Genomic DNA, 144,179 nt, shown 5'->3' on the forward strand with positions numbered 1-144,179 from the left:
ATTGCCATTCCTTTTCGCTAGTTGCATGCTAGCTCTAATGAGAACAGCAGATAAGTAGCCCTGCCAGCCATCCAGGTTGGGGATGGATATGATGACAAGGAATGTGAGGAAGCAAGCACTGCAGCTGCTGTTACATCTGTTTTAAAAAGTGACATCAGCCTTCCGTCAGAGCTAACTAACCAAGCAATTTTTTCAACTGTTAATGAGACACACTTGCTGTTAATGAACTCAAGGTGGTGGGAGGAATCAGACCCAAATCTATCCATTCTAACAGCCTGATAGCTATTATTTTATCCCTTAAGCTTTTCTTGTCCATACCTCTCGATAAGAGTTTGCTTTTTTGTAAATTAGGTCCAGGCCATTAAAAAAGGTAGAAAGCAAAAATGCTGAGCACAGCCTCATTACATTCCAAAAATATTAAAAGATTAAATACCTTTGGCCTTTATAAAAGATACCAAAAAACAAAAATAATTTGAACAAAAAGGGGAATCAATGCCTGCAATTGCGAGTCCCCAGCTCAGTATGCCTCTCACTAGCAGTGTGTTATGCCATAAAAAAGAAATCAACAAACTAGAAATTCCTCCTGCTGTGCACAAATGAAGCCAGAAATGACTGTTGCTGCTGCTTGTGCAGACAACATCAACATCTATGTGATGCTTCACAAACTAGGTATGTTTGGTAGCCCTGGACTACCAAAGATCCTGAGCAGCATAACCTGATGATTTAGCAGCACGCTTAGGCACAAGCTGGTTTCACTACCATTCTGATGTAGATACTGTTAAAATATTTTTTGGAACCACTGAAGGACCTAAGGTAGCCAAGGGGGGAAATAATTTTTTTTTTGAAGTTTCAGACAGAAGAAGACTGAATGCCACTCACTGATTCAGTGCCAAGATCTATTATCCTTTATTCCCCACCAGTTGTTCATATTTTACCCGGTGCTTTTTAGGGGCAGAAATGTTGCCTTCATGGACAACAATTGTACAGAATCCTAATCTGTACATTTGTGTGAGCAACCGTTATTGATATAACTGCAAAATATCAATGTCTCTTATTATGATGTAATTAGGCATCAGGCATGATAACCTTATTATTAATGAAAATTTATTGCCTTCCAGCATGGCTGCTGCAAGTAAAATCATTCAGTTCTTCCCATTTTATCTGATTGTATGAAGTGCAATGGCAAGCTTTATTACAGAATGCACAAAAGGCTAAACACAAAATTTAGACTATTAAGCAGAAACTTGTATGGCAGTGTTAGCCACTATGTAAATTAGTGTCAAGCCATAATCTTTACAAGAAGTTTGAAAGACTTTTTCCTTGACCTAACTAGAAAGTAGACAGTTTTTACCAATTGACAAGATTTCTACCCAAATAAATCTCAAACAGAACCAAAGGAATTGCTGATTGTGGAAACAAATGGAGAGACCACCACTTTTTGTAAGCAACTCAGAGTGTGTTTTAAATAGGGGACAACAGAAGCTACAATGGAACAAACCAACAAAATAGCCAAGAAGAAATGACGAAGATTAAGATGATATCCACTCCAAAATTATAAAGCAACTCAAGCAAATAGCTGAAAAGCATGTAGTTTGTAATCTCTCTTTCATTAACACTTGCATCTGAGGACTGGGAGGTAACAAATGGGATTTCAGTTTTTTAAAGAAATTTCACAAGGGAACTACAGACTTCTAACTCTGGCCATATCTGTACTGGGAAAATTGATAGAAACTATAATAAAACCAGAATTAGTGGACATGTGGATAAAGATTATATAGTTTGGGGAAAAAAAAAAACCCAACCCAAAAGTTTTTACATGGTCCTGCCTGGCAAAAGTGGGAGTTTTTCACAGGGTCGACAAGTATATCCAGCTGATATAAACTACCTGGCTTTCCAAAGGTGTTTTCTTTAAAAGTTCCCCTCCAGTACCTTTTCAGGAAAATAATTAGTCATGGCATTGTGGCATTGGACGGTGAATACTTGGTTAAAAGCCAGGAAACAGAAAGCAAGGTGAAATAGAACAGAACAAGATCATCAAGATCAAGAAAAATGTGTGCTGGGACCAAGGGGAAGGACATGAGCAGCAAGCTGAGAATGTCTGCTGGCAACACAAACTGGTATTGAGTAGGAAACAAGAAAGAATGGTGGTGAAAAAATTTCAAAGGTCTTTTGCACACTGTGTAACGAAAAGGCAGAAGTTCAGTAGAGATTAGTGTAAAAAATACACAAGGGGAAGAACAATCCTAACTTCATCTCAAAAATCATGGCCTCTGAGCTGACCACTAGCACTCAGGAGACAGACCGTGGGACTGCAACCGATGAAGTGTTAATGATTATTAGGAATGGAATTGAGAACAAACAGACAACATCCACATGACACCATAAGGAATCAGGGTTCCCAACATACTAAACTGTGTAATTCTGTCTCCCCATTTTAAAAAGGACGTAGCAGAACTGGAATAAATGGATGAAAAAGACAATTAGAAGTGCGAAACAACTTCAGCAGAGGTGATGACTAAGTGGAGTAAAAGTCTTATCTGGCTCATAGGGAATGCCGGGGAATTGATAAGAGTCTCTAAAACCATAGGAAGCAGGGTGAAGGTGCATAAAGATCAACCATTCATCTTCTCTTTTGACTTAAGAACTAGATGTCATTGAAAAGCCTTGAAAGAGCAAGTTCAACATAGAGGCAGCATTTCACTTAGTGTTAACTAGTGGAATTCCTTGACTGAAGGACTTGGGAGGAAGGGTCCAATGTGGCAATGCTTGTGCCATCACACCCAACTAAGGAATAAGCCAGCCCAACCAGACCAGCAATATATGTTCCTTATCTGCCTCCCAAGATGAGTATCAGAAGGCCAGCCTCCTCAAGGCTGCACATCACCATGGTGGATCCACTTGCATCCCTATTGGGAAACCTGGGTGCTCGATTACCTCTCTTAAATGCCTGTACAACAAAGAATGCAGCATGGGGAATAAACAGGAAGAATTACAGATCTGTGTGTGGCTGCAGGGCTGTGATGTCATGGCAATTACAGAGACATGGTGGGAGAGCTCGCATGACTGGACTGCTGTCATGGATGGCTACATACTTTCTAGGAAAGACAGGCAAGCAAGGAAAGGTGGTGGAGTTGCTCTTTAAATGAGGCAGAAACTGGAATGTATCGAGATCTGCCTTGGGGTAGATGCAGAATGAGTTGAGAGCTTATGGGTAAGCTCGGGAAGCATGGGTTAGGTGAGAGGGGAGTTAGGTGGAATGAGAACTGACTGAATGGCAGAGCTCAGAGGGATGTGATCAGCAGCACAGACTCTAGCTGGAGGCCTGTAGCTAGTGCTGTTCCCCAGGGGTCAGTGCTGGGTCCAGTCTTGTTTAAATTCTTCGTCATTGACCTGGGAGAAGGGACAGAGTGTACCCTCAGCATGTTTGCTGATGACACAAAACTGGGAGGAGTGGCTGACACACCAGCAGGCTGCACTGCCATTCAGCGAGACCTGACAGGCTGGAGAGTTACACAGAGAGAAACCTAATGAAATTCAACCAGGGCAAGTGTAAGTGCCTGGAGAGGGACAGCCCCATGCACTAGTAGAGGCTGGGGCTGACCTGCTGGAAGGCAGCTCTGGGGAGAAAGACCTGGGAGTTCTGGGGACAGCAAGTTGCCCATGAGCCAGCAGTGTGTCCTTGTGGCCAAGAAGGCCAATAGGGTCCTGGGGAGCATTAGAAGGAGCATGGCCAGCAGGTCAAGGGAGGTGATCCTGCCCCTCGGCTCTGCCCTGGTGAGGCCCCATCTGGAGTGCTGTGTCCAGTTCTGGGCTCCCAGTTCAAGAGAGACAGGGAGCTACTGGAGAGGGCCCAGCAGAGGGCTGCAGAGATGATGAGGGGACTGGAGTGTCTCCCTTGTGAGGAAAGGCTGAGAGAGCTGGGCCTGTTCAGCCTGGCGAAGAGAAGACTCAGAGGGGATCTCATCACTGTATACAAATATCTTAAGGGTGAGTGTCAAGAGGACGGGGCCAGGCTCTTTTCAGTGGTGCCCAGCGACAGGACAAGGGGCAACAGGCACAAACAACAACAGAACAAGTTGCACCTGAATACGAGGAAGAACAACTTTACACTGAGGGTAAGTTGTCTGGATGTGACTCTGTGACCTGCCCTAGATGAACCTGTTTTAGCAGGGGATTGGACTAGATGATCTCCATAGGTCCCTTCCAACCCTGACCATTCTGTGATTCTGTGACAAAGAAATTTGTGGACCCAAAGTTTACCTGGTCTGAAGAGAAAATTCATGCAAGTCAAGTTCGTGCAAGGGAAATCCCTCAAGAATTACTATTTTTCTAGGAACCACATGTAGCTTATGTCTTTTCTAGGTTATTCAAGGATTAAGAGTCCTCTTTCCCTACCTCTGTCAGCCAGCCTGGAAGCTGGTAATAGATTCACTTGAGAGGTCTCTCCAAAGACCGGCACCAGCTGAAAAAAGTCTTCGGTGAGCAGCAGAAGAGTAGAGAGATTCTGATATATAACGCTCTAGGACTGAGGCAAGGATGTTAGAAATCTGGATTTATTATACAGTAAATTGAAAAAGTCAATGAACTTGGGAATACTAAAATTTTCCATGGGGTCAAGAGATCAGACAAGTCCCTTAGAAATACCACTATATCCATGTCCCATTCTTATATTCTTTGCAGTAGACATCTATTACTGGCTATAGCAAACTGAGCTAGAGGCAACATTCGTCTGACCTGCTGCCGGTATTTTGTTTGATCTGAACCCTGTTTTTATAGCAACATGCAAACACGCAGTGTCAGGGCTCAAAGTGCATCCCCCCGCTCCTGGGGCTTTGGCTGCCTGGGCTTGGGGCCAGATTAGAGAGGGCACAGCTGCTGACTTGGAACACTGCTGTGAGGAAAACTAGAAGAAGCCTCAGCAGACGCTGCCCCTCCTTCCCTTGGGAGCTGCTTGTAGCTGTGGCTGTCGCCCTTGGCCTCTGCCTGAGCTATGTTGCAGTTGTGTTATAGCCATGCCCACACCCAGCCATGTAACCCCACCGATCAGGACTCCCAACCCTGACCCACGGACTGACTGCCCAGTGCACCCCACAACCAATCTTGTCACTGTGACTTCACATGGCAATCACTGGACCCCAGCTGTCCCTTGTCCTCAGCCCCAGCCCTGCTCTGCTTAGGTAGTTGGGGCATGGTGGGGCTGCACACAGCCAGGGATAGCACAGCCAGGGTAGGAGCAGTCCTGTACCTTCCATGCCCTGCCCACACCCCATGGCCCATGCTGCACCCCAACAGCGCAGCAGCACAGAAGTTTGATCAGTATCTTCTGCTAACATCCACCCTGGATCAGAAGAACACACGAATAAAACATGAGGAATCTGAACAGCCAGGATGCCTGTGACAGCATCCTTTGTCTTTAAAAGAAAAAGTATATCCTAGCACACTGTCATAATTCAGAAGAGCTTCATTTATACAGAGATTTCTACTGTGAAATTCTATTGATTGCATAATGCAACATTTCATTTTGGAATTGGCAGCTAAAATATATAAAGCCCTTTATCACAGGAGACTTCTGTCCAAAGTTAGTATACAGGATAAGTGGAAAAGAAGGATAAACACAGGCTGTTCTCTTCTTCGCCTGTGCTTTTAGAACAATGTTCCCCATTCCTGTCTCTGAAAGAAGCACTGTGAGAAATAACTAAAACTGTCTGCTTTAGTAGGATAGCAAAATTGCAAAGCTCTGGCTCTGAACACAAGTGTAAAAGTACATTGAAAGTCAAGAAAAGAGGGAAAGGGGGAAAACCCCCACACACCTTCAACTGACATTTTTTTTACTGTTTTGTTCGTTGAAGTAGATATTCCCCTAAATAATATATTGCGTTAGATTTTCAAGTACTACAGGTTTCAAAATGTTTGATATTTCATTCTGGTTTGTATACCTGTGGAGTTAATTTATTTGATTCTTTCCATAGTCATGAAGATTACATTTTCCTTTTTATTTTTAACATGGGAATCTCAGCTCATTTAGTCAGCTGATTCCAGGAACTAAGGTTTTAAAAGTAGAACATTAAACACTGAAAAATTAGCAATAAAGCTCTGAGAGTTGGCAACAGTTACCACCGCAAGGACTTTTCTTTTTAGCTCCTAAATTTTTACAGTTATGAATCAGTAGTTTGATGATCAAAACAGTAGAGGTCTTCTGATACTGCCTCCCCAAACCTCTCCTCTTAAAACTAAAATTCCCATAAAGTAAGTCAAAATAGCAAAAAGAGCAACAACTTTTATGCAGGATACGTTACATGTGCATATACTTTACTCCTCATCAGACACTTCACATTTCTTACTTTCCCCACCAATTTTGCTCATTTACTTAATTGTCTGTTACCATGCATAATGAATATCGCTTTGTCCAGAATGTGATGATATTTCTAATGGTCTAGAGTAACAGGCTTTACTGCTGTTATACTGATGACCTATTGACTTTGGTGTCTGAAAAAAACAGCATTTTTTCTGCCTCGGTAAAACGTGTTGTTAGCATTGAATCAATGACCAGAGTTCAAGCAGATTTTTCCTTTACAGTCAATTTAAAATATTCATTCTGTGAAGTCAGATCTACATATATTATAAAAATTAGAAGTTGAAATTAAAAATAGAATATGAATAGTTTCCACTTCACTCAAAAATGTCTTTTGTATTTAAGAAAAAAAAAAAAGAATGACTATTAGGAAGAGAATTGGAGAAAAAGAAAAAGTTCAGGACAGGCTTACTGGTAGTTTACATTAGAATGAATTTCACTTGATGTCTATGGAAATGAGAATAAGATTTCAGGTAAAGCTTTCTGAAATAACTGTATGAATGCAATTATGATAGATTACACAAAAGGAAAAAACAGGGTTTATTTCAGTAGACCTTGCTTTCCTTGAGGCATTACTGCAGACCAGAAATAAGACAATAAAACATGTCTGGGCTCAGGAAAAGCTGCTGATAACCCAGATGAGGAACACAGTTTTCTTCACAGCTACATTTAGATGGGAGTTCACCTGTACTAGCAAATTTTTGGGGAAGGTAGACCTTCCATCTTACTTTACTAGGTGATATTTGACTCTTTCCTTCATCCTCCCTCTTGGGTTGAAAGGGGAAAGATAGGCTCAACCTCTTGTGAGCATACCTATGAAAGGTACTCAGCAACTAAGTTTACCTTGCCATCTCCCTGCAAGGAGAAATTCATATACCTGGCTTCCCATTTACAATGCCAAATCCTAAACATTATGCCCTCCAACAGCCTCTCTCTCTCTCTGCTAAACCACATATTAACAAGACTGAAGGTTTCTTTCCAAAGAAGCCCTGGAGCATTTTGGCTGTTTTACATAGGGGCTGATTTCTTCACACGTAACAGAAATACCATAGTAATCAATCCACTAAGGGAGAAAAATTAAATGCTCCCCCAACTACTCAACTTCTAAAGGATTCCAACAGTTTCTGAATTTAATTACTGACAAGTTTAGATATGCTGGGAGATTCCAGGGCTGGTTTTATGCACTTTCCCTTGAACGTCTCTTGTCAGACTTTCTCACAGTTCTTCATAAATGAAGGCCCTGATTGTTTAGATTAAATTGGAACATTGTGTTTATGTCCATACAGTGTAATACTAAACATAAACAAAGTCACATGAAAATTCTTGGTATGAGAAAGGACAGATCTCCAATGTAACTCTGTTGTATCACAAAGCACATAATTTCTCTTAAAATCCAGAGAGAATATTGCTATTCAAATCCAAACAAATTACTACAATGTAAAAGAACGTATAGATTTATTCTTAATAAGGCAAGTGACGCCTGATTCTTTCCAGTGAAAGTTCAGACAACTTATTGTGGTGCAAATAAGTTCAATGCTAGCCCAAAAGTCAAGGTTCCTACCCAGGCTCAGATGAACACAGCAAACACCAAACAAACTTGTAAAAAGTTAGCTATATCAGTTCATGCATTTCCCACTCCTTCAACTGGGGAACATTTGTATGTATACAGAACCTTTAAATTTGAAATCAGAGTTCCCAGCTACACCGAGTTGGTGGACAGGCTCTTTCCCTTTTAGTTGCAACCATTCGCAGCAGCTCCTGGCTTCTAAGCACTGTAGCCTGAAGTCAAAGAAATTGTTCAAAGACAATGTAGCTGCACATTCATGTTCAGCTACAAAGGTCACATGCTCAGGATGCAGAGATCCAAGGAAAAGGCTGAAAAAGAGATTGGTGACTGGAAGCAAAGTTTTTGAAAACATTTTGCCTTTATATTCATGTCAGAATAGTCTCAGGAAAGCCTTTCTTCATTATTAAAAAACACTTCTTAATAAAACACTTGAAGAACCTTAACATTAAAAGGTTATTAAAAATTTCTCTTTCACACACAAACTAGAAAATTTCTCTTATATTTTCCCAATGTCTTTATAAAGCAGTCATCTTTTTTTCTTTTCCTTGTATTTAAGTAAAAATGCTGAGCAGAGGAAGACCACAACTAAACAGATAGCCAACTGCAAACATCCAAGAATGACTTCCTGATCCCTCCTCCATCAGTCCTTCCATTCTTACTACAACTGTGGTCCACATACCACCAGTAATGATATTTGTGATCACACTTTAGTATCATACTTCATAATATGAAAATCCAAGAAGTTGCAATTACACTCTGGAGTCAAGTGTTTATGTTACATACTTGTGAACTTGTCCTGACTGGTTAATAAATTGTAAGGAATCACATTATTACTTGGGAGATACTGAAAATACTAAGAATAAGTGTAAACATCTATGTAGCTCAAATATAGGAGGATTTAAAGGTGTTACCTTTTACTAATAGTTGTAGTGACTTTTTCATTGTAATGGACAAGAGGTCTAGGTGGATGTCTTTTAATGTCACTTAATAGGGATTGAACCAAGCCCTAATTAAACAGGCACTTTCGACTTTGAAGAACCAATGAAGCATGCAGACACAAATCCCAAAACAAAACAAAACAAAACACAACACATGACAGTACCTTTGGGTATTATTACAAGATGTTTGATATACCTACTATGGGGTTATTACAAGGAAACAACAACTGAACACAAAAGGATTATTTTGTTGCAAGAGTAAAACTTCAATTCTTTGCAGTACATGCATTCCCATGAAGTCATGAGAACTCATAAGTCATTGCTCTACCTCTGAAGACTTACATTTTCAGCCTGTGACAGTGTGGTTTAGCCTTGGTCCACAAATAAGCCCCATAAATCTATTTAGAAGCATTGGAAGCATGCTCATGCATGTGTAAGCATGTTTTGGATTTAATGAGCAGTGAAAAATTAAGTGACGATGACACTTTAGCACAGTTTATAAACTGGTATTTGAGAATGTACATGCTCTGTAGAGGCAGTTCTATGCTATTATTTGAAACAAAAGTAAACAGCTCAGTTTGTACTTCCCACATAAAAATGCCTCATTTCCTAATTTTACTTAATGTTGTGTAAAGACACCATATTTAGAAAATAACACCCAGCAGAGAATCGTTCTGCAAAGGTAGCTACTCTCAGGAACTAACTTTAGATGCATATGGCAAATCTTTCAGCTAGAGCTTACCTTGCACCAGAACTCATTCGCTGTTGACTGAGAATGAAGATTTTTTAGGTTACTTTTTTTTTTTTTTTTTTTTTTTTGTGAAGCTGAATTGCCTTCAGCACGAAGACCTGAGCAGAAGAGTAGAATTGAATTGCATATAAAAACCCCATTTCACCAGTCACTGCTAGCTAGCTGGGTCCTTAGATACGTCCTAAGATAATACGTTTAATTTTTTAATACCATTAAAATTCAACCAGTAAGTGCCACAACCGCTCTTTATTGTGCAGTGCTGATGACACAAAAAAGATAGCAGCTTCTCCCCACAGACCCTCATCACACAGATTCCTTGGCTAGGCTTGAGGCTACCTGGTGCTTTCTTAAAAAAGGGGCATTACACAGGTGTTTTCATCATGAGCATAGAGCCAGACCAGAAGATGAAGTACCTTAGCTTGAAAGAAATTAATTTTTTATAGAGGAGATGTAAAAGTAAGGGAAACATAGTTGACACAGGTCATTGATGTGGAAGGGGACAAATATTAAAGGAGGAAAAAGCCATCTGTCAAAGTGAAGAACTAGGGAACGGGAGGGAAAAATATTATATCTATAGAAAAATGCACAGTCAAATAAAGGAGTTAACAAAAGGATTGGAAATAAGGAACTGGGAAAGTATTTCCTACTGGGAATAGCTGGCGAGTATATTATTCTAATTTAGAGAAACACAACTATGTTCTCTTTTCCCTTTTTTCAATCCAGCAATAAAATGAACCAGTGGACCTTTGCATTGCACTTGTAAGTAATCGAAGAAAACCCAAATAAAAAGTAAGGGAACCAACAAGTCTATGCTATAGCAGGAATCCAAATTAACATGGCAAAGTGGTTCAGCATACGTAGGAAAGAACAAGTAAGGCAGAATTGTTTCCTTAAACAACAGAGTTTGGAATTCAGCATGATCCCAGTTTTGAAGTTATAACTAGGAGACCATTATAACCTGCAGTCAGCAGCAGTTTTCTTTAGAAAATTCTTCTCATGGACTGCTATAGAGGGGGAATTAGACAAAAACTGAGCAGAACCCAGACTAAAAATGGTGCAGTGGGATTTTATTCTAAAACTTCTATACCCAAGGGTACAGGAATATAAGAAAATCATAAAGGTATTAGATGAAAGCAAGGTGGAACTTGTCAATAGGCACGTACAACAGGAGATCTCAGCTAAAGAAATGAGAATGGGTATTTGCAAAGACTACAGAAAGAGAAGTGTTTGTGCAGACATCAACAGAAGGCTTCCTTGTACAAAACAAAAGCAAGAAACGGAGGCAGGAAGGAAATCACAGGGAATAGCTTGAGTACTAGCCAAGATGCAGTTTCAGATCTGTGTAAATGTCAAGGTAGAGGACAGAAAGTGGGGAGAGCTCACATGTAGTGTTAAAAATCAATTCTCCAGTCAAACAAAATAGGGTCAGAATGAGGAAAAAAGAGAGGAAGGGGCAAGGACTTTGAACAAGAGTATTACTCCCAAAAGATATACTTTCCACCTGTAAAAATAAAACCCAGAGTCCTAGCAGTGCTGGTAGGCATGAATAACAAACTGCAAACATTAGCTGAAAGAGGAAAAGTGTAATATGATAAAAAAAAAATACAAGTTACAGGAAGAAGAATATTTAGAGTAAAAAGTGGTCAGGTGGAGAACACACTCCCAGATGAAAACTTAGTAATCTCTTCATCTTTCAGTTCTCAGATGAACATTGATGACCAAAATGTTGGAACAGAGGAGGAGGAAGAGACACTAGCATATACTCTTTCTGCCATTTTCACTTAAGTTAATGAAGACTGAAGGAAATTAAATGACTGCCAAAGGCACCAATTAATGCAAGGAGGAGAATTATTTTTAAAGGAACATAAACAGTATTAGAAGGAAGCAGAGCGTGTGAAGCTTCTCAGGTGTCAGAGAGTGCAGCAGATTCATTTCCTGATTTCCTTTTTTATCAGTGCTTACATAGCACTATTTTAAAGCTTTGCTGGTAACTCTTCCAGTCCTGCAACTCTTTTACATACACAATTTATCAGATACTAGGAAAAAAAAATAGCCTCGAAAATTATAACACCATCATTCATAAGAAACTTGTTTTGTTTCCATGATTGTAACAATGAAGCCTTACTGCAAGGTGAGAGAAGGATAAACCAGTAACTACAAAGGGAACATTCATCACCTGACCACGGTGGCTATGGTGCTGCCCTCAATAATAAACAAGACACATAGAAACAGCCATTTCTATGAGATGCATGTTTCACAGACACATCACCCAGAGCAATTCTTCTGGAGTGCTTGTGTGGGCGTGCTATGCTCAATGTATCTTCCTGATTCTGTATCCTTGTCCAATACATAGCTGTCGGGATGGTGGAGCAAAATCTAAATATGGGAAAGAAGCTTTAAAAGGGAAGCCCTAGAAATAAAATTTTAAATGGAGGCAGAAGGCAGATCTCTTGCAACAGAGCTGTGTTTAAGACTTTCTTTCAGTGTTTACCTTTCAGCCCTGATCGGAAGTTAAAGCACACTGAAAAATCCTTCTCAGGCTCATTCGTATCACAATCAGCAAATACCATCATGAAGAATATGAGGCCAATTTATGTTGCTCATCAGCAACCATGGTTGATATCAGAACCAGACTATGCAATTCTTTCTGAAGTATAGCTAATTCAAGGCAAATATTTTTCACAATTAACTCTTTGGATTACAAGGAATGCTAGGCCAGTGACTCAGTACAGCTAAGGTTTCGTCCTTCTTGCACAGGAAAATGTATGGTATAGCAATTTTTTCCCTAATTCTCATTTCACTAGGTGATCCAAATGATTCCTTTGTGGTGATCCACTAAGTGATCCACTAGGTTTCCAAATGGTAAAGAAAGGTTAAGAAAAGGAGGCTGACAGTTTTCACATTACCTTCAGAACCGATGGAGGCTGTCAACATGAAGCGCACATTTGCACTGTCTACCCACCTGACTTAAGTCAGGAACTCTTTCTGACACCTGGAACAGAGTCCATCAAGAAGCTGAAACCCATCCTTTTCAAAACATTTGGGACTTTAGTGGAACAAAACCTATGTTTTCTTGAACAGGAATTTACATATATGCCCTTTTTTTACAAGTGTAGGCATATGAATTGCCCAAGAACCAAGAACGCCATAGATGATTAAATCAAATTTTGAGGCTTCCAAGAAAAAACTAATGACAAGAATAATCATAAATGTTTCCTTTTTTTTCTCCCTGAAATTACTATAGGTAGAGATTTGAGGGTTTTTAACTGAAAAATCCCTTTCATTTTTGAAAGACACCCTGCTTGTATGCCCTTTTTTGAAAATTCAGATTGAGACCTGTGAAGAATACTGTATAGACTGTTATCTTCACTTTTGAAAGAATAAGAGGGAGTTAAAAAGAAATTGCTCATAAAATCCTACTGTGAAGCTCAGATGGCATGTGGGCATGTTCACAAGCTTGGTTGCTTTACACAGATTTTCTCAGTGAAGAAATCAAATCGACCCTCACCATAGGCTTCCTAGCATGATGCATTTCTGTGTTTTGAGAAGGCTGACTCTGGCACCACTGGAATGGCAGCACTGCAAACATAAGACATGCCCCAGTAAAGGTCCAGGTCTGGCCATTTTTAAAGCAAAAAAACAAAAGGATGCAATCCTTTCCTAGAAAAAGGAGTACAAGCTCTGCTGTCCATTATTGTGAAGAATAATCTACCTTAAAAGCCTATGAGTTATAGAATCACTCACTGTCAAGTTTAATTACAGGCAAATGAACTGTATGTGATCGAAAAGAGGAGTTTAATTTTCTGCTGCCTTTCCCTTCATACAGATACCAACAGTTGATACCAGAGTATGATGTGACTTTCTACACTTGCTTCTTTGCCAGTAAAAGGTAGCATAATTATACAAAGCGGAGAAAATGGAGAGTGTTGGAGAGGAATCAAGATTTTCCACTCAAAACAAAAAAGTCTTTCAAATCCTCTGCAAGCACATACAAAAGTTAAAGACACTCTGGAAGATGCTTTTCCCAGTAGTTGCTGCTACTACCATCCAGTGAAAGGCTGAATTATGTCTTTTCATGAAACTGCTCCTTGAACACCACCTACCTTCCCACACTCCTCCTCAGAAAGAGGAAGAATGTACTAAACTTTCTCTAACACCTCTGATGAAGTATGCTCGTTTACCTTCACGTGTCTCATTCTGATTTATTTTGCCTGACCTTGCTGTCCCAATAAGGGCTTGTCCAAACCTAATAAATGTGGCACCTAGGACATTCTGTTGATGGCTGAAAAAAAGATAAATGGTCATTCCTAAACCTTACATAATAGCAAAAATATTTTCAATTACTCATATCTGTCTGGGCATAATTTGATATTATACAAAACTGAAAATTAACATTTAGGGTACTATTCTGTCTTTAACAGCCATTGAGCATCCCCAGGAACAGGCAACCTACTATGGGAAAGTAAGGATCACAGGACATCAGTCTCTTTTTCATCTCTGGCTGACATGTTCCAAGTCATATGGCTTTATAAATTCTTACTGATCTCCATCAACATGTCTCTTTGATGTTTAAAGTCTCAGCTGGAGTCACATTTGTAAGCCAACAACTCCTTTCAAAATATTTATGTCCTTCCATTCAGAGTTCAAAACAGGGCAAGATTCTTTCTGTATTATCACTCAGAGAAAGCACAGTAGTTCTGTTGCACCAGTTTGAGGAACGGGCATGACATGTATTTCAAGACACTATACCTCATGTAACTTTTGGCACTAGCCCTGAAGAACTATAACCTTTTAGAAAATGAGAATAATGTGCTCAATTCTTCTCACATTAAGCCAGTTTTGACTGTACTGTAATAAACTTCAGTGGTCTGTAAGTTTTGCATGAGGAGAATCAAGCTATAACAACACTCTAAAAATGGAAATCGTCCACAGAGTTTACTGTGGCTCCAATGTATGCATAAACTATGAGAAAAATTCAGTGGAATGAGATGGCGATTAAATCAATAGGCTTCATTAAGCATTTATCTTAGAGAATTTAATAAATAATGACATCCTTTCTCTGGAAATTTTTAAGTGATGTGTGCTTTCTCTAGCAGGAGAGAAAATGGTGAATTTCAATTTATAAAGCTCTGTGTGGAGTATCGATTTTATGTATATCACCACAGATTTTGTTTTGCAAGACTTTTAGATTTATGGTTCCAGTGCCCTTCTGCTTCCTAGGTATTCTTGGCAAGATGCTGAAGCCGCCATCAGGGTGTCAGTTCTTTGGCTAGCTGATCCAGCGAGAGGGTGTGAGACAGCTAGAGAGGAGGAGCAGTTCCTCTGCTTCTCACCAATTTGCGCATCTTGTTCTGTCTGGGCTGGAGGGCTCAAGCCAGCTGCTGCAGAAGATACGTCATTTGCCACATAGAAAGATACACCCCGAATCATTCCATAACCCATATTCTAGATACCCCTATTCTCAAAGCAAGAGTGAAATAGAGGATTATATTAAATATAGGTGGCAGTTCCAACCTCTCTGCAGCTGAGCCTGACTGCTGCTGCTGCCTTCTCTTTCTCATTTGCATCCTCCCATCTGTTCTTGCTTCATTTCCTGCCACCCCACACAAATTACTACACTCCTTTCTCAGTCCTCCTCCATCTCTTTCCTTCTCCCATTACAGCTACAGTCACTGCCTTCTTCTTTGCCCCTGTATTTCCCAGGCTGTCACATTCCTTCCTTCTTACCCAGCTTCAACCATCACAAGTCCTTCCCTTCCTTGCTCTGCCTTGCCTCTCGCCACCCGCAGCTGTGGCAGTGCCAGAACATGACCACAAAGCTTCCTGAACCTGCAGACTTTATTACAAATCTGCCCCTGCACAAACAGTGTAAAAACGTGTCAGTCTATAAACCTTATGTGACATTACATTGCACTTTAATCTCTCACCAAGCAGTGTTGTAGATAAAAGATGTCTCATTTAAACAAGATATTTTTTTTTCTTTTGCATTTCAGTTAATTATTCTTTCAGGCACAGCACAGTGAAAGAAATCTCTGTGCATTCTTTCAGCCCCAGGAATTTTACAGAAAATTCTGATGACTTTCTGGCTACGCTATTTGAGGAACAGGAAATTACCAAGGGAACTCCCCTGGAAATTATCTTTCAATATTTTCAACTTTGTATATCTGAGAACAGTGCACCACACACAACAAAATAATGGAATACAGCTACTTCAGAAAATACATGGTTCCACACTATCTTCCCTATATTAAATCCATTAAATGGCAAGCAGAAAATGCCTGTGTGGTTTATGATGAATCAGCAGAGAACAACATGGCCACTGAGGTGCCAGTGCAGCTCCAGATATACTACAAAGACCACTTCACATTGAAAGCGTCAACTACTTTTACGAGGGGGTGCCTTAGAAGACTGCCCAGGTGATTAAGGGATTACCTTGCCAAACTACAAGACAGAGCTTTTAACCACAGAGAAAGCTAAACTGACAACTACAGTGCTGTGGTTTACTTTAAAGCCTAATATATTTTCTGCACTGTTTTTTTTTATTTATTTATTATTTGACAAATGTAAACTCTTTAATGCAAAACATAGGAAGCCATATTCCTATCATCAGGCTTTCCCCTATATCCATGCTTGACCAAATAGGGACCACTTCTGTTTCAACTTAAACCTTGTCCCTCTACAACTACATACTTTCACTCAACTGCAACAATCCACAGCGAAGTTCTCTTTTCAGGCCCTGCTTGTGCTTCACTCCCTTTGCACCCATGACCTTAACGTTTCAAAAGGAATGGCATAACACTTTCACAAACCCACTGTGAAGCCCATGGGGAATTTTGTCTGTAAGGTATTGTGGTGGAAAGGAATTTCATGAGGATGTAAAAGATCTACTTGACTTCCATATCTGTGTCCTTCTCTAGCAAAGGCAAGTCAATTCGCTGAGGAAATTTATCTTTAGGAAAGAATTGCTGTGATGCAAGTTGACCCTGCTTTATTTCAAGTAGGCTCATTATTATTTTGTGAGTGATTAGATGAGAAGGTCCAGCGGATTGATGCTCTGTGAAACAGGTGACAAAACTCCAGAGAAGAAAAGACTTTTTTTCCCGCCTGTGATTTGCATTACCCCTGGTCTGCAGGGGCCTAAAGATTATTAGGGAAAGCTAATCAACTTATGATTCATGGGTCCACTCCACCCCAGGATTTTTTTTCTGCTCACTGAAAAAGCTTGAAACTCACTGCTTTAGACCCCTTACAATCAGATTTTCTCTGTATGATTGCATTCTGCCAGAACAGCTACATAAGAGGATTTTAGTGTTTTCACTAACAGAAAGAACAGCAAATTCAAGTGACAGAGAAAGCTTCTTCTCTGTACTGCCCCATACCTACGTGTCACTATTCTTACCCACCTTCAACACCAGCAGACCCTGGCTTCAGATAGGGCCTGATGAGAGTGGGCTGAATCCACCTACACAGAGACGGATTTCCCACACGGAATCAGGAACTGAAAATGTATGTAAGTAATTGATGTGTACAGCTGGTGATATTTATAGGTTAAGAGTCCTCTGACTTTTCAACCACACATTTGGGGATTTTGTTGTTATGGAAGCTACTCAACTGTCTTTGCTCTCTTTACTAAGTGTCAAGGAGGAAAGTTGTACTTGCAGAAATGTAATACCCTGAGCCTCCAGACTGAAAGCACATAAACAGGTCTAATGTCATAGGGTAGCCTTGAATCAGGCCCACAGAAACCAGTTCTCCTTCTTCGGTATCTTGAATTTTTGCTTTGATTTCAAGTGGGGAAGAGGGGACTCACATGACATAATCTGACTATGTATGCCCAAAGGAAGAATTCATTCTGGCTACTTACTTCGTATGAAGTCTTGCATAGGTTTATTTTTATATCTGTGACATCTTTATTTACTGTTGGCTCTTTCTAAAAACAATAAGCCCTTCCTGTGCTTTTTCAGACTATTGTAAGTAAGCAACTCTCCTTTTGGTTTTAAAATTACCTTTTGGGAAAGGAACATTTGTCCTACATAACAACCAGTAAATTAAAGAGGACGTTGACCAGAAGATACATCTGTGTCTATTACAGCAAGTTTGCTGACTTCCTGCATTGTTACTTCTCTACTGTTTTGCAAGTGTGGGCCACAATCCATTCTGGGGTGAACAAGAAGTCAGAAACTTCTCAAGTGACAGATTTTCCGTGAAAATTACAACAGGCAGCTACGGTTTTACATAGACCTGGACCTTCCCCACCTCCCAACTTCTTTCACATTGGTTTATACCCAGATTTTCAAAAGACTTCAACCAAAGTAGTAGACTATTTTGAAGACTTTAGAATCTTGGAATTTAAAAAAAACCCAAAAACCTCATAAACCTGGAAATCTAGTCTGTGTTCAGTACCTGGCCCAATGTTTCAGGCTATCTCTTTTTTAAGCTTTCAAAATCTCCTGCAAGATCTAAGAAACCTGCTCAAACTGTTTCTGCACAAGTTCTACCCCACTCAAAAATATGGGATCCTTAGAACAGTTGGAGCAAATCACAAAGGGATTTTTTAGCTCAATAGCTCTTTGCGAAAAATTACTCTTCATGTTTCTGTTTCCTACCTTCCCCATTTCCATCCTTCCATTCTTCCACTTGCATTATCCCTCAGGTAAACTACATTCTGCTCTTCTTTTCCAGCCCACCTTCCAGTACCAGTAAGTACAAGTCCTATATTTGCTTAGGTTTTGACAGCTGACATTAGCATCTTTAATTCCACCAGTTTGTGGAAAGGGTTGAAAGGGACAATTCCACTTGGTTGAATATTTTGAGAAATAATTGTTTGTTCTTCATCTTTCATTCTCCCTCCTGCCCAAGTAGAAGTGGAAAGGCATCCCTGATCCATGCTTTGTGCTTGCTACAAATGGTTTCCCTTTTTTTTCTGTTTTGAAAACCTGCAGGTGTTTTGAGGGGAAAAGAAGAAGAGACATGAGGGCAGCCCTAGGCTTAAAAGAGAGACAGAAGGATATGAGACTTCTGGAGATCAGTTTTGTTGCTGGATGAGGAGAGTCTGAAAGAGAGACGGCCTATGAGCAAAACCAAGGCAGGTACGTAACAAGCTGAGAGAACAAAGCAGGTTGTTGATCTCCAGAAGCAATTATCAGATGAACTTTGTGAAGCACATAAAGCAAACAGGACATGCAAGACTGGTGTCACAGGTAGTAGAGAAATCAATCAGTGAGATTGGATGGGAAGACAAGGTGCTGTCTGGCAAATTCCACAGGCTTGTGCTCAGTGGTTGTCAGCACAGATTCAGGCCAGAAGTGACAACACAGATAGTAGCCACGAAAACCTGACCATCCAGTGCTGCTATCAAAATCACAGTGGTTTTTTGCTGACTATTAGAAAGTATCTTCTGAAAGGTCTGTTCCCTCTCATCCCAGCCACCCTGAGCAGGGGGTAAGCCCTGGCAACATATCAGGAACTAGAACCTACTGCTTTATACCTGTCTGTGACTGTATCTGATTTAGGTAACACCTTTTTATCTGCAACTTATCAGTCACAGGCAATGCTCAGAAAATGTTCTCACTCCTCATACACAGTGAACCTGGTCCAAATTTGTACCCTCTCTTAGGTTTGTGCAGTATGGGTACCAAACAAAACTGACATCCTAGGACAAAACAGCTTATTGCATTTGGGAAACAGCGTCTGGACCTGGTTTGCAATTATAATGAAGGCACACAAATAAACACAGAGGACTCGAGTGACACAGGCAGGCTATGAAACAGAAATAAACTGACAAGGTCAATAGAAATGGTGCTAGGAAGGCACTGAAGACATCATTACACTAGAGGTTAAACACTGAGCTGTTCATTTAGTGGTTATCCCATTAGTGCATGGATTGGAAACAAAAGTCGTTAAAGCGACTTTATATTTAGAAGTAAGCTTTGTTTCACCCAAAAGTGCACTGTCAGGTATCATAAAAATGCCATTCCTCTTGAGGCACTTTGGCTTCTAGCAAATCAGATCCAGACTGCTGTAGTGTAACTACACCCAAATACATTTTGAGCTCATAAGAAAGATTTGCACCTATGAATTGCATTCATCTCATCTGGAACAAATGTATTTATTCTGAGTGAGGAGGTACAGAACAAAATGCTCTTGAGACACAGAAAGTTTTTATTCACTCCTTTGATTCAGTATCTTAAGGTTAGTCATGGCAGGTGCAGACACTATTTCTTTTCTTTCTTCATGTGCACAACCAGCTCATACAGTTTCCTTCATTAATGGGGAAAGATTGCCTCTTAAATAATGACTTTTATTGACAGGACTTTATTTTTTCTTGCATACTGATTCAGTCAATTTAAATTAAACTATTCCCCCATACAACTCTTTTCCTCATTTCAACCCCAGCTAAAGTAATGGATCCTATACCACAACTTTTTTCTAAACTCAGAATGTTTTCTTTCAACAAACTTATTAACACCAGTTGTTATTGCCTTATTCACTCATCTTTAAGATTCTGCTCTGTTTTATTTGTGACCTTGACCCACTAGGTTTTGGACATAAAATTTGCTCTTTTGCTACTGGCTTAGCCTGATTTTTTTTTCCAAACAATTTTCTATTTACCATAGATTTTCTTACTTTTGAAAATTTTCCCTTTGAAATTTGAATTTCCCTTGTGAAAGGCTAGGGGAAGAAAAGCATGGTTTTATTTCAAGATTAAAACTGGTGATCTTTTCCTTTGAAAGTTACATGGTTTGGAACAAACACTACAAAAGGACAAGGCAATGGCCTTTGTATCAGGAAAATGTGCTTCATAAATATGCATTCAAAATAGATCGTGCTACAAGCCTTCTGGTGCTGGGGGAATCATCCAATTTTGCGTATGTAGAGTAGAGGTTAACTAGGGTTCAGCAGTTAAAACTGTTCTTCCACTCTGGTTTTCCAGAGATAAAGAAACACCAGCTCCCCATCGCATGTGCCAGATCCCAAGTAAGGAGCAGGCATCTACTTGACTCCTACACAAAAGAAGAATAAGATAGGATAAGCAAGTAGATGTGGCAACAAGAGGTGTCAGGAGGAGTAGGGAAAAGGTGGCTAAAAGCAGCAAACCTGCAAACCAGTGAAAAGATGCCCTGAGGGATAGGTGAGACAGATTTGATGAAGTGTGTGGGCATGGAGCTGACTGGGCAAAGGTACCACAATGCAAAACTGTGAGATTCAGAACAGACCCAGGGGGATAAGGAGCAAGTGTCTAGAGGCCAGACACAGAGTGAAGAGATGGAGGGGACAGAAAGGTGAGAGTAATTTTCTCAGAGCAACTTTGTAGAGCTCTGCCGAAATACAAAATGCAAAGTTTGTGAGTGTGATGAAGACCTTACATGTGAAAGAAGGAACAAAACATGAGTGTGGCCCTGTTTTGACTGTCTTTGCTTGTGCTTATATACAATTACAAGGTCAAAATTTAATGTAATCTTACACCCAATGAAAATCTTAAGGGAAAATATGTCCAGTCCAGTACCTGAGTAGATGAGCATTTAAAGAGAGAAATTATAGAACTGCACAGACACAGAAAGAAAACAACAGATTGCAACATGACTCTAGAAAACAGGAAACAAAATCAGAGGAGTAGACTTACAGTTGTTACAGGCAAAGGGTATCTTACACTTCAGTGACATTCCATTACGTCAGCAGTAGGCAGGGAGAAATCTTAATGCTCCTGAGCATTTTAATTCATTAATAAATACTGTTACATGAAAGACTCCTTTTTCCATCAATCAAGAACGTGCAGAACAACGTGTCAGAGCTCTGGCAAATTACACAAAGATGATTGATTTGTGCAATTACCAAACTCTACAGGCTGAACTAATTTGTGATAGAATAATGACAGGACAAAAATCCAGTCACTCAAATGAGAATGCTTAGTGATCCCATTAACTCTACAGAGAACTAAAGACTTGCACAGCTAGTGAACAAGCTCACATCCAAATAGAGAATATAAGCAAAGCAGTCACAAAGGTATTTCAGAACGTAGAGCAAGGAAGGCATGAAAATTTACTGAAAATTCAACAAAGGCAGGCATACAAATACAAAGCAGAAGAGATGAACAAAATCCAAAGATCTATGGCTATTGTGGAAAAAATAAAAAGATAATAATGAAATGCCCTTTACACAGGGTCACATGCAAATATCCTGACAAGACAAGTCATTATGCAAAGGACTGCAGACAAAAAAAAAATGCCCCCATATTGAGAAAGTAAGCAGTGACTCAGAGATCTTTGCATGTATGTGACATCAGTGCAGTGCAAAACAGCAAAAAATAAATGGACTGTGAAGTTCAGACTAGCACCAGATGCAAAGACAAGGCAGCAGAACACAATAAGAAATGGAATGCAAATGAACAGTGGGCATCAATGTGTGTGAAAGGCACAAAGACCTCTTCAGAAGCGTACATGAAGAGAAAAGGAAACAGCAGAACCAAATAGCAAATTCTTTGATAATGTAATCAAACAAAATTTTAAATTCTCTGATAATATAATCACAGCACTATGAGGCCAAGTAAATTAAGAGTAGAATATCAAGTAAGAAGTAGAGTAGATAGTTCAGGGAGTACAAATGTTAGAGAGACATTTAGCCTTACTATCTTATGCATGGTACACAAGACAAGTATGTGGTACCAAGTTCTGCAGAGCTGCCCTACACTATGAAATGAATAGCAATTGAGTCAAAGCATGAGATCTTCGGCCAGCTAGAAAGACATCTATCTTTCTGTAAGAAGGAAATGTAAAACAGAAGGCTAAGGGACATCTCTGCCTTTGTTGCAGGGAAAGGAGGTGGAAAGAGTTCAGTAACAAATCTTTGAGAACAAATATGAATACGTGTTCCCATATCTTTCTGTGTTGGGCACTCACAGAGCAACCTCACCTCTGTCTCAAAACAGCAGGACTTCACACAAACTGAACATGTAGCATTTTTGCCTCCTATATTCTTTATCGTAACAGTCATACTTAAGGAAAACAGAAAAACTCCTAAGAGATCAGAGCCACTCTGAAAAAAAGGCAACAGAGAAGGACCATACGGAAGCCTACAGGTGAATTCATCTCCCCTAACTGCAGGCAGACAGAAGTTACACGTCCTCTAAACTGCTTGCTTACTCTGCCCTGAAAGTTAATAGACAGCTATCCCTGGATGAGGTAACTGTCCTGGAGGCACTTGTTTCTTCCTACTGATTTCAGCTGGAACTTTATAGCTAGCTCAGAGCACAGCCCTACCTTTTTGCTCGCTAAAGCCAGGAAGATGCCATATGTAGAACAATGCAGGAAAGGAATCAAGAAAAATGTGGGGGAAATGTACACATGAACTTCAGTCCCTGAAACAAAAAAAGGAAGTGAAGCTGTTACTGCAAATTACTGCATTATCATAGGCCACTAGGAATTAAATTAACTGCCCTAGTAGTCCTCTCAGACAAGACCACAAGACATTTTAGCAGCTATGATACCCCAAAAATACCACTTCAGCCAACGAACACCTACTTACACAACTCAAAATAGAGAAACAATAAAATCCAATTTGTCCAATGCCAGCCAAATAAACAAGCTAAATAAATTATTTAAAATTGTTATATACTACCAAAAGAAAGGTGAGAAAGTAAAAGTCACAGGATCACAGAATGGTTGAGGTTGGAAGGGACCTCTGGAGGTCATCTGGTCCAGCCCCCCTGCTCAACCAGGTTGCCCAGGATCATGTCCAGATGGCTTTGGAATATCTCCAAGGACGGAGACTCCACAGCCTTTCTGGACAACCAGTGCCAGTGCTCAGTCATCCTCACAGTAAAAAAAAAGTGTTTCCTGATGTTCAGATGGAAACATCATATGGCACCATTCTTAAATTCCAAGAGATAGTCATAAAAAAGCACGGGCCAAGACTTTTGTGACAAACTCTCTATAAGAAAATAATGTCATTGAGGAAAAGGGGTAGTGTTTGACCAAGCAACAACTTTTTTTCTTCACTGCCTATTGCACCAATATATCACAGCTGATCTGTAAGAAATGCTGGAAGCAAGTCATGAGGTTCACAAGGAGTTCATGCCATAGTCATTTTTAAGACTGATTATGAAAGACATTTTGCACCACACAAGAAAAGATTGCGTAAAACAGGTCAAATGGTTTGGTTAAAGACAACTAAAACCTGAAGCAAACTCTTAGGGTGAGGAAAGACACCACATTTACCATACACACTCTATAAGAGAATGAATTTGATGGCAAGTGAAGCTAGACCACCACAACAGGAAAAGCTGTAGATTTGTGTTCACAAGTTTTCCTGTATGAGGCAACTCAATATTAGATTTGTATTTTCACTGTCAAACAAGACTGCAATGTCATTGAGCTGAATAGCAGGAAAAGAGGATACTGGGAGATAAGGTGTTTTTCTGAAATTCACTTGCATTTAGTCTTTAGCAAATAAGAAGGAACATCTTCAGAAAGACATGATTAAGAAAAGGATCCAGATCTATGAACCAATTAAAAAAAAGGGACAATACCTCTGGAACTGGCCTCTGAGTAGGACTGCTGGTAGATAATTTTTCCGAAAGTGTATTTCCAAACATAAAACCAAATTCTGAAGGTTAGTCTTTGCTAAAATAAGGTTGATGGAATTCTTTCATATTCTTTCATATTCTTTCATCTTTAATCTTGTTTAGTAACAAGATATTTCTTAAAATGGGCTCACAAATGCCAGATCTTATTTTTTCCCCCCTTAGCAAATAAATCTGCTTTGAGTTATGCAGAGATATACTCCTGAAATACTTCCCTATCAGAGGTGCATTTTGACAATCTACAAAGTAGGAGCACATGCTTACCATGTGGTTGTAATGATCAACATTAGTGATATTCAGATACATATCAGATAAGTAGAGGGAAAGCTCTTCTTTTACTGTTTATCAAGCCTTTTAGCAAAAAGCAGCTGGTAGCTTATAACTCCATTAAAAAAAAAACAAAACAAAACAAAACAAAAAACCAAACAAACAAACAAAAAAAAACCTGAAAAAATGGATATCAAAGAGCTCTAACAACAGAAAATGTGCTCCACAATTTAAGGAGGATGTTGAGGTACTTGAATGCATTCAGAGGAGGACAACAAGGCTGGTGAAAGGGCTGGAAGGAATGTGTCCTATGAGGAGTGGCTGAGGAGTTTGTCTTTGTCTACTGTGGAGAAAAGAAGGCTGAGGGGCAACTTCATTGTTCTCTACAGTTTCCTGAGGAGGGGAAGAGGAGAGAGAGGTGCTGACCTCTTCTCCCTGGTGTCCTGTGAGAAGACATGTGGGAATGGTTCAAAGCTGCACCAGTGGGTGTTTAGACTGGACATTAGGAAGCAATTCTTTACCAAGAGGGTGGTCAAACACTGGAAGAAGCTTCCCAGAGAGGTGGTCAATGCCCCAAGTATGTCAGTGTTGAAGAGGCCTTTGGACAATGCCCTTAATAACATGCTTTATCTTTTGGTCAGCCCTGAAATAGTCAGGCAGTTGGACTAGGTGATCATTGTAGGTCTCTTCCAACTCAAAATATTAATTTCTATTCTATTCTATTCTATTCTATTCTATTCTATTCTATTCTATTCTATTCTATTCTATCCTATTCTAAGCACTCTTGAGAGAATTGACCAGTCCTATATGAATAGAACATGGACCAAAAAGCAATAGATGACAAAATAGATTTAGCATATCCCAGCATGAGATGAAGCAAGTGCAAAGCAGTAGTCAGTCATCATAAGAAAGACTTAATGTTTTTCCAGCATCTTGATAAATAAGCAAAAGACTTTGTACCAACACACAAAAGATGTTACTCCCAAAACAAAATAATAAACTCTCACTAAAGCTGGTATTGATTTATCTGAAATCGATTTTCAAGGAATGTCCCTGAGAGTTCAGTATGTGCACAAGTTATGTTATTCATGTTTCATTTCACTAAATCACATGAAAGTGACACAAGGAAAGTTATGGTATGAACATCCTAGTACGGGTCTGTTTGACATATATTTATAAGAAATGGTCAGGAATTTAAAAGCACTTACAGAAAGTACTTGATGGTTGTCATCACACAAAGAGCAGAATAAAGCCTGGGAACTGCTTTTTCTTGGCTGCCATTTCACATCAATCGAATGTGAATGGCAAGGAATGGAGGCAGATCTGAGAAAGGAACTATGAGAAAGTGTCTGTAACAGGGGCAGATTACATGGAAAGGAAAAAAAAGAAGCAGAAAAGCCTATGCTCCTAGAACACACTGTCCCAGAAGGAAGCCTGAGGCTTGTGAATCTCATCTCCCACCCTCTGTATGGAGTCACTAGGAAACCCACTGGAAGACACCCCCTTTCTTTTGCAGCACAAGCTACGACAGAGGATGACACCCCACTACTGGCACGATGGCAAGCTACAGTAACCCAAATGGCAGGGGTCAGGGTGGCACCAGTCATGCATTTGAACGGTGACATGTGAATATGGAAAGGCACACTGGAAGCTGGAAGTTTGATCCACTGCCTTTCAGCACACACCTAATACCCTTCAGCTAACAGTGGCTTCTACTGCTAGAATAGTCTACCTTTTTTCAACCTAACTGGCAGTAAAATGCAAAAAAAAAAACCCTGAGATGTGTCTTATGACCAACAGCTAAAACAAGGCTAATTGCTCCCAGGGAGAACGCCACCATGTATTCTATGGAGTGATACAAGGTTGAGCTTAAATCTTAATCTAGTTGGAAGACAGCTATTTTTAGTAGAATTCTAACACACGGAACCAGTACCTTTTAGTTCAACACTTTCTGAAATTTTCCCAAATGTAGAAACAAACCCAAAATAAAATAAAAGATGTACACAGTAGGACAGAAGGTATCTGTGAAAAAATCTGGGTTTCAGTTCAGTGATCAAAGTGGAAGTAACCCATGGAGATACTGAAGATTTAGACTAGTGTAATGAGAAAACAATTTTTATTGGAGACAAAAATGTCAATTAAAATGTTTACAGTCACAGCATTTTGCTTTTCATTGCTGCATGACAGCCCAATATTTGTTCAGATAGCAGGGATAAGCCAATTCCACAGCTTCAGAGAAGCACAAGTGAGCAAATTCAAATAATAATACCGTAGCAACAACCCCATGATCACCTCAGTGTAAGAAAACTGGATCCCTCTGGATCACTATGTGGATGCTCAAGATACTGACATGGAAATCCTGCAACCTTACAGAACTGTTTTTAATACACTTCTTTCACTTTTTCCCCTATTGTCATTATCTAATTAGAGATGGGATGAATCTGTTTTTCCACCTTTCTACACTATACTTTCCCTTCATGCCACAATTCATAGTAATTGATACTAAATAACTTCAGCACTGAACTGTTATTAGCCACAGCTTAGTGCAATTCTATTTTAAGTTTGCAACAATCTAATTTACTTTTGCTATGCCAATCAACATCAGTATTACATATGAAGGGGAAAACGAAAAAGCCAAGTTTATTATTTCTGGTAAAAAAAGAACCTAAATATTTTCTCTCGGGATTACATAAGCTTGTATCTGCCAGAAAGACATGTGGCATTGGAAATCCCGTGGTTCAAAACTGAAGGTAATCTGCAGGCATCAGTGAAGAACAAATGGGAGACAGCTGCATACGAACCAGAGGAGAGACCATCCAACTTCTGTGTCATTTACAGAACTTACCTTTCACCTGCACACCTCAAGGATCACAGCACCTTCCCTTTCCTCCTGTAGGAGCCATGACAAGATGAGGTGGCCCACTCACTTCAGCCCAACCTGACCAGAACAGCCACTGGTAGCCAATGTGCCATCGCAGAGTAGCTGACATCGTGAACAGATGCTCGTGACTGACCAGGTGTTTCACATACTGAAGCCAACAAAAAGCAATATCAATGACAAAACAAAATAAATAAATTAAAAAAAAAAAAAAAACACCCTGAGATCAAATAAAAGCTGTACTTTATGACAAAAAAAAGGTCTTAACTTGCACATGCTGTCTGGAAAGGAAACCATATGCTCATTCTGCATAACCAATTAATTTTGAAATATATTTTAATTGCATCTGTCCATATCATAGTCTATAAACCTTCTGGCTTGCTATAGGTTTCTCTATTCTTTACAGGTATCACTATAAAAAGTTCAACTATTGTCTCTCAGTGTGAACTAAAATCTCACGTTTACAGTGACAAAACAATGTTAAAATATTTGACTTCAGAAACCCATATCTTTCATCAAAATTAGTGTTCCTTTCTATCCAATAGGTCAAAAAAATCTTGCTCACAAAGAAAATTCAAATAACTGAAGAGGGAGGCAGGGGTTCTCTAAATCAAGCGGTGCTGATTTTACTTCTTGTCATGACTACAGGGGTTTAAACTACTCTTAGAAGCAGTCTTAAGATTAATCTTTTTTGCATAAATTTGTCTGCGTATACTGCATAGCAGTGACTGCTACTAAAGAAATATTTCACCAATAGACATTTTAACTTCTAAGCAAGCCAAGAATTAAAAATCTAAATATTTTGATAAAAGGCCAAACATTGCACATATTAAAACCATCTTTTTTCCCTAAGAAATTGAATAGAGCTTGATTACAAGTTTTATTTTTTAGTTTTATTTTCTTTCCTTGACATTTCTGAAACTGATTTAGGAACAACAACAACAAAAGCCCTACCAAACTCTACCAAGAAACTAATACAAATGAAAGTGAGAAAAAGACTAAATATGCTATTTGGACACTTAGCCAGCACTTATTACACCCAGCTTTCAAGAAATGTTTAATATTCTATTGATACTCCATATATTTTTTCACCTTAAAATGTAAGTGATCCTATGGCTGATACACAATGTTAAACACACAGATTGTAGATTCCAGTAAGGGGGCAAGATCCAGGAGGATATGATGATAAGATCCAAGAATCCAAGATTTTGTTCATACAGTTACAAAGAACAATCTTCCATTGAACATTTTCCCCTTCTTTGAGCAAATTATTAAAAGATCAAAAATCAAGATGACATTTATAAGAAATAGTAATAGCTGTATACAAAAACAAACAAACAAAAATTGCAGCTGTTATGAATAAAGAGATTTCACACTGTAAATTTCCATTTCTAAGTAAGAAATTAGACTATGCTCTGCATTACTTGTAACTGTCTCGTTGCAGCTCTTATAATCGTGTGGGTTGGTATCCTCATGATATCCTAATATTTACAGATTTCCCATAACATATACCCAAATGGAATCCACAGCCCCTAAAATTTACTGCTTCCTCCCATACTAAATTATTTGACTCGGTTGGTTTAGTGATAGTCAGGTGGCCTTTTGAGAGAAGTTCCTTCAAAAAAAAGATCCCAAAACAACATGTTCTAATAGAAAGAACACTAAAGCACACAAGACATTTCTCAGGTAGAGGGAGGAAGCACTAGCAAAGAGACAACACTTCAACTGAGGTTGCAGCTGCTTGGAGAATTGTCCATGGGTAATGAAAGCCTAATTTCCTACAGAACTATCCTCCCTTCTTTTTACTCCATGATTTCCCACAAACTCTTAATTTTTTCCTACTTTCTTCTTCCAAGCACAGATGTGATGGGAAGCAAAACATGAGGTTTGAAGAATATGGATTATTACCTGCCTGTCAACAACCAGCTGCCCTTTGTGTTTTGATTGTGCAAGCTCTCAAAATATGAAATTCAAACTAATTTCTTTGTTCTCATCAATTTCTACCACCAGTAGGTTAAAGAGCTGGTTTTCAATTGCTCTTCCTGTCCTGTAGCAAATGTGTATGACTCAGATCACTAGAGCAAAGAGTCTTCTACTTGAAGAAATTACTTCCATTTTTTCAGACCACCTTTGTCAACTGGAAACAAAGGCAGTGACTAAATATAAAATATTAGTAAGCAAAATATGTGGTTTTTAAAAGAGGAGGTGAACAAATAAAATTTTAAAGTTATAGAAAATATGAAAAGTATTTCTTTGCCCAAAAGAATCCTATTATATAGCAGAAAGTCCAGGCAAAACATTTTCCTTGTATCTATCTATGAGTATTACTTCAGACAAAAGGAATTTGTAAGTTTCATTCATTGTCAGTATAGAAATGCTGTTCTGTTCCTACTGGCTCACATGGTATGTACACAAAGATATTGGGGGAGAGAATAAACGGAGGGCAAACCAACTTGTTATTTATTCATTTAAAAATCAAAAAAATACTGACTTACAGACTAACTGACTCAACTAATGGAACAGAGGTAGAACAATTTGGAAATCTGCTTGCATAACTGAAAACTCGTAAAAATATTTTTGTTTGTTTTTTAAAAGCAATATTCCACTGGGGGAAAATTAATAACAGTTACCTCCAAGATCTTTGGAAAATAAAATTTTCATCACAGTTCTGCATATTGGAACTTAAAATAGGAATAATAATCCAACTGATGTAATTTTAAAATGAGGATGAGTATCTTGAAAAACAAAACAAAACAAATTCTCAAGTAAATTTTGGAATGAAATCATATGTACACTCAGTTTCAAGGCATCTGCATTTTTTCAATCGAGTGGCACAGAGGTTTTTTAGTTAATAATATCACTGATACTATTCCATTCTAAATGAAAGATTTGCTTTGGACAACATTAATTACATATTGTAGCTAGAACCATGCCATTTATGCTGATAAGTAAAAGAAAAACACTTTCCTCTACCCTCTTTCCCAGAAAAAAACATGTTAATTTTAGAAGTAATTAATAACATTTCAAACTGAGTCAAGAATTGCTTTTCTTTTTTTTTTTTTTTTCCAGAACCCCACCTGAATATCTTGAATAACTTGGTGGACTGCCATTCCTCACTTTGGTGTTCCTTCAAAAGGTCGGGGTCCATCCGCCCCCAGTAAACACAAGCAGCACAACAAGGGGTTGTGGGTTATCAGAAATGGCTTCTGCTCAGATCCTGTGCCACAAAGACTTTTCTGTCACTCACTCACAGGTGATTGACAGTAAGCACTTTCTTCGGGGCCTTATGATGGGAAGGGAGGTGCACATGCTACAGTCCTGCGTGTCCCTGTGGAGGTTTCTGAGGGCTCATTGTAGAAGACAGAAATATCTGTCAGAAGTTCTGATGGGATTCCAGCTGAACTGGCAGAAGTGAAGAGCTGCTGACCCATACACACACTTAGAACAATTATGTTTTGGCCAGCATTAATATATAAATGGGGCTTAAATTAATTTAAATCACATTTGGCGTAGAAGAATGTGTTTTTCATCCTATAGCATTGTACATAGCACCAGGTGAATATTTTCTGGCTCGGGAGAGTAAGAGATCAGACAAGAGAGTCCCAACAGTCCATTGAAAGTTTTGAAAAGCTTTTGAGCTGACCATTAATCCAAAGACAGTTCTTACAAAACACGGATAACCACAAAATTGAGACCTCCTTTGAATTCGCTGGTGAATACTTCATCGCAGAAAGACCAGAAAATGTATTTATGTAGAACAGCACCACAACCTATTAACACTATTAAATTTCTTGCTCTGTTTGTTAATATTCTGTAAGAAAGCAACAGCAACAACAGAACTGTAGGAACTAGCTAAGAAAGCTGGAAAAAAATAACATAATGAAATGGGTATTTCACGTGTTTCTCTTCTATTCGTTCAAAGCAAGGATGTAAGCATTTTTCAGGCTGACATAGTATTCTGATTTTACCAGTATTATTTTCCTGTCAGACAGTGAACATATTGATAAGAACATTTAAAACACAAAATATTCCTATTGCTCTAATGTTCAACTAGAGCTAACTTCAAAGAAGGAGTTTACTGTACATGCCAGTGTTACGGAAATTGCTTCACGTTGGAAAGCTCAACTGTTAGCAGAGAATGAGGCTCTTGAGTATCATATTTGACTTTAATCTGTTGTGAGAGATGCATTTACTTCGTTAAAAAGACTGCTGTCTGCAGACACAGCTAAGACAAATGAGTTTCCTTCTGGTAAGACAGAACACTATCCCAAACAATTATACCTTGCTACAGAAACTACTTTGAATATACATATATATGTGTACATATGTAGATCTCCACAGATGTATTTACTTTTATACAAAATGTGCGTGTTCACACATGTGTCTGTGAACTGGGTGGCAGGTAGTCCCCACATTCTGTTTTCTTAATGTGTAACAAATACTAAAAGAAAAAAAGAGAAAAAACAAACAAACAAAGAAAAAAAAAACCACAAAAAAACCACACGAAGAACTTACGGAAATCATAAAACATCATAGTATCAAGATTTTCCTCTCTGCAAAGCAAGGACTGAAGCATTTTTTCTATCCTTTCTACTGTAAGGCTCTCCTACAATTCTTTACATGTCTTCCAAACATTACCTGTTTAGACTGAAGTATTTCACGTTCTTGTTTTTCAGAAGTAAATGACCAGTTTCCTCAGAAATAAGTCAATATCGAGGAAAACCCATGTTAGAGCACTGTAAGAGTATTTCCTAGGGCTCCTCTGTGCTTTTGAGCAGGAGCTTCAGGTTTGGCAGATGGATCTTCCCGGTACTGGTTTTTTATTCTGATGAACATCCACTCAAACTAGTTTATAAGCCTCTGAATACTTCAGTCTGTATCCACTCAGTGGGTTATTAGCAAAACACTTCTCTGCTCAGGTCTTCTCTGCTCAGATCACCATAGAGCCCTGAGGGATGAATGGGACTTTCCCTGGAATTGTGTCTGGCATGATGTAGTACCTGCTGCAGTGACAGAGCAACTCAGGCACCAGAGAGATGGAAAGAGAAGCAGGCTTCATAGAATCAAGTAAGAAAAGCATAAATTGAGATGCAAAACCAGTACAGATGCTGGAGGTGTGGGATGCTGCAATAAGAAAATAAGTGAGCAACAAGGAGTTGCAGAGCTGGGAGAGAAAAGCAAGATTCGCCATCTGCCCTAGATATTTTCTGTGACCTGCAGTTTTACTGGAATTTAAGTGCCTAACTTCCACAAAATTGATTTTATTTGGAACTGAGAATCTAAATAACCTTTTTTTGCTGGGTTTTTTTCTTTCTAAAAAATAAGTGACCCTCAGGTCCATCTGTCAAATGGCCCAGACTTTACTTGTATATTCTTCTCAATCTTTTCCACAAATCTTGTTACCATGTAATTTGCTTTTAGAAAGTGTTAAACTACAACCAGAAGGGAGAGAAGGGAGAGAGGAAGGTTTTGATCACACAGGATTTTCTGAAGCAGCAAGAGCCTTTGAATACATTATATAGGCTGCCATTCTGGAAGTCCTTAGCTTTATCTTAACTGTTGGAATGTGTTGTTTTGCTGTTTCACAGCATGGAGGGGACTCTGTATGAAAGTCACCAGCTGTTCTTTGAGAAATGTATGCTCTAATCACGTTATCAGTTTACTCATCTCTATAACCATTTTCTGTTTCACATACTTTACAATCTGATGTGACTGGATATGGCTGGATAGGCTGGAAGGAAATACTCATCCTTGACTTGTCAGCTTTATTGTAACACTTCAAGAAAGGAAAAAAGAGGGGAACCTTGCTCTGACATGGCACATCTGAAGACTGACCTCTCTGTTATGTATATTTTTTTAAAAATACAGCAAAAAATACACGCCAAAACCCCCACCTAAATCTTTATTCTGCATCATTGAATACAGTGGAAACTTTCTCTTTGACTTAATCAGATACAGAAATAGGCCATAGAAGGGTGAATATGAAGACCTAGTTATGTACATAATTACCACTTCATCAGCTGACACTGTAACCCTGGCAGGAGGAAAGAAGGAAAGAACAAACCACTGGATGCCCATGTTGTAGTTGGCAGCCTTTGGCTACAGAAATTACACAAGGACCTCTAGTTACCACTATAGGACCTTTGCCCAGAACCTAAGCCACCCAAGCGAGCCATCTTTGTCCTATACCATCCTCATTCTCTGCACCCTAAGAGTCAGTTTAGTTGCACACAGTTATTTGGAGAAGCAGAACTCCAGGGAGGTAGCTAAGAAACAGATGATGAGCTAGGCAATGACTAGCAGAAGTCTTTATTCTGTTGAATTTGGGTTTTGCTTGTGTCTCTGTATAATAAATATCTATCTAATTATACCACTGTAGTCAGGAGAATACAGTAAATCTAATCTCAGAGAGCACTATAGCAAAAGCCTCTCAAGGCTTTCTCAACCCCTTCCTGAAATACAATCAACCAAAGCATTGTTGTCATACACTCTCCAAAGTAAAAATATTTCTTCTTTTACTCTCAGTAAGAAGAAAAGATGTGAGCTTCATTACAAGAACACTAAAAATTAGCATATGAGTTAAGGATGGAAGCAGCTAGCTGAAAATACAAGGATGGTGATGGGCTTTACTGAATAAGACACCAGTCTTTGAGTGATGGTGCGAGGTAATTGGAGATTCTGAGCCTGATATTGCACTCAATGACTTTGCAATTCACTATAGCTACTCTTAATTTAAATCTGAGCAGACTCCCTAACTTTCCCTTTAATCTAAGACATCTGCCTCTGGCAAGACATTTGCCATCTTTAAAATGGGAGTATCCATACTCCTCCTTCCCAAGTAGGCCTACATATTCCTATTCCTATATGTCTGTTCTCAGACTTCTAAATATTCCTCTGTTGTGTGTTAATCGTTCAGCAAAAAGGAGTCAAAGAGGTCTGATTAATCCAGAATCTCAAAGCTGTCACATCAGAGAGACACATCATAGTGTGATAGATCCTTTTCATATGATAGTCCCTGGAATGAATTTGCATAGAAGAATGTGTTCTTATACAAAGATTCTTCTCTGTTCCCAAAGTAATAGTGTACATATACAACAGACGTAGCTTCAGATCCACTTTCATACTTTTTCATGATTGTTATAATAGTGCTGATACATGTTTCCATGTGCTTGTCAAGATGAGAGGTTAGCTCAGATTGTTTGAAGGCTTCACTCAATTGATTTTCCAATGCATAGCTAAATTCTCTGTTGGCTTAAACTAGCAGAGCAGCACTACATTTGATCAGTAAAGATACAGCCATTTAGAGAGTCAGCAGAGTATATTGGTCAAATTTGGCTTTTAGTTGCTATAAACTGAGAAAGACTTAATTGATTTCAGCTAATGTATTGTAGAATTGCACTTGTACATTTGGGAACCAAATGTGGGCCAAGGACAGTAAGGACTGCAGTCACAAAATTATTGTGACAGAGAAGTAGCATTTAAATTCAGGGGTTTATGAGCAGGTAATAAGCAGACCATGTCAACAGTGGGCTGGGTAACTGACCATCCAAAAAAGCAACTACAGTTAGCCTACAGTTGGGTTACAGTTAGACTGATCCCAGCACTAGCTAGGGTATTTAACTGTTGGATAGCAGTTTGCGTTGTGACTGCAGTGCAGGTATATTCCAAGTTACCCTACTCTGCAAAAAAACCCAGTCACCTACTGCTGATAACATTTTTTCAAGCTAATTACAAATAGTTCCTTGCCACAGCTCCATTTCTAGAAGATAACTTAGCACTTTCCCATGGTGTCATTTACAAAACAGCATGAAAACAACAGCCTCCAGGTGCTGTGAATTTCAAGCTGTTCCTTGTGAGATAAGTACCATCAAGACTCCTTAATTTAGTTTTGGCAGTCCCATATTTAACCATGTTGTTAAGTGTGCTGAAAGAAAAATCTGAAAGGGCTTTTCTCAGTTTTCATGTAAGTGTTGCTACAGAGCTTGCAGGGTGATTGTTTTTCAGACTTCCTTTGAAGTACAATTGTTCTTTGGTCTCTGTGCTTGAACATGCGCTGTTTCTTGGTTGCATTATAACCTTAGCTGAGAGCAGGGAAGTGCCCTTCAAAGCTGCACACCAAGCGTGTGCAAAACTCCTAAAACCAAGACATTTTGAAGCTGGCTTCAGATTTTGAAATGGTACCGTAGTATGAACGTAATGAGGAAGGATAATCTTGTGGCTGGAAAACATGTTTAAATGTCATTTCAGCTTCTGAGATCACTCTGCATTAGTTTCTGTTTTCTTCTTGTCCTGGCTTCGGCTGGGACAGAGTTAATTTTCTTCTTGGTGGCTAGTGCAGGTCTGCCTTTTGGCTTTGGTGTGGGAACACTGTGGTCAGGGACTTCTTGGTTTCTCAGGCCTTGCCGGTGGGAGGGCTGGAGGGGCACGGGAAATTGGGAGTGGACACAGCCGGAACACCTGACCTGAACTAGCCAAAGGGATATTCCATACCATGGGACATCATGCTCAGTACAGAAACTGGGGGGGGTTGGCCAGGGCTGTGGATCATTGCTCGGGGACTGGCTGGGCATCGGTCAACAGGTGGTGAGCAGCTGTATTATGTGTCGCTGGTTTTCTTTTCTCCCCTCCCTTCAGATTTCATTCCTCTCCCCTTCTCCCTCCTTTTCATTATAACTGTTATTATTATTATTTTGGTTTTGTTTTATCTCAATTGTTAAACTGTTCTTGTCTCAACTTCAAGTTCTGCATTCCTTTCTGATTCTCTTCCCCACCCCCCTGGGTGAGAGAGGAGTAAGCAAGCAGCTGTGTGGTGCTCAGTTACCGGTGGGGTTAAGCCACAACGCTTTCTTTAGCTAAAAAGATACAAATTTCAGTGAGCCATGCAGATTTAAACAAAATCTATGCCTTTCTGCTCATAATCATAAAGATGCTCTTACCAAAATCTCAATGTGAGGCCCACTCAGTTTTCTGGAGACTGACAGAGAATATCAGTGAGCACAGAAAACTCCGCAAAACCATCTGGCTTTGGGTCAGTAAAAAGTGAGACCTTCTGGGAGCAGGAAGAGGGGGAAAAGCCAGGAGCTTCAGAAGATCCCAATGTTGGCTATGTCCTTGCTAAGGAGGAACCAGCCAGTGGCACCTAAGCAAGGCTGGGTAGTGACAGAGACAGGTCCCATCAATGGTCTAGTGATCATCTACTGAAATCAGGGGGATGAGTCGAGTCAGGCCAGGGATCACTCTGTGAAATCCAATCAATTTGAAATGGTGATCTGTGACATATCTCAGGAAGAACCTGAAATGAGGTCCTGGTCCATTGTCAGCATGGGGAAAGCCCTGGGGTAGGCTGGGCAAGAACAGTAAGGGCTAACAGTGTACTCAGAGCCAATACTGCAGCTAAAATAATGAATGTCTTGGACACTTTAACTATTTGGGACTGTGATTTTTGTGACTGGTTTAGTGTTATCTAAGCTAAATCCAGACGTCAGTCCTCTATTCCAGGTCCAAATATCATTTTCATTTACAAAGCCTAAGCCCTAAAAGATACCACTCACAGATATAGAAGTGTTTTAATGTACAGATGGACCAAGGAAGAACAGACCCAGGTTTAGTCTGTGAATTAAAAACAAATCTCAGGTAGTCCTTGTAAATATACAATCGTCTGTAACAGTGGCATCTTTTATACCTTAAACTTAGTATGTGACAAGAAAATGTCTTGATCACAAAAAGTCTGCTTCCAGTAGATGAAAATTTCCCTGTACCTCACGTCTCAGAGCCAATGAAATTGGTAAAACCCAGTAAAAGCTTTCTTCAGAAGAGTTCTCATTGAGAGCTTCCTCATTCCTTCTTTCTGTGCTGTGCTCAACTGAAGCATTATTTCCCCAAAGTGCACCAATTAGGAGATTTGGTAAAATTTCCAAGTCACATTTCTGTGGGATCAGGAAATCCAACATAATGACTATCTGAAAGACACCACACATCTGTTGCTTCATCTCCTGCTTTTCTTTGACCATTATTCACTGATTCATTAAAGAAAGCACTAGTAACTAGTACTAGTAACTGCTGTGCTTTCAAAATTTGCCACTGCATGGTCCCAGAGATGAAAATCCTCATTCTCCTCTCACACAGGATAGGAAACCTCCTGGTGTCCCTCTCCTGGTGCTTCAGTGTTGCTCTGGAAAGCCCAGCTACAGCTGAGAGGTTAGTTCAGTGGCCTGTCACTGTGCCCTGAGACCGTGGCTGCCATGCTCTCTTGTATGTGAAGGACAGAGAAGCAGCTGCCCTAATTAGGCCCAAACTGCCTTGTGTCACCAATAGACATCTGCAAATTAATTTATTTTCAACACAAAAGTCCACATGCCACTCACCCTTATCTGGTGCAGAACTTCCACTGACAGTGTGCGGATTTATATGTATGACCTAAGGAGAGGAACAGATAACGGTTATTTATTATTGCTTATAGTATTTTTTCCCGGGGCAACTATTGATATCCTTAGTTTTATTCAGCCTCTCTAAACAAACATAACTCAAAGGGTTCTGAAGGTCAGGCAGTGGTGATTCATCTGCAACAGTGTAAGTCACTGTGGTCCCCCAGAAAAGGAACAGCAGGGGGATTACAGCAGGGGAAAGCCTGAGCTTTCCCAGCCTCGTACTGTACACACAGTTTCCTCAACAATGTAAACACTGAGGACTGTGACCGAGAGTGGTAAAGTCACCATCTAACACACAACCAGTCATGCTTCCCTTGCAGCTACAAGCAGGAGAAGAGGACAAAAGACAGAGCAGAGAGAAAACACAGAGAGATGAAGCCAGTCATGCTTTAGGCATGGTTCAATCCAGAAGTAAGAAGTAACATCCAGTGCTCTTCCTAAATGAAATCTGATATGATCAACATGATTAAAATTCCTGATCTGGAATCCCTGAGGTAAATAGCTTGGCAGATGCTTTAAAGCAACCCTTTCAACAAGAACATTCAAGTTTAGGAAATGGTTTGAGGTAAAAGAAAGCAAGGCAGAAACCCAGCCTGGAAGAATGGCCCGGCCCCCACAGCGGCCTGGCAGGTTGTTTCTTGAGGGTAAAAGACCGTGCCAAAATGGCAGTATGGGCTTGTGAAATGGAAAACAAAAGGGAGAAACTAGCTAACTTCATAGAAAGTTTTTAATCTTAAAATAAAGTTGTTTTAAGCGAGCAGTACCCTGCAGAGAGCAGAGGCTGTATACGCTCATTGCTGCTCCTCAGACTTCCCTGATGCCTGCCGCTGGGACATCTGCACGAACACCATCACTAAGGGCTGTAATTTAAAACTCAGGACAATGCATTAATAAATCTGATGAATAACAAACACAATGAGCACAAGCCAGACTTGGGAGCTGCAGTAAATGCTGGAAAGCTGATGTGGCTACAAAAACTTTGTCTCATGACTGGCCTGGATAGCTTTTACATGAGTCACCTGACCTCAGAACTTGGGCCTGCAAGGGCTGGGCTTGCTGATTACCCTTATTAGGGGGTTGTTGATTACCCTTATTAGGGGGTTGCTGATTACCCTTATTAAGGGTTTGCTGTTTCTCAGGTTTCACACTGCTGGACTCTCAGTCCAGAAAAAGACAATGCGTCTGATGGAAACATCCCTGGGGGTGGCCAGTGATTCATTGTGAGTGCTGTGATAAAATTGCACAAATGTTTTGGTTACTAGATAAGCAGGATGCTAGCATGGTGACTACACTCACAGGACTCTCTCATGTGGTGTTAAGGGAACCTAGTATATATTTGTGATTATGTTTTCACTGCATATCAAACATGTCTGCATCAGGACAGCAACTCAGGTCCACATAACTGAGTCACTGTAAAATGGCTAAAATAAAAACAGAAGTACAATACACCAATTTAAGGGTCCCAATTTATTGAAAGTCTTGAAAGGATCACCCTTACTAAGAGCTAATGAAAAATACCCTTTCAGAATAATATCAATTCTAGTGCTAAGAATAAATCCAAACTTTATCAAATGCTGTGTCTTCAGACCTGATTTCAACCTATACAATGAAGGATTGAATTCTGAAGTCTAGATCCAGATATGAGACTTAGATTCTAATCCATCTTGATTTATTACCACCTTTGCATCTACTTTTCTTTCCCCCACCCCAAGATTATCTTTTCTTTAATGTAAAAAAGGAGATGTTCTCGTTGAAAAGTTCCATCTTATTTCAATAGCTCCTAGCTGCTGAAATCTGTAGGGCTGCATTTTAATTTCTTAAGCAGTTCTTCTAATCCTGTAGTTAAAATTAAAAAAAAAAAACATAATCTGTTTCTTGCTTACAAATAGCTTTACTGTAGGCAAAGTGAGCGCTGGCACAGGAGTGACTAGAATCAAGAAACAAAGATTTTAGTAAATGCTCTTCCACTTTTCCCTTCTGGGGCAGGGACCCTGTGAACCAAACCTTTAATCTGAGTCACTGATATGCCGCTTTATACCACCTTTGACTTTGATCTTTCTGTCCTACCACAGTGTAAATTTTGCCTCATATTTAAAACTTGGAAAATCCCCTGGTTATAACATCTGCTTTTTCTCACTTCCCATTCTGAAATAGTTGCCTTTTTTGTGGTTCCTTTGAGAAGTGTGGCCCAGCATCTCCTCTCAAACTTTCATTTCTTTGTGTATTTAGACAACTAAAGCCGACTGCTTCAAGATTTTTATTACCACATTGCAACAATTCACATGGTAGGGATCTTAATAATTAAAAAAAAATATGAGTGTGCATTCAAAAAAAATGCAAGTGTGTATGGCTTTATAAAGTACCTGCTAAAGTCTCATTAAGCTCGTGCCTCAAGTAAAATCCACATATTTTGCTGAATAGAGCCCTTTTGGGTTTGATCCAATGCCATTGAAGCCAGTCAAAAATTCCCATTGACTTCAGTGGGCTCCCAACCGTTTCCTGGGAGGTACTGAGTGTGTCAAGTTCAGCACTTCTCCTGCCAAACTTTGGTTCTTGCTCTGACATGTGTTCTTTAGGTTTTTTACCCTGTCTCCTCTCAAAAGAGAAATATAAAATTTTTAAGGCCTCCCTGAAAGGCCAGAGGAGTTTTTCATCACTGCTTTAAATGCACTCTTGTCAAAGTTGAAGCATTTCGAAAACATCCATTTCCTCCTATAAGAAACATAAAAACAAATAGTTTCAGGTCTAATATATAACTCTAGGGCTGATAAATGTCATTGCACATTTATAATGTTGAGGTTATGTTAGTATTTTTACACAAATATTCAGGATATTCATTACAAATTATATATATTTATAAACACAAAATGCAAACACACACTATTGTACGTATTTAGAATCTTCTAATGGTTTAAATAGTTAACGAAATGTTCTATTTTTTCATAATTAAAACTTTCACAAGTTTGGGTTCAGAGGGGAATTTTAAAATAAAACCAATTTCAGTTCAGATTAGAACCAGATTTCTAAAGGTTCAATTTTCTATAAAAGAAAAATTCCATTTTTCTGTTAGCATCTTCTAGAATACTTCAGAAGATATAGCTTTTCATACTTCTCCCTCCAGCTTTTTACTAAGAAACATGGAAATGCTTTTTTCAACATCCTCCTTTATTACAAATACTTTCACATTATGTATACAACCAATATCAGGACACAGTACTCAACTTGCATAAATTAATCCTCCAAGTTACAGTGCATCAGATATTAATTTTAAATGGGAGCTCACAGGTAATCATAGTTTATCTCAGACTTGATGACTTATACTATGACTGTTCTGCTGATTAGTTGGTACAAGTACACATGGCACTTTCAGCTTGTCTTGCCTGTTTGAAGCAACTTAGAAACACTAATAAATCCCTCTTAAATAATCTTAAAATCAAATAAATGGATTTAGTATACAATGTGATAAACTAAGCTAATTTCTGCAGAAGGGACCTCTGGTTTATGGGCATTTTGTTAACTTTGTGGCAACTTCATTACATATAAAAATTGAGAGTCAAATATTAAGAAGTTTTAAGACCACCAAAGCTCTGAAGTCTAATGAGCTGTACTGGTTCAATGCAGCTGGATATGCATATAGTTGAATATGAAATTGAATAATAGAAATTTAATAAAAATACTTTGTTTTATTAAGATAATATATTAGGGGGGTTTTTTTGTGGTCCCTGAATTTTCCAAAAGCCTCTTTACTTTCTTGATGTCTTCTCATTGAAGCTGTTAGGAGGCTGCTTGATGTTTAGATGATGGAGATGGGGACCTGGCACCCGAGAAGGTGCAGGAGGAAGTCTGAGCTTCTCAAACAGTTTGAGTCATAGGATACATGTGCTAGAGGGATCAGGACAAAATTTAATCACAATTAAAAATTATCACTTGGAGATTTCACTAGTTACTAGGCCATCAGAGCACACAGGGTCTGCCATGTCTTTCAGATCCAGGCACAGATTGACCATAGGGACTAAGGGGCATTTTGCACCATCTCCAGCAGCCATTGAGAGTGAAGCAAAGCACCACTCTAAAGCTGCTGTCCATAGCTGCCTCAGCCTTGCTTTTCCCAAGGCTACACCAAATGCCAAGTGCCTGGGGACAAAGGCATTGCCCTTGCTGGATCCGTGCCTACAGCAGCCAGTATTAGCTGCTAGGGCAAGCCTAGTTTGGTATGGAGCTTGGCATCCAAACACAGCTTCCCCGAAACACCTTGGCTCCCCGGAATGCACCCTGTTCTTACTCCACCACCTTCAAAAGGTAAGGACTCAAGTATTTCTTATCAGTTATTTGTATGAGAAGCCCTCCCCACATGTTTACAAATGCAGATTTGAAGGACAGTATTTATTCTGAGCGACAGCTGAGTTACGAAATTTTTACCACACTTACTTGGAACATTACATAAAGGCTAGTGGCAGAAAGAAAATGGTAGCAATAAAGGGGAAGGCTGTATTTATACAGGGATCTCTGTGTGAAAGATGAGGGGACTGAACTTTCTTCATAAGAACTGAAGTCTTTATTTCTGTGCTTGGGCAGTCACTGTACCAACTTTAGATTGGCCTTTCACCAGAAAAGGGATCCGAAGTGTGTGTTTCCTGTGAAGAGAAAAATGAAAATCATTGTCAGTCATCTACTTCAAGCACTTTTTCCTCCTTCATCTTCTCTGCCTGCCTGTTTGTTCACAGCAGTGGCTCTGCTGAGTCAAAGAGAAAATCAGAGAAAATGGTAATTTGAAAAATCACCTGTTAATACTACTTTGAACTTGTCCTCTCCCACACTAAAATCAGTGATGATGTAATGAATTCCTACAGTGTGTTGCACAACCTGATCCTTGTCCTGCTTTTGTAAGGACCTGGTTCTTCAATCATCCAGCCAAAGCAAAACTTCCCAACTTCCCCCCGTTTCATTCAGAACAGGATTAGGATATTTATTCTTTTTTAATTTTCCTTCTTTTTTTTTTTTTTTTTTTTTTTTTTACCATGTGAAGCAGTACTTGCTAGGATAAACACAAAGTAGAGAGGTTATTGGAGCATGTAAGTTCAGTGACTTCTTTTACTCCATGAGAAAAATAACAGATTTATTGTGATCTTTGTTCCCCAAAGGGGAAGCGGTCATGTTCTTTCCATCAAGATTTTGAAGGGAAAAATAAACCAAAAACAAGAAGGAAGCATTAAAAGCAAATAAAAACCCAGAGACATCTCTCTGTCAGGTCACTACTGCAGTAGCGAGAGAAGGGGAGAAAGTGGGAAGCTGGTAAGTAGGAGGAAAAATTTTTTTAGACTACACTTGATAGATTCTTCAAAAGAATTGCCGGTAAGGATTGCTACAGAGTGAAGAGAAGGTGCTCAGCAAAGACTTTATTCTTACAATACGTCAGTGATCTCCATCAGCAGAGAATCGTAGAAATATAACTAAGGGAGAAGTGCCAAAACCTGCTGAGTCTACAAGTGGAGAGAGAAAATGAATAGGAGAAAGCAGAGAAAGCCTCCACCCTTTGTGCTTCCCTCATCTCTTAAGTTTAGCTAGTGCTTTTAAATCCTCTCGCTGGCTGTTTCCCTGATACTTCTCCGGCAACCTAGCACTCCCCACCCCCCACCCGCCCAGACTAATTAAACCAATAGACAGTAATTCATAGTGTAATTCACATGATGCCTCTTTGTTGTTCCAAGATAATCCCAAACATTTTATTTCTTAGTGGAGCATTAACTTATGTTGTACGGATATCTACATAAAGGCAGCTTACCAAAATACCCAGCTGGAACAGCACTGTACACAGAGGTCTAATAAATCCTTATACTTTCAGATAATTTAATAGAGTTGGTATTATTACAAATACATGAAAACATAAGCTTTTAAGCTTTACATCCCACCAGCATTATTTCTCTCCCTGTTTTATCAGCAGCTATACTAATGGTTACACCAGAGCAACCGTGTCACATTTTTTCTCCTTCCAATAACACTGCCTGGCCAGACTACGATACTTGGCTGCAAACCAAGAACTCCCCCAAACTCTCACAGACAGGGAAGGTGGGGAGAAGAGTGGGCTACATGGGTAACTACCTATCACATACCTGATTTCTAAAGAGATGTTAATAAGGAAGAGCACAGATATCTTCTCCAGGATAAGGCTGTGGTGTTTTCAGTCTGGCTTTCCAAAACCAAGGTGAATTAGGCTGTCACTCTGTAATGCACACTGCTTCTCTACCTATTGCATTACTGCTTATGCACTTGAAGCCTGAAATAGATGTGACCGTTTCAGACTAATTTGAAGCTTTGTTTTAGACTGAGGGCATTTTTTTAACCTTCTGTGTTATTTTTCCCTTCCCTAAGAGCAGGTCATGTATTTAAGAACATCTACAGGAAGCGTCAGGCTCTAAAAACTTAAAAGTGATTTCCTAAAAAAAATACATGTTAGTAAAGAAACTGCAAAATGTTGAATAATAAGAAATTAATAAAAAATAAAAATATTTTTTATTCCTAAATATCCACTCTCTGCCCTCAAGCCTCCAGCATCTTTTGGGAGCTGTTCTGATTATCCTCTTAGGCAATTGCTTTAAAACTAAGCAAATCCAGGGTAGCAAGTTTTAAAAAAATATTTTGCCTCTTTCCCAAGATGGAAAATTATCTCATTAAGCATAAACTTATGACAGAACAGTGATATCTGTGATTGTCTGGACTATCAGCCATAGCAGGAATGGTATCTCTTACCATGTGGCACCACTGGATTCCAGTTGCACACAATATAAAAAAAATGATGGGGTCCACTGTAACAGCTATAGGTAATGGGAGTATATCTACTGCCATTTATCTTCCATAGTGAAATCAGCTAACCAAATATACCTTGTAGTCCATGAGTGAAAGTTGCCGAAGTATGTATTATATAGTTCCATTCATCTAATGATTTAAAATAGCATCACTACTGCAAAATGAGTGTAGATAATGAGTATTAATAGCAGTTGCAATCATTGCAATGCCGAATAATTTACACGTAGAAGAAATCTGGAATATTTCCCTAGAAGAAAAATTATGAGAACTGAAATACTGTAAGTTTCCAGAGGACAAGAAAATTAAATGACACTGCTATTTCAACTCTCTTACGTCTTTGTTAACTGCATCAAGAAAAGAAAAGGAGCTCTCTTCTTTTTATTACTGTGTTTAGGTTTGATACAATGGTTCAAGGAACACAGCTCTCCCCTTAGTTATTCAGTAACTTCTTAAGACGGGTCTGGTTGTACATTCTGTAAGAAACTCAGGTTTCTTATTTGAAAAAGATAAAACTTTTTCAATAAAGATTAGCAGCTGTGTGGGAGTATTATAAATAGAGACAGGCAAGTACTAAAACACTACACACCCACCTGTATCTGCAGGGTGATAAAGCAGTGGAGAAAATCTACACGGTAACAGGGTAAGACACCCACTGCTTTCAGATACCAGGTGAGCTGAAACCTTGGGAACCACCCATGAGTAAATAGCCCAGATTTTGTGGAAGGGCATGGCTGATTACTCAGCAGTTCCAGTTTTTATTATGGAAAAGAAGCTCAAGCATCTTGCCTACATGCAGTTGCTCCAGTTGAACAAACATTCCTTTTCTTCTTTCCATCATTTTCATAGCTTCAATGATTATTTTAACAACACCACAGTCCTGGCTAAAATCATGGGAAGCTGTATGTGCAGTCTGGTCCTTAAGTTCATTGAAATTTGGATGAATTTGGCCAAACTAAGATGGGACGGGCTGGAGAAACTTGGAAACTGTGGTGGTTTCCAAGACTTGATATAAAACCCAGCAGTTTTTACAGATATTTGCTCTGAGGTTTAGGTGTTAAGAGATGCCAGGAGTCAAGACAGAGCACAGAGGGAGACAAACCCATGGAATTTTCAACTGGAAAGTGTTTGAAAGAATCCTCAAAATTGTTAGTTCCTGAGTTTCAAATGGATCTAATTACTCTTATGCACATGGCTGAGTCACTTCGGAGCCCAAACGTGGCTGTGTGGAGATGCACAAGGACTTGAGAAAGTCTGACCTAGCTTCAGTTTCTAATCTTGTTGCTCCCTCCCCACAACAAAAATGAAAGGCTTAGAAAATAATTTTCTCTTCAGGATAAAAAAAAAGGGAGTTTAAAATTTTGTGGTTTCCCCTGTGCCTATCCCAGCTCTGAATTAACTCAGTCCTAGTATATCTACGCACAGGCCAGCACAAAGGAAAAAGCACAGAACAGCAATGATTGCTCAGCAGTCAGCACTGTACATGAGGCAGGGATTTTCCAGGTCATTTTTATCCAGTTCATCACTACAATTCGCTGGTCCAATTCTGCCAAATCAGCAGAAGTACTTCTTAAAAGAAAGCCTCACCCAGTTTTGCACAGGCAGCACTCTAAGAGTTTGCAGGGTTACTAGCACTTTTCATCAGAGATCCATTGCGAATTGCACTTTCAAATAAAGCACACAAAGATGAGAAAATTCTTACCACTGCTGGATATCTGCATATCCCCAAGTCAATTTATAACTACTGATGATTTTGCCCAATTGAAATAGCAATATGGTCCTTGCCTATAGCAGGCTGGGACATGAATTGAAGTGCTGCAAAAATATAACCAAGGGAATGCTGTGACCAAAACACATGCTACTGTTTCTCATTTGTGGTTTGATTGATGTACACAGGAAAAAGTAAATAGTTTTGCCCACTGATGGCCTGCTAGACAAAAGAATGGTTAGAATGAAATCATCTAAGAGGGGTGGAAAAAAAGTAAAGTAAAATGGAGAAATGCTTCATTCTGGGCACTCAGACAACACTTCAAAAATCCATTTAAAACGGGGATACTCAGTATCCCAGAGTAACAGTCTGCAGCTATTGAGGTACAGTACCATGGATGTTATTTAAGACTGAACAGTATCTTGTACTGTCCTTAGTAGTGCAATGACTGAAGGCAATGTAGAGTGAATTATTATTCCATGAAAGCATATACAATCTAGCTCTTATTCAGGTGAAGAAAAACAGTTCTCATTGGGACAATCTTTGGTTATCACAGAACAACAGAAAACTTTAAAGACTTTGACTTTCAAAGTCTTTTAAGGCCTCCCATTCCCCTGCCTTAAGGGAGATGCAACCATATCCATGTAATTCCTGAAAAATAGCTTTCCTCCTCACCCTTAAGCTCCCCCAACATAGTTACACAGCCTCCCCAGGTGTTTTAATGACCTCCAAGCCAAGTCTCCTCAGCAGGAGACTAGTGCAGATACAGCCCAGGTGGAAGGGGGAGCAGGTGGCAAGCAGGGAGAGGCAGCTCACCCGCAGCCCAGCGCAGACAGCCCCGGTGAGCTAAAGGTGAGCGGCTCTCCTCACCCTCATGGTCAGCCCACAAGGCAGCTGGAGAACGTGCTCATAAAATGATCTCTCTGGGTTAACAGGACCATTGTTGTTTCAGGCAAGTACTAAAACACTACACACCTGCTTGTATCTGCATAGTGATAAAACAGTGGAGAAAATCTATGTGGTAACAGGGCAAGGCACATGATGGTTTCAGATACCAGGTGAGCTGCTACGGTTTTGTTTCATACAAGATGCTTTGAAAGGCAGGGCTGTACATGAAGCCCCTCCAGAAGCACAGGAGCTCTCTGGAAGTCATGTGGTGTGTGTCACATTCCTTTTAAATGGGCGCTATGGCCACTTTGGGAAAGTCTAGCCTGTTAACTAAAGCGTATCTTGGCGACAAGAAAGAGATCCTTGAGGGAAAGTTTAAACCTGCAGGAGGATGTAAAGATCAGTGTGGGAGAGCTGGAATGAAAGGGAAAAGGACATCTGGGCCTGACTTTGTGCCTTCACATGCAGGCAAAACCTGTACTTTCTTTTTGCGTAATGTCACTAGTCTGCAACCCATTGTATCTGGTTCAGACTCTCCGCTTGTGTCTTGTCTCCACGCCCATTCAAAGTGGTGCTCTGAAAATCATTACCCTGGCCTTGCACACTGGCTGCAGTCCTGACATTCACCCTGTGACTGACTGCTTCCCAAGTGCTTCTCTGACCTTGTAATGCCTTTTCAGTCTTTATCTACACCTGCCCTGTTACTGACTTGCAACAGACAGATTAATTACTTTCAATGCTATCAAACAAATTCTGAGATTTTCAAGCTGGACAGCAAAGTTATAAAACTGATGGAAACAGCCATTGACATAAAAAGTTGCTCCTTCAAAAAAGTTGTATGTAATGCTGAAGCATTCTATGACTAAATTGGGTGCAGCTGGATCTGAGTGATAGTATCATTGGATCTGACAGTATCTCGTGATACCATCACTAAACCAGTGCTTTTTATTCACTGAAAATGAGCTGATTGCTGTGCAGAACTGTGCCCCTAGTTCCCATCCCATCCTCTAACTTTTGTTAGAAACATTACATGTATCCAGGGTGCTAGCTAGGAACGTGCATTTCACTGACACCACAGTTCATTTCTTTTTAAATTCCTACATCCTGCTGTAGAAAGGTTTTCTTATGCTGTTGCGAAGTTTCATCAAGTATACCAAAATGTATTTTTTTGTATTTGTAATCTAAATTATCAGAAACACAAGCATCAGACAAAAAAATCTCTTTAAATAGGTTTCAAACATGATCCCTTCTCTGAAAATTACTGCAACAGTGGAGATGTCTTTCTGCCAAACCAGATGTTCCTCTAATCATTGTAAGTTTTGCTTTTGCCTAAAAGAAGTATTTGCTATCATGGCAGCTGCTTTCATACTCATGAGTATTTTCATGCTCAGCTTCATCTACAATATTGTATGTGATCTGATTTGCAAGGTGCTACTCTTCTCAGGATGCAGCCTGTCTTCATCAGCTTAATTCTACCATGAAGTTAAATATCACTTTTATGTTAACGATCATTGTCCTGGTTTCAGCTGGGATAGAGTTAATTTTCTTCTTAGTAGTTGATCCAGTTCTGTGTCTTGGTTTTGTATGAGGACAATGCTGCTTGGTAACACACTGGTGTTTTAGTTCTTGCTCACTCTAAATCGAGGACTTTCCAGATTTCCCAAGCTCTGCCAGTGAGGAGGGGCACAAGAAGCTGGGAGGGAGCAGAGCCAGGACAGCTGAGCCAAACCAGCCAAAGGGATATTCCATACCACAGAACATCACGCTCGGTATATAAACTGGGGGAGCTGGCCAGGGCCTGCCGATCACTGCTGACGGACTGGCTGGGCATCTGTCAGCAGATGGTGAGCAATTGTATTGTGCATCACTTGTTTCTTTTCTTTTGAATCTTATTCCTCTCTCTCCCCTTTTCATTACAACTGTTGTTGTTGTTGTAATTGTTATTATAGTTTACTTCAATTATTAAATTTTTCTAATCTCAGCCCACAAGTTTCACCTTTTTCCCGATTCTCTCTCCCACCCTGCTGGGGGCAGGGGGTGTGCACAAGTGGATGTGTGGTGCTTAGTTGCCCCTGGGGTTACACCACAACAGCCCTTTTTGGTGCCCAACGTCAGGCACAAAGCGTTGAGATAATGACAGGTCTGATTAGAGTAATGACAATCATACATTCAAACTCTTCTTTTCCATTCTCTGCTTATCTTGACCAAGGAGCTATATGACTTTTTTCAAGTTTTCAGCTTTTCGGCTGAGACCCAGAGCAACATTCTCCAGGTCAACATGCTAGAATGTATAAGCTGCCTTTATGTTTTGAGCACAGAGAGGAGTGGGGCTCAGTGAGATGTGGGGCACCCCATGCAGATTAAGACCCACTGACAGTTTTTCATGAGCACATGAAAGCCAGAGGTAACGAGCTCAGGTGCAACATGGTAGAACAGAGCTCAGCCTGGATGGTAAAGGCCTGTCTGAGAGTTTGGGTCATCATCTATTCAGATCCCCACTAATGTAGCCATGTTGGTCCTGGCAGATTAAACTAGAAAAACTGGTTTAAAATTAGATCAGTTACGGCTACAAAAATAGTGGCAGTGCAGTGAAAAAAAAAAGCTGCCGTTCAAATCTCATCCAAAAGTCTGGTCCAATATCTGTGTGATACAGCTAAGCTAGAACACCAAAATATGGTGCAAGGCAAAATTCAGGCCCAAATTTAAGTGCAGCGTGATGCACCAGTTTAAATTTAACAACTATTAGAAAGTATATACCACTCCTCCCTGCTATCATTATTTTTTCTTCTCTAATTTTTACATGCATATGTAGAAATATGCTGATCCTTATGTTGTCTCTGTTGTCTCACAGAAACACTGTGAAACATTCATAAAACCAAGCTAAATTCTCGAATAAATAATTTAAATTTACTATTTCAGAATTTACATTCCTAATTAGCATTCACACACTACTACAACTCAAATCCAAATCTGTCTGTTATTAGCTTACCAGTAAGGTTAACAGCTTAATTCTCTCATATCCAATCATTCAATGCTACCTACCATAATGTGACATTTTATTGCTAACAATTTTTTTCAGATCTATATGGAATAACTGCAAATGAAACATTTTTCATACAGTTCAGTGGACGCGAATCAATAATTTTGCTAGCTGATGAACTCACTTCCCATGTTCCACTTTTTCTCTCCTTAGCCTGTGATGTGTGGCCAGATTCCATTAGATTGTCCATTTAGCTTATCATCAATGGTTATGCTATAAAAGTATGCTTTTATGAATATGACCTTGAAAAACTGGCTATCAGGAAACTTCTTTTAAATAAAATGTTGGAAGAGATTCCTAAGTAGTGTTAGTTTCTTCTACTTGGAGAGGTTATTCAAGGTTTAATGGGACTGAAATTTTCCTTTGCAACGTACTCATTATGAGCTGCTGTTGTTCGCCTTTTGAAACAAAACTCCTGCTTGGGAATGCTCTCTTTTATTTAAAAATAAAAAAATGAAGTGCAGCTGACAAAGTTCAGATAATTGGGCAGAGCAGCAGAGCTTAAACTAACAATGTATTCAGCATACTGACATGTGATATCTTTTGAAATCTCCATAGGGTCTTTTAGCTTACAGTGAGCCATTTCAGAATCCCAGACTGTTGCAGAATAAAGGGTTTGCTCTTTCAGGCTTGCACCACTTTCCAATGATATAATTATTTTTTCAGCTTCTCCTTTCCACCAGATTATTTCATATCATATTCTACTTGGTAAACATATAAGTTTTTACGGACCCAGTCCAGAATCCTGCAAGTAATGCCAGAACTCTAAAAAAAAAAAATTAAATCCCAGAAAAATTGTATAAATGGAGCATCGGTATGGTATGTCATTACAGCACACTATTCTCATTAACACATAATAAACCTAAAACTGGTAGAAAGCCAATAAAAAGGGGGAAAGGAGTGCTAAAAATGGGAGCCACTGGAATAGGCAGAACAGAAGCCCAGCAGCTGACTTCCTGCCACGCTGGGTATCTGTAGTAGCCCAGCTCCTCAGGGGGGGCTGTGTAGCCTGTGAAGAAAACACCTACTCTTCGGGTTTAAGGTTTAAAGTACTAACTCTTAAGTTTTAAAGACCTTTTTTTGGTTAGTATGAATTACAGTCTGGCTGCTGTGAGCTTCCCTCATTCCCAAAGTGAAAAGACCATCTAGGGACAGGTTCCTATTTCACACTGGTTTTCTGAACTGGATGGAACTGAATGAACCAAGTAAAAAACTGAATTCTGTTACTTTTCCACCTGCTAATGAGAACAGCTCTGTTCTGTCCACGTATTGAGCCCAGCAAGATTTTTTTTAATTCTCAAGTGAGATTGAATGTCAAACTTTACCAAGTGTTAATCTAAAACTACTGGCCAGCTGAACAGCAGTTATGTTTAGCATTTTGCTAAACAACCTGCAGCAAACCTGATGATGCTCCCAACAGCAGACTGGTAGGGCTTGTAGGAAGATTTCACCTCACCTTCAGCAGGAACATCATACAAAGCCTTTGAACTTTTGTTTAGTAGGTGAAACAAAGTTGTAATTCAATCAAATGTGCACCTCGATTGAACAATCTCAAAAAGAGTCATCTTGGTCAAGCCATCAAGAACATCAGTCAGCATCCTGATGCAACAGGAGACTGTCAGAGATTTAAGACTTATATTGTGGAGGCAAGACAAGCTAAAGATGGAGACAATACATTTGAACAGCCATGAGAGTAAGTGCTGGAATGAATACCTATTACCTACACAAGCAAATATGCTGAAAGAGAGACAAGCACCCTGACAAGTTAGAGAGCTGTGGTAACCCTATGGTGGCCAGTTAACATACAATAGTGCTGTCTCCAGGAAACGAAGATTATGTCATATGTCCTATGTCCCAACTCCTGTGGCCATATTATGAAACATCCACTCCTTCCCTCTCTCCCCCCAACAAACCCTCCCTAAAAATACCTCCTCCCACTTACCTGACCCTGTGGCCAGCTCTTGACTCCACCATGATAAATACAGCAGGCAAAGCCCTGCCAGTCCCGGAGAAGACTCTTTTACAGCACTGAAGGAAAACCACACGTATGCTGCTGCTCCTTCTGCTGTGTTTATTCCAAGACTGGAGGGCCATGGTTTCCAAATCTGACTGCTTAACAGCTGATATGCATTCATATTGCATGAAATACGGTGGGGAAGTTAACTATAAAACAGGACGTAACCAAAAAAAAAAAACAAACCACAAAACAAAAAAAAAAAAGGTAACTGAAACATAGAAAGTCAACCAAATCAGACTTGGAATAAATGTGGAGACTTTGGTGCAGAAAGAAGTATGTGACTGTGGAAAAAAAAACAACAACCCCCCCCCCCAAAAAAACCCCCAAAAACCCCCAAGTGATAAGCATTTTAAAATCTTTTAAAAGAACCGTAAAGACTATGAATTCAGTGCAAGGAGACAACAATGAAAGTACAGCAGTATGTGTACTGAAGAAATGTACTGTGAGAAAATGCCTTCTGCAGCACTGGCAACAAATCTGAGATGTTTCTTTGACATGCTCCCCAGTTTGGCTAAATAAAGATAAATTAACAGAAATGCAGTCTAGCGATAAGAAGGTCCTGAAGCAAGGCTGAGGACTTGATCCACCCCCTGCTTCAAGGTCCATTCAGTACATTAAAACCAAGCTGGAGTTCAAACTGATCCAGAGAGAGCACTTGTTGGGTGAGACAGAGAACAGATAGCCCTCTTGGTTAAGTGCTGGGACAAAGGAAGTGCCGGCAGAAATTTGGGAGCCACTGTTTAGATCCTGGCAGTCACGCAGTCACATACCTAGAAGTGCTGCCACATAACACACCAACACATTCTATAATGTTTTATATTACTGTTTCTTCATGGAAGTGTCTGTCCTGGACAGACACATAAGTAAGTGTACAGAAACTAGCTACAGGGCAACTGGTAAGCATCGCTCCTAGGAAGCTATTTCATTATGAATATTTTAGCATAACTTTAGTTGTTTTTTTCATCTCAAAATGTCAGTATAAAAATACCAGCAGATACATTTCAAGTACAGGGGAGAAAAAAAAATAATAACAAAAAAACAGAGGTTAAGCTGCTGTACATTTAACAGCAGCTGCATTTCTCCTTGCTGTGAAAGTGAGAGCAAAGTGTGAGCAAAGCCAGCAGCATTGACCTTCCTGTTGTCAAAGGGGGAGCAACAGATTCTTGACAGTCTCCAAGGCAAAACAAGGGAGACCTTGCAAACATCTCTCTGCAGGGGCTCTAAATAATAGCAAAGGTTCTTTCCCAGGGTTGAATTTCTCTGTTCCTTTGGCACGCTTTCACCAAAGGTCTGGGTCCTTTGAGGTTATCTGCAATGTGCTTATGCTCAAAGCATTAACATGCCTGTTAGCTCTGTACCCTTAGCATAATTTTGCTGTTGTTAAAGAGTGATCATAACTCAGAAAAAGGATCTTGGAGATGAGATACTGGACTGAGGTGAAGAAAAGCAGGGCTCTAGGCTCTAACTCCTTCTCATGCTACTTCAGGCAAGCAATATGCTTCACATTTCTATTAACCATATACATTTAGTTCATAAACTGTCTGAACAGAGATGATTTCTTACCTTGCGTATGTAGGTATACAATAACAGCACCATCAAGCAACAGCCTAAGCCAGAATGCCTTGGCACTACCAGTTACACACTAAGCATTGTAACTGCTATGACAAGGCTAATTTTGCAGCCCCCTCTATTAATAAAAGAATTAAGAACATTATATGGCAACCTTCCTTTTTATATTTTGAGAATACTGAACACTTATTTAAGTGCATCAATCTTCGGCTACACTGCCTTTCGGCTTCCCAGATGCAAGCACATATTTCTTTGGCCACATGCTACTCATTTCCAGCCACATGGGGCACAACATTCCCTTGAACCGTCAACACTGTCGGGAAGAAACTACCATCAGGAAGCAGGTCGTGAGAGCTCCAGCACGTGTGTAAAGTTTGTTGTCAACCACTACAGAGGCTGCTGGGTTTGTATACAGCTGTGGAGCACAGGGGTATTTTTAATTGCCTCAAAGAATTAAAGTAAGACTGCATTCAAGATCTTCTCACCAGCTTTAAGTATGCCAGCTGAAGAAAGTTCGGGGGAAAACAAGGCATGTGTTAGTTATCAAACTACTTTAGTAATAAAGATAAAACACTATTTTGAACATTATATTGCAAGTGAATGGGCATGATACCAGCCGAGGTGTGATATCGTTAATAGGCACATTTGCATACCATCCTAGTAAACAAATTACATACCTATCGTCCATTGGCAGCAACTTCCAGCCCAAAAGCACAGCACAGATTTAATCCCATCAGCTTCGGGTTGATTCGGTACTACATCACCATGAAGTACTGCCAAGACCCCTGCGTTCCTCCTCTCAGTCCTGGACTTGTCTCATGACAATTCATGGGGGAGCTGTGGACAGAAGTACTCCCTTTCCAGGACACATCTACACTGGGTATCGATGGCAGAGGGCTCTCACAGATTTGCAGGAAAGATGCTGTAGATGGTGACAGCTATATATGCACAAAGCTTGGTAAATTACTGCAAATGTGTTATCTGCCTAACCCCTTGCAGTGCTTTAGATATTTAATCGAAAAAAGCCTGCGTTCTTTTTTAGCCATAGTACTTAGCTGACCTTTATCTGAGCAAAAGAATCCACTTTATTTTGACATGTTATGCGTGAAATTGACTCCTTCCCATTAAGGACACCAAAGCCTGATGGTGGTGCAAGATTCATGTAAGTGGATGACCTGATCTAAACCCAACAGAACTACTCCTGCCTGTTCCAATAAGCTTTCCACGGGCGCATGACTGCATGTCAGTACCCCCAGGACGGTGTAGGAGCCTTGTATTTCTGAGTAAAATAAAGGATAAGAATTAGGGAAGTCTGTAGGGTGAATCACCCGCAGTGCATGGAGAGAGAGTATGTGAAATAATTTATATCATTTTAAAACACCATTTTCCTTATTTACTAAATACAAGTCCACTCACCCCTTTGGTATGTGTACATGCTGTGTTTCTATTTACCTTTGCCCACTTCTCTCAGAACTTCTGCTCAGCCTAAGAGCTTACTCATGGGCAGACCAAATACGCTTCTTTAACCAGTTTTGGGAATCCTGGGCTCTGCACTGAAATCGTTTTCTGTATCCAGCAAGGGCAGCACTCAGCAGAAATTGCAATTATTCAGCAGTTCTGCTGAATAAAAATGGGGCAAACGGGCAAAACTATTGAAAAATGTTGTTTATGCTAGGCTAAACTATGCTCAGCTACACAAGGTTACCCATATTTGAAATACACAGAATTAGCCTTTTGTTGCAGCTGCATTTCATCTCCTTCACAATGGCAATGGGGAAAAGAACAAAGTGTATCCGCACTAGGAATTTTAACAGGAATAGGATTAAATTTAGTTGCCTCATTTTAAAAGATCACTTTATCAAATCCACTGCCTTACTCCCAGTTAAAACCCAGTCAGCATGCCTCTGGCTCTTTAAAATAGCAAGAGAGCATTTTTTTTTTCACATGTTTAAGACAGGCAAAAGTCATTTCTACTTTGCCTGGGATAAGACATACATGAGATGTACTGTTCATTCACTTCTTCCAGCCTCACCTGTGAATGCCTGTGCCTGTTGAAGTAGGAGTTTATAGCAGCATAATTCCAGGATCACAAGGTGGATGGTTCTTTCTTTGCCTCTACTTCACTATAAATAGGAAACACGCCCCGATGTAACGCTTCCTCAAGTGTAAGAATCTCCTTTGCCTAGTTCCCAAGGGGTAAAAGTGAAGATTTAATCAGTCTTTACGCTTTTATATTTTTTAAATTATTTAACTTTTATTACTGTTGCACCATTTATACAATTACATATAATTTCAATGCATCCATTGTACATTTTGTTTTTTCATTTGTTTTCCAATGAGTGTGTGTTGGTGTCTGTGACACAGAATGGAAGAGAAACTGGAACTGCAATGAACGCAGACTTTTTCATTTCCACTGACCAATAAACAGAACTACAGGTGCACCCAACCACGGACATGCATTAACTCGTCATGAGAAATCTAGGTAGGCTAAGTAGGATGAGAATGCTTTTTACTCCCAAAAAATATTTGGAGAGGAAGAATTGGAGGATTGGCATTGAGAAATATGTGGACAGCTAAGTGGGTTTTGTCTGAAAGTTGGCATTCATCCACTGCATAAAAAAAATATCAAAATAAGAAAGGCTGTAAATAAAAAAACCACAGAAAATACTGCTTTCATAAAGATCTGATTGCCTTGGCACAAACCTAGTGGGCAGAATCAAACGCATCACTCCCAAACCCCATTACAGAACAAAAAGAAGATTTTGATACATTGGTGGAGTGCATTTACAGCAGTTCAGATACAAAAGATGTGCTGTACTTTCAGACATCCATTTATTTTACTTTTTTTTTTTTTTAATCCAGGACTTGTGTCAAGTTGGCAGAAAGTATATTAGATATTTCCCCACAAAAATACTATTTGGATTCTCCCCCCTCCCTCCCTCCCAACTTGATGGGACATCCTTTTCATTTTTTCTTTTTTATTTTTTTCTCCTTTTCTTTCTGGGCAATACATATTTGTTATTTCAGATCTGAAACGAGTTAGTATAGCTGAAAAAATAAAAAAAAGACACAGGTTGTTTTAAGTGGTTGTTTCAACAGGCTGTCCAATTTAATCTTGCACTGCTATGGTTTGATCCGAGTTAGTCGCTGGAACTTCAGAAGGTTTCACTTCCTCTGGTGGGGCTGCAGGGTCCGAGGCCTTAGCAGTGGAACTAGGTGCTGCTGTTGCCGCGGGCTCCTTGGAAGAAGGCGCAGCCTCGCTGCTGCTAGGTTTTGAGTCTGAAGCTGGGGCCACTTCACTTTTAGTTTCTTGGGCTGCAGGCGTTGCGGGAGCCTCAGTCTTTTTGGCTTCCCCTTCCTCTTTGCTCTTGTCATCTGCTTTACTGGGAGCTGTGGCTTCTGAAGGCTGGGAAGCTTTCGCATCGTTGCTAGGCTCAGAAGTTTTGGGGGCTTCGCTACTGGCAGCAGGAGCTGAGGCTGCAGTCGGCTCCTCTTGCTTGGGTGCCTGTTCATTGTTCTTCTGTGGCTCTACTTTCCCATCAACAACAGACTCTGACTTCTCTGGTTCTGCTTTCTGGGTTTCTTCCTGGGTCACTGTTTTCTCCTTCTCTCCTTCTTTTTCTTCCGTCTTATTGGCAGCGACCTGAGTATCCTTTTCGCCCTTCTCCTCCTTGTTGTTCTCCTTCACTTCTGTGGTCTCTGTGGTTTGCTGGGCATCCTCAGCCTCCTTTGGAGTCTCCTCTTCCTCAGTTGCTGCTCCTTCAGCCTTCTTGTCTTTGTCTTTAGCTTTTTCATCATTGACACTGTACCCCTTCTTCTTCTTGCTCAATTTGCCTCCCATGTTGGAGCTCTGTAACAGAAAAAAGAAGGAGGCGGTTACCCAATGCCCAGCATTTACCACTGAGAGAATCAAAATCACATCAGCTGAGGCGCAAGAGAAAAATTAATGCTGGCTCCTGAAAAGGAGACTACATCAGGTTTGGTCAGACACTACCAGCTGAACACAGTGATGATGCTGAGTACCACTGCTGCTGAGCTTACGTTCTGGTCAGCCCTGCAGCATTTCAGCCAGCAAACCCCCTTCTGCCACATTCCCCTACGAACAGTCCTTCTCCAAACCCCTCTAACCCTCCTTACTTTGCAGGGAGGGGAGGGAGAAACAAGGTGATGGAGGACTAACCTCCTGTGTCCTGAGAGAGGGATGTAAAGGGTGGAAGTAGAAAAAAGCTGTATTTATATTCAGATTGGGCACAAACTGAATCCACCCCTGCTTAACACGAAGTCCACTATCACTCTAGCAAAGTCTATGAACAAGCTTTTCATTAAGGTTTGGAAAAACCAAAGCAAGCCTAGACACAGTGAGAAGGCTGATGCAGAAGACCACATCTACTGATCCTGCTGTCACCACCTGTTACCCACATGGCCAGCTCCCACTGTAGGTACAGCCCGTGCGCAGGGCTGATGGTACCCCGAGGCCAGGGGCATGTGCCTCCCTCAACCGGAGGGGTGCGGGTACCAAACTCCAGCAATCCCAGAAGCAGGAGCAGCTCCAGAGTGGGGACATCCCCACACACAAAGCCCCACTCAGCCCCTTCCCACCCCGCAGCTCCCACAGGGATCACCCGCCAGGAGCCCCTCATTCCTGCACAGAGCAGCGCCTCACCGTCCCCCACAGCGGGATGGGAAACAGAGCTTGAAACACAGCAAGCCTATGACCATTCCTTAAGGCAACAGAAGCAAAGACAGGCACTCCTAACAACAAGCTTACATGTGGCACGAGGCATAACGCAATAAAAAATGGGGGGGGGGGGCAGAGGGGTGCATGTTTTGTAGCCTCTGCTCACAATGTTCAAGCATTACAAGCGATCAAGTACACCTTTTGTGTGGGAGTCTTAACTAAGAATATACAAAATATTTCACAGTACTGCAAAGCAAACTTTGTCTATTAAAACAGTAGGAGACACTTACAGATACATTGGATCATTAATGAACCTCTATGACTGGCTAAAAATTACACTTCTGGTATTACAACAAACATATCATTCATAATCAGTTAAAGGTTAAGGAAAAAAACAACTTCCTAGTTTTGTACTATTTGAAAATACAAGAAGGTGATTGTTTTTCACAGTACTATCAAACAAATGTTTAATTTAAGACCTTCTTCAGGAGAGATGAATCATTCCAATTTTCTGTTTTGCAAAGTTAGATAGACTTACAGGCCCTCTATTTTTCACACACTGGCCAAAGCTGTGAATAAAAACCAGTAAAAATTCATAGGAGGGCTGAATATTAAATAATTTTAAGTACCACTAAGAACTAGCTGCCTCTCAGCAGAATTTCTGGTAACACAGACAGAAGGCGCAGGCCCAGCCCAAGAGCAGGCTTTCCACAAGTTCGGCAAAAATGAGATATTACGGTCAGCAGAGACCTTTCCGATCTCAGCTTTCAGAGAGAATAACAATTTGCAAATACTGTTGAAGGGTTAGCACACAGCACTGCAAAATGGTAATGTTACTGAAACACTACTTTGCTGTCTGAATTTTTATGGGGAACAGCAATAAAAGGATTAACTTCCACAGAGCCACAGCTGAGCAATCTAATCTCTACCTTTATGGCAGAGACACCAGCTTTTTAGGTATTTAGGGCAGGCTGTGGACATTAGTTTGTTATCTGACAAATTTACAGGCTTTTTGATACTCCATAAATATTGTGCCAGCTTATCGTTTATGTACAGTTAACACCAAACACTTTGAAAGGGCTTTTGCAAGTCAGCAGGATCAGATTTATAGTGAAATAATGTGTGTATCCCAATTTGCAATCCCTAATTAAGCCTGCATTTGTTTCCCAGCAAAGCCCAGGTGCCGACAGCCTAGTTTCATTTGCTATGTCTTCTGTATTTTTCCAGATTTTTCTATTTCATGGATAGTGGTAACTCACCACAGTTCATATTTTCTTCCACAAAAAGCTTTTAACCTCAGATTCAGCTGGCCACAGAATGAGTATGCCAAAGGACCTTTAATTAGCAGAGAAGCATGCATATGAAAAATGTGCTCCCAAACTATGAAAAGAAACATGCACTGTCTTTGCTCAGAGGTATACTGTGAAATCGCTGTGTCTTAATTTGCATCACAGCCAGCTGGCTCAAGATACTGGAGCAGAAGATGGGGAAGAGGTTCAGAGACTATCATCACGCTCTATTAGTAAATATTTACTATTACAAATGGACTGCCACCTTCCAGCATAGTTTCATCTACTTTATAACAGAATTGCTCTTTGTGAGACCAAATCTCACATCTCCTTATCTGAAAGCCACCTAGATCATCATCATAACAGCTATGCCAGGCTATCATGCGAAAGCACAGCAATCATCAGGGTCATCGCACAGCACTGCAGGTAGCAACCTTAGGATGTTCCTTTCCCCCCACCTCTGAATTACAAATACTCCTCGCCTCCCCACCCTCCTGATAACATATCTGGGCTCCCCTGTCACATTCTCCAGGAACAGCCCCTACGTGCTCCACTGCCTCAGACAGATGCTGATCTAGTAGTCCCTGTCTCAACTGTGCAGCAGACACAAAGCAGACCTTTAAGAGTATTTTGAAATTACAGCCAGCTATACCTGGAAGAAAAGCAGCATGTTGATCAAGTCACTTAAACACCTCTGTGACTATGCTGGATATTGTTGCAGAGATAACCCTGCCTGGTGCCACAGGAAAGCGAATCGCAGTGAAATGTCTCAGGAGTGAAACAGACAGCAAAGCGCGTGAAGGCACTGAGGTATCTATTCATACGGTGCTAAATCCACTCTGTATTACTACCCACATAGTAACACTTGCAAGAGTACAGACCTTTTTGCTCCCTGCCACCAAAGGGCTAAAGCCTAACAAAAAGGAGACACCCTGTCCGTCTCAGTGAGACTGATGGCCCTGGCTCTGTTGCTCAGCCTCTCCCACCTTCCCTGCCTCTCTCATAACCCCCATAACCACTGCATCTACCTCGTGTGAATGACAGACCCAGGAAAAAAAAAATTGCCTACAACTGTTTACCACACAGGCTAAAACCCAGTATGGCTTCAGTTATTTGCACTACTACTGACAGTAGTAGTTTTGAACTAGCTCTAGCAGCTACCAGCTGACTGCAAAGCACTTTGTAGCAAGCATATCCAAAACAGAGATCCTTCAAATTTACGGTGCTGAGCATCATTTCTGCAAAATGGCACAGCACTTGATGGCTGTGCCTCTTCACTACCGGACAGAAAAGGGTCTAGAGGCAGACAGTCTAGAAGCAGATTTTATACAAGAAGTTGCAAAATATCAGTTATTTTCACAGAACTTTGATGAACCAGCCAGTGCATCAGAAAAGCAAGGTTAAATGTAATGCTCCGAAGTTATGATAGACTTCATCTACTTCTCAGCATGCTCAGTGTCCTTTGACAATTGCTCTTGTCATGGAAGAAGAAACAGACTCAGAGACCACTGTGGAGAATACTACAACAGGAGCAATGATTTCTGCAGTTTCTAAGAGCTGCTGTTCCTCGTGCTCATCCTAAAGTTTCCATTCTCCTGCAGAAAGCACAAAGAGAACTGGAGAGCTTGAACAGGTATCTTTTTTTATTGTATAAAAGAAATAATCTGACAATATTTGTACTGCAAAATATCACATCTACAGGTCAGCTAGAGCACATTAAGCATTTTGAAAACTGAATATTCATGATAATCAGAATTTATTGGGATAACAAGTGTCAAAAAAAGATTTAATGTCCATAAGACCATAATACAGCAGGAAAAAGAACTCACAGAACATTTCAGATTTTACACCTGAAGACTGAGTTGACTTGATGGCGATGAGTCCCTGCAACACGGGCAGCATATACTTTTGTACAGTTTGGGAAAAGTACTATTGCAAAGATTTATATTTCAAATTGTGCTTCTATATTGAAAAAGATCCTAGAATTAGACTCTTACTATTTCTCTCTTTTGTCAGTAAAGATTTGTCTGCCCAATTAGATTTCTTATGTGCTTATAAATTTCTAGGTGTTTCATTTAGCATACGCTTTCACACCCCATGAAAGGGTCTGACTGTTACAAGAATGGACTTGCTATCACCCTCATTCTCAGCACAGAGAACAGCGCATCAGGAAAGGACAAAACCACAGGTATCACCTGGATATTACAACAGCCTGACTGCCAAAGCTAAACTTCCAAAGCTCCTGTTCAACTTCATGCAAAGTGTGGGGGGAGCCTGCTCCGCCTCCAGAAAAACGAGTTCAGGAAGACAATAGGCATCTTCTGAAATTCCACTGCCTTCAGTGCAAGGTAGGCACGTGTGGTGGGTCAGGCCAGAGTAGCCTTTGCACAAGCCTGTTCCCACGCAGGAGTTATCTCACATCGCCTGCAGACAAGTGCTGTAAAATGCACATCTCTCCCAGGGCAGGGTTTCAACACTCCCAATCAAAGGAAATACCAATCCCAGAAACCACCCCACTCTCCAGCTGCTCAAAATAAATAAAAAGATCTTGAAGAAGCCATTACATCTCTGAACGTCATTGATTCACCCTGCACGTCCTTTTAAAAACAAAAAACAAGAACAAAACCAAGTTAATAAGGGACATATATAGGAACTTAAGGAAACAAGGAATTTTCAGCCATGATTTTCAAAAGATTTTCTGAAACTTTTATGAAAGAAAAAAAAAAGAACTTACTACTTCTCAAAATATGCAATTTCACACTTCCCATTATGCACACACACACACTCAGAGACCTCCTATCTCACCAGCCCAGGTCAATCAGTTTACCATGTTAATGTTAGAAGGTGTCTGTAGCATACCCCTAGGTAGAATTAAGACTTGCTAGTCTTGTCTTGTAGCAACAAAATCACGTTTTTCTGTTCTTTCTCAATTATCCTTGCACATCTTCCTTTTCTTCTGATGTTACTTGTAATTAACAGAACAGAAATGGCTAGGTCTCACTCATGTTCAAGCCTCTTCACACTTCAGTAGTAGTGACCTCTCCCCTCCCCTCTCCCCTCCCCTGCCCTCCCCTCCCCTCCCTTCCCCTCCCCTCCCCTCCCCTCTCCTCTCCTCTCCCCTCCCCTCCCTTCCCTTCCCCTTTCCCTTTCCCTTTCCCTTTCCCTCTCCTTTTCCCCTTCCCTCTCCCTTTCCCTCTCCCTCTCCCTTTCCCTTTCCCTTTCCCTTTCCCTTTCCCTCTCCCTCTCCCTTTCCCTCTCCCTCTCCCTTTCCCTTTCCCTTTCCCTTTCCCCTTCCCTCTCCCTTTCCCTTTCCCCTACCCCTTCCCTCTCCCTCTCACTTTCCCTTTCTTTTTTTCCCTTTCCCTTTCTTCTTTGCCCTTTCCCTTTCGTCTTTGCCCTTTCTCCTTCCCTCTTTCCTGCCCTACCCTATCCTCCTGTTCCGTGTTCCCTATGTTTCAGAGCAGCAATGGGAACCAGCTCTCCCACAGCCGGGCGGGCTGCGGTGCTGGTGGGCGAGAGGCAGCAGGAGGCACACACCTGACACATCTCTCTTCGGCAGAGATGGCAGGGGGTGGCACACAGCTGTGCCTTGAGGGGTCGAGCACCTCCTGCAACGCCACGTGTGGGTCGAGCACCTCCTGCAACGCCACGTGTGGGCTCTGAGCAGCACACCACCTTCACACGGTAGTTACATCCAGGAGTAACAAAATTGCTAGTTCATTAGATGCTCACAACAACACACGATCTGTGGTCTCCCCATGCCCTTGGTTGTTCAAGCCGAGTCCTCAACACTGAACAATTTAGCCCGTTTATTGCTATGAGACACACGATAATAAACTGGGAACATCTCAGCTTGGCATTTGTGCTGTTTTCTTCATGGAATACAAGTAGTTTTTTCTCTTTCCCTCAGCATGTGGACAGCCCTGTAACTACTGTTCATCCTCTTCTTCCCCAAAGCCTCATGAATCTCAGGATTTAATGAAGGAGTGTAGAGTGAAAGAACAGTGAATGCTTCAAACACAGAAATTGGGCTCACTTGATTTTCTAACCTTGGTCTTTAAAAGAAGCCAATTCCAGTTTTGGTACTGTCTCGTTTTCTTTTAATATGCAGCCAATAAAGGGATTCTAAGAAATAATATTACCAAGTAAGCGTTAACGCTCAGACAAATTTCAGATCTATTTTCCTTTGGTAAGAAGTAGAATACTTTTGATGAAAATTTCTTTGAAAGAAAAAGAAAAAAGGAACTTAAATTTTTATATTACTTTAAAATTCCTAGGGACATGTACACCACACAAAAATGGGAATGATTATGTTCTTTTTTTAATAGGGTAAAATGATATTTGGCATTTTTGTCATCATTTCATTACTATATCTAAATTATGATCATTGATGATAGACTCCAATTATGAGAGTTACAATAACCTAAGCACACTGCAGGCTGATATAAAATTCTACCTGGCTATTTAAGAGCTTGTACATGAGTAAGTACTCGAGAAGCAAAACTACTAATAATACAGGAAGTTATCAGAAAAGTTAATAATCACATGACAATTATTTTGAGAGGAAATTAAAAAATTGTACCTGAGCTATTACTATGATTCATGTGAAATACTTGAGCTCTGAGGTAAGTATTAATTAATTTTCCAAGAACAGCACAGGAATGAAGACCAGCAGTTTCATTACAGGCAAAGGTTTTGCCAAAATTATCCATTCAATTACCATTAACCTGAAACCACAGGTACTTCACATGTGTAATTCATCTTTGTACCCTGTGTGGCAAAAAGCTAGCTAGCCAGGCAGAATCCTTGCATAAATGTAATCCATTTTTTTATCAAAGAGTGATGAAGATTTTGCAGGTTGCATTGAAAGGAACTGTGAGACTTTGGACTTGCAGCCGCCTGCCTTGGAGAACTGTACAGCTAAAGAACCGTGAGACACATAGTGACTGAAGGTCCACTACCCAGTCTGACTGTGGTCAGACACCAGCACTACTGTAGCTGTAGTGAGAGCTTTAGGAGAGTCTGCAGAAACAAATACATCAAGATATTGCCTCATGCAGTCTCTGTGTGTGTGTCACCTTATATTAAAGACACTTCAGTGAAGCACTGACCTGTGTGCTGCTGCAGAGCTGCTCTGTAGGAGCATGCTCCCAACTGTATTACACCTCACTTCTTTAAGCCAATACGCCTTAGCTTCTCCAGCTACAAAGCCATCTTGCAGAAAACATGAGCAGAACATGGACCAGTTCTTGCCTTCCCGAGTCAATGAACAGCATGGCAGAAATGCTCTGCTCTGTGCATCTCCCCACTCAGCCTGGGTAAGGCTGCGCTTTGTAGGCAGATACATCTTTTATTAGATGAGCTCATATGGATAGAAATAACATCACCCCTGTTCTCCTTAGATTATTTTCTATAGCTGATCCATTTTTGTGTTAGCTTTATTTGATACTTCCTTATTGCTGGTTGCAAATCAGAATCATACTGTTTTGCCACAATTATTTTTTTCCCCCAGTGATCCAACACAACACTACATTGCCCAGCTGCATTAGATACAACTGCCAGTGCCTCCAGTTTCATCCAAGGCAGCTCCTGCAAGGCTGTTTTGCACTGTTTGTAGCAGAAACACAAGCCATATTAAAAACTGAACAACACAGAAGAAGCATAACATAGATTATTCTTACAGTGCAGTGTATGTGTTTCTCAGCTTGTGTTCAGTTCATCCAGCGCTCTGATTGCTTAAATGAAAAATGTTGCCATCAATTTCTGTTCGCCTCATCTGCCCCGTTCGGTCTCCCTGGTTGAGACCCAGTTCATGTTCAAAGCATTCCTCCTATATTCAGACTAACTGCATATGTTCTTTTTGTTGAATAATAAAAGCAGCTTGCAGACTTGCTCATGCAGGTACACACATGCAGCCAAAAGTCAGCCTGCCCCAAACTGAGATCTTAATCACGCTATTGTTAGGCACATGGTTGGAAGGGGAAACTCTGCTGTAAACACCTGCTTTGCAGAGACTGAGATTAATTTTAGAAGAATGCCTCTTGTAGAAACAGTTTGAAGGCTACAAAATAACCTGAAAGTCTCAGCCAAAAATATAAGCATGTACCTCCTCCTTTATTCTTTCTTAAGTTGCCACATCACTTTGGGGTTTGTGCATGACTCCCAGGGAAGCAGTTTAATAAATATTTTACACTAGCCAAAAGCTTTCTAATCTGTATCCTAGAATTAACTTCCTAAATAGGGAATTACGTAAATTTCAGAGGTGGTTACTACCCACATCTTTCAGACTGTTCAGGTCCCAGGAACATGCACAGCCAAGGGAGAGTCGAGATTCCACACATATTATTCCAAACACGGCCAGCCACTTTTTGCCTCCCTCAAATTCTTAAGACACCACCACCATCTCTAATTACAAAAACATGAAAGGTGATAAAAGCCTAGATAATGGGACAATTTCCTTCTAATTCGCATTTTGCTTGACTTTCGTCCCTCCAGCGCTATCTCTGTCATGGATCTCAATACCACAAACATGCTTGGCTTGCAGACCCCTGAGCTGTTTTATGTGCCTCCAAAAAAGACACTCCAAAAATGTAACAGTCAGATGCTAGAAAGCGATGAAAAACATTAGCCTCCTCCATGCTGCAGTCCTAGTGAAGAGCAGATGTGGGAAGACCTCATTCCTGTACACTGGAAAGTGAATTTTTTCAAGCTTAACACCTGCGGCTTGCATTTCGCTAGCCTCTTCCTGAACAAAAACCGTAACAGTATGAGGCACGTGAAAAGATTTCAAATTCTTTTTTTCTATTCGGAAAAAAAATATTACTGTACAATCCTCATTTACATTTTTTCTTCAGGAGCAAAGGTTCTCGGTTACTGTTTGCATAAATAGAAAATTCACCTGCCATTTCCTTAACAATGACATGGAGAGCCACATTCACTTTTTGAAACAGGTCTTAGGGTATTTAACTAGGGAACTATCACTGGGGACAATTATTTATGGAGATCTACGTTTACATTATATCTGTTCAACATTCCACACTTAAAAAAAAAAAAAAAAGTATTACTTTAACACCCATTTAACAGGTCAAACGAGTTTTAACCAAAGTTGTGACTGTCCTTTGAATATAAATTAGAGTATGCTGTAAGAAATGGATACATTAACTTTGAGATCTTGGAACTACCAGTTTTACTTTGAAAATGGGTTCTCCACGTGACTGCTAAATTCTTCAACATTTTCTTCCCCATCTCTAGGCTGCTTATGGTGCTGCTCACTGGAAAAAGCACTGGGCATATACCCCAGCTGTAAGAAATGTCCTGTAGCTAGGAACACGACTTTTAACAGACAGCTCAGACCTATGATAGATCATGGCAATCCTTAAGACTATGTATTTTCTTTCTTCTGTTTGCATGACGTCCTCACTACAGGCAATGAAACCACATTTATAATTATGAACCAAATCCAATTCTAAATTTTGGGTTTCTTTTTTAAATGCAAGCCACATGCACTGTAACACACCATTTCTGACTGCAACACATGACTCCGCAATTATACCACAGAAAGGAAGAAAACAGGGAAGCCTTCCACATAACGCAGCACTTTCCAGTGCAGTGTGTGTTGTGGTGTTCACGAGAACATTGCAGGAGCTTCCTTCCAAAATATATAGTATCTAGTTTGCTCAGCAAAACAAAAGATAAGCAATTTAAGTATTTGTTGTTGATTCCTTTATTCCATTACCTATCTAAGTAACGGATCTAATTAACACATTGTCTATCTGCATTTATCAGTTTCAGCTCTATAGGAAGGTGCAGCAATAGCTTTTCCCTGTTTTTTCTCAAAACAAAATGACTGCACATCCCCTTGATGTTCCAGGAGGTACCGCAACTTCAGGTTTTGGACATTAGAAAGGGTTGATTGATTTTAAAAGAATAACCACAGTCCTCTTCTCACAAATGTCCATCACAGAACATGCAGCTTCTTCAGTTACTGGCGATGTGCCCACCTTCCCAGCAACCTCAGCCCTGAACACAGCAACAGCATTCCTCAGAAATGAAGGTATATGCAACAGTCACGGGATTAAACCAATTTCACCCTCCAGTTAATACACAACTGCTAATGACAGTCAAATTAGTAATTTGAATATTATTCTGAAAATACCTACAAGTTTAACATTGCATTAGAAAGTTGAGTACGCTTACATCTTCAGGACAGTATTACACATCATGCCTCTGGTGGAATTTAAGCTCCTGCAAGCAACCAACACAAAACCTACTTACCACCTCAGCAGCACGTACAGGGTATTTTAGGCTGATTTCCTGAAGAGCTGTTGCATTTCTCCTTGAAATAACAACTTTTGACTTTTAGTCTTGTGTAGGAAGTTTCACTTCAAATGAAAAATTCTGTACTGAAGTCAACGTATACAAGCCCAGTCATGTTTTGGATAACGTCAAAACTACCTGTAATTAAACCTGCAAGACTTTGGGCTGAATTACAAGTATTTTTCATTTTGTTAAGAAAAAAACTCCTTCATGACCACAGTATCAGTGTCAGCACCTTATCAGCTCTCAGCTTCTCACAGCTCTGTCGCAATAATGTCTTGCAGTAAAGACACGCTCAGAAGAAATGACAGAAATGCAAGCCTGAAAGATCAACATCCTGATAAAGGTTTTACATTCATGTTCCCTGACGCTCATTTGTGCCATATACATTTTCCACCAGGCCGTAGCTTGGTCTATTACATCAAATTTGTCACTTTGGTCATTCCTGCTTCTCACACTAGCACAATACGTGGGGTTTGAAAACAGCATACATTTAACACAAAAGAAAATCTCATGTTCCAGACTTTCTTTTTTGATCTTATTTAGAATGCATGTTTATACTGGATTTTGACTTTTTTTTTTTCCTTCCTCCCTCCATTTTTTAAACAAAGCATTACATTCACACTGCTAGGCCTACCAGCCTACCAGTCTCACTTTAGTCACTGCGGGAGGATTATCGAACGAGAACACAACAATCACTGGCAAGCAAAGAGCATTAAGCAGCTGATTTCTATTTGTATCTTTGTGGAGATACCTATCTCCATCTTTTTAACCACTACTCGTTTACACTCCTTTAATGGCTGTTCAAGATACCAAGACATCTTAGGCACTATTTCATTAAGACCGGCAGTATTCTCCAAAACTTGAGAAATGACAGCTATATTTCTTGACCCAGAAGAACCATAGGTATGCATCAATGACTGCTGTCACATGGAGCCTACTGCACTCCTTCGGTGCCGTATTTCGGTAATCAGCTAACACAGGTTCAGAATGTGTCATAGATGGTTGACAGGGAAGAGGCAGAGTTTGCTTTCTGGTGTCAGTGGTGCAAGGTCACAGAGGGGGCTGCAGAATAAAACCAGTCTCTATTGCAGAGTTTTGTCTTGTGTGCCAACACGATAATGGTTTACTTTGAAAAAGCTTTCCACTTTGAAAATGTAAAGTGGTTCTAATAATCCCAAAGTAAGAGCTATGCCAGGCAATAAGCCATACCATGCCATGTGTTAAGCTGTTGGATGTGTCACCATGGATTCAGGACTCCCAGATCTAGAGGGATTGCCCAAGTTTCTTTCTGACATCTTCACTGACTGTACTTTCTCTTTTCTACTTTCTCTTTTCTTTTACTTGGTTTTGGTTCAGGTTATATTGTGTTGGCTGACCAGGTCTGCCAGAGGGAAGGTTACCTAAGACTGGAGGCCAAGTCCATTTGGCAAGACATAAAGTGAGCAACTAGTGCCATCCACGAAATGCACTAAAAGATTTATATTCAAACTAAGAAAGGCAGAAATCTGATTTAATAATTACTCAGCCAGAACCATTCGAAGCCAGCAGCTACCCAAAAAGGAAAACAAACAATGCAGCAGGAATGAAATGAAAACTAGAAAACAAGAAAGGTGATCAGGTGCCTATCTCCATTCAATAAAATAACTTGTTTTTCTTTTCCGTTTAAGTATCAGTAGGAAATCTGTCCATCTTAGAGCTATCAAATTTAAACTCACTAAATAAAAGCAAAAGAAAAATAACTTTACAGGGATAGCTGTGGAGTTGGATGTAGTCTCTTTCCCTCCACCTCACCTAAGCACTGACTTCCATTTTGTGTCAATGAATGCAATTAATACCTAGTATGACCAAAATTAAATTTCTGCAGTTCAGAATGCATATCAATTGCCTTAGCTTATATGACTTTCAATGTAGAGTAGCCCTATACTAAGGCTATATGTATGCCCACGTGCAGTTCTGGTCAGCTCAGACCGCTCAGAAAAGAGATTACTTTCCAAGGCCCACATGCTGTATAGAAAGCTATTTATATAGAACTCTTACAGTCACTCCTTCAGTTTAAAGAGCTTTCAGCCCATTTATTCTAACCAAAGAAGGCAGGCAGACATCAATATAAAGTATAATTGATTAATCCTATTTCAGGATTAAAATGAGAGAAGTCTACCAAAGCAATGAAGACTTGAGAAATATGGGAAATGGGCTCTCATTTCTCAAGACAGAGCCAGAAATAAAAAGAAAAATATCACTAGCAAGGTTCTGTTAGCTCTTTCAGCACTAATGCCTGTCAGCAGTACCCCATATTTCAAACCAGCACTGGGGTCCCATTTTGCTGTCCCCCATATTAGCACATAGAATTAAAGAATCATTCAGGTTGGAAAAGACCTTTAAGATCATCCAGTCACACGTGGAATCTATCCATGCCACAGTACATTCACATTCTAGAAGAGGAGGGTATAAATGCATTTTAATGCTGTTAACAGAGCACGGCTACCAAGACTCCTGACAATAACTGGCTTTTCCAGAGGGTTTGTTTTGTAATCAGTTCTCCTGGCCAGTGAGGTAGCAATGGTCAGACCCAGCAGCACGTCCGTCTGGGGGTTTTCCCCCTGCCTGCACTAGCAGGTTAGCCGGTGGGGCAGGTCGCCTGCATTCCCCCACGGCATCTCACCAGGGAATGAGAAGCAAGTATGTGCCTCAGCCCCCCTGCCTCGGCTCTGGCTCCCGGGGACTGGCAGTTCATTTGCCTGGGGGGTGGGGAGAGGGAGCTGCACGTCATGAACTTTAAGATGTTGGCTGTCACGAGCCAAGAGACATTCAGCCCTGCAGAAATCATGTACACAGTTCTGCTCACTGCAGTTTTCTGGGTAATCCCCCCCACATGCACAGGTTGACCACCAAACTCACAAGTGCCAAGCAAGGGGCCAGGTCTAAACATGCCAGTGTAAAGCCTCATACCCATACGTGGAAATACCACTTTCAAAGGTCTCAGGCTATTTCAGAAAATGCTAAGGGAGGCAGTACCAAGAAATAAGTCTCAAGAAACACATAACTACTTTAAGAGTATTCGCAACCCCAGATCTTCATTTAAGTCTCTCACCTACCACAGTCTCTTACTTTCCTGTACTACTACTATTTTTAATCACAGGTAACTGGGTAAGCAATACCACAGTTAAGTTTATTCTCTGGTTTACACATAAAACAGAATAAAAAACTTTTCTCCATAATTGGCCGGTTTCACTGACCCCTTTCATTTCAGCAATTCTTCACTATAAAAGGGCAAGTCTTCTATTTAAGCATTTATTATCTTTTTGCAAAGGAATGATTAAAAAAAAAGGTTTCTTATCAAAGTCTATTATGTGTGAATATATGGGGCTAAAAAGACTGGTCCTTTCATGCTGTTGCCAGTGACTGCAAACTTCCGTCATGTCACACACTTCTCCTGACAGAATCGAACACAAGCCACTTCATTCAAACACAGAAGGAATTATTCCCTTTATTCAGGACAACCTAGACAAATAATGCAAAACTACCATCACACTTACATTTTGTCATACCCTGCCATTCACACTTAGCTTCATGTGTGAAGCCTGTCCCAGCTCTGCATCTTCCTGCAAATCTAAAGAACCAGCCTCATATCCCTAAAACCACAACATGCCCATTTGGAGCAGGAGTCACCTTTTCAAGGGGAAATTGCCATCTCAGAGCAGTGAGACAATACCCCTTGGTTTAAGCTTTTGGGAGCTGTCAATAGTACAAAGCATATCGTGGTAAAAATGACAGATGAGATATTCCCTTCCCAAGCCCGAAGGCAGACACATACTGCTGCAATAACACTGTTAACAAAGCGCAAAATGATGAGACTCTCTCTCTCCCTGTTTCCAGGGGTCCACAGCAGTCTGGGGTCTGAGGAGACAAGGGCCCCAAACCTGCTCAGTCTCTTCCAGTCACTGTTGTGTGGAAGGCCACCTCACCTGCAGCCCAACTCCACCGTCTGCAAAATGGGACAGTATCATTTCGCATCCTCGCCAAAGCTCAGCCTGATGCCAACAGGTGCTATAAAGGAGATACTTCTCCTCGTTTCAAAAAGCAAACCTATTCGTATGACTTCTTACCCCAAATCTGTTACAGAAGGCTGTTTTTCTGCATATTGGCACTGTACTGAATTGTATCAGACATACTGGAATAGCCTAAGGAGCAAGTCACTCATCTAGATTGTACGGTACTGTGCTAATATTGTAATATGGACCCATAAAGCATCTCTGAACATTTTCAGGTATTGCTGAAAGCTCCTTCTGGAACCAAGCTCCTTTGCTTTTATGCCTCTAGGCTGAGAACATCTGTACATGGACATTTTGATTTATAGTTCCAAATATGCACATTTCACTCAGTTTTGGTTCACTTGAGAAGGATTTTTTCTCAAGCTAAGAAAGCTCAGGTGTATCCAGCTGGATAAAGATGAAGCTACTGCTTGGCAGCCATTTAGTGCTTTATTAAAGACAGATGTAAGAATACAAAGCGATTTTGCTTAAATAGAACTTTTAAATGCTTAAAAAACTACGATAAACCCCTTTTAACCTGCTTTCATTAGGTTTTCAGGTGTTGGACTGAAATGTCATCGTCAGTGCTATGTTTAATCTATGTTTATTAATTAGATGCAAGTCTTTGTTAAAACAGCATCCATTTTAGGAGTAATTATACAAATGTGAACAGATCCAAGAGAAAGCTCTAAATGGGTTCACTACCTTTCCAAGACCTTTTTAAAGTTCACACAAGTCTGAAAATTCTGAGTTATATTTGTCACGTCCTGCAGAAGCTGCCTTTCCTACCTGTGGATCTGAGCTGCAGCAACTCCATTATCACAGTCACAGAAAGTAATGAAAATTAGAAGTGTCTTCCTTTAATGTGTGACTAAATATCAACTAGACGTAGCAGCACGGCACTACTGGAGATGATGCTCAACAGAGCAGGAACAAAAGGATCATCTGCAAGGAAGAGCAGGAATTAGGCATTTGAGGGGTGACAAGTTTCAGTAAATTCCCCTCTGTAGCAGCATTTTCACACTGTCTACTCAAACTAGTCTGTATTCTGGAGTTTCAGAAGCCTTGATAAGTAAATTAAGACCAGCAGAGCAAACCTGGCTAGGTAAATAATATCAGGGGAATGAAGAACAGCTGTGTAGGTCTCAGTACTGGCACCGAGGGGCAAGTGGCTACGAAGTTGTAGACTGCACTGCGGGCTCGAAGTCACAGGCTAAATTTGTGAACTTCTAACTTTGTACCCATTTACTCTGATGTTATTTTTTTTTTAATATTTTGATGTAATTGTTTTTTTCATTATAAGTAGACAAAGGGCATACACACGTTGCTGCACAGACTTCTGCTTCCACGCAGGTTACATCGTGGCAATTATGTAAACATGAGGCTTTTGAAAAAATCTCGTGTCAGTATCTGTTGAGCAGGTTCACCACCTATTTTGTAGTCACTGGTTGGAAACTAAATTTATCTTAAAAGCAAAAAAAGGTTTTGGATTAATTTCAAAAATAAGCACAAGTTCCATGTCAAAAGTTCAAATAACTGTCAAAGAGGAAAAAAAAAAAGAATATTTTAAGCTCATAGAAAACTGCTTTCATTATCATATCTGTCAGAGACCAGTCAGGAAAAATGTTATGTGTGCAAAATGATCTTAAAGTTCCTAGCCTGAGAAAGAAGTGAGGCTAAATTAACTAAATAATATGGGATCATAACCATATGACACTCAGTTTCAAATTAATTCAGTTTCTATGAACTCCTGTATTTTATCATAACTTTAGAGTACTTGGAATATTTTTTAAAGCATCAGCTCTAGTATTTATTACAAAAATAATCTAAGATTTCATTCCTAATCCTCATTTTAGCATGAAAAGTCCTGAAAGAGTCCTAAATCCAGAAGGCATTTTTTGTCTCATGGTTTCTTCCAACATCATTAATTTTAAATGCTTAAGGCTGGGAACACTGCGCACTTGCAAAGAGAGAAAGGTATCTGAAACATTCATTTAAAAAATGAATATCAATTTATTTCAGTCATTCATACCTGTTAGCCTGGTATTCAGTTAAATTAAAAAACCACAAGAGTCCTTTAATTTTTTTTTTAAATTTGTGGGAGTGTTTCTCCTTAGCATGTTTTATTCTGACAAGTTAACCTTACATATTCAGAAATCAAGACATCTAGCACCATGTGAAATAAATCTGATACAGGAGTGTACAATAAGGCCACAAGGAGGACAGAAGAATTGTGGATAGAAAAGAACAGTCTCTAGCAACTGGTACGTTATGAGTGCAGAGCCTGCCAAAATCAGTACAGACAGAGAAAGGAGGCACTCCCAACAATTCTTCGATTTCAAACCTACACGGAGAATCCAAAATTGCCCTAAAAAAAATAATTAACTTTAAAATGAAAAAGTCAAGAACAATTTCATTGTCTACAAGCTAACTAAAGTGCATCACTGCAAGATGATCTATGCTATTAGCTCTCCATCGACTAAGCTTCTGGAGTGTTTTGACATGAATTCCTTTCCTCATTTGCACTTAACTGGTATTTTTGGTGCTCTGAGTGGTTTTCCAGCTGAAGCACTATAACAATAATTTGATTTTTTTAAAATGTTATTTATAGCATAGAATTAATCCACAAATGAAACCATGGGAATTTGAAATTGGCTGCCTGTTAAGCCATTTCAACTGTTTTGCCTGGATGGTTTTGGCCATTTTTTTTTCCTATCTCATTCCTATTTTTAGTGACTGGCAAATAACTATTTGCTCTCAGGCTAGATTAAAATAAAAGTGGCTCTGAAATTTGTTTGGTGTAATGTGGTGATATATCTGCTATACCAAGTAATTCATACACAAAACAATGTGAAAATTCAGTATTGCTGAAGAGATTCCTTCATTAATTTTTAGTTCCAATTTCTATTTTCATGAGTTATATTTTCAAAATTAAGTGCTGTTGAGAGTTCTTCCTTATAAGCTTTCCCTCAAAGATAACTACAGATAACAGTGCAAAGCAACAACTCAGGCTTTACAAAATGCCATCATCATTAAGAATAATTTTGCAGTTTCACTCGAAGAACTACAAAGGAATGTTAAGGAATGCTAAACAAAAGTTAATCTGCAATGACCGCCTGTAATTTGGTACTTTCAAATAAGTATTAAAATACTACATTTTATATTTAGGAGAGTGAAATTTAGCCGGGATCTTTGATCACATCCCTAGCATTTGCCAGTACAATTCTCTTTCAATAAAAAATAAGAAGAAAGACAGAAAGGCTCCAGCACTGTTTGCTAGCCCTATGAATGAAGTCAGGAGCTGGATCAAAGAATTCTGAACCAGAGGCCCTGAAGCCAGTTGGCTTTACTGAACCTCACATTCAACAATTTATTTTTTTTTTCCAAAATCAAGTGGTTTATATGCAGCCCAAATGTATGAAATCTACAGTTACTCAAACATGATCCTCAGTTACCAGAAATACGCTCATACTAGCAAGCAGCAGCTGGAAAACATTAGTATCAACGGTAAACCTGGATGGATATCAATATCTGTGAGCTAATAGCCAGAGAAAAGAACTATTACAGTTGCACATGGCCACCTGCCTGTACAGCCTGAAAGTTATTAACTCTCTTCTCAACGGAGTGTCCCCCTCCTCAGACTGCATTAATCACTTTAAAACATTGTTTAGAAGGTTACTGAAAGCATATTCTTTGCATTTGCAAGGTGCAATGCCATTTCCCAACTGTAAATTGCTGAGACTGACAGCCTCTCCAGACGAGCCCCTCAGCGCAATGCTGTGGAGCAGAACGTACCACCGGGCTTATGAAGATTTGGCACGTGTGATTAAGCATATGGAACAAAAGTCTTAATGCTCAGCTGCAAAAACACGGGACACGTAATTAAATATTTCACTACAGCAGGAAGAAATTAAAAGCCCAACTATCCATTAGCACTTTACCTCTATCTTGGACTAATGTCTAAGAAAACATGAAGTCCTGTCTTCCCTCATGTGACATTATCAAGCAGTTGACGGTTCTGTTAACTAATGGACAGGAGAAGAGAGCAACAAGAAAGCAACTTTGTGCATGTATACATTCTTGTGTTAAAGAGAGATTAGACCACGACTACAATTAAATTTACCAGGAAACAAAGTACAGATCTTGTAAAAAGATAATGATATCTGAGAAAAGGGTATTCTTTCCCCTTATTTGGTACTGGAAAGGTACAGAGGAAAAAAAGAAAAAAGAAACAAGAATAAATGTCACTCTATGTTCCCATTCAGCTGTGGGGACTTCATTGGGCCTGTCAGCCTGTGCTTATTTCCAATCAATGATTATCCACAGAAAATGGGAATGCATCACAGAGCTGTTTATTTTCCATTTAACACCCCACCTGGAAAGATCAGCAATCTTGCAGCTCTGAAAGGCCCTGTGCTCCATTGCTGATCTTGCTAAGATTTGTGAGATGACCAGCACTCAAGGAAAGGCGCGATGCAGATTTACAGGCACTGTGGTCAGAACAACCAGTCACAGCCTGAAACATTAATATCGAGGTGAAGACACTTCCACAGAATTATTGTATCAACACTTCCAAGCTGTACCTTTGTTCTTGAAGCATGATATGGCAGGAAGGTTTCTGTAGCGCTAGCAAGACTTGCTCTCCGATCAGAGACTAGCATAAATTTGGTACAATAGGTTCATGGAAGTTATTATGCCTGTCCACCTAAATCCTCCCAAAATGTAAATTTTCACCTTGACTTTAACGCAAAAAGAAAAAAAAAAAAGAAAAAAAGTAAAAAAAGTAAAAAAAAGTAAAAAAACCCCAAGCAATCCTACCATCTTTTTCCCCTGAGATGCTACACAATTTTGCACCTCCACTGTACATAACTATTCGGTACCACTGGATCACAGCATGTAGCAGACCTAGGAGCCTGAACAACCTGTACTTCCCAATACCATTCCATGGAAAAGGGGCATAAAAATTGTTAAATAGTTCTTTCATTCTAGGCTATGTTTTAATTCTTTTCTACAGTGGTGGTTTAGATCTCAAAAATATTAAAGCATTAGGGAACCAATCTGGACATTACAAGCATAGTTGCCAAGAAAAGCTCATGTATAGAATCTGAGAGTTTAAGTACCAAGGAAAGTTGAAACACAGACTTAAATAAGACCACTAGCCAGAACATGAGCTACTGAAGTGTGAGTAATTATCGTGATTCCGTAAATTAAGTTACTCACTGCCATTGTCCATACTGAACACAGTCTAACAGCAAATGTGTAACAAGCAATGCCAGGAAAATGTTACTAAATTGGCTAAATTGGTCCTTACGCTTTTTCTTATTATTCAAATGTTGTGTAAGTATTTGACAAATGGTAGACATCTTTGCAGCCCCCAGAATTAGCAGTCATTTCAGAATGCCACTAATTATTTCTGAGGTCAATCTATGTCGATGTTAAAGAGTAAAACTGCTTTTATGTCCAACAGAGTTTGCAAGAGAAGGAGAAAGGATGAAAGGGCAACCTTTTCCCTTTCGAACATTTCTGAAGAAAGGATGTTTGTTATCTACTGCTTTGACAGGTACTGGCACATGGCAGATCACCTCCCTCGCACTGTCTTCTCTTTGTTTTTTCCCATGTTCCTCACCGAAGTATTGTCCAGTAAATTATCCTGGCATGCAGGGTAGTGTGGACCATCACACAGAGAAGGCGAGATGCCCTCTGTTCTAACCAAGACACTAAAGCAACTTATCTAGAGGGTCAGTATGGTCCATATTGCTGCTTAGCTCTCCATTGCCATGACAGAGCACCTTGGCTCCAAGCTGTCCTATGACTCCTCAGCATGGGAAGTTGCCTGTTCTCCTTTTCCTGGCACCAGTTAGTGTCATCTTCCTGTTTCCTCTGAACTGGCATGAAGCCAAAGACCCCACAAAAAAAGCTGGAGTTACTAGATGAAAACATAAAGAGGAGGAGATTCACTTTTACACTGTGAGGGAGGGGAGGAGAGGGACAGGAGAGAACAGAAAAATAGGTAAAAGGAAATATAGGAAATCTGTCCTCCTGTTCAAAAGGAGCAAGAATACGCTGCCACAAGACCAGCCTTCACCTCCTTTCCATGCAAACAAAAAGTAAGTACTCCCCACCCATAGCTGTAAATCAGATAAAGTCCCATTACACTAGCTGTTGTACACAGGTGTAAGATGTTGTCCTGGACTAGATAAGAAAGGTACAGCATCAGCAAAACACCAAAACAAAAAAAGCAAAACATCAAACAATAAAAGCTCTCTCAGACCAGTAGTAGCAACTCCAGCACTGGAGCTCAGCATCTGTTTGGACACAAGCCTGGCTCGCTCAAAGTGCCTGGTGTCACCGAGGCAGCGGCACAATCTGAATGCACCAGACTAGGCCCAGCAAGACATCAAATGAAATTTAACAGCAAAGTGTACAGAAAAAAGCAGTATACTTAAGTCATTCTTGGTAAACAGCCGTTCAGCATAGTTGGGTTGAGACGCATAGCTGACCTAGAAATCTGAGCAATCCACATTTGCCACAACATTCAGCAGGAAAGGGGAATAAAAATAGTTAAACAGGTTGAAAAAATTCTCACCTTGATTATAATCTAGAGCAGGTAAAAAAGAGTTCAGTTAGCAACGTTTTTTTTAATTTATTTTAACAGATATCAGAAATTAGAGGCAATAATCTATGCCTCTGTAAGTACTTTTATAACTGTATATATTGCTGTAACTACATAAACTGCACTATATGCTGGAACTGATTTCTTGGCATGTTTTCTATGACAAAGAAGGATAATAAATTTGACAGCCTTCTTCACCGTCACCTTCTACTGTATGTAACATTTTGGTTCATGCACTAACTTTCAGAAATTACTCCCCCACCACCACCACCCCTTCACTTACAGTGCCCCTTCACTCCTATGAAACACAGCTGTCAAGGACTTCAGTAATAAAGAAATTCCAGAATTCACCCAGTCTCAGGCATTTTCCTGTCTACGACACTGCTTACAACACTAGAGCAGTACTATGTGAAACAAGGCTGCCTTAAGAATATAGCTGCCACTATCTATTGACACAGGACACTTTTAAATAAGAATGTAGTAAGAGTCAGAGTTCAAGAATTGAGCACTCAGTCCAGCTGGATAACATACAAACATCTTACAACTCTGTCTCATTAAACAAGTTCAGGGAAAGGGCATGGCTAAAAATGAAGAACAAATGTCTTGATTTACAGATCTAAGCAGCATTTGCTGCAGTACACTAAACAGTCACAGAAGTCATTTTTAATGCAGCCTTTTTCAGTGAGAAGCACATAATGACACCACATCTACACTGCTAAGGAGAAACCCAGAAGGGACACGTAAGTCATTTGTACTATCTCGGACTGAAAGCCTTTATCGATAGAAGGTAATGACGGCAGTGTGGCTATGTACAAGATCTTGTTCCAGTTACTTAAATCAGGGTCCTCAATCCTTGCCCTTCCTTTCTGATCACTGCTGGTCCAGCAGCCACCTGCAGACAGCCCAGGAGATGCTCTCAACAACGACCGAGTTGCCTAACGTACTTTATGTCACTGAATTTAAGGGACTCGATTTCGTGCCTACAAGCAACAAAGTAGAAAATCAGAGACTACACGTTTATACTTACACAGCAGGGACGTGCTGATACAAATCAGAGTACTGATTTTACCAGTCTACCAGTAATAACTAACTGGTCCGTAGTGATCATACTGGTTGTTGAATAAAGACTTTTGTTTTGGGTGGGTTTTTTCTGCTGAAGTATGCACAGGCCTCCACAAAAGAGCTCTGTGTCGGGGCAATTGCTTCTGAACTGCTACTCCACTCTTTCTGAAGGTGCCCAAGCAGCTTTCCATACCATGTTTTATTTCTCTGCTACTGCAAAACACCATGCGGCACAGAGCACACACCCCAGATCCCACTGGGATGGATGCAAAGCACTGTGAAATGCATCTGCTATCGTGGAATCAGGGGAAAATGCCTGGGGTTGATTCAAAAGTGAGGTGCATTGATTTGGGATGTTGGGAGAGGGGCAGCAGCTCATTTCTCTTCAGCACAGTGTTAGTTAACTTTCTGCAGCTAAGCAGACAATCAGAAAAAAACTTGCAGGATTATAAGGATCATGTATCCATGGTGATTTTAATAAGAAATCTTACTTGCAGTAGAATAGATGGAAGCAAGAAACAGAATCAGGCTTCACGGGTGATTTATTTTAGTTCATCTCCAAGGAAGCAGGATGTTGCTGGTTTGATTTGAAACCAAAAATTGTAAGCCTGGATCAAGTTCTTGAGATTCAAACTCAGCTATGTTTTGCTCTCAGAAACCAGGACACTGTGACTGTCTTTATCTTGAATATATCAGTTCTATGGTATATTGCTTATAACTTATCAAGCCAGGTTTTGACAGGGTCATGCTGTGAGCACGAATACCATCAACAGAAGCATTTACTTCAACTTGCCTGTTTCTTTTCCTGTAGCTTTCTGAAAGAGCAGTATTTATGGTACTTCTGTCAGTCCCCGTCCCCCGTTGTGTCCGCCCCCCAAAGCCACCAATGTTTAATGTGCTCAGGTAAAGTAGCTTATTTTTATATATATATATATATATATATGTATATATATACAAATTCTTAAAAATAATGTCATTTAAATATAGATACAAATGTAAGTTGTAACTTAGTTCAGTGCTCCTTTCTACACAGCATGCTGACATATGCTGCAAATTTCCTGTCCTTTCCTGGTTGAAGAATTGACAAAATTAGGGGTGTGTATATATATAAATATATAATAATAATAAATAATATATATTTTATAATAAAAATACATAAAATATATATATAATTTTATATATATATAAAAATTATATTTATATTTATATATTTATATATATACACACCCCTAATTTTGTCAATTCTTCAACCAGGAAAGGACAGGAAATAATAATATTTATATAAATATAATAAAATATAATAATAATATATAATATATATTATATAATAAAAATATATAATATATATATAATTATATATATATATATAAAAATTATATTTATATTTATATATTTACATATATACACACACCTAATTTTGTCAATTCTTCAACCAGGAAAGGACAGGAAATTTGCAGCATATGTCAGCATGCTGTGTAGAAAGGAGCACTGAACTAAGTTACAATTTACATTTGTATCTATATTTAAATTACATTATTTTTAAGAATTTGTATATATATACATATATATATGTATAGATACATATATAGGTTCTACCAAGTATGAGCACCCCTTGTTTAGAAAGCTGCTTCTTGGATCAGCTGCTTAATGCCCTTATTCCTTGCAGCTGATTGCTACATTTTCTGAAGCACAGTAAGATTATTGTTACTGTGTATTTTAATAAGCCATTCTATCAGGCATTTTTGAATTGCTCACCACCACCACCATATTCCCTGAAATCTGTGACTAAGCTGCCCAGCTGCAGTTGTGTCCTAAGCAGTGAAGCTATTTGTGATGCTAGAGAAACTACCCTATGCCCGTTTGGTTTCCTCTGTTGTCTACAGCTGTATTTTACTCTGTGTCCTTGCTCAGTGAAGGAGGACAAAACCCCAAGAAAACTATGTCAACAAAGCAGAATTTGATACAAAGACTTGGAAGAATATGGAGAAGAGAGACCTGTTTGCCTTGAGACTGACTCTGTAGGAGGGAGATGCCGCAGATAGTTCTAAGCTTGAACGAGCTAAGACCAGAATGGAAATTATTTTAAGACTTCTGAGAAAAAGACTCTGACGAATGGCAAAGCAGCAGTGAAATGTTTGCATTCCTTTTGCAAGGTCCAATAGCCCTGTTCCCATAGCTACTGTATGTTGAGACAGATGATGTAGTTACAGCAACAGAGAGCCAACATCCATGTTCACTGTAAAATTCCCAAGTCATTACTTCAGCCTTCTTTACCTCCCTCCAAACTTCTAAAGGAGGTAAAAATTAGGCTTAGCTCATTATTTGAATGAAATAAAATTATGCTGAAAATATCAGCATTAAAAGACCCGCTGCAGACAACTGAAGCCGTAATTTGCTTCTTTGGCATAAATTGCCTCATCCCGTGATTCCCCTCTCCACACTGACTGGGGGCCACTGCTGCTGCACTAAAAAGAGAGCTGTCATTGCATTCCTCAAAGAGTGATGTTTGGCAGTCTGCAGCTCCTCCAGGTCCCACTGTATTCAAGTGCAGCACCCAGTCATTTATAAGCCAGTCCTTCCATCAGGTATAGTCAATTGTTTCTTATCTCCCATCACCCAGCATTTCCAACCCACTAGTATTTTGAAGAAATACTTCTAGTCAGAAAATCTGCAAATTTACATGGCAATTATTCACCTCCTCTTAATAGTGCTAGTTCCCTACATAATTAAAAGGAAACTCTTGCATCAAGCATAGAAAATGTTGTTTAAAGCACAGAGTCTTTTAATCTTCAGCATGTTGTTTGCCATGTGATTGCCAACTGGATAATATTTTGCAAGCCAAGGGCATGTTTTGTTATATGTATATACAGCTAAACAGAAAAGAGTTTGAAGTTTAACCTACTGCAATGATTTCTGCTTTAATGCCCCAATTCAAATCTCACCAAAAACAATAGGAGTCTCAGTTCGGGGCATTTATAGTGGGTCCTTAAGAGGAACAGTCAGCACAAACCTGGATTTCCTAAAGGCCCTACCACAGAAATATGCCCTATCATTGTGGAATCCAAATGTGGCGGTACCAGCAAAAGGCAGCACCCTGAACTCTACTTAATTTTGTTTCAGTGTCCTATATAAACCTGCTTTTTTTTCAAAGCTACATAATCTTACTCAAATGGACAGTCTTTGCTAGAACTGTAAAAGGATCAAGCAACACTTAAGCCGTCGTATAGTGTAAATTAATCTGTAACCACTGATTAGAAAAGTGCTGAAGCAGTTTTATGTTAAAAAGTCAATCCTAGAATATTCTATTTAAAAAAAAACCAGCTTCAGTGCTCAGAAATAATCTCACAGGAGTCCAGAAGGCAGCAGAATCTCAGTGTAAATATTTAAAGTTTTAATAACAAGATGTTTATGCAATCTCATAAAACCATGTGTGGCACAACTACCCAATGTCTACACTGACATTGCTAATTTTGGTTTGCGTGGACAGAAAGAAGGCTCAAGTAAATACTGCAGAGGATTGTTTTTCCAGACCCCATCTTTCTGTCAGGTCAGAATTGCTAAGGCTTGCAAAGACTTTCAGTTAATGGCAGGACACTTCTTTCCTGCCTGGGAGAAGTACAGCACAGGTAGCACATTACTCCTTCAGCGAGTGTCAACAGTTTTCCACTTAAAAATACATGAAGAAAGAACATAAACACAGCCCAGGTTTCAAGTTTTTCAGAGGACAAGATGACCACTCCGGTTCTGAGAAATGGCCATTTTATGGATGAGGCTGGGTTATTTTTTTCCCCTCCCGGCATTACAATGTGTCTTTCTCTCTCCCCAGGGCACAGCTTCTGAAAGAGGAAAGTTTCACACCACGGTGTGCGCAGAGCAGGTGTGTGTAGTGCACGCCAGCTTGGGATGGCAGAAATTGTGCAGGAAGTGAAACTACTGTAAGTTCACAAGTTTTCAAATACAGAGCTGAATATAGACACAAGCTAGCTGAAAAGTGGAAGAAAACCAGAGTGACAGGGTTTATGCAACGTAGCGAGAGACAGAAAAAGGCACAGTAAAGAATTTACAGGTTTTTAAATCACTTCACACGTTAACCAAACAGGTTGGTATTTCATGCGTATTAAGTTTTTTTAAAGCAAATTTACAAATAATCTAATTTTTATCTAAAAAACTGTATCAGCTCTGAGCAGTCTAACAAAATAAGAGTTTGGTAGGTCACTGGGTCATCATTAACCTTGGTGTTGTAATACCTTTGAAGTACTGCAGCAGAACTTATTTATACATCTCAGGCTAGCTATCAGGCTGCACTGCTAGAGTCCTCAAATTTGGGATGATTGCAGGCTCCAAACGAATTAACAGCAGAAAAGGCAATCGGCTGCTCCACACAAGCAGCTGCACAGGCACCATTGGAATTTCAATCAGAACCAGGAAAGGCTTCCTGAAGGCTGCGCAGAAATGTTTGCCATCACCCTGCAAGTAACAGTTCTGAAGCCAAAAGCAAAAAGAGTAGGAGATTATCAAAATTTTATCTCTCAACATGAGATTCCACCTGCATACCAGGGTAGTGTGAAACATGCCTGGTACACGCCTAAGCAAGGAGAACAGAGGATTCAGAAGGCATGCATGTACTCTGTTGCTTCCAGACCTAAATGCAAACTGGTTCACTCCTCAATTTTAACATCAGATTCTGTAAGAATGAATGACCTGGGGGACCAGGACTGCCTCTTCAAGCTGTGTTCATTCTGTGAGACAACTAAACATTGTCAGAAACTGGCCCTACTTCATCTGGATTTAGCTTGCTCTATTGACTTTAAAAGACTCTGAAATGAAGAGTCCCTATATGACAGAAAACAAGCCTTGTTGCTGAGAAGTTCTGAGGTTCCAGAGAAACCTAAGCTTCCTTCTAGCATGCTGGCCATTGCAAAGGGATAAAGACAGAAATTCTGAACGAATACAACCATTTTGATATTGTGACAAACCCTGTCAAAGTGAAGTACAAAGCTGGAAAATAATTTGTTGTGGGATTGCCCCAGGCATGCTAAGAGAAAGGAGTGCTACTGCTACGTCTTCCTGAAGGAGAGATGGAAATCACCTCCGTGAATTGAATTCCAATGCCAGAAAGGTAGTCTGAAAACTAACAATAGGGAACAAATCATAAACTGTGAGTATCCTCAAAACTCAACACTCCCAAGATATTAGTTTTATGAAATACAAAATATATTTAGAAAAAGAAATCCTCCAAATTCAAGAGAACTTAAACTGCCACTCTATCGTAGAGACACTAGTCATTATTAAAAACAGTTACGGTGTTTACTGTACACAATAAAAATGCCAGATCCATTTCCTCTGTTCTTCATTAAAATTACTCCTTAAATTTTACACACTGATCCCTGGCATAACTTGAACAAGGCCTCCTGCCCATCTGAATTATGCATTCTGGTGCGTTCAGCATAAGCAGTGCTTTCTCCCTGTAATGCAATGGACTCTCATTGCAGCAACAGAGACTCAGCACAACAATCTGAAAGAGAAAGAACACTAACACCTCACAGAGTCAACCTTATGACTTCCATCCTGCATTTATTGTAAGAAATGCAGTAAGTTATTCTAGCCCACCTGCACTAGGAGAAAGAAGGTGTTTTACATGCAAGGACATCAGTGCCACAGCATTATTTGATAAATATCTTCAGAGTTTCTCAAGCAAACAATTGGCATCCTCTGAGTACTGTGTCAAAAAATGAAGTTTGCATAGATGGTAACGAGGATGCAAGTATAAACAGCAGGTAATCTGCACTCATCCTAGTAAAACTAGCACTCAGCAAGAGAATTGTCTTAACCAGTATTCTGGTAAGGAACCAGCAAATGAGAGAGGCAGCACGGAAGATCATCCCAGAGATACTCATCTCAGTAGCTGTGACATAGTTTAAAAGAAATTTGCAATTCTGAGTGATTCCACTTCATTGTATCTTCAGTAAATAAAAATAAAATAAAAAAATACAATAGTGATGTGGACAATACTTCTTAATCCATATTATTTTGGAAGAATCAGCCATGCCATGATGATGAAAAAGAACATTATTCAGACAGCTCTGTTTTTTTAATCTTTTGTTCCTGTGCACCAACAGATTAGAACAGGAAATCCTTAAAAGAGTCAAACAGATGCAAATAGAAGCTGTTTACAGTGAGTGGTCTGAAGTGTCTGCAAGAAAACTCATTATATTACTCAACACTGACAGTGGCAGCAGTGAGGTGATCATGAATGGTAAGGAAAAGAATTAGGAGTTCCTGATATGGGTGAAGTCAGTCATTTCTAAGAATGTATCCCAAAAGCCAAGGCGCAAAAGCGATAGCTGGAAATGCTCATTTAAGAGTGAAATATGTCCTAAGAAATGACAGCGGGAAAGGTTCGTAACAGATGTACAAGTTGCCAAGAGATGACTGGTCTGACACACTTTCTATGTTCTCATCTGTATTTGCAAGGTAAAAACTACAGAGCTTCATGCAGCAGAACAGGATTGAGCAAATTCAGGTCTCCCCACAGGCCTGCGAAACTCTGTTATGTAAGTTCTTTTAATTTTGTATACCTCAGTTATCCACTACTGCCAACATACAAAGTATAGAGGAAATTCTGTAAAACTATTTAAATGAAAGCGTTTGCCAGTAAAAATTAATTATTTTCTCCAGCAAAGGAGGTAAACCAGAGGGTGAGACTTCTGCTTTGAGGTATTCATTTCCGAAACATCCAATGTCTGGGGGTGGCAGTGAACTATCTCAGAGAGTTTCTTAACCCATGAGAGAATTTCAACTCGGCACAACTGAAGAAGTGGCTAATGGTCCATGAACATCTTGCTCAAGGATGGGCTACGCTTGTTATGGCCCTTGGTGCATGCCTACCAGGCTTCATTCACTCAATGGAAAAACCAATGCAATAGAATTTAGGATATGTAAGTGAAGATATCAAATAAACCTAGAGTAAGGAAGGACCAGTATTTTTGGAGATACTACAAGTACACAAAAGAATCATTGCCAGCTGGAAGACTGTGGGGCAGACAGCCTGCCAAAATAAACTATCCTGTGCCCTGGCGCAAGGTTTTGGCAAGTTTTTCTGTGTCTGTTGGAAGTATATTTCCCGTGAGCTCTGGCAACACCAGGCAGGCTCTCACCTAAGCGTGCCCGGACAGGAGTGAACAGAGGGAGAGGGGAAAAGGAGAGGAGCTGAGCGCAAAGGGGAGCCCATGGTCAAGCAGGGGTCTGGGACTAACTCGCACCATGTGGGAGCAAAAGAAGTAGAACTGGGATGGGAACTGACTGCAAGAAAAGCCATGAGATCCAAAGACACGAAGGTTTAGGAAAACGATGAGGAAACCTCGCAAGAGGGACTCCTAATGGCAGAGGTGTCTGTGCCAATAGTGAACTAGAGTGGGCTCCTCACATTAAGTCAACGGCTTTGAAAGAGGCCGCTGCTGTGACAAGGGATGGGGCAATCGTGCCAAACTGCAAGGGTAACATCCTCAGAGCAGGAATGCAGAAGTGCCAGACAGGGGAAAATCACCCTGGCAGTCAGGGACTGGGAGACATTACCTACTGAGTTAAGAGCCCCCAGCTGGAAACTATCTTTGCTACCTCATTTTGATTTGAGGTATGATGAAGATAAAAGTGGAAGGAGCGTGTTCAAGGCAGCAAGGCAATCCTTAATTCATACAAACAGCTTTTGGTCTTTGCTCCAGTCTCCAGAGAGCAAGAGCAAGGGTCTGCGCCTGCATGCTGCCTCCCAAAGGGCTGGCAAAGATTGGGTCAAGATTCAGGAGGGCTTGGAGGCAGCTAGATTAGGTCTGGCACGGAACAGGAGTTAAAATCAAGGAGTTTTGTACAGTCAAACTTCTTTCTACCAGTTCTTCCTCATACATGGTTTTTTTTTTCCTTTCCCATTATTTGAGCTAATGAAGTCCATTATGTTGGTCCAGCCCTGGAGCAGTTGCCCAAGAGGAGCAGAGGTGAAACTGTCTCCAGTACTACAAAAACCCCACACGTATTGGCAGACAGCAATGGATTAAATACAAGCACAGGGTTCATCTGTTTTTCCATTCACTCTAGTATTTAACTCTATTAAGGTTATTTTAAATACAGAAGTCTCACTCACTACTGTAGTGGGATATTTTTTGAAGTCATTCCAGAATATTTTTACTGTGCTGCTTGTTTTCTTTTTTTCCACTCTAATGGGAAAACATCACCAAAAAAAAGCCTCGATTTTAAGAAAACACGTCAATTCTTTTATGTCCTCAAGGACTTGGCAAGCAGACAGATTTGGCAAGCAGAGTCATGGCCAGGCAGCAGCTTTTAAGTTTATGGACACAAAGGCCAGTGACATAAGGCACATACACTCCGTATCACAGCTGCCTGCTACTGAATTTCCACAGTGGGTCAGTGACTTGACTACATAAACAGTGGAAATAAGAGATCAAATTGTCCCAACCAATCTATTAATAAAAATAGTCCTGTTGGGTATGAAAAATCAGGAATTGGCAAAAGACTAGCTAGGAAGGTTGCCTAGCTTAAAAGACAGCACAGCCCTAAGTTTGAAGGTACCACCTCCAGTAAGCTTGGCTTAAATCAATCTTCATTATCTACAACTTTTTGAAATATCATGCACGGCTTCACAGAACACACGGTATATTGGTATTCCGGCCTTACAAAGAGGAAAGGTAGTACCTGCTTCTAACGCACACTTCTTATTTTTACTTTGCTTCCAAGAAATCCTCAGTTTTCATCTCTATCGTATCTGAGGTACGATACCCATGTCCAAGTAAAGTCAGCTAATTTTCTTCAGTGGATGATTAGGAGCACTGAGGAGCCTGGCTTCTTCCACCCATGGTAGATGTCAAGGCTTTTAATGTTGGCATTTGTTTGTTTCTTAAGCTACTCAGTGAGAACTGCAACACTATGTTTTCAATTTTTATAAAACCTACAGAGCAGAGCAAAATCTTCTCTTACGTAATAATGATGTGTTTTCAGAGCACAACTAGCCTTTTGTTGTAAGGACCTTCACATACAATGAGCTAAGGCTTCAAAATACTATATAACCCAGGCACATAATGGTATTTGAATTCAAATAGCTGCTAAACACAGCCAGGTTACAATCCCCTATGAAGACCCAGGTCACACTGAGGGATAGAAAGAAACAACAAGAACGGAGGAGTTACAGCATCCTCTCTAACAGTTAGCTGAATATCTTAATCAGCAGTTTGGCAATGATTTATTGCTTGGCCTAGGCAAATTGCTAAAAAAAGCTGGGGTTTCATTTGTGGTCTAGGAAACGAAATTTCAGGTGCCAGTATCTAACTATCTTAAGACATAATAACATGATACAGTTTTCCTGGAAGCATGGCAAGGGAATTTCAAATTGCCATCAGACTTTGTCAGTGTGAATCCTTAAATAGTACCTGCAAGATAACCTCTGGAGTCTTGAAGTGCTCCACTGTTGTTGAGGCAGCAGCTGCTTAAAAAAACAAAACATACTCTGATCTTTGCTTTATTGTTGATCTGCATGATGTCCTTTTGGCTATTTTATGTGTTGTTCTATGCAAACAATTGGACTATTTGTCTGGGAATAGAAATACTCTGTATAGTGAGAAAATGGTCTAATTTTTAATTTTCTTTTAAGATGACGTGAAAATTCTTTCTGAAGCACTGCAAGTTACATGTACAGTTGAAATAGCAAATATAAACACTGTTCCATGAGAAACAGGAACCAGTTTCAAAATACTAATGAATTTTCCATGCATTGCTCCATCTGACCAGCTGCATTAATCTCACCATACAAAATGCGCTACACCTTCTCACCTCCCGAAACTGCAAGTGTTCTAGGCGTGAGAAAATGAAACCCATGTAAAACTGAGAAATTGCAAGCCCCTGAAAAACAGTTGTTTAAAGACTCTTATCAATCACGCTTGTAGCCGTGCTAAGTCTGGAGATCTTGCTCTTAGCTTAAACAGACACTAGTGACTTATTTGACTTTGATAATCAGAGTTATGTTTTTTATTTTAAGTACTTCATAGGAGCAATATTTACACAAAATTTTTACTTGTTAGCTAGGACAACGCACACAAGCCAACAATACCCCTGAAGCAATGGTTCAGTGCTAGATTGCGGAAATAGCAGAGCAACCCAAATGAACCCAGAATTTCAAGGGAGAGCTCTTTATATCCCTCTAATTGGGTGGACACATCAATCCTTGTTAGAGCACCTCAGTGATTCATTTGTTGTTTACTGAGGCATGTGCTGGAAGAGTCCACTGGCATGCCTTCAAGGGTCACAGAGAAGCCTCTTCCATTGAAATTAAAAATCTAGTTGTTTTTAGCAGCTTTTTAATAAACAGGATTTCCATTTGACCCACATTAGAAGCTTGCTTTGTTGAGATTTAGAAAGAAATGTTTGTCCTTGCAAAAGAGCACAGGGGGCTGTTAATATTCAGATTAGATTTCTGCAGTGATTAAGTATTATTAGAATTTGAGTTTCAGCTCAAAAGGAATATAGTTTCTTCCTCGTCTCAAGTTGTTCTCAAGGAGTCACGTTTCTTCCTCTCAGAGGCAGCGGCCTTTATAGGCACTAAAGTCTTTTTAATGAATGGAATTTCAATCAGACCTGCATTAGGTGCGAAGCTGGGGCGCTCCAACGCCTCATTGGGCTCAGGTCGGTATAAGACCATCAGCGGCACAGACGCATGCTGCCTCGCTTCACGTCAGCTATGCCAGGTGCTGGTAGTCGTGTGGCTACCCCAAAGCACAGTGTAGTCTATTTGTGTATTCACACTGCTGCTGGCACGGTTGCTGCAGAGTGCTGAGCTCCACGCTGCCATGCAACTTCAGCACATGCCTCGAGCTAACTCAGAACTAGTAGCGCATCACAGAGGCATCACAGCAACACCAAGCCGTGTAGACACACCACAACGTTCACAGGCAGAAGAGAAGGAAGCAGCTTTCAATGCAGCAGTGCCATCGTGCAGCTGGCCTGGCAAGGACAGCAGGTAAGCCCTCAGGCATAGCCCCTCACGCCCCCCACGCTGGGTAGCTGCACCACAAAGGCGGCACGTGGCATCACCCTGGGCTGGCCGGGCCAGAAAGCTTCATGAGATCACAACTTCACTCCAAATCACAAAGTGCTTTTTTCAGCCTGTTCTTGATGGCTTTTGGCATTTATATCAGGAGTGGTATGCTTAGCCTTATACTTGTTATCTGAGTAAAAGTTAAACAACATTTTTCATGAGGTTAAATTCCTTCATTCGATGTGAGTTTGTTTTACAGAAGCAAAACCACTAGAAAACAGGGGTTGATGTCCAGTTCCCTGCAACAGATGGAACACTGGTTTGCTGTAAGAGGCATTTATGCTGACTGTCTGTGCAGAAGGAATGACGGATGCATGACAGATTCAGTGTTTACAGTGCCATTGATACGTAGAAGCATGCAAATATAAGGTAGTGGGATCTTCGTCATTACTGTCATCTCTCATGTTGCAATTTTGTAATTATACAGTTGAAGTTAAGAGGGACTGTTAGATTTTACAAGCATTTCTGAAGAGCTATGTGCACAAAAAAGCCTTATAATGAAAGGTAAAACTGGCAAATTTAACACTGATTTTTTTAAAATGTTACTTTTATGTAGTTTAATTTGATTGAAAAGAATGGAACACAAACCCTATTCCAGGCAATGCAACGCTGCAACTAGTACCGGAACACTCAGCTGGAATGAAGAACTATGGGGCACGATGGCAGTATAACGTACCGGTGTCCACGTTAGTGGAAGCAGTACGGTAAAATACATGTGAAATTCTATGAGAGATGGCTAATCATTCTCAGAAGGATTAAATTAGCTCCCACAGAGCTTTCTCATGAGTGTGGCTATGGTGGCTATAGGAGCAGAGCAAACTCCTGCCACTTCTACAGCTATGCACTATAGACAAATTCCCACTCTTATAATTGCAATATGAATGAGCAGAAAGCTGTGGATCTATAGCTGTAGATCTCATGGATTAGGACTGGTCCAACCGTTCTCCACTTCCAGATATAATCTGAGAAGAAATTTACTCGTAGTTGGTTTCTCAAAAATCCCCTCAGTAGTCCTTTCCTTTTACTGCATTGCCTCAGGACATGGTAGAAAAGACTTCACAGGGAGTTTCAGTAGGCAGAAAGCACCCAATGAGTTCCTGTATGAAAAGACCATATGATAGCTGGGCTCACCTCATAAAATACAGCTTTACACAAGAACAGAGCACTTACCTCACTATCCTGACAAGACTGCCTCGCATTTGGTTAACAGAGTCCCAACTTCCCCTCCCCTGAGCAAGTGGTACCATTTTCCTGCAGCCAAATGGTTGACATACTAGACATAAATATGAAAAACCAGTACAAAATGAAGCTCAGTTTTATAGCCATCTTGTAAGTACACTAAGTGAGAAAACTATACATATTCATAAGTTATGCTGAGCAGCTACCTACAGGATAAGACATTTCATAAAAAGCGCTAAGTTCCTGTTTACAATATAAACAACTTCTTAAACCAGCAGCTGTGTAGCAATGTGTTATGTGCAACACGCTTTGATTGTTGCTTTCCTGATCTAATTCTATCAAGTAGTACAACCTGTAGTCTGAATGACCTCTTTTGTAGTGGGAATCAGGAATTACAGATGAAGCAGTTAAGCTAAAATACCCTTTATCTTTTGAAGAAAACTGTAAGTGACTCTTATATTAAAAAAAACAAAAAAAACAACAAAAAAAAAACCAACACAAAACCCCAAACAAACAAAAAACCCAACAACAAAACAAAAAAACTCCTTTGAAGAGATCATAAATATGTATCGGGAATTAAAATGTAGTGCCCTTGATTAAAACTGATGGGAAATCCCCCCAGTCAGCATTAAATGAACATTAAGAAACACTTGGAAGTATGAACCCAAGTTTGAAGTCCAATATAACAGTTTTATCCTAACAACCTACTCACTATTTTTAATATTCAAATCAAAAGACAACATTAAAGTAAGAATTTAGTGAGCCTTCTGCAGCTGTCTTGCAGTGCCAGGATCACAATATCTCCTTGAGAGGTCTGGCTCCTGCCCAAGGCACAGAAGTGTCAGATGGTCTGAGGCATCCCTTGACTTGCCATACCACTTTACTCACACCTGAGTTTTACACATCAATCTCCATTCAGATGTAAACAAAAGGATTTAATCATAAAGCATAAGGGTTATTGCTTACTTTTCCAGGAATCAAAACAAATTAAAAAGAAAAAAAAAAAAAGGAAGCTCAAGATTTGAGGTGGTCTTCATTTATGCAAAACAGATATGGATGTAAGAGATGTAGATGGTCGTTAGAGGTCACAGTCTGAGTTAATTCACTTCTGATTTCCCACACTGGAACTCCCTTTTCAGTTGAGACATACGGTGATCTTTGGGCAGATTTAGCCCTTTGGCACTGAGGTAATTAATTTATAGATTTTAAACCAAAAAGCATTTTATTCAAAGACTTCACTATTGGTTTTAATCTACAAAAGTTTGTGCAATAATTTTTTTTTTCAATTCCGTAATGTGATGTTTCCATGTTCTAGTCATAAGACAGTCTTACGAATGTGGCTTTAGGTGAAAAACATACTTAAAGGAATAACATTGAAAATCCTTAAAATCTTGAAATGAAGGTATATTTAAGTGATACAGCTAAGCCAAATTAAATAGCTTGCTGTTTCAAGTGGGCTGGGCCCACTGCCCACTCCCTTTCCCTTGCAGCTGGTCTGGCTCTTAGCTGAGCCCTGGGCAAGGTGATTCAGCTCACTGAGCTGGAAGAAAAGGAGCCCAGCTAGAAAAAACAAAGCAAACAACGGAGAGCATGAGGCAGCCCACCCTAAGGAGCTGCTGTTTCAGGTCAGCTGTCCTACCTGCACCCTTGAGGTGGAAGTATCTAACACCATCAATGGGATTAGCACTCAAATAAGGAAAAAAATTCCACACATTGTAATGTACATTTAAAATTTCCATGCTATGTAATTTGCCTGTAATGTAAAGTCGCAGGACCAGCTCTGTGGTTAAGATTCATGCCAGGCACTAAACGGGCAGTTGGGGATTTGAACATCCTCCCAGAAACTTCTACAAATAAATACCGCAAAAAGGCAGAAGGGGTAGAAATTTAATTTGTGAATCCAAACAAAGACGCTGCCTTTATACTAGAACTACATGGTAAAAAGCTATCCAGCCTCCCAAAAGATTGGCATTTATGGCATTTTTATATCAGTTTTCTTAGTCAGACAGGCAAAAAATCAATCACAGGTTTGAACCCTTTACTTAAAGAGAATCACTTTATCTATAAAAGAGCCTGTTTCAACTCTTTTCTGTCCAGTTCAGACCTGAGCCTCAGCTTCCAACACCTCAGTAAGTGCTCTGACCGGAGATACTCTCTTGCCAGTTGGTGGTTCATATAGCATGGAGGAGCCTGCTCCATCAGCAGGGGCTCAGACTGACCCAACCAAACCTGCACAATAGTCTGCTGAATACGTTACTTGTTTTATAGGAGACAATTCTAATACCCCAGCTGGAATCTGCAAGAGCAAAAATTTGAATCTTGGCTGTCCACATGTTTTTTTTACACATTAAATGATTCACTAGCTGAGAATGGGTAAGTCTGTCCTTTTCTTTTCAGCTAGAAAAAAACCCTGTATGATTATTCCTACAGAATTTCATCTGCAAGAACTCAAACCTTTTCCAGTAGAAGACATTCCATTGAAAGATTCCCAGCCAGCTCCATTGTCATGGCCAAATCTCAAACCTTTTTATGGCAATCATTTTTAAAAAGTAAAAGAAAATAAAAATTATAAAATCAAAAGTACCTTTCACTTGACTAGAAACTGCTGATAGGATTTTATTTAAACTTTCCCCCTATCGGTATTACACTTCCCATTGGGTGAAAGAAATGCAAAGGATGTGGTACTATACAGGAAGCTATAAAATCTACTAAAATATATTCAAATTTCAAATAATTCACATTATAGCTTTTGCAACAGGGTTTTCTTATTGCTGCACATCCTCAGGGTGCTTTACCAATAGGCATGCAATATAGGCCTTTAATTAACACTCATTAGTCCATAGGCTTTGTATGCCGTTGCACGCTTTAGGTCTTATACCTCAAAACTCCATGAACTATATTAAGTGGCTAGTTGCCTTATAGCAGAAAACAGACATGTTTTTACTATCCTACTGTTGCAGACAGTAGTCTCAAAAGCATACTCTGATCCTGAAATACAAACCTGAGCGTTGATTTTAAAGTTCACGTTTATTTTCATTGGCCTGTCAAGTAGAAAAGGGTTTTGAAGAAGCAGACTAATTATGCCAGCTGTATCTGGTTTATACAGGTCCTCTATTTCTCTATGACAAATCAGCCCAGCTCTGAGTGTAAACATCTGCATGCAGATGGCAACTTGAGGATAAAAACTATTCTCTAGGGCATATCAACCCTTGAATGAAGTTCCAGCATGGTCATTTTTAGCACTTCACCTTGCTTACCTATCGTTCATACTGAAGAGCTCTGTAAGGCGGCTGATGAAGCAGGCTCAGCTGGATCACTTGCGAACAGTTTTACCGAAATCAGATGCACCACCAAAGCACAGCTGAAGGCAGCTCTGACGCAGGATGTTGACTCAAACCCAAGACAAGCAAGTGAAAATCCCATGGCCACCCTAACCCACCATCCTCATTCAATAGCTCCCACACAGAGATCTACTGCAGAGAAGAGGGCACTGCCTGGGCATACACCAGTGTAACACTCCCCACCTATCCTATTATATTATATACTACATATATATTATATTATATTATATTATATTATATACTACACCTATCCTATTATATACACAGCAGTATGCACTTGCATAGCCTAATATATCTAGGACACACTCCCCTCTCTCACTGCTGTAATTACTTGGTCTGGTTCTCGTGTACAGGTCCATGTACCGGAAAAAAAATTCGCTGCTCTACAGATTATTAAGCAGCCCTTTGTGCCAGTTTATATGAGCTTATTAATATTGCTAAGACCTAATGCCAGGGATTTTGTCTCTGACTAAAATAATCCTAACCTAAGGCATATATTTTCTGACCTAGCTACTCAACATGAAAACTGCACTGCTGCACACCCTTACCTTCTACAGATTAGAAAAATAATCCTTCTTCCTCTTCAGACAGTAGGAAATTCACCTTCAACATCAGCGCTATCCAAATTAACCTACCATCGGTTTCTCAAAGGAACCAAGGAGGAAGACAGGAAGAAAAGCAAGCAGATGACAGAACACCAGGATTTAATGTTTTGGTAAATGCTTACATATTATGATTGCAAACACAACCGCTGTTATATCACATAAGAGCATCAGACCCAGTCAGTGCTGCCTACCCAACCATCCAAATTACTGTGGAATTCTAGCGGCCCACAGCCCTGACTTTACTGGTACAACTCAATTACATTCAAAGTAAATACTCACTGATCAACAACAGAAATAAAACCAGAATCAAGCCCACAGCTCTAGCTCTGCTCCCAAATGCGCCTCCCTCACTGAAAGGTTCACTTTAAAAAATGCCAACACACTGCTGTGCATGGCTCGAAATCCATACGTTGCTGAATGACCTAACAGCAGCTAAACGAAGGTGAGCATTTCCTTACCTTTGATAACACCAAGATATAAGCCACTAGCCAAGAATCTGGTTCATTAAACAGATACATACATACAAATCCTGCAAGTGTTTCTTAAGAGCACAGCACCATTTCCAGTAAGCGCATATGGAAAGTAAATAAATCTCAGGTTGCCCTCAGGTACAAAAAGCTTGACTGATTTCAAACACGTACTCCAAAGTAGCCACAGCACGGATCGCCCCTGGTATTGAACCAGGAACTTCAGAGGCAGCTGCCCACCTGCACACAAAAGAGAGATTGCACAAAGATATTTGTTCAGCTACACATTAAATCTATTCAAACCCATTTATGAATACAGACCAAAGATTTCTTTAGAAATGAGGCTAATTTATATCAGGCTTAACCTTCAAAGCTATTGTTATTATGCCGTTAAGTTTGAGCAACCATGTGTTGAAAACGTGCGTATAGCCTTTGTTACACAGTTAGATTCTCCACTCATCTGTTGAACAACCCAGCAAACCCAGTCCCTGCAGCCTATAGATTAACAAAAGACATCCTGGTGTCACATCAATCAGCGTTACACAGCTGTCCTCAGATCCAGTCACAAAACTTCACCCTGGGCTTACAGAGTAAAATTCTCAAACATATCCACATGACTACACATTACTGTTCTGAAATAAAATTTAGGAACTGAAAAGCTTCAATCATTTATATAAGCTTTACCCCCCTTCTTGCACATCAGCCCGAATTTCAAGAATAGCCTCAAACCTACAGCACATCTCAGGAATTCTGTCAAAAGTGCTATGAGAAATCTGTTTAACCACTTGTGCCGTTCAGCATCAATAAATTAAATCTCCTTTTGCCAGCTCTAGAAAAGTCTTATTTGTATATTATTTTTTTTCTAGCATATGCCATGTCCATAAAGCATCTTAGCAAAGAGTTTATCTTTTGTTCTCTATTTTAACAGAGCTCAGATATACTGCCAATAAATTAGATTTGGGAATGATTTTGTTTCAACCCTACCAATTTTTCTGCACTCAAGAACAAGCTCGCTTCGAAGGTTCTCCATGTACCTGATCCCCCAAACCGCAGGGCTGGAAGGTACCTCAGGAGAAGTCTAGATAGTCCCTCGTCTTGCCCCAGGGCAGAGTGAGTTACATTTAAGTGATGGCTTGCTGGCTATTTTCTTAGCTCTTTGAAAATAATTGCTCCCTTCCTTACACTGCACAAACCCAATGTGTTCATTTTCCCCTTTCATAGGTCCCGTTTGATCACTCTTACTATTTACATGTGCATCCACTTGAACAGTATCTCTCTTTTATGTGGCATATGACCCATGCAAGTAATATCTTTAAACGTTCAATGCATAGTATATGAAAGGAAATACTTAGATGCCCATTACAGGGCAGTTAAAAGGCAATTTATTCTGTTTCGGTTGCAAATTCTTAGCACAACTAGGGACCTCTGTTATTCTTGTTCTCTCCTTCTGGTCAACAAAATCTTCTTTATGAAATTTCTATTCACATATTCTTTATGGCTACCAAGTACCATCTTTAATAGAAATGATTCCACGGACAAAAAATTTTTACTGTGGTTTATTAATTTCAAATTATTCAAATTATTTTAACTCAGGTTACTGACCATCTTCCATCTGTTACAGAGCAAAGGGAAAATATTTTCCACATACAGTCTGAAGATATGTTTATCTACTCACACAGTAGAAATCCCATTTCTTGTGTACCACACAGTTACTTGCTAGCCTTTACCAGCAGAACAGAGAAAGATGCTTCCTTGTTTCCATGGAAGGCTTTAATGTGATTATTAGTTATGAGGTGTATTGCCAACATAAAAAAAATTCTACCATATTCATTAAGATGAAGTCTTTGTATTTTTTATTTCGGATAAAGGGCAGCTGGAAGGTATTCCCGGCTGTGACTCTATAACTTTGAAATACAGTCTCTTAGGAACCGTGAGCAGATTTAACCACAAATAGCTAAATGTGCCTAGATACATGAAGATATATTTAACTATCTCCCTAGCTAATTAGATCAAGGAACCAGAATCATATGGCTAGATTAATTAAAATAAAACAGGGCATTTGTAATAATTAAGTTAGCTATTTGGTCTCCTTTCCAGTGCAGGGAACCAACAAGCATCGTTAGCGCAGTACACAAGGACTGGCACGTCAGATCGTGCATGCCCCATGGATGGTGACCCATCCCCTCGTTTGCAAGACAGCACAGAAAGCTCCCGTGGCCAGTCCCAATTATTTTGCTTGTTTTAAGAAGACCAAGCAGCCAGAGGAGCTCCTTCCCTAGAGGAGACCCTGAGGCTGCTCAGAGGAGAGAAGGTTTCTAGAGACAGAAGGGTGAGACAGGCAAGAGACGTAAACTGGGAACCTGCAGCTCAGGAACAAAACTGCAAAAATTCTGTGAGGAGCATGTAGCAGACAGCCAGCCAGACCCCAAAGGTGTTGGGAAGAAAGTCTGGGACCAGGGAGGACTGTGGAAATGTGCTCCAGTGCAGAAAACCATGCGTACTTGAAACCAACATTAGTATTCAAAACTTGCAAGGGCACATAGGCAGAGATCAGGCTGTGAATAAATCTTTTATCTATTATTTTGGTTCTCTCATTGCTCGAGGTTTTGTCTGTTTAAAGGAGTTAATTAACTGAGATGACTATTTGTAATTCTAATGAAAATCATGTCCTTTCAGTTTTTTGGTCTTCTTTTGGAGTTCAATGTACAGGAGATGACCTAAATCAATCCAGTTCAGTTCTCCAGCCCCCTGCTCGGAGACCCTCCACAGCGACCAAAAGCTATTTTGTCTCTTCACTCTGTAGCTACAAGCTTGTACTTCAGAAAAAAGGCATATACATTTGCCATCATGAACTCATTTGGCCTGAACATGGCCCTCCTCTTGATGGCATTCATAATGAATTTGCACAGCAATCATGTTGTTGTCTCCATCATTTATAGATGTTATGCTTTATTTTGACACAATGAAAATCTCAGGCAATTAGAAGTGGATCCAAAGAAGGGTTTCTCTATGAAAGAAACTCAGGCCAGTAAGACTGTGACAGCTACTGGCCTTTATGCAATACGCAGACCAGCAAAGCCACAGCTTGACAGACAAGCTTTGTCTATTACAATAACAAATGTTTCCCCTAAAAGTGTGTTTTGGAAGGTTTTGCAACTCACTGATGTAGTTTAATTATGATGTTCCAGTAATTTGTTTAATGTCCTACAGGAATCAAACAAATCTAGTTCTTCTTGAAAGTAAGACTGACAGTGCAAGCTATCACATAAAGGGTTGGTTTGGGTTGGGTTTGTTGGTTGGGGTTTTTTTCATTTAGTCAAGAGCCAGTGCTGCTTGAAACTGAAACAGCATGTAAAAAGGAAACAAATCTATTCCTTTTCACTCAACAGAAGGAGAAATCACACTAATATTTCTTCAAGTGATAAGAAGTTAAAAGTGTTGAATGCTTTTGGCTGGCAGAGCTCCAAGATTTCCATATTGTTACAGGATTTGCATAAAACTTTGTTTAAGATCAAGTTCTCATGTTGGTATGATCTCACTGCAGTGAACACCTAGATTTGGGAGCCATATCCATGGAAACAGTTGGGGTCTGGTAGCGTTAGTTTTAGGGTTTAGAATTGAAGTTTTGCAGGAAGTGGCTCCGTTCTCTTATCTCTGTTTATTACACAGGAATGACAGCACACACTTCAGCTTATGGCATAGAGCTTACTGTGTTCTGGGTACGTTCTGGCTATGTGCTAATGCACATATTGCATGTTACTGCATAATTAACAAGATGTTCTCTGAAGTAGGTTGGGTTAGTCCACAGCTGAACATACAGACTACTAAATGCCCTTCTATAAAGGGTGACCAAGGGAAATGCAGTATAACCACTGTGGCAACTGAACTGAAATACGGATAAATGATCTACAGGAACATGGCAAGGAAGGATACAAAGCCAAAGCTTGCTGAAAAATGAGTAAGTAGCTTGAAGACACCTAATTTTTTTATTATTTTTTTTACTGTGACACGTTTACAAATATGCACAGAGATAATAAGGTATATCCCAACATGTTAGAATACAAAGTTTCTATCAAGAAGCATACTGAATGGCTTCTTTACCCAGGAGAAAAATGTGCCAAGGAACTTCATTTTTTAAGTAGAAAGGAAATAAAAGCTGCTGCTGAGATAAATACTTCTATTCTCAGACTGCAAATTTACTGTCATTGTTTCACAGCAAACTCCTGGACAGACTTTTTTTCTTAACCATAAATTTGTCAGTGCAGAACTTCCTTTGTTCCCTGTCACTTCTGTGTTTTAGGTGGTGAGGCAGTCGGATGGGGTTTTTTTTGCCTCACATGGTCAATGGCTGTAGGAGAACATGCAAAGCCAGTTCGTTTCCCTCAACACCATTCTCCATATATCCACTCCAAGTTAGAACAGAGATGGCAGGTATTTAAAGACACAATATTTATCCTGTTTCAAGCAAGGGGGATCCTTTATATGTGTCACTTGCTGACTGATACGCTTCCTTTGCTCCATAATGCCTGGGTGACAGCATAGTTTCAAGAGATGCTTAAAAAAACCACCTGCAGGTGATTTGCAGTATAGATCGAACCCTTGGTAACGGACACTACCCCAGCACTGAAGGTCACTTTCAAGGCACCGTGCCGTAGTGGATTGCCAGTACAGCGTATTGGCAATCAGGAACGAGAGACACCATAAGGAGTGCCACATTCCTCCTGCCATCACCACCAATGATTTGTCCATGGATCTCTCAGTCACTGACTCATCCACAGAAGAGGATGACAGCTGAACTTTCAGTGACCTAATAATTATTCTAGTGCTTATTAAAAAATACTGTAATACTAGTGTTCTTTATCTCCGTTGATGCTTTTACTCGATTTTACATGCATAGGAGAAGAGCACACTTAGGTGAGCGACCGTATTTCAGTGCACGTGGCAGCTCTTAGTCAGCTCACATCCCAGATGCAGCTTTCTAGAGGCATCAGGATGCTCTTAGCCATGAATGCTGGCATTATACAGAATATGTGTGGACTGCAAACAAGGAAAGTTTTCACATTTCCACATTTGCTTTAGTCTGCTAGTTTAGGCATTTGAATTATAGGCTCAGGGGCTATCCTGAGCACTCAGGTTCACTACAGAGACCTCACAAGCTCCTAGTGAAAGCGTCTAGTGAAATGAGGTTACAAATCATCAGTACACTCTCCTCCATTTCAAGAAAAGTATGGAATGGAAAAGTCTGGAAAATCTGGGCAGATTTTCATTTTTACACTCTGAGGAGCTATTGCCTGCCTTGCTTCACAGGGCTTGTAGATCTGAAAAGGAAAGTGATAGTCAACAGGCAGCTGTCACCCACTCTTCAGTGAGACCAGCCATTGCCAGCACAGGCTGTACAGCACAGGCAGGTGCAGGGTTCACACACACACAGCTGAGCGATGCTGCTGCAGGAGAAAGAGCCCCGCTCTTTCAGCCCATCTGGTTCAGAAACCTGTTGGTTAGAGCAGCTAGCACACCTTCCCCATTCGCCTCAGCTTTTGCGGTGACGGCAAGAAACCCGGAAAAGCTGTTTTCACCACCTCAGAGCTCACTGAATTTCCTTCCTCCCACCAGCTCAGCACAATTAGTAGCAGAAGTCAACCATGCACTTACCAGTGGTGGCTAAAATACAAGCAACAGGAAACCGCATATGAATGGGGAATACCAAAATCATCCAAGCACCACATCTAGGGGTGACAGGTTTCACCCTATCCTTTTCCAGACTCCTAGTTTTATACCATCAAGTTTGGGTTTGTTTTTTTTTTTTTTTTTGGGGGGGGGGGTGTGTTTTCTTACTCCCTGAATGACACGCCTCACTGCTTTGGGGAAGGATGATTACAGGAAGCTGATGTAGCAATTCTCAGGCTCCAGTCTATCTTGGACAAACAGATGTACCAAAGGGTTTCTGATGGTTTCACTCTCTCATGTTGATCACATGTTTGCAACTGGGTTTTCACTGTTTTCTACATTCTGCTCTGCGCTTGTTTTCTGTGTGCTTTTCTGAGGTAGATGAGAAAGCCAAGTATCAGTTCTATTATTGTTGATCCATTCTTTGTTTTGTCTAACTTTGCTTCTTCTCCATAGCTGACTGTCATCTTAGATTTGTCAAGCAGATGCACATCTCCAGCATCCTGCTATGTGACCATCTTCTACTTCATCCTAAAATAGTTATTAACGTCAAGCTGTAATTTTGAATATGAGCCTCTCCCTCACCAACCAATCACATAAGGAAAAGAGTAATAGCATAAAATAAATTCACAAACTAAAACGAGGCTCTATCCTTTGGCAGAGATTATGCTCTATATCCCATTGAGTATTTAAGGACTATTGAAACAGGTGGTGGCCAGAAGCCCCCTGATTTTACTATTTGTACAGAAGTGGCTTGCATTTGTCATGTAAAGTCATGATGGCATAAATTTCCATCATTCAAATTAATCCTATATGGGAAGCTTTACCATTATAGTTACTAGGCTTTTGCCTGGAGTAAAAGGTTGTGTTTCAATGCTGCATTCACATCCTCTTCATGCCAATGCTTCGGTACTACAACCACCACCATGACACCACTAGCAAACATCCAGTAACATATAAGTAGCAAAAGGTAGATGGTTAAGGCCTAATCTTATTACACATTCAGTGTTGTAACCTTTGTAAGGACAGCAAGGCTTTCATCAAAATGAAGCTCCCACCACCAATCCTACAGTTCGCATTAAGCACCGAGTGCATGCTGCTATGGACAACTGCTAGGGCAGTGTACATACAATTAAGTCTTTTGAAAAGACATTCAAATTCCTACAGGGTAAAAGAAATAATAATAATCCCTGGATCAGCAGACCATGATCATATGTGGCCCTACTTACCAGGCTAAAGTCTAAACTATGCAACATGTGACTAAAAAGCATGTGGCTTTCCCAACACTACAGAACTGATGAGGTACTTGGCAGTCTATACCCAAAAAGTCAGATCAAGTGCATATATATATACAGTGTACTTAATTCCTGTTCTGCAGGACACAATACCAAACACATCAAATGAGATCAGCCTCTGATTTATATCCTAAGACAGAAGGTTTTTATTAATAAAACTGTTTCCTCAGAGTTAAATTCCATTAACCATACTTAAGAGGGAATTACTACACATCTTGCTCCCAGGCAAAACCTGACCATTCCACATGTGTTACAAATCAGTATCTCTTTACATTTATTGGTGTGCTGAAGAAAGTCAAAGGCTTTTTTTTCAGATTCTGGCAAGTCAGGAATCTTTCATGTTTGAGGAATCATGTTGCTATCAATCAGTTTCTATTCTAAACTTAGAAATTTCATATCAAATAACCAACAGCTACATTTTTATACTAACCGAGTTTCTCCATCTTGAAGTAAGCAGCTTAGCTGGCATCACGCTTTTAAAACAAACAGCGGTGAGATACAAGATGCTGTAAGGAAAACTTTAAAGTCCTCTCCATTCTGCACGAGGTGTTTCCCCTCCCTCCTTCCCCCTGTGATTTTTTTAATCTTGAAAGCATTTCCTACTAATGCATGAAACCTCTATTATGCTGCATATGGTTTCTATTTTCAAGTCTCTAATGTGTTCAGGAATTTCTTTGATTTCTCTAGTTGTTACCTCATTCTTGTCATTCCTGATAGAAACAGAAGCAGCAACCCAAGCCCCTTGTAAGTTCTCTTTCTTCAGTCATGAAGCTGTCTGAATGCATCTGTACAGTACTTCAGAATGGTCTGCTTCTACGATCCTTGTAGGAATGAAGGTCAGCCTTGAATATTGATTGATAACTCTTCGCTGTATTTGAATAGCATCCAGTTTTCTTATGTGAAGAACTCAGATTTTAACCATTAAATTTACAGTGCACCCAAGGACACTACATTTACACCTACAGACCTAAATCAAGACCTGGGATTTGCGCACAAATGTGTAAGTACAAATGTAGCATCTTCTTGCAGATGGATAAAAAAAAAAAGAAAAAAATATTCTGAAATTCTTGCCTTCAAAATTAGTGCAAAATCAGCTTCCAACAGCAAGTTTCCAAATAATTAGTAGCTCAATGGTAGCTGAATGCCTAAAAATGTAGCTGCACGACACTCTACCAAGACCTCACAGGAAGGCCTGTTTCTGCCCCGCAACCAGCTTCTGTCCCTCAGTGTATCCCATCGGGGCATGGGTGGATGCCTGCACCAGGGGCTGCTTTAGCATTATTCAGAAGAAAGCTGTCACGTACACAGGAGGGTCTGCTGAAGGAATTCATGGTTCACTGCATGAGGCAAAGCTGCCAGTGGAATGCACCACAAACACAAGAAGCTTCACTTGGAAAATACAAATTTAATCTGGAGACTTAACATTGAAAGATCAAAACACACAAATACTTAAGAACTATAGATAGCTCTAGAGATGGCTCTGAAATTATGGAGTGTACAGACTTTATAATCTCAGGGAAATTGTATGCTCCAACGATACGCCACTTGCTGAAATAAATGAATCTTTTATCACCAGGTTGCTTCAGTGGGTGTTGCATTTCAAATGCAAAGAAACGTGGAAAAAAAAAGGGGGGAAAAAAGCAAAAAAAAAAAAAGCACCTGATCATTGCTTCATGCAATAACTACAACAGTAATTTTACCAGTTTTATCTTTTAATGTTGATTTTATTTTAACATGATATGATATGCTCAGAGGTTCATATCAACAGAAAAAGCTGCTGCATGATTGCTTTTTGGCAGCTACATAAAATTTCCCTGAATTACACAATCAGCTATTTCATACATGAAGCATACAAGAAGAGACAGAGCCACCATGAATTTCCGAAGGCTCTGGGTTTATTCCATCCACAGGCCAGAGCTGGTGCTCTCCAGTGAAACTATAACAGCCAGACAAAAGGAAAATATTTACTGCCCACAGTCCAGTAGATAGGAAGATCACAAAGCAAAGCTTCTCCCTCATATGAAGTTCAGTGAGACAACTACAGGCAGCATGCAAAAACCTTTGGCCGTGTCCTTGCTTCTTCCTTTTTTCCCCTGCCCGTAAAGCTTGGAGGGTCTGCACAAAACAGACACAAAATCCGAATACAAAAGGATTGTGTGGGTCAAAGTATCTCCACTGGAGACAGCAGATGCCGCATCATCCCCTGGTGTGGCACTCCCACCCCACGCTCTCACCGCTCCCGTGCATAACGGGAAGAACAGCTACACTGGAAGAAAACCCGTGGCATTTGAAGCCTGGCCACTGGTCTAGGTGGTGCCTGGCAAGCATCTAGCAAGCAGAGAGGGGACACCGAGACAGATTTTAGGGCTCTGATGGCAGCACTTCTTCAGAAGGCTCCTTAATTGAAAACACTGGAACTACCAAGTAAATCCCCATGTGAAGGGCCCTGGGGTGCGTGTCTTCCAGCCAATGCTCATCACCCCAGAGGGGAAGCAATAAAACCCACTGCCATCTTCTGTTTAGGAGCCCGCTTGCAGTATTCTTTTGTCATCTTTAACGCCAGCTTAACAAATACACCAGTTGTCTCTGATCCGAAACTAACAGTCATTAGCTTACAAAATTATCCATTTCTAACAGGCTTAAGCATGCTTGCCCTAAAGAGAAACATATATCCTAATTTTGGACAAGAGCATCTGCTGGGAAGGAAAAGGGGCGGAGGAGGAGCAAGCACCGATGCCAGCATCGAGATGCAACAAATCGAACAAAAGAGATTTCAAGATGTCGCACTAACACACACACACACACAAAATAAATCTTCCCCTTGAAGGATTGCTTCCCCTCGGCAGAGGGGGATGCTCCATGGCCGCCCGGGCCCGCAGAGTGCGGGTGCCCCCCCGCAGGCGCAGCCCGGCAGCACGCGCAGTCCCGCGCCCTGGCGGCTTCCCGGGGGACCCAGTGCGGCACGCGCGGGGCACCCCCGCGCCCCCTCTGACCGAAAGGACCCCCAAGCGGACCCGCCCGTACCGGCGCTGCTGTAAAGGGGACCCCCCGCTCCCCGTTTTCTGCACCGCCACCCACCGAAGGCGGTTTTGCGGAGGGGGAAGGGGGGAGCGGAGCACGGGGCGGGGGCGCTCCGGGGGCACCCCGCAGCCCCTCGCCCCCGCAGCCCGCAATCTGCCGCGGGCGGGGGGGCCGGGCAGCACCGCCTCCCCTCCCCCTCCGGAGAAGCCAGATTTTGTCTCGGCGAGATGTGGGGGGGCGCGGCTCCGCTCCCCCACGGCGCACGGCAGCAGGTACCAGCGCTCAGCCAGGCTCAGCGCGGAGACCGAGGGGTGTCGGCGCGCAGCAGGGACACCCCCCCGTACCCCCCGGGGCCAGGCGCAGCCCCGGCAGTGCCGAGGGGGGGCCACCAGCCCGGGGGGCGCAGCGCGGCGCCTTTGTTCCGCCACCGGCGCCGGCCCCGCCCCCGCCTCCGCGCATGCGCCGGGCAGAGACAAAGGCGCGGGCAGCGGCTGCGGGGCTTCACCCAGCCCGGGGCACCGCGGCGGGCGGGGGGGGGGGGGGGGGGTGGGTGTCCTGCGTGTCCGCCCGCCCGCCCGTTTGTCTGTCTGTTCGTCCGTCTGTCCGTCCCCTCGCACATGCCGCCGCGCCCAGCTGAGCCGCGGGGAAAGCTCCTTGCGGGAGCCGCGTTTGGAAGACGCGCGTGTGCGTGGGGAGAGGCGATACGGCGAGGGGGGTCGGGGGGAGAAAGAGGCGGCAGGTTTGCTTGGGCGGAGGGGGGATCGGAAAACGGGGGGCAAAAGGGAGGGGTCTGTGGGAAACGGGGGGCGGCATTCGATGAATATTCATGAACAGCCGCATCGGGGCGCCGAGAGCGGGGCAGCGCCGGCGGTCCCCGCCTTTCTCGACGGCCGGTCCGTAGCCCCTGCCCCGGCGGGACGCGGCAGCCCGAGCCCCCCGCGCCGCCCCGCACGGGCGCAGGGACTGAAATCGCCGTCGCGCCCACGCGCACGCGTGACCGCGGTGGCAGCGCCGCTCCCCGCTGCCCCACCGAGAACAATCGCATTGTCGCCAGCCACAATGGGCACGCGCCGCCCCGCGCCCCGCCGCCACCGCGGGCTGCGCTCCCCCGCGCCGCCCGCCGCCCCCCGCAGCGCGGCACCGGGGCGCCCGCCCCGCCGAGCCATCGCGCGAGCCGCCTGCCCCCCCGGCGCCCCCTGCACCACCCCCGGACCGGACCCCCGCCCAGCGCCCTGCCATCTTCCCAGCGTCGCGCGTTCTCTTCTCCGAGCGCTTCGTGGAGGGGTTTGGGGATTTTCTTTTTTTTTTTTTTTTTTTTACATGAGCCTCCCTTTGGAAACAGATTGAAGGCGCCGAAAAGAAATTGGGCACAAACCCCTATTACTCCCACCACACCCACCGCTACCCACCCCACCACCCCCTTCCCCAGGAAAGCCTTATCGGGCATTTAAATTTCAGGGAGTAGCCATCAGTCCGTTCGGTGCCTGGAGCCCGCGCCTGGGCGCGCTGCCCTCGAGGAACCGAGCTCCTCGCAGCGATCCTCCCAACCGTGCCGGGGCAGGCGGCTCCCCGCCCGCTCTGCCTTCCCCACCCTGCCCGATTCAAACGCACATCTCCTTTCCCCGCACCCGAGACACCACGGGGAGGGGGAGAATGATAAAAATTACAAAGCTCTCGGGGTCTGCTATGTAAATGGCATAAGTGAGATACACTGCTTCTTACCTTTTTATGTTCTTCCTCTCTCCCTCTCTGTGTGTTTGTGTGCTGGGATGTCACAACGAGAGTCCCAGGTAGCCCAGAGCCCGCTCGGCTTGGTCCGAGTGCTGTGGCTCTCCCCTGCTCGCTCGCCGGGACTGGAGTGACTAGTGCCTGCTGGAGCAATGCCGCCGCTACCGCGACTGCTGCCTCTGCATTTCTCACTCTCTCCCCCTCCCTCTTTCCCTCCCTCCCCCCATCTCTGTGACAGTCTGTGGGCAGTTCAAAAGCCACACGCACTTATTTATTTATTTTCCGGGCTTTCAGGCAGGGGATGCGCTGCGCGGCGTCCGCGCTTAGGGGGCGCACGGACCCAAGGTTTTAAATATTAGCCTTGCACGCTGCGGGAGGACTCGCTCGGAGGTCCGCAAACGCACCTTGCAACCTTACCCCCCACCACCACCCACCCCCCAAAAAAGATATCTCAGGGAGGACCCCGGCGAGGAGAGGACGGGGAGCGGGAAGGGAGAAGCCAGCCGCCCTGCCCCGAGGAGAGCGGGACGGCACGGAGCCGCACGCCGAGGTGCGGGCGCTCCGCAGCCTCCGGGCTGTGTCCCGCGGGGCGGCGGCGGGTCCGGCCCCGGAGGAGCTGGGGAGCGGCGCGGCGGCGGGAGCGGGCACGCCGGGATGCCGCCGACGCGTGCGGCCCTTTCGAGGAACGCGAGAGCCGCTTCCCCGCCGGAGCGGGGCGGCACGGGCGCAAGAGATTGAAAAATCCCAGGCGTTTATGCTTTTGGCACGCTTAAGGAGAGGGTCTGCCCGTTAAAAACAAAAGGCAAAAAAATAGAGGAAGGCAACCCATTTCTCAGGAGAACGGATCTCTCCCGGGCGCTCCTGCAGCTGAAGAGCTGGCCTGAACATCGCTGGGGCTGCAGGTCTGGTATCCCTCCAGTGCTCCCCCCTGTTCACAAGCGTCCCTGGGGCCGCCACAGCTAGGGGCACTGCCCGCACCTTCCCACCTCCCTCTTCTTCCAACCCTGCCGCCAGCGAAGCCCGGCTGCGGCGGGGCCGGGCGCGCCCCACTCGTCGCTCCGCGCTGCGGAGCCCGGCAGCGGCGGCGGCTGATGCGCGGAGCTGGGGCGCCCTCTGCTCCCCGAGCGGTGGCCGGGCAGGGGCTGCTGGGCGGCCGGGCGCGGGTGCCCGAGCCGGGTGACCTACCAGGTGGCCCCGCGGCCGGTGGAGGCCGGTGAAACGGGCTCGCTGGGAGCGAACCGCGGTGGCGGCATCACCTCGGGGGCGCGCCGGCTCGGGGGGGCGGCGGGGAAGCCGTGCGGCCACACCACGGCTGCAAAAGCCGGCAGCACCATCTTTCAGCAGGGACAATGAAGGCTATTTCCCATTCATTCGGGGGCAAGGACCGAGTGAGAGACGCGTGGCTGGCCCGTGATGAAGGATAATTCCGGTCTGCATTTTCGATGGAGACGGAGCGAAAAGGGCGCAGGGCACGTGGAGAGAGCGGGCGCGGCGGCGGCGAGGGGGTCTCGCTGCAGGGACGTGGTGCGCGGAACGATGTGCGACGCGAGGAGTCCCGCTTCCCATGCATTCCCACGTTGGAAAACTTTCGGGCAATAAAATGCATTTGGGGTTTATGTGTTTCCCGCACCGCACCGTGCAGCCTGTGGCCGCGGTGGGCAGTCGGCCCGAGCCGCCGGGGGACGCGCGGGGCTCAGGGACGGGCGGGCAGCGCGGCGGGAGCCACCGATGTTCCCCCACGGTCACACAAAAGTCCCGGGCTTGGAGGGAGGGAAGGAGGGAGCACGGGCACGGCGGGTTCCCCGGGCGACTGCAGGGACAATTTCCCATATTTTCGTGCAAACCTCCACGTGCCAGCCTTCGCTTCCGCCTTTTTCCTCTTGTGGGGTTTTTGTTTGTTTGCTTGCTTTGTTTTGGGGTTTGGGTGTTGGTTTGTTTTTTTTTTTTTTTTTTCCTTAATTCTGCTCCGTATCCCCATTTTTTTCACCTGTGGTTTAACCCTCGCTCTGCAGCTGCGGGGCGCAGTGCCACACCTGCCCAAATGCAGCATCCCAGCCCTTCTCCGGCACGGTGCGGGGCTGGCTGCGCCCTGCCGCAGCTGGGGGAGGGAGGGCAGGCGGTACCACCCCCCACCCACCCCCCCGCACCCGCGACATCGCCCTGTTGACGGTAACGGGCTGCTGGGGGGCGGCTGCAGCGCAGGGCGAGGCAAGCGGCGTTTACCGTTACATTGGGTAATCGAGGAAAAAAAGAAAAGGGCGGGGCGGGGGAGCGCCCTGACACGTCTCGGCTCTCGGGGGGGGCTCCCCGCGGTGCCTCCCGCCCCCGCGCTGCCTCCGCGGCGCTCCGCGGGGAGAGGCAGCCCGGGCGCCCCGGGGCCGTGGCGGTTTGGCAGCCACCGCGCAGCCTGGGCGAGCCGGGGTCCGCCCGCCCGTGTTCCCGGGAGCATCCCCGTAGCGGGAGCGGGAGCGCCGGCGCCTGCCCGTCGGTAGCCTGCTGCAAGGTCAAGGGGGGAAATCCCTCTCCCCAGTTTTCTTTCTGAGCCACGCGTTATTTGTGAGGTAGGGCTAGGGGGAAGTGACGGGCAAAGGTGGCCCCAAAATCCAGCCGGGAAGGCAAGCAGAGACAGGCAGAGCACAGCAGCACACCCACAGGGTAGCTCCGTCAGGGGCTGGGGACCTGGGCCAGGCTGAGATCCTGGGCCATGGGTAGGGCTTGGGGAAGCTCCAGGTTAGGCTGAGCAGGGACAGTCAAGGCTGACATTGCCCGCAGGGCCATGACATTTAGGCAGTCAGGATTGTCCTGTAAAATTGCCCACCCACTATAGATCCAATGTGAAATAATATAATAGCGGGAGTAAAAAGACCAGGTTTTAAGCCTGTATTTGAAGGTCGACTTAGGCAGCGAATGTTCACCTGCATGGAGTCAAGCCCTCGTGAGGGGAAAAACAAGTTACAGGGTTCCCAACTATATCAAAAGAATAATATTCCTGAGTGTGTACTGAGTCATTTGCTTGGGAAAGCCTGTACAACTGAAAGTGGCACAGAAATAGTCATTGCTGCTACCAGTTTGAGAGCGGTTTTGATCCTTTCGCTGTTTCTACCAACTAGAGGGCTGCAATAACCATGGTTTATCAGCTAGTATTCTTTTAAATATACCTACATGTTAAACTATGTATCTCCAAACAACCCCCCAAATTCATAATTTATCAAATGCTCCCTTTAGCTACTTTGCTGCATCGAGATATTATACATATCTGCATTTCTTCTTTGATAAATATGATAGATGTATCCAAACAGGGATTCTAAGCAGCCTTTGAATGTCTTTGTCATCACTAAGGGTGTGTAAAGTATCTCCCACCTTGTCATCATATGTCAAAGGAATTGAAAGAAAAAACTGCTATCAGGAAGAAGAAAAAGCACTGAACAGAGACATCTGCAAAAAGATGGAGAACCAGGTCTGTTCTGGAAGCACAGGTACATCTAGGCCCTGCTGTGCAATGTAGCAGTTCTGCGCTTTTCTGAAATCCACCCTGTTACCCTGCTGCGACAAACACTTAAGCTACCTCTCCCTTTTTGGCCAGCTCCTCTTGTAACCTCTTGCCAGTTACTCCGTCTCAGTGCTTTTCCCTCCAGCTTCAACCTTTCAGGCTCACCTTTGCTCAGCGCTGTGTCATATTTTCCTCTTTCCCATTAGGGAACAAATCCAATCCTAAATACTGTTTTCTCCTCTTTAATTTGTATTAAGTTTGTTCTTCTGATTAATAATGAACTCTTTGCTCTGTGATTATGTTAGGTCTGGCAACAGAGCCCCAAGCCACGGCTCTCAGCCCAGCATTACCACAGCATAAGTGCAAAGTACCCACGAGGCCACCCCCCCACTCTTATTCTCCCACCCTGCTGGCATTCCTCCATCCCTATCACCCAGAACATCCATTCCTGTGTCTGATCGCTCTTGGGTCTTTTCCCTTAGGAAAAGCTAGTATCAATCAGGAGCACCCACTCTGGGGAAATAGGGGCCTTCTGGTTTTACTCTGTAGGAAGAGAGGAATGACCGGCAAGCAAGAAAAAAAAAAAAAATCATCAAGTTAAAAATCCCACCTGTGCTCCTCTTTCAGAATCAGCCTAGCAAGAGAAACGCCTCCTCCCTCGCACTTACCATCACAACAAAGCAAAAGCAAACCCGGCCTCCTAACAGCTGCTCGGGGCTTTCCCAACCTGCCAGCCCGGCTCGGCCGCCCGCTCCGTTTCCTGTTCCCACGCTCACACCACGAGGGGGAGCATCTTGTTCGGTTATTGGCGAAGCCCGGGGGCTCCTGTACCGAGGCGAGGAGAATAACGCAGCTTCCCACAACTGGGGCTTTTCCCGAGCTCGTTTACCCCATAAGCATTTTCGCAATAACATGTTTTCTTTCACCGCGCAACGCATTTTTTTTTAACATTTCATAAGTTTATGATTACGGTAAGTTTTATATAAATTAATAACTAAAATGTAATTAATGTTGATTCACCTAATAGTCATTTATTCTGGGGAAAATAAAAGATGCCAGTGTAAGGCATATGTAAAATTTTCTATTTGCAGTGGATATCATTCTCCTCATAAATGTAAATACCAGCCACCTGAATTTCAAAAATGGATTACAATAGCATAGGCAAACAACGAGGTGCTTTTTCACAGATTTGCAGGCAAGGCACATAAAATAAATAGTTCTGATAAAATCCTAAAATAACAGCTTTGGTAAATCACTACTGGAACATCTCAATTCAAATTTAAGTCCTGACATGAAGACAGATGCAATCCTCTGATAATAATTTGAATCTTAATGACCCAAAGTTGTATGGTGGTAGGCATTGCTAAGTCTGATTTTACTCGACTGAGTGTTTCTGTTTATACCATAAGAAGTGGTGCTTCATGCCTGTAGCCAGGTAGGGTTATGTGGGTTGTGAACCCTGCTTTACCCCGATGGTCCTGGCTTCAGCTCAACCTATAACGCAAAGCGTGTGTGCCTCCCATGAGGTCCTGCACTAGCCATTCATTTTAAAAGGCTTCCCTGCTCCACAGAAGTCCATATGCAAGTTTTCCCAAAGATGGACATAGCTGCTGTTCTGACAGTACAACAACCTGGGTTATTTCTGTTTCTAACCCCAGTTACCCTAAAGAGTTGGGTAACCCATGCACAAAAGAAGCAAATGTGCTCAACTACTATAAGCTTCCCTTACAATCTATGTATGTCAGGCTTCTCTGTGACCATCTATAGGTTAGATCTTGGAATCTGTGCTGCATTTTCACTTGCAAGTTTCACCTAAGCAACAGCTGAATAAGATAATCACTGTTTGGCTTCTGTGGCCATAAAGATGTCTTTCAGTTGACAGCTGGAGTGACTATGTCAAGATACTGACAGTGATCAGAACTGGCTTTTCATGTAGTATTTTCTTCTGTTCTCAGTCCATTACAAGAATGTCAGTAATGCAGGATCAAATGTACTACTGACTGGATGATCTAACCAATGTGACAGCTACGATGTACCTCCTACAAGGTAGGAGAAGTGAGGTGCATAGAAAAGAGTGTAAATACCCTGAGAGAAGCAGAACATGGTTCTCTGCTCCAGTACTTGGTGTTCTGGTCTCTGCAATGAAGGCTGCTTATATACTTTATTTACTGGACTAAAACATTGCTCTGTTTGAAACAGAAGTTGCTGGATTCCTACCTGGAGAGAGAACTTCTGGCTGTGAACCCCAGGGCCATGGCCCTGAAGGTACTGTTATCCCTGACTGTCCCTGCCAAGTCTCCCCTGGGGCCTCCACCCACACTTGCCTATGGCCCAGGACCCTGTTTCCAGCTCAGCCCGGGCCATCAGTGCTCACCCCAGTAACGCCACAGTTGTGCCTCATCCCATCCCTGTCTCTGACCCATCTTCTGCTACCTCTGACTGAACCTCCTGGGTGGACCCTGGATCTGGTTTATCTCTTCATCTTGCCCCCCTCAGCTCCTTGCTCCTCTTCCCACATGGAGCAGCTCTGCACTCACTGCTCCGTGATACCCAGTTTGTCACAGGTGCCTCCCGGTAGCCCAGTTAGTTGTGTGAAGACGGCACAAAGTGCAGTTCCTTGAGGTAACTCCAACTGAAGCCATCAGGTTTACCTGGCACGTTGCTCCTTGCTGAAGGTGCTCATGACATTGGCACCACTGCTCTGCTTTCAGATTCAAACTGGCTCACGCAAGGCACTTCAGGAGCACCTGCATCTGTACTTTTGCAAACTTAGTCTTGTAATTAAAACTCTCCTAACAGTGCCAGCATCTCCTCAGTCAAAGCAGAGAAGGGAGAAGGTGGACACCCACCTCCAATTTGCCTATCCACAGCAAATATTCCTGACACCCGTCTGTTGTTGCTGCCACTCCTGTCCTAGAAGCTGGCTGTGGGAAAGCCCAGGGGTTCACTGCAGGGGAGAAATGTATAGGATCATTCAGGTGTCTTCCTACTGCGCTAGGTTGCAACACTCACTTATATACCTTGCCCGTCCTTTCCCAGCCTCTCCCGATGAATGGCATTTCTAGGTCAGGAACCAACTGAAATGAGGTGTTCTGAAGATCCCTGGTGATTGAAGTGGTCACAGAAAAGAGCTTAAACCTGCATAAACTGCAGCAGCTGTAGTCCTATACAACCACCCCTGTATTACTTCAGCTCCAAGGCACTAGATTTAAAGCTGTCTGCCTCTTGGCCTTCACTGCACTATTTACACCAAGCACAAGCTGCAAATGACTTGTGGAGAGTCAAATTAAATAACTTATGTTTGAGGTGGCTAAAGCTGAAAATATTTGTAAACATAGTAAGGGAAGTGGTTCCCCCAGAAAATGAGAGCCAGGCCATACCAATGCCTCCAAGCCACTACTCCCCAGCTAACCACCAGGCGTGTCAATAGCACGAGTTGTTGAGACTACTCCTATGTACAAAACCACCCCTCTGCTTCCAGCCAGGAGTCAATTGTAGAGATTTCTCTGAAACTGAAATGTTAGCAGTAGATTGCCGCAGAGAGGACCCAGTGCTTCAGATGACCAAATGCAAGTGTGAGCAGCTACGTGGCAAGTTATGTGACCACACCTAGATGGCCTGTCCTTCCCATACCAGAGATGGGTACATTCTCAAAGCATGCACCATGCGTTCAGCCACAGGATTCTCCATGTTGGAGCAAGACATGCTGTCTGCTTCCTGAATGCCTCTTTGAAATGCTACACTACTTTGATATTTTATATTTTTATTTTTATGTTTTTACGTGCCAAGTTTAGTTATCAGAGAGGGTGGGTGAAAGTACTTGAGCTTTAAATAAGCCTTGTAGTGTGCCCCACCAGCTGTTTGTAGCTGAATGACAGAGGATCTGTAGCCAGGCTGTACCTTTTGCTTTTATTGGGTGATTTTTGTGGATGCTACACATGAAAGAACATATGGGGAGTCCTGGCATATGGTAGGATGAAGGTTGTTACAGCGCATAAATCAAATGCTAACACACACAAAATGGTTCAAGCTTTGCTGAAAAACTTCAGAAAGAAGATAAAGGACAGTGGGATCAGTGGAGATCCAGAAGCTGATAACTGATTGTGCTCCAGCATGGAAATATCAGACATTCCCTGTTTATCAGCTAGAGTTCACTGACCGGTGTAACTGCATGACTTCATGTAATGGAGGCAGATGCTGCTTTTGCTTGCCCAGCAGGTCATATTTTTTTAGAGACCTGTAACAGCCTTAGTGACAGGCACAGGCTGCTATTGTCACACAGCAGTCTGTCCTTCAGTGAAGATCAGCTCATTGTGGTAACAACATCTGACCATGCGAACAGCACCTCCAGTTTCTATTTAGTGTGTTAAAACACTGAGAAAGAACTTTCCGATGGGATAAGACAGGCATCATCTTTTCTCATCAAAATCACTGAAAGATGCCCCACTGCCGGTAGGTCTGACAAGGCTCACAGGACAAGCAGCCTGTATGACTGGAAGTTGTAACTTTCTGTAAGGAATACTTTCCAAGTGTTTCTGGAACACCATCATTTCCAAGATGATCAAAGCCTCTAGCACCTTCTAGCAGAGCCGTGACCAGCAGGCCATGGTGTGACCTTACAGCCTAGACTTCTCAATGCACCCTCCGATAGGACTTCTGTGAAGAGGCATGTGATTTTGCTTCTGATCGATGAAATTCATAGATGCCATCTTGCATTGACCCCATCTGCTCTCTAGTATTAAGCAAACTTGTGTGTTTTAATTCATCAGTCAGGAAAACAAGGCTAATACCACACTGGGAGGTAAGTCATAGTTTAGTAAATGTATCCTGAATTCCATGAGCTCCTCAAGCCTGAGGCTGAGCTATTAATAAGCAGATTACAATCTAAATCATTAAAGAGGTTTTGTTTCAAATATGGTAGTCACCACATTAGCAGAAGGGCTTTCAAGCAACTTTTTCTTTGCATTGAGAAAGTAAACTGGGTAACGGCATTGTACAAAACAGTTACCAGTTAGCCTAATGGTGAATTGTTTAGAGTTTAAGGGATGCTTCAGCTCTTCTTTGTACCCTCCCCGTCCACCCTCTCCCCTTCCTTCCCTTACAAACCAGCACTTTGGCTTCTTGGCAGAGAGGATGTAGTACTCGGCACGGCCAGGGCAGGAGTTTGTACTGTTTCACCAATGCAAAGGGAATATGAGGGATCTACAGGTATTCATAACGGAAGTAAAATCAAGTCCTAATAAAAACTCAAAATTGCCAAAGGTGTCTTGCTTTTTCGTCTTTCATGTGATTTCATCCACAGTCTGCCCTGCTGCAGTTGTTAGATCTTTGTGACAAGGCAGAAACTTTCCGTGCTCATACACATCTGTGCGTTGTAGGTTCTAGTCAAGCCAAATAGATCAGTAAGATCATGATGCTGGCTAGGCTCCTGTACAGCGCAAGGATCATAAAAAGCACAAGGATGAGTGATGCCCCCTATAGTGAGAATAAAAGCCTAAGAGGCGACAGGGCTGGATTTTGTGGGAGCTGCTCCCCTCTGTTGTATCAGTAGCTAACGAGGTGCACTTGGCTCAGGGGCTTCCTGCTGCTTGTCCCAACATAGCCAGCATGACCAATATTGTGCATCGAGGAGGATATACTGATGGCAGAACTGCACCTAGAGCAGATTTCTTCCTTGCAGGCAGAGAGGAAGGATGTTGGAGGGACTATCAGATGAGTTCATGAAAAAGCTTACCTACCCCTGATTTTTGGCACGGAAGCCATCAGTACTAAGAGTAAAAATCCTTATAGCTGCATTTAGAAAGAAAAGCTGACCAGCACACATCAGGGCAATCATATTCTGAGTAAATACTGCTTTTCCACAACAGATGCAATATATTTACTTTTGAGAATTTTGTGCTGAATTTGCAATGTTATGTAATGAATACAGGGCATAGCCATGTGTATGGTCCGAAGCTCCAATCTTGTTCAGTCTGCAATGTATATCTGGTTTGCTTGTTCTGCCACTTCTGCTCAATGACTGCTTCTTTTGTTTGCAGAAGTTAGTAACATAACTTAAAGCAAACACCGTAGCTTTCTTTCTTTACATGTTATATTTTAAGACCGTTTTTTAAGCAAGTTATAGTCTGGCCTGAATAATTAAGCCTCTGAGCGCAGATGAAATGCAATATTAGAGGACAAAAGCATAAGCCTCTGCATGTTGCTTTCTCAAACACTTTCTTCTATTGGTAGAAGCAAGCATTTGCTAGATTTTCCTATAGCATCATTTTGAAAATCTTTGCCAAAATTGCCAGGTACAGTGTAGGCCTTTCTCGTGGAGGAACTAACCTGTGGCCAGCAATTTATTTTACAGCCAAGAAGCAATTTGGTCACAAGAGCCACTAGATGCCCCAACCGGATAAAGAAACAGGAAGCTTGAAGGAAGGCTGTCTTCTCCTCCTGTTCCCTGTAACCACTGACATTTGTTGACTTTAAGCCGATACAGCTTGTTGCCAATGCCATGTGACAAATGAAAGATGCTGAAGATTTGCCTCTACTCTGTCATCCTTCTCATACCCAAAAAAGCTCGAACAAGATTTATCTTTGTTAGTAAATAGCAGGAACGTTGAGTCTACCACAAGGTAGTTCTGCTGTGAGGAGCCATGGGAAGAATATACTTCAAGCTCCAAGGGGACCTTGGGAGGTATACAGTTCAGTTTTCTGCTTAAAGCAGGACAATTGTTAACACCAAATTAGGGTCATCACAGCTTCATCTGGCTGAGTCTTGAAAACCTCCAAGGGTAGAGACTCTGCAGCACCTCTCATAGCTTCTTCCAGTGCTGCACTACCATCTTGGTGAAGGATATTTTTGTTAACGTCTTATTTGAACCTCCCAAGTCACAATATATGTCCCTTATCCTTGTCTGCTGTGTGCTTGCTACTGTGAAGAGAAGTCTGACTGTCATCTTTGTAACTTCACTTCATGCAGTCATAAGCTATTCAGTCTCCCCTTCATTTCTTCACCAGACTAAACAAGCCCAGATTCCTCATTTTTTCCTCATAGCTCATGTGCCCTGTGTGCCTGGCTGTCTTGACAGCCCTCTGCAGGGCCATCTCCAGGTTTTAACATCCATCTTGAAGTATGTTGGGGGTCCCAGAACCAGACACAGTGGTCCAACTAAGGCCTCCTTAGCAGCAGAGTAAAGCAAGGGAAAACCTCCCTTGATATTTTGGCCATACTCCCCCTAAGGTAATGGTTAGCTATTTGCTTTATTCATGATGAGTGCACATGGTTTAGAAAAGTCCAGAGGATATGCTCCTCAGCTGCCTCTCCTGATTGTCATTTTCCATAGACAGAGGCATCACAATCACATCAGCCATCTCTGCCAGCACCCACCTCCTCCTACCTACTTTCAGCTTCTCTGGGTAGCCCCTAAACTGTTGTGCCCCCTACCCACCACCTCCTTCCAACTATGTGCTGGTACACACAGAGCTCTAAGAGCAGGTTTTGTCTGTGAAGACAGAAGCAAAAAAGAATTTTAGTACTTCAGTCATTTCTGTGTTTGTTACTAGACTGTCTCCTCATTCATCTACTGACATAACTTTGCTGTGAACTTGCTTTTCTAGCTAACATTCCTGTAACATCTCTTATTGCTTTTTGTGTCCCTGGCTAGTCTTAGCTCGAGACCCACCTTCTGTTTTGTCCATCCCAATTTTGTCCCTATAGCATTTGTCCTTAAGCATTGCCGAGCAATATTGTTATACCCTTCTGTCCTTGCTTCTTTGTTTCCACTTCTTTTACACTCTTTTTTTGTGTGTTTTAATTCATTGAGAAGCTCCTGGCTTAGCCAAGCAGGCCTTCTGTCAGAATTCCCAGTCTTCCTGTACAACAGGATGGTTTGTTCCTGAGCTTTCACAGAGTTTTCTTTAAAAATTAGCCAGCTTTCCTGAGCGCCTTTTCCCTTCATGGCTGCTTCCCAGGGCACTCTGCCTAGCAAGTCCCTAAAAATAAGCCAAAATCTGCTCTTCTGAAATCCAGAGTCCTAACCCTGCTGCGTTCCTTCCCAGCTTATATTCAGATCCTGAGCTCTGTCCTCCTGTGGTTACTGCAACCCAAGCGGCCAACTGTGACTGCATTTTCCACCAGCTCTTCACAGTTTGTGAGCAGGAGGTCTAGTACAGCGTTACCTGTGGTTGAGCCTCTAACATTTCTATGTTAAGAGATTATCACCAACATAATGTAGGGGTTGGGGTTTCCTGAATACTTACATAATGCTGTGATGTCAATATTTAGAGGGTTGAAAAACACATGAGGATCGGAGTGTAAAAACAGGAGACCTTTGCTAGTCATTTCAGAAAGCCTCATCTGCTCTGTTGGCTTAGTCAGGTAGTTCTTAAATCCTCAGTGCACCCTCCTCCTCTGTTCCTGACACACAGACATGCTTAGTGAGCATGTCCTCCAGCTTTATGCCGGAGCACCGGACAATCAAACTCTTCACAAGCTCTTCTCCTCTTCTTTCCTGCTTGTCCTTCCTAAACAGCTTTTACTCATGCCTGGCCATGGGCTTCAGTCTCTGTTCACCAGGGATTTGTGTTACAAGAAGGAAATACAGGATCTACATTAAAACTGTCCAATCTTAATGTCCGTGTATAGCTATCTTACTGTTCACTTACACAACTTAGGGAAAACCTGCTGTGTTAAATGTTGTTTTGCGTTTTGGAGGGAAAAGAAATCTAGGGCCTTTCTCTTTACCCTCCTGAAAACAGGGGTAGATGAAGCTGTGATCTGAAAGGGAACAACACAGCTGTTCCCTGTGACATGGCTCACAAGCACACAAGGTGTGAAATGAGCCAGGATGAGCCACCAGAAAAGCCCCAGCACTCAGATCCAGTTTTATATCCACACCGGCACTTGCACGCATGGAAAATAAAGGAATGGTTAGAACATCAATGACTTCACCTGCACTGTGATACTATAGTTATGTGGCACACATGAACATTCAGGCTGAGGAAGAGCAGAAAGAGAACTTTCTCTCAACTTCAAAGCAATAAGCACATTCCTTTAACTCAGGAAACTCTAATAAAAATGTAAATATATCCTAGTTCCTATTGTATTCAGTAGTGCCTATACACATGCAGCAATACAGTTCACAGCGATCTTTTATAGAGCTCCAGCCAAGCTAAATGCTTTTGAAATGTTAATGAACACGATGAATCAATTCTTCATAACCCAAGACACTGCTATGCGCTCAATATGGGGAAAGCATCCTTAGGAAAGGCTGGCTATCCCCCTTCACATGGGAAACACATTAGGTTTGGACTGCAGAGCTTGTGAGTGGGTATCCAGAGCCATCTTCAGGTTAGTACTCGTGTGGATTTTGTTAGATGCTTGATTATTTATAAAGCAGCTAATTTAAAGTATGTTTCAGCTACAAGCAAGGAAAATTATAGTTGTAGTCCATGTAATAATCTGTAAGTGAGACTGTATGTGGCTTGTGGATTCCTCTTGAATTTGTGATGCCATAGTCTCAACGTGTCTGGCTTCCTCACCACTGCAAATAGGAATGCAGCATCCTTATGGCGAAGGTACAAATGTATGTGTGGATAAGCAGATATCCCCTGTAAAGTTAAGAATCACTAATGTCAATTAAAGTGTACTTTAGATTACTTTGGATTTATTGTCTCGGTCTTAGAGTGAATGACAACTGTGGAGAATGCTATTTTCTGCGTTTGCTGTTCGCTGACAAGTCCAAGAATTCATACTGTGACAAGAAAAAGAGGTTTCTGGACTCCAGGGTACAGGACAATGTTGTCAGTACCACTGTTGATGCTCTATATGTAGCAAGGTCTGTACAGAATTTGCATAATTCAAAATCTAAACCTTTCCCCCACCACCTCCACAGCTTTGAACCTTTTGTGCAGTTTTATCCAACAGTGACAGACAACTCCCACCAAAAGCTTGCATGTGTTCATTAAAGAAATGGTCTACTTTTTCTACTATTTTATGGTCCCCCTGGCTCTCTCCTCCCTGGGTGTGTTGCCAAGGCTGCTTTAATAGCATGGGCAGGAGGGAGATGGGGCTGGCATTGATCATCTTGGTGGCCCCAGGACAGCCTGTTTCCTCCCCACGCAGGAGAACCAGCCATCTGTGCCAGCATGGGGCTGGCTGGGTGCAGGATACCCTGTGGAGCTGGGGCTCTGGTCCGCTCCGGCCTGAGCTGGAGCGTGGAGAGGCAACACCCCACTGGTTAAGTGCTGGTTTATTTTGGTTGCTGCCTCTCAGGTAAGTCCCTAAGTACCACTTAACCACAGGGACCTGTGCCATGGGTTCCTAGGGGATCAGCCGGGCTCTGTGGGTGTTCCAGCCCTTTAGGACAGCACACCCTGCTGTGTTTGGCTCTGCAATGGGTCCTGGTGCTGGGCACAAGCTGTCCTTCTGACTGGTGGCCCATGACCAGGAACAGAGCAGGTTGGCTGGCTGTGTCTATACACAGGTGAAGGAGCAGCTCCATTGTCCTGCAGGTTGGGCCCTGACAGCATCACACACAGTTTTTGCAGACCTATGAACACACAGGACATGGGCAGCATCTTTTTTGGTAGACGTAGGGACAAATAGCAAGGAGCACCAGAACACGCTCAGATGGTGATTTTATGACCACCAAAGCTGCTGATCTCTGTTGCAGAGCAGGGAAGCTGTGGCAGAGCAGAACAAGCACTGCCACCCACCATCACCTGGTGGGGTTGAGGACAGAGCCAAGGAGAGACCCCATACTGGCTCTGCAGATTCTTATGCTGTGTTTGGCTGGAAAGTTGTTCAGTAGAAAAGGGCCTGAGGGTGCTGGCTGATGGCCAGCTGAACATGAGCCAGCAGTGCCCAGGTGGCCAAGAAGGCCAACAGCACCCTGGCTGGTATCAGAGACAGTGTGGCCAGCAGGACAAGGGAAGGGATTGTCCCCTCTACTCAGCACTGGTGAGGCTGCACCTCGAAAACTGTGTTCAGTTTTGGGTCCCTCACTGCAAGAGGGATGTCAAGGGGCTGGAGCGTGTCCAGAGAAGGGGAGCGAAGCTGGTGAAGCGTCTGGAGAACAAGTCTTGTGAAGAGTGGCTGAGGGAACTGAGCTTCTGTGGTCTGGAGAGAAGGAGACTCAGGGGAGATCTTAGTGCTGTAGCAGTAGCTACCTGAGAGGAGGCTGTAGGCAGGTGGGGGTCAGTCTCTCCTCCCAGGTAACAAGCAACAGGGCAAGAGAAAATGGCCTCAAGTTGTGAGGGGCAGGGAGTTTAGATTGGATATTAAGAACAATTTCTTCATTGAAAGGGTTGTCCAGCATTGCAACAGGCTGCCCAGGGAAGTGGTGGAGTCACCACCCCTGGAGGTGTTTAAAAAACACGTAGATGTGGTGCTTAGGGATGGCCCTAAGTGTTTAGTAATGGACTTGGCAGTCCTGGTTTAACAGTTGCACGTGATGATCTCAAAGATCTTTTCCACCCTAAATGATTCTATGATCCTACAGGGACTCCATTTTTGCTCCACTTTAGGGAAAGGTTGCAATGTGAGCTTGTACCTCAGGGACATCAGAAAGCACTTGTATGAGCATCCTGAATGCCTTGGCTTAAAAAAAACTTTGGACACGTTTTTAGGTAGAGAGTGGAGTCAGCAGGCAAAACGTTATTAAAGGCATGTTAAGAACGTCTCTCTTGTGGCACATGTACATAGCAAGTCAACGTCTCACATAAATGACACCAGATGTGCTGCACAGATGTTGGATTTTACTACACACATGCTTTGCAGTTGCTGTGTGCACATGCAGCATAACACGTGTGTGGTAGACACTGAACATCAGCTGCAGGGATCTGGAAAACAAACTTCCACTTGTTACAGTAATTTAGATTGCTCAGAGCCCCTTGTTTTCTTGAACAAAGCCATTTCTCTTGATATTGTTGATCTAGCAAGGCCCGCAGAAGGATCACTTCCTTCAAACACCATGGAGCTCTGCAGTGCATAGTTCTCAAAGTTTCCCAGTCGGCTCCTGCCTTTTGGGTGGGAATCACAAAGCACCAGAAAGCACTTGTGTGCTACAAATATCACCTAATGCTGTCGAAGGAGATCAAGGCTACGTAGTTCTAAGTCCAGGATGGTGAGTGGTCTTCTTAGAGTCTTGGCTTTCTGCAGCATGTGAACACTCTCCAGTAGTGCCTTAAGAAAAATAAATGATTTGTCATTTGTTTGATCTCCCCTTCAAGAAAGCAGACATAGCTTTCAGGTTACCTTCCTGGGAATAAGCAGAGCAGCACTGTTTGCTGCACTTGTGTGTCCTGCTGCAATGGAAACTGGGGAGCCACCCAGGTGATTTAATCTTGGTGACAAGTACCTTCGGAGAGAGTAGATCAGCACTGTTCTATGCAGCAGGCATTGCTAGAAATGGCATTATCAGAAAGCTTCATGCTTCTGCTCATTTACCAAACCAAAAATCAAGCAGAATCCCATCAGGGCCAATTTTGACCGGAAGGGAGCGACTCATTTCAACTATTTGCAGTGTGAATGAACTTTTGAAGGAGTAGCATGTTTATCCTTAGGTCCTACAAAAATTTCAGTTAGTGATTCCAAATTTCCCTCTGTCTGAATCTGATAAATTTTGTTTTCTATTTTAAGCTCAGGCAAGTGGGGCCAAAATCAGCTCTCCAGTAATGCAAACATCCCAGGCTGCATGCTGGGGTGAGCAGTGGTCCTATGTTCCTAGCGCAGGATCTGATAGCTACTTCTAACTCCCAGTTTTGGGAGTACTACAGAAGATGAGCAGAAGAATATTGTCTACCTGTCCTCTTGCTATGCCCAGGCTTACCCTACCTTATCTTGGAGTGGGACTCCTAGAAAATCATTGTGCCACCCACTCAATCCTCCACACAGAGGAAGTAAGCAGCAATTCCCGTCTTCTGTTTCTTGGCCAAATGAAAGCTGTAGTGTGTAGTTTGTAAATATAGTGCAGGAGTACTGACCACAGAATATTTTCTGCTTTTTTTCCCAAGAATCATGTAATCACAGAATGTCTCAAGGTGGAAGAACCCATAAGGATCATGGACTCCAACTCCCTGCTTCTCGCAGGACTACCTAAAACTAAAACATTTGACTCACAGCATCTCCCAGATGCTCCTTGAACTCTGACAGGATTGGTGCCATGACAACTTCCCTGGGAAGCCTGTTCCAGTGACTGACTACCCTCTCACGGAAGAACCTTTTCCTAATGTCCAGTCTGTCCAATCTGAACTTCCCCTGATGCAGCTTCATGCCATTTCCTCATGTCTTATCGCTGGTCACCAGAGAGAGGAGATCAGCACCTTCCCCTCGGTCTGCCCCTCTTGGGGAAGCTGTAGACCACGATGAGGTCACCCCTCAGCCTTCTCTTCTCCAAGCAGGACAAATCAGGTGACCTCAGCCACTCCTCGTAAGTCTTACCCTCAGGGCCTTTCACCATCTTGGTTGCCCTCGTTGCCCTCCTCTGGACACACTCCATGATGTCCTGAATGGGTTAGCCCACAGGTCTTCCACCAATGCTTTAATTGGAATTAGCTGAGGGAGATAGCTCTGGAGGCAGTGCAGCTTTCCACAGGGTAGAGAGACTGGAAGACATCTCACTTTGTCAATCAAAATCACTGTTTATTAGCTAACCTGAAGTGAGTCAGAACAACAGATTTTCTCAGAATCTGACTGTCATAGCAAGAAAAGGGCCACTTATTTACAATTAAAAATATTCTGTATTTCCTGAAATGATTACTAGCACTACTATTGGAAGTGCACTTTATGTTACAAGAACATGGTGTTTACACTCAGTCCCTCAAAATCTTTATAATTTCAGTCCAACTAACATTCACCAGAGCTAAACGAGATCTAGGCAAGACTCCAGTAGCACATTCATTAACAGAACAGGAGCCTTGTTTGGGAAGTGTAAAACATCTGAGATTTCTCAATTATCTTTAAAAATTGGAACATGATGTGTTATTTTTGTTGACATTTGTTGTGCTTCTAGTGAACAAATAGGCTGGAAGGATACTAACAGGAAATTCTGTTCACAAGATAAGCAGCTGTTAGCCCCCAAAGCTTCAGAAGTTCATAAGGGCCAAAAATAAAAAAATGCCTTTCTCTGTCTGATTAAGCGAATAGTCAGCATTCCACATCAGCCAAAGGAAATGCTTTGGGGGCAGTTTTTACAGATGCAGTCAAATTTTGTGTTTGTCTGAAGAAGGACAGAGCTTGCCATTTGTTTGTGAAATAACAGTTTCAAAGGTTATGCTTTCACCACAAAAATCTTGAACTGTTGTCATTCCAAAAAGCTTGAGGACTAACTAGCCTATTTTGTAACTTACTGTTTAATTTCTGGAAAGAGGCTTGGCCCAGAACATGTCTTTGTTTTCAGATTGGAAACCTTCATGATTTTAATGCACATTTCTTGAAAAGTTTTCTGGTCTGGCTTATAATCATCTACAAAGCAACTAACAGAGAGCTGCTTCAGTGTTTTCACCTTCCGTTTGTGGCCCACAGGCACCACGGCTTTCAAGTAAACTCACAAAGGAAAGAGTAACAAAAGCACATCAGTAGTAGACCACACTATCTATTAGTAAGATCCTAAACCAGGTATGTCTTCACGTTTCTCAGCCGGGTGCAGTGAGATACAGCTTCAGCTGGTGCAGATGGCATAACCTCATTTATTACTGCTATGCTAATTGACATCAGCCGAAGCTGTGGACCTGGTGAATCACTGGTAATTTGGGGGAAAATTCCATGCTGCTTTGGAAATACTTTTTCTTGGAAAAGCAGTGTTGGATTTTTGTATATAAAGCATGTTCAAGGACTGTCCTTCACAGCAAGTAATAAATCTTTTAGGTATTTTGATTTCATATGAAAACATGAAAATAAAAATGAAAATTTAAAAGTTACTGTGGGTTCTGTATGATCTATTTGTAGAAGGGTGGTGAAACTTTAGAGCCCTGAATTCCTTCCAGTGGAAAAAACAAGCTCTAAGGAGCTTGGCATTCATGAAATCTTAATCCAAAAGGGCCAGAGAAGTAGTAAGCCATGTTCCTTGCAGGGACATTGATGAAATTACTTCAAACCCTTCACAAGCCCAGTGACAGAAAAAATGGTAGGCCTTCAATCAAGCTGCTCTTTAGTTGTCTTCAACGTATAGGAAGATAAATTATAACATTTGTATTCTGATTAACTTTGGTAGTCTGACAACAGAGTTTGGCTCCTTTTCTGTATTTTCTCTTCCCAGTCTAGAATAGAATGAAGTTTTACTTGCAGGGTACAAGAAATGTGTATTTAGATGCCTCTGTGACGAAAACAATGTAACTGTGCATATGGAGGTCTCATAAAGCATGGGCTGGATTTATTTTCTCAAGAAAATACAATGGCTTTGACTGCATTTATATACAAGCATTAGGTTATTCAGTTTCAGAGTAATGAAATATAGAAGGAACAGCCTAGACAAGACAGAATATATGCAAAATGCAGCACTAACTGCTTGCACAAACGCTGTCTCATTGATAAGCTGAGAATCTCCTCAAGCGTATGGAATAATGGAGCAGAGGACCATACAGCTGCTCTAACTGTGTTGCATATATGGACCAGGGGTCTTTTCGCATTGAAGCTTCTTCTGGGCCATGGCAATTCCAAACAGACAGGCACTTCAGTATTCGGCTGCCTTAGAACAGAACAGATCCAGCAGGTATAACCATTTCCTTTGATTTCCTATCACTAATGCATCTTCAGAAGGTGCAGGTGTGATTGCTGTTGGAAATAACACTGTGGAAAGGGAATAAACAACTTTTCAGGAACATCCTTGTCTCAGCATGACAAACGATGGCTTTTTTTCTCTGTATCTAGCATGTTGTTTTCTTAGTAATGCCCAAAGTGCACAGAAGTAGAAAGAAGTTGTGACATTTATATACATTGATTCCCGTTCTCACATTTGAACACATATTTTCTCTGGGAAAAGTTCAATAGTTTTATTTTCTTATTCTTCTGGTTTTTTTGGGGTTTTTTGGGTTTTTTTAATAAAAAGCTCTTTTCAAAATGAAAAAAGATATTTCAGTTTTTGGTTGAGCTTGAAACAGTATTTTGTTGCAAGAGACGGTATTCTTTGACTCTGGTTATGTTTATGTGTGTATGCATTTCATGTGTATTTTTATAGAAAAGATTATATAAAATTCACTAATTAAAAGTCACTGCAATGTTTCAGAAATAAATTCAAAGATTTAGTCTACAGGAAATTTGAATTTCCCCAGGATCACATTCTCAATTAACCATCTATATTTTTGAATGAGCACCCTTCAAGACTGAACCAGTGCACTAGGTCATACCTCGCTCAGCTTGGATAGAAATTACATCTGCTTTTCCATCCCTTTTGTCTTTACCTGGGTGTTTGTGCTACTTTCATCGCTTTCCTTAGAGGCAGTACTTGGGTAAAGTGAAGTTCCTGCCCCCCTGTTGCTCTGGACTTAGCTGAATGCTAGCACATGGTATGTTTTTGCAGCAGTCCCACTGGGGTAAGTCAGTAGGCTCTTGGGGTTTTCATTTGTAACAACATTTTCATTTGTGTTTATACATAAAAAGTGCTGAGGGTTTTGGGGTTTTTTTTTTTCTGTTAGCAGAAAGGATGAACTTCCCAAAGGCTCCTGTGGAAGTTGTAAGACTTTCCATTTTCAATAGGAAAATCCACCCTGGCCTGTCTCTGGGACCCAAACACAAAACTGAGCATATCACACTTATGTGAGCTACTGTCCCAGGCTGTCTGCCAGTACTGTTTCAGAAAATGCTCAAGTTCTGCTTTCCAAGCTGTCCTTCAAATTCCTGCAGACAGCTGTTGAGAAGCTTTTTTAAGCAATAGTGAGTCTGAGACTTGCTGAGACAGAAGGGGAAGGCAGCTGGTTTTTGTTAGCAGAGATAATTTACATATCACCAGGTATTCCCTGCTAGACGTGGAGAGACTGACCACCACAGAAACAGGGGGCAGCAGTTTTTATGGAGCCACATCAGTCCTTGCTTTGCTACACATATTTACCTGTGTTCATGCTGTCTTCTCTGTTCACACAGGGAATCCAGAATACTTGTGAAGTAGCATGCTTCAGCATGTACTGAAACACTCACAGAAAAGGCAGCTTTCCCTCATTCTTAGTTGTTTTTTCTCAAAAATCCATCCGGTATTTTGGAGGGTAAATTTTCACTTTGGTGTGGCGTCAGCCGTGTCATCACTCCATGGACTGTTGCTGAGCTAACCCATACCATGCAACATCCTCAACTCTCCTTTCTCAGTAGACCTTGGTAAATAGCTAGGTGATACCATTTGCTCCAGTCTATGAATCATATAAACTTCCTGCACCTACTTGTTAAGTCAACCGCCTCAAAAGACTTTATTTTCCCCTTCCCTTCCTCTAAGTGATTAGTTACACACAAGCAAAACACTGTCTGATGTTTTGATGTTTGCAGGCTACTTCCCCTTGCAACTTTGGAAACCACTTTCTGTATTACCTATACAAATACGTGGTGTTCGTTCATCTGGAATTAGAACAGGAAAAAGATGTGGAAGCTGTGAGGGTCTTTGTGATGTAATAGAATTACATAGTTAGAAATCCAGCTGCTCTCCTGCCTCCCTATCTCTTTTCCCATTGCTCATAATTCAAATTCCTTTTGGCTTCAATTTTCCACACTCGACCTCAGCCCAAAAGTGATTACTTTGCATGTCTGAGTAAAATCTGTTGAGCCATTTTTAAATGATTCAACTGTGAAAAAACACTGCCATATGCTCTGACCAAATATAAATAAACAGAGGGGAAAATTAGAGCTTTTCTTTTTCTTTTTTTTTTCAGTATAGGTCACTGAAGAAAGTTTCTCAAGTCTTTTCAGCTTGATGCAGAAGTTTAGAATGGGATATTTTGGTACAGCTCCCCAGCCCAGCCTCAAAACCCATACTTTTCCCTGGTTCTACAGCAGGGCTCCAAAATTTTACCCTTAAGTGCGTGTGGACATACACACAAAGGGCATCATTCAGTCTGTGCTCTCTGGGCTAACAGCAGCAGAATTTCGATTTCCTCCCTGCCTGATGGAAGTTTACCACTGTGTTAAAAAGGAAAACCAAAGCAATGTGCTGTTTTCTGTTCCAAGTGAACTCTTCATCCAAACAAAATGTCTGAAGGGAAAACGGAGCCATGATGCTACCTGGCAAGGCCTCCCTCTGAAGGCCTATCTAGAGCTGTACCCCTGGAGATACAGAGGAGGTTCTTAATGGCTAAAGAAAGGCAAAAGTTCTATGCATCTTAAAAAAAAAAAAAAAAAAGGCCAAAAGGTCAACCTGAAGAACTACAGGTGGTCCTAATTTGGTGGTCCTTGGGATGATAATTAAGCATGGATTTACCAAGGGTAAATTATGCCTGATCCATCTGATTGCCTCCTGTGATCAGGATCTCAGTTGTCTGGACAAAGGCAGAGCACTGCATGTCATTTACCCTGATTTCAGCAAGGCTTTCAACAGTCTCATGCGATATTCTTGTATCTGAGTTAGGAGGTTACAATTTGGATGGATGGACAACCAGTCATTTAAAAACTCAATCATTAGGCTCATGATCTGTAAGCTGGCAACAAGTGGAGTACTGTGGGGCTTTTCCTGCAACCTGTCCTGCTTAACATCTTTATCAGTGGCCTGACTACACTTCCATCCAGTTTGTAAAGGACACCAAGTTGGGGGAAAATTGTTGATATACTCAAGGTCAGGGCTGCCAACTGCAGGGACCTAAACAGCTTGGTGGAATGAGCCAGCAGAGATCAGCTGAAATTCATCAAGGACAAACATCAGGTGCTGCCCCTGCTCAGGAAGCTCTGATGCAAGGACGCAGGCTGGTCCCTGCCCGGCTGGGAGAAGGTCTGTGGGAAGGGACCTGGGGGCTGAGGGAACTGGGGTTGTTTAGTGTGGAGTAAAGGAGACCCAGGGGGGGAGGGGGGGGGGAGAGCACACCTTATTGCCCTCTATAACACCCTGAAAGGAGGTTGTAGGCAGGTGGGTGTCGGTCTCTCCTCCCAAGTAACAAGCAACAGGACAAGAGGAAATAGCCTCGAGTTGCACCAGGGGAGTTTTACATTGGATATTAGGAACAATTTCTTCACTGAAAAGGTTGTCAAGCTGCCCAGGGAAGTGGTGGAGTCACCGCCCCTGGAGGTGTTTAAAAAACACGTAGATGTGGTGCTTAGGGATGGCCCCAAGTGTTTAGTGATGGACTTGGCAGTCCTGGGTTGACAGTTGGACTTGATCTCAAAGTTCTTTTCCAAGCTAAATGATTCTGTGTGAGCCAATCATCATTTTCCAGACTCATTCAGAAGCTCAAGAAAGTAATTGGGTTTTCTCATCCACTGCCAGCTGGCACTGAATCAGACTTAACGTACAGTAGTGGAAGTAAGACTGGTAGGTGTAAGTCATATTTCAGTCATAACAATAGATCATCTTGTATTAGAGAAGCAGTGGATATGGTTGTAAAGATTAGTTCCCAGGCATGTGAGGCAGAGTGGATAACGAAAGACTGTAATAATGAAGGATTGTGAGGGAGGAAAAGGAAACCAAAGTTTCTGTACGAGTGACAGAATGTGATATCAGAACAAGTCAGGCAGTTTATGTGGGAAGGTGATGCGAATTAATGGCTGGAAGCAGCAATGGAAGGTGGAAAAGCTAGATCTCAAGGGAGCAGGACAAGATCTTTTTCAGTAACGAGTAAAAAACTGGAGAATAAGAGAGGATTTAGATGGCTAACAAGGAAAGTTAAGCACTTTACTTGGCAATAGTGTAGGATCAATGGTTTCATCTTCAAAATGAGGTTTAGAAAAAAATTACTTTCAGTAAGAGGTATATTTACAAATAGAAGTAACAACATTTTTGAAATAACCTGCTTAGCACAAAGCCATCTACAGCACGTACTAGGTTTTACTACTGTCATACAGTCCAAAACTATTGATTCATAATGGTGGTATATGATGTAATGATTAGATGGTGTCAATCTTACCTACTTTTCCTTAACCCAAGAACATCACAGGGCAGTTAATAGTGATAAAATCTCTGTAGCTGGAATAACAATTTCTTTTTTCTTAGTTCTTCTTCTTCAGTTATCCTGTACTTAAATACAAGACTTTTTAATGATAAAAGCAAGAAAAGTGAAAAAAAAAAAAATTAAAAAAAAATGTGAATGTACCATCAAGTGGAAAATATGTTTGATTTTTACATTTGCTAGTATTAAAAGATGCTTACTCTTACGTGAATTTACCTTAGCATATAGGTCCTCCTCAGTATCATTAGTCACAGTATATTAGCAATGAATGCTAAGTAGTGAGATACTACAACTGAGAGAACAAAGCACAAACAAGTAAGATTATATTACTTTGGGGTTTGCTGTTGTCAGACCTGTTTGAATGCTTTTGAAAATGGAATTTTGACTTGGAAAGTGATATCTAGATGCATGATTTGAAGTCTGAAAGCCATGTCTAGGAATGAGAAGAGTAAATTCAGCCTGTTTAGTGGATTGAAGTCTACAGAATGTAATCACTGTCTCATTCACACATAAATGAACTCCAGTGTAGCGAAACTTGCAAACAAAATTGCAATAAGAGTAATGTGATATATTTTGCTTAGTGTCAGAATTCATACTCACATTTTTCTGATATTGTTCCTGACCCTGGATTTGTAAGGGGTTTGGTTGGGGTTTTTTTCCAGGTTTATAGCACTGCAATGAGACTGAGCTAGGAAAAGCTCAACAGAAAATCAGTTTCACCTGAAATAATCAAAAAATAGTCACTGAATATATCAATATGTAGGACTTGACTTCAGGTACCCCAAGAGAAAACAGGAGGGAATGAATACTGCAGAGCTCCTGTCCTTTACTTCTTAGTTTACTTTAAAGAATTTACTTATCACTTAACTTGAAATATGGTACTAAATCTAAAATGTTACCTCCAGGGCATAAAGCCTTAAGACATTTACTGAGAATAAAAACTAGAACTAAGCTTTTTTTGAAAGAAACATGGCAAATATTTTGAAAAAGAAGGGAAAACCTTGTGAACGCTACTGGAAGCTACAACAGTCCATTTAGTTTTTTATAAGACTTTTCTGTGCCTTCTTATACAGTGGGTATTGATAGACCTAGTCCATAAGTAGGTACGGTCGATGAATGGATCTCCCATACAAACAGCATAAGGGGAAGGATGACAGTTCAACTCACCTGGAGATAGCATTCCCCAAAAGCTTAAGTACCCTTTTTTGAGTTGCTCATGTCCCTTTGCTGTCCCCAGTTTTCCCTATGTAGCAAATTCAGTTTTGTCCCTAATACAGAAGGCTGAATCAGTCACTATCTTGTTCACCAGGAAAGAAAAACAGCACAGAGTTCTGACTGAGATGTGTACAGTCTGTGTGTGAGCAACAGACTGAGATTTGAGCTTTCAGTGACACATCTCCGTGCCTGCAGGTTCTTCAGTGAAGTGATCTGTCAGGGTCTGAGACTCACAGTGAACTGAGCGCATTAGCAAGGTCATTAGGATTGAGCTCATCTTACTCCTGTGCTCCTCATGTGCTCTTACACTTATGCCAATTTCTTTCCAGATGCAGAAATAGAAACACAAGAATGCTCAGCCAGGTAAATGTGAAATCATCTCAGGGCAATGTAGCTAAAGCCATTTTACATATGAAGAAGTGTGTTTCTACATCCTTAATCACATGTTGATTTACTTTGGGTACTTCCACCAGGTAAACACAAAAATAACGTAAACTTGACAACAAGTAGGTACATAATTTTGAAGGCCACCAAACAAAAGGAGAATTTAGTACTGAATAAGTGTTTTCCAAGAAAACAGGTTTACTTCTCTAGAAGTGTCCTGGGTGCCAAAAACTCGTTTGTAAAAGACCAGTGACTCCACAGGAAAACAGAAGGACTGTGCAAGCCATGCACTTCCCTTAAGCTGTTACAGTGATTGACTCAAATGGCTTGTTAGTTTAAGAGACTTCCAGCAGGAACTGGAGCACACTGCATACTCTTTAAGTTTTAAGAAAACATGGACTGTGTTGATTTACAGCTCTTTTGGTTTCTCCTTTAAGCAAAAATACAGACTCCAGGTGAATTACACGGAAAAAAAAAAAAAAAAGCAACCCCCACAGCATTCAGCAGAAAGCACTGGGAGTAGAGTTAGACAACATTATAGTCAGGTAAGTAGCAGCATTCAGTTTCCCAGTTTCACCATCTGCTTTTTAACTTCACTCCCTATGTGCAAAACTAAAAATTTTAGAAGGGCAGAGGGTCACTATTACTTCAGATAATTGGTATTTTAAATATGTTAGAAATACCATGACTGCTGGCAGGAAGCCATTAGCTGCGGACAGGGAAGCAAAATTTGTCTTCCCAGATTTATAATGAAAAGTCTGTGCATTACACCAAAGCCCTGCAAAGAAAGAGTCTTTAGAGAGCTATTCAGTTCCTCAGCATTTCACATTTTCATCAGAATATTTCACTGCCTTGTGTATCTTAAATAGCTGTTTGTACAAGAGAATTCATAACCAACAGGAACAGAGTTCATACTGCATGAACACTGACTTCATACTTCTCAGAACAAACGTGAACTTAAATCCTTACTTTTGAATGGCATTTGCATTGTGGAATTTTTAATTTTTTTGGTGAATTATGTTAATCTTGTCATTTCCTTATGTAGTAGCACAAAATTTTGCTTTAGGTTCATGATCATAAAGGCACTTCTTGGCTTTTATCTAATTGTTAAGGGGCATTCTTAAAACCTGTAGCCACTGTATCACAAAGTGCAATGACTAAGCCTTTGAAGTAGAATATCCCACACCAAGATACTTTTCCACAAAAAGTTTAGAATTAAAAAGCAAATAAGAGTAAGTCTTTCAGCATGCAGTGCAGCCCAAAGCCTGGCACTTGAGTGCAGGTGGGCAGAAGGAGCGTGCACAAAGGTGCACACATAGGGCTCAAAATATCTTGTTTAACAAATACATTTTTTCATGTAGGCACTTCTGGATGACATCTAGGATAGCCTGACTGAAGAAAACAGGAGTTCCTGCACCAATTTAGTCTGAAGTGAAAGCTTTGCACACGTGAATGAGACTTGTTCTCTCTCCACTAAGTCACATCTATTTTGTTTTACTCTGGGGAGATCCCATCAACTTCAGTTGAATGGAGGCGGAGAATGTAGCAGCATGAACTTTCTAAAATTCAACATAGCTTCTACTAGTTCATTTTTAATTCAGTGTTGCTTTCATGAAAATGGTACTTATTAGGTAAACTGTCATTTATCCCATATAATTAATTTGAACTAAGATTACTTGGACTGTTCTTAGAAATGCGATATTAGTGTTGGCAGAGTTTCCCCTATTGTCTGCCATGTTCTCTAAAATTATGCCAAGCCACAAGCTAGGTCATCACTGCTTTTATAGAATCCAGTAAAGCTAGCTAGCAATAGTATGCTTTTGGCAATTTTAGAGTTGCTATTTTAAAGCTCCTTAGCCTGTAGCTATCTAGTCTCAGGGGTTACAAAAGGAATCCTAGACTTTCCATTATAGCATCCCAGACAAGGATGTACCCTGAATTTTCAGTAATTGAGAATAGCCATAGGATTAGACCATCATTTGATACTGTTTGGATAACTCCCTCAATTTAGATGTTACTTATATCAGAAGTTTATTTTAAAGTGAAGCGTACTTAGGGTTTTAGTAGCTCAAGGCAGATGCCGCGTCAGCTTTCTCCATGCTATACATAGCCACCATCTGGCATAACTGCATCAGCACAAACCCCCAGGGTTAAAAACTGCAGCTCTCTGTGGCACCAGGAGAGCTTAGCACTGTTTCAAGCAGGTGTGAATTCAACTCTAGCTGCAGCTAGGTCACTGCAGGTCTAGCGCTAGAGCAGATCACAGTTTGCCAGTATCTAATACGTGGCATTGAGGCTAGCATCAGCTGAAGATCAGGCATTTGTTCTCTGTTTACCTGCATTTATCTAAATTATGGACTGAAGAGCTTTAAATGAGCTGTCATCTTATTTAAATGAGACTACTAGGCCAGTTTTCTGGCATTCACAATGCTGAGTCATGCTTACTCATGAGCAGGGACTTGCCGGTCAGGTCTCTAGAGAAACAGCCTGGTGTGTAGAGCTGTGTTACAAGAAATTTAATGAGGACAATAAACTCCATGTAGATGAAAATGTTTTGTGTTGGAAACTTAATCAGTATTCATACGATCAGTGTCCACCGTTGACCTCTAAGATTGATCCAAAGTATATTGGCTGAATCTTTTAGATGTTCAGAGCTACACCTTTTAGAGTGAGTTGTCAGACTATAATGCATCCAGCTGGAGCTCTGGCGCTAATAAGCAATACCAAATATTTTATACAACAAATAAAGATTAGCTGTAGATGCAAAACACACAGCAGTCTGCACATTAATGCCTGAACTATCATTATACTTCTTTGTAGAAGCCACGATGGACTGCCCTTAAAAAAGTGTGCATAGCCCATTTCTATTTCACATGTGGCAACAAATTCCAGCCAGACCCCACAGAACAACGAGTTAATTAGGATATTAGGTAGACAGCCTGCATGACCATATTTACCACATTTTCTTACTTTGTTTGCAAGGATAACTAATTAGAAGCAGCTCATCCAAACACATTAGAAAAGAGCTTAACATGACACCTGCTGTGCATAGTTTGTGTGCTGCATACACAAACAGTGCAGAATTGCACAGTGGAGAAAGCCAATGTGTGGCTAATGAGTGATGCTGTGTTTGCAGAACAGAGCTTTTGGCACTGCAGATATACTGGGGAAAGTGGAGCTTAACAACTTTGAAATTATCTATTTTATACTAAACCCAAAACAGCAGTTTGCTGTTTGATTGGTATTCTGCTCTGCATTGTGGTGTAAAACTGAAACAAAGGAGTAAGAGGAAGAACTTTGTGATATCCTTAGAGAAATGTTTTTAAGGGGCCATCCTCATGGCTGCCAGGACAGAAAAGTGTGGAACAGTTCTGCAGAGTTATACCGAAGGTACAACCAGCCTAACAGCTAACGCCTAGGAAGGAGTGTGGCGGAGCACTCATGTTGTGATATGTTCCCAGAACACTTCACCGTTCTTTAGCAATTTACAGTTTGTTGGCTTCCAGAGACAAATGTCACAGGCTTTGTATATGATAACCCTTGATGGATACTCTTCTAGGAATGTTTGGTTGCTTTTTGAATGCATATGTACACTACCAATATCTACACCACTCCTTGGCAAGGGATTTCTTGCAACAGTTTAACTTTACAATGGGTAAATCTTCCTTTTCCTTTTATTTGGAACCTCCCCACTTCTAATTTGGCGTGATGGCCAACTCTTCTTCTCTTGGAAGAACTGTCAAACAGCCATTTCCCTCTCAGCATCTACAGGCCGCTCATGATTTTGTAGCACTCGGTCGTATCTCTGGTTATCTCTTTTCCAAACTGAAGAGTCCTGGTATTAGTAGGGAAGCTCTTCCATACCTTGCTGGATTTCACTAGACCTCTTCTAGTTTTCTTTTATCCTTTTTGAGGTGACAGAGCAGAACTGCACATTATATTCATGCTGGGGGTATTCAGTGACGTGTTACATCGTCTGTCTTCTGTATCTTTCCTAATAACTCTCAACACTGTCCTTGCTTTCTGATTGCTATTGAGCTGATGTATCCACACATTAAGAAGTAAATTCTCATTTGTGAGTTATAACAGTTTGTTCAGAATCTATCATTAGTAGTTAAATTGGGGGTGCATATTTCCATGAACAACACTTAATATTGATCTACAACTGAATTTGAAATTCCAGTCACTCGGTCCTATAAGGGCTACATGCAATTCATTCTTCCCATCCTGTATAAACTGACGTAATTGGAAGACTTACTCACCTTGCTGCTTGTGCCCTTCCAATTTTTTTATGACTGTGCTGAACAGCAGATGTAATCGCATCAGCCTTACCACATTTCACCATGTGCTGCTGATGTCCTCCCTCCACAGCTAAAATTAGCCTTTTTCTCCCACCCTCCTACATTAACTATTTAATTATCTATGGAATGTTCTTCCCTTTCAGGCAAAGGCTGCCTCATTTCCTTAAGAGCTTTCTGAAAATCCAGGAAGACTAAATCAGCCACGTACTCGACTGCACCTTCAAAAAGTTCCAAGAGATTTATGAGACGTAACTTCCTTTACAAAAAACACCATGTTGATTCTCTGAAGTGTGTAATTTATCTATACGTGCACTCATTCTACTGGTTCTACAAACATAGCTCTGCAGCAGCAGCCAACTCACTGATCGAGTTTCCTGAATCTCCCATGGAATTCTTTTTAGCAAAAGCATCAAGGAAGTTTATCCAGATAATGTGTTAGGAAAAATCTGCACGCTAGCTAAAACAAATCAAGGTATTTATAGGTTTCTTGCTGAAATCTTCTACAGATTGTATTCAGGAAAACAATACACTAGCATGAAAATTCTTTTGCGTTGTCTTTCATTAATTCATGATAGTACTATATGCAGAAGGGGAAAATGAAGAAAAAGCTGATGGAAAAGGGATAAAAGACTCTTAGAGGCCAATACATGGTTCCAGGAAATATGGCTTTGTCTATAGTAATGTTAACAGACACGTTAGGTATGTGTATTCCTCCAGAACCAGTATTTTCTAAAAAGGTATGTCAGCTGGGGATGACAACTCCTATGTTATCTCACATCCTCACTGTGAGAAAAAAAAAATTAATCATTAATGCTTCAGCACACGGAGATCCTGTGATACCCCTGAGCCAAGCGAGGACACAAGGCACCATAAAGTTGTAATTGGACTGATTTCATCTTGTATTACAAATATAATACTAGAAAACAAAGCATTGAGGACAGATTGTTAGAGGTCGCAAGATCCCACCACCCCTGATCAGGTGGTATTTCAGATGTTTCAGTACCCTGCGAACTGGGCTTTGTGAACGTTTGCAAAAATGCTGACTAAAGACTGCAAGAGCTTTTCTAAGCACCCCATTCTGAAAAGAGGATTGTTACATGTCTACACTTTTTTTAAAGCATAGTTACTTAGAGATCCTCCTCATTACTTAAATATTTCGATTAGAATATTTATTGTTGCCACTGACACCTGGAATATACTGCAACATGAAATTACATTTTACTGTGACTATATTTTGAAAAGCGCCCTATATGTTTTTACATTTGCATACATTGTAATACTGCTGCAAAAAATGAATGCCAAGTGACCTCAGTGCTGCAGGGGCAGTTGACCAATGGGGCATGACTACATAAACTGTGGTGTGTAACTAATACATAACTAACTCTCACCTTTCAGCATGATTTGCAGTGGGGAATGGAAGCTTTAATCTCAGCAAGGTCTTTGTTGTACTCTTCTGATACACTGGAGCAATGAATATCTGCCGCTGTTGTTCTGGGAATGAATATGGTCAGGGACAAACTGCCAAATGTAAAAAGATTTCCAGGCAATCTAAATATATCACCCCACCAAATGGAGATCTAACCATTATTGTTATCCACTGGTCACTTAAGCTCCTGTCTGAAACCAGCCTGTGCATATTCATCTTCTAAACTACAGTGACAAATGTTAGAATTAAGAAAAACATTTCTTTAAGAGTTGTGATTTTCCAAAGCATGGTTTAAAATCTTCCTGAGGGGACTGAGAGTAGCTATGGAGTTATTGCCAAAGAGAACTAGATGCTACACACTCAGGGTTTTACACTGCATGTGTGCAGGAACTTTTCTTTCTTTGTGTGTGGCCACAGCTCGACTAATGAGGGTAAAGCATATTTCTAGACAAGCAAATGGAAAACAAATCTGTCAAATTCTATTAAACAAAAAGATACGTCTTCCTGCTCAGTGAGTGAGTGAGCGTGAGTGATGCTGGAGGCTGGGAGAGTGTTTAGAAGACATGTCATTACGTGATGGCCTGACTCTTGTATTCCCCCTATGCCTGCTGTGGGCTATGGGTTTTCCCTTAAGCACAGGAACCAGTCCCCCCAGAATACCAGCTGAGGGCAGAGAAACACCAAAAGGGAGAAGCAGAGAGAGCAAGCTCAGGAAAAAGCACAAGTGATCCCACAGGAGATAAGTGGGAAAAGGATGGGGTAAAGGATTAAAGAATCAAAAATGCAAAATAGCCAGAGGAGGTACTTAGCTGAGGTTCCAACAGCGCCCATTGATCCATGAAAATGTCTGCGGAACCAATGGATGCTGCCAGGGTGCTGTTCTTGGGGACATGACAGGACAAGGGAACAGCAATAGGATTTGCAGTTGCTGAAGTCTCCCCTTATCATGCTGCTTTTTTCCACTGTGGTGGGTGCTCAGCTTGTTCAGGACCAGGAGGGCATGGATGAGGATGTCTTGGGACTTGGTAGGCATGAGAAAGGGGCAGGGGTCAAAAAGATGAGGGGCACAAGTGCAGCCAGAACCTCAGCAACAGGGTTTGGAGTCAGAGGAAAGACTACAGCCTGAGGCACTCAGTATACTGCACAGTGGAATTTCTCCTTTGCCTCTGCATTGCTATGAATCGGACAGCACAGCCATGCCTGTCACTCTGAGGCTGAGCTTTCAACCTAGATCCCTGCTAAGCACTGCTTTGGTTTCAACTGGAATGGCTGTTCTTACATTTATAGCTAATACTTCCACTGGCAAAGCCATAAATATCACGGTCTGAGTGCTAATTCTTAAAATTAAGCTAATTCTCAAAAAAGCTAATACAATGCAATGCTTCAGATATCCACACTCAAGATACTACCACTGCACTGTATTGCACATCATGAACCCAGTATGGTGTTCCATAGCTCCAGGTTTTGGCCAAACACAATTTTTCCCACAACCTCCAGATCTCTTAAGTTGAGGTAGAGATGCATACACACTACTTTGTAATAATGCCAGATTTCGAAAAGGGCAAGGAATAATTTTTTCACTGATTTTTCAGAGCACAGTGGCACATGTTCAGTTTTGCATGATGTATTACATATTACAGCTCTTTGACCTGTAGAGAAACATATATCAAAAGTATGTCATATTCTAGTACCCCAAATCACAAATCCAATAATGAAAAATTGTAGTTTAATAACCTTGAAAAAATTGTCCAAGACAATGCTCCGTACTACAGAGTGCCTTTTCCAGTCACAGAAGGTAGAAGGAAGCTGTTTTGAAAGCACTTGGTTACAGTGACTTAAGAAACACAGAAGATATATGTTCCTGGTGTATAAATTGTGACATATGGGCTATTTGTGTTAGCTGTAAAGCTATCTTAATGTTGCTGTGGTTGAGCATCCAGTCAAAATTATTTTTATTAAAGTTCTGCCTGTCCTGGCACTCCTGTGTCTCTCGACTATTGTGAAGGTTGCTTTGTTAATATTTGTAAAGCACTTCTGGACTTCTTGAATGAAAAAAATTGAAGCGGTAGGTACTGCTTTATCCCAATTCTTTGCTATTGAAATGTTTATAACAACCAACAATGTTGAAACGGTAGGTATTACTTTATCCAGTTCTTTACTATTGAAATGTTTATAACACCAAGAGATCAAAATACCTTTTAGTATACTATAGAGCTTTCACTTCCTTATTTGAAAGTGGCAATAAAACCCAAATTTATTTTTAGAAATAAGGCTGCATTTGTTGTAGCTTTGTCTGCTTAGCCTTCTTCATTCTGACAGCATCGCCTCGTGAATTCATCCCCTTTTTGGTGAGTATGTGCCTGCATTTACAAGGCAACACTATTGGAAACAATAAGAAGTTGCATCTTAGGAACTCTTCCGTATATGGATATTAGCTCTGCCCTTAGATGTAAATGATAGAATTAACTGCTTCTTCAGCATATTGCTGAGAAACTCTTTGAGCTGGTTGGCTAAATTTCAATCTTAATTTAGGTCACTATATTTCGGTTTAACATAACGTTCCTGATAGGCTGAAAAGAACAGCTAAAATAATATTGCCTCCCCAATGTTACCAAAGCTGTCGTTTTCAGGAAATGACATAAAATAGAGAGGAATTCCAATTAAAGTTGAGTCTGAGTGGCTGCAAATACTGGAAGTGTTGGGAGTTCAGAATCCAAATTTGGCATCATCTGTTATCTTTGACCCTGAATGTATGAGTTGGGCTGAATGCATGCACCTGAGAAATGCATCAGTTTGGAGGTCACCTCTCCTCTTTCTCCTTTCCCTCAATCAAGACCTAGTGTTCATTCTCTCTGACTTCAAACCTGAATCCTTACATGTCACCACAGCTGTGGTGTGTCTCTCACTGGGAAGCCTGACCCACCGGCCCCTACCCACGGTGCAGAGGAGCAGATGTGTGAGATGGGGGCTGCTACGGGCACTGGACCATATGATCATTCTCAGCCAGTGGCTCATATGAGCTCACTTTCCTTCTCTGCATGAATAAAGAATGCTTTGTTTGTACTGTAGAATCAAAGAATACATGCAGGCAGTTTCCATGGTATAGCGGGTTTGCAGGAACTTGGCAGGAGGAGAAGTCAGCACCAAATATGCCGTGTAGCTCCAGCCAGCCTGCAATCTGGTTGGCATCCCACAACCACCTACTGTTGCAGACCAGGAAGACTAGTGAGATTTTTCTTTCAAAGCAAAAGATCATGGAAGGGAGCCCAGGTCTACCTGTCTGCTCTGTGGGGACCTTATCGGCAGAAAAAAAGCAACTGGAAAAGGGCCCGGTGCCCCCAGCAAGCCAGTCTTCCTGCCCTGGGCTCTGCCACCCCGCTGCTCTCCTCTGCCTGCTGCTTTGTCCCAGCTTCACATCTAGCTTTTGTCTCCTGGGCTCACCTCCATTTCTCATCGTGAAGAGCAGGGAATTAAGATCTCCTTTTTCTGGCTGGTGTCTGACATGCACTGTCGTTGCCAAGACAGAGCAGCCCTTTTCAAACAGTCCTAGTTCTCTGCTCTGTGAAAACACAGCGCTTAATTGATTTTGTCAATGCCGCAGCCTGCTTTTCCAAGCGTTATAGCACACTGTAAAGTTTGCATTTTGAACTGAAACTTAGTGGGGGAAAAAAATATGATTCATTATTCTCAGGCCTTGAAGAGTTTCTGCACTGGATGGCAAGAGCTGCCTGTGCTGACAGGAGGGAGCATTGCCAACAGTACGTAGTAAAAGATGAGGAGTTGTCCCACACTGAGGAGCAGGGAGCACTTCTCCTCCCAAGGATGTACATGTGTGTTAGTAAGTAGCAGCTTCTGTTAAAAGAAAACATGCTACAGCAGTACGTCATTGTAATTGGGAATAGGGACTGTTAGTAATCACTCTTAAATGTAAAACCATTGCAAACGGATAGGAACTGCCACCGACACGTGTGGGTAGGACAAGACCATGCAGTCTGGAATCACAGACCCATATCTTTAAGGCAAAAGCTGGGTTTTAAGCTAACCAAATATTAGTAGCAATCCCTTGACAGAGGCTTTGGAGATTGACTTTCTGAAGATGGAGAGACTGTCAGTAATTTTTCATTTTGGAAATTAAAGGCAGAGTACTTACCAGTTTTGAGAACAGGTTAGATATCCTAACCCAGACCCCTAGTTTATTTCCTGCTCCTCAGCTCCAAGTGCAGTTGCGTTTCACCGCTGACTTCCACATGGCAGCACAATGATTGCATCCAGATTTGGAGCTTCTGAGAATAAGTACCTATTACTGGTCTTTAAATGAGAAATTGATGGGAAATTAGTTGCAGAAAGCTTGCGTGCACTGTCTTAAGCTGGAAAATCCGAAGTTTATAAGCCCTTGAGAAGGATTAAAGATCTTTTGCACATACGTTTTGCTCCTTTTTAGCAAGCTCCTTGATACTTTGAATTGCTGATAGGTATTTCCTCTGGATTATTTCACTAAAACTGAATGAACACAGAAGGAGAGCTGACAGCAAGTTGTCAGTATTAGAAGGCTCTGAAGAAATAATGACATTTTCCCCTTTGATGAAAGCTTTAACATGTGAGTGGAGTTTAAAGATGTATGGGGCATTAGTGTTCCTATTCTTTTCTTTTCTTGCTATCTTTGTCCCTAGTTGGGAGTATTAACTAATGATACGTAGAAGTGAAAGCACTCTTGGTTTGCAGAAGACGTGTCCTTGTCCTTTATAACATGTGTTGTCTTCTTTATACACTCCTGGTATATTTAAAAAATTATATAGTTATAACAAAAGGCAAACTTTTGTCCAGAAGGCTTGTAGTGGTGCCAGGTTCTCCATCCTTTCCTTTTTGATTTGAATCTCTATCTCTTTGTATATTAGTTTGGAGTCAACAGGATACTGCATTATTAGCCTTCCTGAGGGCAGCTTCCTTTATTTTTCTGAAGGAGCCACGATTGCCACATGTCAGTAGATGGCTGTAAACAGTGCCTAATATTTACCTTTCTTTAATAATAAACTTAATACGACATGCAGTGTGTTTTTAACTTTTAAAGTTGATACAGGCAGGAACTTAGCGTCACAGCATCTGTGTGACGTAACAAAAATATTGTTAAGGAAAT

General features: G+C 41.6%; 1 protein-coding gene and 1 long non-coding RNA gene across 4 annotated transcripts; one reads left to right on the plus strand and one right to left on the minus strand.

Moving 5' to 3' along the window:
* The first annotated feature begins 3,993 nt into the window (after positions 1 to 3,993).
* Positions 3,994 to 21,831, plus strand: LOC119145362. The gene is made up of 2 exons (XR_005103401.1): positions 3,994 to 4,115; positions 18,551 to 21,831. It is a non-coding gene; the product is annotated as an uncharacterized LOC119145362 (long non-coding RNA).
* A 34,182-nt stretch (positions 21,832 to 56,013) lies between these two features.
* BASP1 (brain abundant membrane attached signal protein 1) lies at positions 56,014 to 108,390 on the minus strand. Of its 3 annotated transcripts, none has more exons than XM_037380975.1 (2): positions 108,166 to 108,390; positions 56,014 to 57,631 (listed from the first exon to the last, which is right to left on the minus strand). In XM_037380975.1, the coding sequence occupies exon 2, from the start codon at positions 57,620 to 57,622 to the stop codon at positions 56,891 to 56,893; it is 732 nt and encodes a 243-aa protein (XP_037236872.1). In that variant the 5' UTR covers positions 57,623 to 57,631; positions 108,166 to 108,390; the 3' UTR covers positions 56,014 to 56,890. The 3 variants fall into 3 exon arrangements, with proteins under 3 accessions (XP_037236872.1, XP_037236873.1, XP_037236874.1); XM_037380976.1 differs by lacking the exon at positions 108,166 to 108,390 and adding an exon at positions 102,113 to 102,204; XM_037380977.1 differs by lacking the exon at positions 108,166 to 108,390 and adding an exon at positions 62,659 to 62,665.
* Between the last annotated feature and the right edge of the window lie 35,789 nt (positions 108,391 to 144,179).

Source organism: Falco rusticolus, chromosome 3 (genome assembly GCF_015220075.1).
Source record: "Falco rusticolus isolate bFalRus1 chromosome 3, bFalRus1.pri, whole genome shotgun sequence".
Taxonomy (NCBI): Eukaryota; Metazoa; Chordata; class Aves; order Falconiformes; family Falconidae; genus Falco; species Falco rusticolus.

Coding starts and splice junctions, on each gene's coding strand:
- BASP1 (XM_037380975.1), bottom strand. CDS start 57,622: ATGGGAGGCAAATTGAGCAAGAAGAAGAAGGGGTACAGTGTCAATGAT.